This window comes from Silurus meridionalis, chromosome 7 (genome assembly GCF_014805685.1).
Source record: "Silurus meridionalis isolate SWU-2019-XX chromosome 7, ASM1480568v1, whole genome shotgun sequence".
NCBI lineage: Eukaryota > Metazoa > Chordata > Actinopteri > Siluriformes > Siluridae > Silurus > Silurus meridionalis.
This window is the reverse complement of record NC_060890.1, coordinates 22,717,847-22,862,025: the sequence shown is the minus strand read 5'-3', so window position 1 is coordinate 22,862,025 and position 144,179 is coordinate 22,717,847. Positions and strand designations below refer to the sequence as shown.

General features: G+C 38.0%; 1 protein-coding gene and 2 long non-coding RNA genes across 3 annotated transcripts; 1 reads left to right on the top strand and 2 right to left on the bottom strand.

Moving 5' to 3' along the window:
• Positions 1–34,237: 34,237 nt before the first annotated feature.
• LOC124389441 lies at positions 34,238–34,922 on the bottom strand. Its single transcript, XR_006926585.1, has 2 exons — positions 34,832–34,922; positions 34,238–34,602 (listed from the first exon to the last, which is right to left on the bottom strand). It is a non-coding gene; the product is annotated as an uncharacterized LOC124389441 (long non-coding RNA).
• A 37,123-nt stretch (positions 34,923–72,045) lies between these two features.
• On the bottom strand, positions 72,046–128,064 carry LOC124389405 (heparan sulfate glucosamine 3-O-sulfotransferase 3A1-like). The gene is made up of 2 exons (XM_046854843.1): positions 127,333–128,064; positions 72,046–73,726 (listed from the first exon to the last, which is right to left on the bottom strand). The coding sequence occupies exons 1-2, from the start codon at positions 127,728–127,730 to the stop codon at positions 73,105–73,107; spliced, it is 1,020 nt and encodes a 339-aa protein (XP_046710799.1). The 5' UTR covers positions 127,731–128,064; the 3' UTR covers positions 72,046–73,104.
• Positions 127,937–135,016, top strand: LOC124389406. Its single transcript, XR_006926580.1, has 3 exons — positions 127,937–128,075; positions 128,159–128,338; positions 134,885–135,016. It is a non-coding gene; the product is annotated as an uncharacterized LOC124389406 (long non-coding RNA).
• Positions 135,017–144,179: the final 9,163 nt, after the last annotated feature.

The following is a 144,179-nucleotide window of genomic DNA, read 5'->3' as shown; positions in this document are numbered from 1 at the left end:
GCGAGCTTTTTTTCCATCTACCATCACCTTATTGAACTCTACACTTCATTGCTAGGACTCTGATGGCTCAATGATTCTACTGCCAGTAATCATCATGCAGCTCTGCTCCACTCTGTACATTCAGAATAATTTCTGAATAATTACTGTAAACCAGTTTAATTAATATATACATTTTATATGACAACTAATTAATTGATTGAGACTTCAAAGAGACCTTTGTAAATATGTCTGGATAAGGGTGTCTGCTTAATGCCGTAACTGTAAAGGTTCATAACTTTATAGGATATGCTAGATTATCTATCTATCTATCTATCTATCTATCTATCTATCTATCTATCTATCTATCTATCTATCTATCTATCTATCTATCTATCTATTTTTACATATTTACGTTATTTATCATTTGCAATTGTTGGTTTGCACAATGCTACTATATGCACTTCTAGTAGATGCTAAACTGCATTTTATTACTGTGTATCTTGTGCTTGTACCTTCCAGTGACAAAGTCTCATTCATCTATATAAAGGTTAGCAAGAATCCTTGAACAAATCTAACAGCAGGACCAAACTATGTCATTCTTGCACCTCACTGGTGAAATTTAAGCCAGGCTTCATGATTTATCAGCCAACCATCACATGACCCCACAGATTTATTGGCTGAAGTCATGGTTAGGTTGACGTCATTCCAAGCACTCATTATTGTCACTCCATTTCCAGCACAAGGCAGAAAAGTACTTATTAAATGTGAACTTAGTTCGATGTTTGCCAGTGATTAAAGTCCCTGTAGAACGTGTTTAAAGCTTTTCAGCTCATTACAACTTGCTCTCAGCCACACAGTCCAGGAGACACACACACACACACACACACACACACACACACATACAGACAAAAATTCAAACAAGCATGCATTTATGGGACCGCGTCTGCTTCTAGTTGTAGTCTGTAAAAGAATTAGATTGAATTAAATAAACTTCAAATTAGACTTGACAAATTCCGAATACCTTCTCTGCACTAGTAAATCAAGACCACTGGTATTTGTCATCTGACCTACACTGCTTTAATTAGGGCCATATTTTGGTATAGAAGCTGCAAAAGCTTTAAGAGACTCAGAAACTGTGAATTCAAGGTATTCAGTGAGGAATGCAATATTACTCTTTGTATATTTGAGGTGCTTGAAAATATATGTATCTAAACTCATTAAAAAATGGTATATATATTTAGATATAACTACAAATCCTACAATTTTGATTGATAGAGTTAATGCAAAAATCCAAGAATTTTAAGTACCAGTATTGCAGTTGACAACCTCAGCTACATTGCTCCGGGAGGTGCTGGGATTTGAACTTTTCACCTTCTGATCCGAAGTCCACTGAGCTCTCTGTGAACTCACACAGGCCTTTTTATTTGTACCCACCAAATATATTTTTAAACCATTTCCCAAAACAAACCAATAATAGCAGCAGAAATGAAACCACTGTGACCCTGATTAGGATGTTGGAAATGCATGTGCAATGGACATTAAATAACTGTTTCTTTGTTTGAACATATTTGATATCTGACCCACATAAAAGTGTCCCACTTGATCTCAGGCCTGATGAGCACCTCTAGACCAGTCACCAGTGCTCCTGCTATTAAAATCTGCATCTAAATAAGTTGACATACTCGTTCCAAATAATGTGTTTATATTTGGTTACGTCTTTATTATCCAGACATTCAGCGTGATCTTCATGCAAGACATAAACCAACCACTTTAACTGCACATATAGATGCACAATCCAAAAGCACCTGTTCTTTGGCACTTAAGCCAATCCTTGAGTTTATCTTTCTCACCTCTGTAATGACTCTTTCTAAGCAATCTGGGTTTTATTCTCCCCCATCTCTAGGCTATGAATCATGCTTTTGTGGTCCCCCATTTCCATTTCCCAAATGTTGCCCTTCACATTTTATGTGTGTCCGGTGACAAGCCAAAGAGGTAGCCAATAACGTTATATTTCAGTTATTGGCCTTGAGATTTACTGCATGTCACTTAATCTGTCTCTGTATCGAAACTTGGCCCTTATGCACGAAACATGTCACGAGTCTATTGGCTGCCGATGATCAAGAAAAACGCCCGCGTGTAAGGCTCATTGTATTGTATTGTACAAATCTTGCTTTGCCTTTATAAATCAGTCCTCATGATCCAGCCATGCTAAAAGAAACACTGACAGCAGACACACTCTGTAACCACAGTAACAACTAGCACCATTCTTCCATAGATTGTTCAAGAGGGAATATCTTGAATGATTTTCTTTTTGAGCGATCTTGCCATCTGAACATCTGGTTTGGGACTTGCTGTCCACAGCAGTAACTCGAACGTTTCAAAAAGGAAGTGGATTGGTGACCCTGGGACCTTCCTCCGAATCGGTCCTTCGGTCAAGCTACATATGGGTTCAGCGCAAAACTGTGAATAGCGCATTAATAAAGGAAGGTGCTAAGACTTCGAGTCAAATACGAAATCCTTCGTCCATCGTTCTCCATATTGTAGCCATATGAGCGATGGTTCACGCCTACATTTCTCACGTCTGGGTGACCTATCCTGCAGATGTGTGATTTTGTAACGCCTGGGAAACGCTGCTTAATGTTCAGCTGTAAAAGTTAGCTTGTGCAGATCGTTTTCTTTTGCTGTTTAGGTATGGACAGTTTGACATCATTGCCATATCGGTGCAGCTGTTTACCCAGCGCCAGTCAAGCAGAATGAAGAGGAAAATCAACATTACAGACCACACATGGAGTCAGATGAGGAAACATTTTTATAATTCTCAAGAACTCGCATTTTATTGCAATGTCGATATTTGCACTGAGATTACTGTTTACCTGTGAAAGGCTTTATAAAGGCAATGCATCACAAGTGAGCTGAATGGAGAAAAAAGTGTGTTTTTTTCATGGACACACATGGCTAGCTTCCTTTGGCACAGATGCTCTAATAGAGATACAATATGCTGCTGACGGGAAAGCATTAAATGTCAAGGAAACATTCAACATACATGACAATTTTCCAGAGGAGTGTGTCTATGCAGCTCGTTAGACCATCCTTTAAAATATATGCCACGCAAATACAGTTATTGTTGGACATAAAATGATTTATGCATGTCTTACAGCGTTTAGACATTTTTAGATGATGCATTTTGTGTTACAGAAAATGGCCTTATTTATTAATGGCTGTCGCACCCCACCAAAAATCTAATTAACTAATTGGGGTTACGCTGACCTGAGGACTTGGCAGGATGGGAGTTTTATGCCTTCAAAATCTATCTAATCAGATCCAGAGATGTTAACGCTGAGACGAGGACTTCCGTTTAAGCTTTTTAGCGTTTCTTTAGTGCATGCTGGGTTTCAGCCTGGAGGAAGTTTTCCTGTCGTTTCAGCATCTCCAGGCTTCCTCTGTTCAAGTTGTACATGTTGCGCCGCCACATCTCGGCACTAAAATACAGAAAGTCTTTGTTCTTTAATGCCACCACCTGTGGGACACCAAAGAAGAATCAATCATAACCCTGCTTCCTGTACACTTGCAGGCTCAGCAGTCTTGTAATGGCCTTGTACCTGCTATCAGGGCTGCAAAGGAAGAAAGGTAATGTTGTTTGTAAAAATGCTGCTTTGTACCCTGCAGGGGCTGAAGGGAACCATGTATAGTGATGGGAATACGCCATCAGGTTGAATGCGTTACATGTGTCTTGATTTTGGTCCTGTAAGCACTGCACTCAAAAATTCCACATTATATAATATATGGACAAAAAGTATTGTGACGCCTGGGACACTTTTCCAGACAAATGTGGCTCTTAACCAAACTGTTACCACAAACTTGGAGGTACACACTTGTATAGGACATCTTTGAATGCCAAAGCATACAGTTTTACCTTCGCTTGAACTTCAGTCGAAGCAACTCAAACCCCGTGCACAGAGCCAGCTCTATAAAGATCTGCTTTACATGGGTTTGAGTGGAAGATCTTCTGCTCTGACCCTCAACCTTACTGAAAACCTGTGGGTCGAATTGGAACTCTGATTGCACCCCAGGCCTCCTCACCTACAGTACCTGACTTTACTAACACCACTTTGGCTGAATGATCTCACATAAATCTCCACAAGCACACTTCAGAATCTAGTGGAACATCTTCCCAGAAGAGTGGATGTTATTTTAACAGCAAATAGGGACTGAATGTGGAATGGGATGCTAAAAAACCACGTCAAAGTACTGTGCTATATTCTCACTGGTACAATTATAAATGGTTAATTTTGGGTTTGTCTTTTTGGCCTATGTAAGTGTTGCAGACTCATTTGGGAAACGCAATAAATATTGGGTTTGTATAGGAAGAACATTGCAGAAGCATTAGTTTATTTAGCCCTTTTCTCCATAAACTCATATAATCCAAATTAATAAATAGAAAAATTATACATTATTTAAATGAGTCGAGCCCAAACTGGCTAGATATTAAGATATTTACTTTACTCTTAACATTAAATCACCGATCAGAAAATTAGCAAGAATTAAACAAATGCACACTTAAGAGTCTCCCATGCCACTATTTTACCTCAGTGAAGTGTCTGTGCTTAATGTCAACAGTCTACCACAATGATTTAGGACTACAGGTTGCATTTGACCACCATTACTGCATACCTCAAAAACGTTTATCTGTAATAAATGGACATTCGGTGCCACCCAGAGTAGGATGGGTTCCTTATTGAGACTGTTTCCTCTAAAGGATTCTTTCTAATACCATCTCGGGGAGTTTTTCCTTGCCACAGTCATCACCGGCTCACTCATTAGGGACAAACTTACACTTATAAAGAACATCTTATTCATTCTTTATTACCACATTATCTGTGTAAAGCTGTTTTGAGACAATGTTCATTGTTAAAAGTGCCATACAAATAAAAATGTATTGAATTAAATAACTTTTGATATGAAATTAACACAAAAAAAACATGAAATGTTTAAAATGCTCCAGAAAATATAATCTGGGATAATTTCTTTTAAAAGTTTAGTCATTGTTTGGTCGATGCTGCCACACCTGACGGAGCTCCTCAAGGGCCTGATGTCAAGCTTACTGTATAAGTGGAAGCAAGATTTTGCAGGTTCTGTTACACTTTTTACTTATTTTCTGAACTGGCATGTATTATATTTATATAAGCATATAAGCATATGTTTGACCAGGTGTGTATGATGTGCATCAGACTGGAAAAACCCTTCATATTGTGAATTTTGGACATTTCTTACTGTACTATATCATTCTGAAATTTACACTTTGTCATTTGCATATATCTCAACCAGCAGTTAAGCCCTAGCAATTTGAAATGTGGTTATTCTTTAAAAGTAAAAGGAATCAAATTCACAAATATTTTGAGACATTATGAGCTGGATGAAGTAGACTTATGTCCATTGTACACTAGCACATATCTATCTTTACTAACTTGATTAAAGCACAATATTCACTCTGTGAGAAAATCACATGTATTAGATATTTTTAGCCCAAATGATTTTTTTAACAAAAATACGCCACAACCCCAATGTGATCTTTGAAAAATGTCAATTTAATTTTGTTAATATACATTTACGGTTTCTTAATTTTGAGGTATCAAACTTTTATAAGCAAAAATAATAGGCAACATTTTCTTTGTTTTTTTTTCAGGTCCTGCTTTCCAGAATTCAGCTATAAATCCACATAGCAACAAATAATCATGGTCTGATTTCCTGTCTGCCAACAATTGTAAAATAATTGGTTGAACCAGATGGAATGATTGATGGAAGATGGCCAGAATGATGTCCATGGTTGCTTCACTCACCCCTCCACTGCCTGACAGTTTTAAAAGAAATGTTAGTAATAATGAAAACGCTTGCCCCTGTGAAATTCAGAATGTCACATTTAATGCTAGACGATAATTGGTTTAATATTTCACCAGTGTCTTCCATCACTTATATTTGACAGGTAGCAAAATGGCTCCATTTATCTAATGGAAATGACTGAACCAGTGTCCACGATGTTGGACACTATTAGCCATAGCTCTCTTGCATTCGTTTCTCGGGCATGGGCCGAGCAAGTTCATACGCCATCAATCAGTATGGGTCATTATGTATTGAGGTGTTGGGACAACAAGTGCGCCCTCTGTCCATGGGTCATTAAATCTGACATCCTGCTGTAACTGGAGGATTTACCCAGAGCGGACACATTCCATTTTAAGTAGATGCTGCTGGAGCTGATCCCATGATCACTTCCAGAACAATTTCCTGCTATTATATGTTTCCTTCAGTTAAACAAGGACTTGGAGACTGGAGCGTTTGTTTACTTGCGGCAGAAAAAGCTAAAAACAGAGCTGCATTATCAGGCCGTGAGATATTAGCTCAGCTTTCCCAGGTTTCTTTTTCAGTCTCTCTGCCATGCTGCAAAAAACATAGCTGAGAACATGGCGTTCGCCAGTCGACGTGGTCTCAATTATTCTCTGAGAAGTTAGTGACAGCTTTATGCTGTTTAATTGAGAAAACACAGCTTCAACCGTTCTGCTCTTTCAATGCACGGCAGAACTTTGTGGTGAGAAACAATAAAAAGGCCAGGGCTCCATTTTAATTAGCACCCTTGAGCCTCAAAGCAGTTGTAAAAATTCCCTCAAATATTGGAACCTGATACTGCTCGTTTCTAGCAGAGATAAGTGCTTTACCAGTCGTCAGCTGAGCAGGAAAAGTTTGGGTGTTGGAAATGTAGTGTACCTGGCCCATGAACACCATCATCTGTCTGTTTAGTTTGGACAGATGTTTGTGTAATGGCTTTGATTTCCGATCTTTTTGCAGGCGATTTGGATTGTTAGTCTGAAATATATGACATATGAAAGGGCAAAATGACAGGTTTATGGTTTGGGGAAAGATCTTAAGGTTAACAGTACAAGTCTAAAGAGCTAATTTGTGTGCAAACCTGTTACCATACGAGGTGGTATCTAAAGGTTTTGAGACTTGCTCTATTTACAAGAACGTACTTCAAAAATATTCCTTTGCACAGCAATACAGTGCTCCCAGCGATTATGCCACTTCCGAAATGTGTCCTGAATGTGTTCTTTTTGAAATGTGTCAAACACCTTCTGCGAATCGTGCTGGATCTTCGCAATTGTGTCAAAACAGCGAGCTTTGAGCTAGATCTTCATCTTCATTAAGAGGGTGAGCCAAATCTGGTGAGTAGGTGAGTGTGGAATTGAACTCTTGGTTTGTTTTTCACTGATCATCATGCACAAGTTGCCAAATGGTTTTGACATTTTTGAGTGTTGAGCTCGTTGAGGATCTTCCTGATCTCTCATCATCTTTCAGTAATGTTCTTCCGCTGTTCAAGTCATGTCAAGTTTATTTCTATAGCGCTTTTCACAACAGACATTGTCTCAAAGCAGCTTTACAGAAATGAACAGTTAAGGTGAATGATGTGTATTTATCCCTGATGAGCAGCCGTGGTGTCTGTGGCAAGGACAAACTCTAGTAGATGTTATGAGGAAGAAACCTTGAGAGGAACCAGAATCAAAAGGGGAACCCATCCTCATTTGGGTGATATCAAGGGTGTGATTATATTCTTTAAACAATACAAAACACTGGAGAGTGAGAACTACCATGAGCACTGAAATGTAAGATTATGAGTAATGTCCTTTCTACAGTCTTATACAGTCATTATAAAGCCACTCGAAACACTTTGAAACGACTCGTTGCAGTCAAACCTATGTCATGTCAAACGTCTCTGTGGCAGATTTGCCCAGTTTTACGCAGATTTTCACAGTATTCTCTTTGTTCTAGCACCAGTTAACACCATTATGTGTATACTAGCAAACAGTGAAGCAATAGATGACCAATCATTCAGTTTCCCTTCATTAAAGCCACAGAGAAACAGATTTTTTTTATTTCTGCAAAATTCAGTTCAATAGACAATAGTATATTGTAGTAGCAGATGCCATATGGTGATCTAATTTTAACCTCCTGGTATTATGAATGTAGCATTACTTGACCTGCAAGTAAAGCTAAAGACAGCAATGAGTTGTAATGCCACCGGGCGACATGCCAGCAGATGGTCTTGATGATGGATGCTGTTGGAGGTGCATACAAATTTTGCCATGCTGTTTGAACGCAGGGATTTTGCAAGCCAGAATGTGACAAATGTCACTGGGTGTCTCGCATGTGGTACTGTCCCAACAAGTTTGATGCAAATGATGACGGGTGACGACTCGCCTTTCATCTTCAGTCTATTTTTTCGCCTCCTAGGCATTCCAAGGATCTCAGAGGAAGCCAAGTCCCAAAAAAGGCATGCTGATGTCAAGACTTATTACCTCAGATTTACTTTAATACCTAATGACATCCCATTAAAGGACAAATAAGGAACATCATAGCCCTCATACCAATTCTGACATAACTAACCATCTCCCATGTTACGATCTGGGACATGAAAAGTACCGCCTGATGCTGTTCTCCAGCCCTGCTGACAGAGCAAGCAAATCATACCATATTCTTCACCACATCAGAGAAGATGATACGAATAGTCCCTGGTCAATAAAAAACAACCTTCATGTTCCTGTCAGACAAAAATAACCTGCAATAAGTCTATGCATTTAAATGCAGGGTGTTGGTACGTGTGAGAATCATCTGTCTCATGTCTTGCCGTGTGTGTATTCATGACGAGTCAACAAGTACTGTATATTCACCAGCTGTAAGGAACTGTCGAGAAGTTGGATCAGGCAGTAAAGACATAAAATCTGGAGTCTGAATGATTATTATACGTGAAACCAATTCCATAGAAAACTGCACTAGGCTACACTGCGAAAAAATGTTTTACTTCCTTTAATATACTGAAGAGGTGTGCTCGAGTTTAGCTTGTTTTTATACTATTTCCAACCTCTCATAAAGGATATGTGGAAATTAATTCCACACTAATTGCCCTTTTAAGTGAAATAAGAGAATTCTGTTGTGTCCAGAGTGGATTCGAAGCTATGGGTTAGACATGTCTTCTAATCCCATTCAATTTGTTGACAATTTTAGATTGGGTTACAGATTAGCAGCACAGGACCAAAGAGGTCAATCTGGAATTTCACTGCTCTCAGATTCAGAATCATCAGTAACTCAACCTGAGCTACTGACACACTAAAAGTACATTTCAATAATTCTTATATAGTGTAATTTGAAAAAAGATAAATAATTGTATACTTTTCTTGCACCAATTTATTCACTTTCATTGTTAACACTGTAACTTAAGATATAAAATTTATTCATAGCCTGTATATGCTACATATATGAATTGCAGTTTGACACATTCTGTTTTCCAATATTGTTATGGAATAAAAATGCTTAACGTATTTTTAATTAGTTATTGAATAATTTGTTACTAGCCGTGTAGCTTCTAGTGTTGTCGTCTATGTTGCCACCTTTGCATCTTGTATGCATACACAGGTTTTTTTAGGCTAATCTCCACCAGCCTGGCCGGATTGGCCTGTCAGGCATGGTCTAATCATTCATGGCAGACTTGAGGTTGCCTAATGAGATCTTAACCTCCAGGGCTTGACCTTGTGTGAACAATGACTCCACCAGGCTGATGATTGTTAGCAGGCTTGGTAATGATTAGCTATCTGTGGTAAACCAACATCCTGGATATGAACAGCTACATAACAGCCTTTACTTAGATTTTTGACATCAAAATGTATCATATCTGGTTTTTGCCCATTAATGTCTGTGGGTGGTGTTTGGAGGACACGCGATCCTTTAAAAAAAGCCAATGATTTAGCTTTTATGGTTGTCTCGGTGTGGTCTTTAACTATTGCGGAACATTGGATATTATTCAAGCTTTGGATCATGCTACATCCTGTGTCTACCTCATAGACAGACAGACCTCCACCAGCCTACTATAAAAAAAACTCAGCAGGACACATCAGACACTCCAAGCTAATAATGTAAGGAGGCGGAAACACTTTCTAAATACATGCTAATTAGAAACCCTGCTCTCCCAGACAGTGAGGTAATCAAACCATTTTTTAACCCTGTTTAACTCTAAGATACAAGAATGCTGCATTTTAATGCTTTACTGAAGGATTGTTTTTTTATTTGGCTACATTTTGTCTGACTACAATTAAAGTGTCTTCAGAGAATAGTTGCTTTTGTTTAAATGTGATAGCTGTACAGCATGTCAAGTAAAGTTTATTTCTATAGCGCTTTTCACAACAGACATTTTCTCAAAGCAGCTTTACAGAATTTAACAGTTTAGGTGAACAATGTGTATTTATCCCTGATGAGCAGCCATGCCGACTGTGGCAAGGAAAAACTCCCTTAGATGTTCTAAGGAAGAAACCTTGAGAGGAACCAGACTCAAAAGGGGAACCCATCCTCATTTGGGTGACATCAAGAGTGTGATTATAGTCTTTAAATAATACAGAACACTGTACAGAGAGAACTAACATGAGCACTGAAGTGTAAGATTATAAGTAATGTTCTTACTACATATCTAGCATATGGGATAATATTTATTATTTAAAGATATACAAGTAGTCCCCTAGATATGATGGTTCATTTTACGATTATTCGATCTTCTGATGATGATGGCGATACAAAATACATTTTTTTTTCAAAAAATTTACATTTCCGTGTGGCATTTTAATTTTTGGACAATATTCCTACGATATGACTCCTCGGCAGGCAAGGCCATGTCTCAACTTATGATATTTTCAAGTTATGATGGGGTAACTGTACAACATCTTCATCGTAACATGGGGACTTCCTCTACTGTAATATGTAGTACATCTGAGTTGCCAAGATTCTGTGAGAAAAGTTTTTCTCCAGACCAATGCAAGCCAAAAATCATTACTGGGTCGAACAACAATTAGAATTGTATTATACTAAAGGACTTTTTGAATGCAATCTTAAGAGTATCAGTGACAATCAGTGGTCAAGATTATTATTTTTTTTAAACCATATAGAAAAATACTACCAGAGCCTCATACAATACTTGATATTATTATGCTGTTTGTTATCTCAGTTATGCTGAGAACGCTATTTGGAATGTATTGCTGTGAGGAAGACCTCTTTGGTCTTTCTACTAATAATGGAATTTATGCTACCTAATATATCATATTCCTGGTATTTACCCTGAAAAAATTCTTTATTGTGCTATGTGTTCTTTTAAGATGAGATGTTGCTAACTTGTAAGAGCCAGTTGTGAAATGGAATCAAATTAATTGCAATTTCACTAAGCTGTTATTGAATATCTAACAGCCCCCATGAGATGTTGTTTGGACATGCCGAACATGGCCTCGCAAATGCCTGGAATGCCTTAACTATCTAATATAAACTTTGGTCAAACAAACGAGAGGCTCCAGTTCTCTCTTTAACACTAACTGGTGCTCTACAGCAGGAAGCTCCACCTGTTTTCCTCGGCTTGCTGTAGAGGACTGTAAGCCCAGCTGCTGAACAAGAGGAACGCAAGGCGGTCATGTGAGAAGCATGTCCCGTGAAAGGCAAATCAAAGATGTGAGACCGGGGCCCCTCGTCTTCTAGCCGATGTGGGGGTTTAAGACGGTCAGATTGCGGGACTTCCCATGGAATCCATGCGGAAAACGAGAGGAAGGTCTGCTCTCGGCGCTTTGTTTATTTTATTCTGTCGCACGTAATTAGGAGGCAGAGGGAGCCGGATTAGTTTAATTTGATGTGCAGTGGTGAATGTCTGGTGTTTTGTTTCATCACAACTTTGTGTCTTTATCAGCTGTGCCTCCGGTTTTCTTTCTGAGAAAGACATAAAAACGGACCGGAATAGATCGATTCTGTATCGGGTGTTACACATGACGTGACATTGAATCAGCAGTGACAGATGGGAGTGATGATGAGCCCCTGGGCCTAAGGTGTCAACTATGAGGTCATCATGTTACTGGCTGATTTAATAGTAAGTCACAATTCCAGATTTTGAAGCGCCCATGAGTACTGCAACACAAGAGCCGAGTCCTAAAATGAAGTAAAAAAATGTTCATGAAAGCCTGTTATCCATCACCAGGGCTACTTTGGTCCCAGCCAGCCCCAGGAACCCGGTGAGGCTGTTACGAGCACAGGCATCATGCCCAGTTTACAGATGCCTGATTGATTACCATTTTTTTTTTTCCTGACCCATCTCTCCTTCAGCTTGGTACGTTTTATAGCCTGGTTATTAATACGAGGCAGGAGGTAAAGTGCCATTTCACGAGTCTTGTAAGCATGCTTCTTGGCCAATAAATTTTCCAAAATTTACAGCTTGTGAGACAGGCAATGAATGAGTTATGAATTATTTCTACTGCTTTATATAGAGTGTGCATGTGTTTTGCCAATCTGGACAAGAAATGTATGAAAACTTACTTGAGATGTTCATTCTGGGATTCAAAGAACACTGACAGGTGAGATTTGTTCCAACAACAGCAGAGGGTACATTTTTTAGCCTTCAGATCCTCACTCCTGTAGCCATTATAATGCTACTAGTATTAATATAATCTGCTTTTGGTTAAAAATAGTGCAGTGATTCTTTTCCTCTCTCACTCTTTGTAGCAAATAGGAATGTGCAGCTACATAACTGGGGGTTGCTTCCAGAAAACCCCCTGAACTGCTTTTGACCTTTTTGACCCAATTAAGAACCTATTAACGCTTCTTCATTAGAAGACCACAGGTCTCCCCATGTAAGACCTGTGTACTGCTTCTTCATTGACCCCAGGATTGCGTTGCATAAAGCCCCTCGACTTCTTCCCATAAAACCACAGGCCTGCTTCAAGAATGTTTTCAGGACTTTTTTTATGTATGTAGTTTAGGTAAAAGCTGACTACTTTGAGTTATACCCAAGGACTGCTTTTGCGTAATAGCCAAGAAATGCTCTGAGCAAAATAACAAAAATAGATTTGCTATACTCATTTGATGTAGTGCCTTGTACAATGGTAGCCCCATTTTTTTTTTTGTGGAACCCCTGTAGAAAATAAGAATAATTAAAGAATACTTGAACCTAGAAATGGGTTTGCTGGGATTTCAATTGCAAGTAAGCATCAGACATGACACCACTGAAACATCATTACAATGAACTATCTACAAATCTAGTTTTGGTAGTTCCATGAATGTCACACAATCATTGAGATGTTTTAATGCCAAACTAATCGGCAGTACAAATAACTCTAGCAGTACCTTATGTGGAACTACATAAGGAGAAGGCAGGGGAATAAAGGTTCTCAATGAACTCTGATATAAGTCATGTAAAGTCAAGTGTGCCTTGTCTTATGGCTTTCAATCCACCAAAAGAGTCCTTTTTGAAATAGTGGTCTAGTAATAGTGTAATGAGATCTGGTTATATGTAGAACCTTCTTTGCCCCTAAACCTTTAATAGGTGACAAAAGAGAGCAGACTGGCTAGTTTTTTTCTCTTTCCACTCCAGAGCGTCCTCTGTATGCCCCTTAGCTTGACTCTAAAGCAGTGCAGACAGGAATTTGACACTGATGTTGTTGTTAAGGAGAGGCCGAGGGGCCTAATAGCTTGTCTCATCATAGTGGCTCCAGCATATGAGCTACATATAAGCTGCTCTATTAAACTTGTGTGGTCTTTAAAAGACAGTGGCAGGTGGGTGATAGATCCCAGCGGTTAGACAAGACATTCACGTATGTCTGAACTTTCGGTGGTACTGAAGATGAGGAAGAGTTTGCCTTTAGGTCAATGGGGTCTCTTTTAGAAGATATACAGTACTTGTAGGTGTTGATTGGTTTGTGGTAAGGATGAGTGGGTTGTATTGAATTGTAATTGATTTGTGCCCTGAGGGTTTTTGCTCAGATATGAATACAATATTACGTATAGAACTTATAGTAAATGTTCTAAAGAAAAGTTTTTATCTATATCTATCTATCTATCTATCTATCTATCTATCTATCTATCTATCTATCTATCTATCTATCTATCTATCATCTATCTATCTATCTATCTATCTATCTATCTATCTATCTATCTATCTATCTATCTATCTATCATCATCTGTGTCCTATTTTATTACATTTTTATTAAAAATTATATTTAAATTTATAATTTTATTAAAGCATTTTGTTTTATGATCCTATTATAGTCAATCAACAGTCAATAGGGTTCTTTGAAATAATTATAATAATAAAAAACACTTTTGAAGGTTTGGAATGTTAATGATTATAATTACGATGTCCAAACAGTCTGACTTTACTTTTATAGATTAATAAAATGAAAGATATTTTAATAACCTGCAACCAGTTAACACTTGGTTACTCTGTGTAAGATTTCTAAACTGTATTTGTACAAGAAAATTCCTTGTATTCAGAATTGAGTTATGCACATTAAGGTCATTTTCTGCATACCCCATTCAGATCCATAAACCTAACGTTTAATGGTGGTCTAGTGGTTTAGTGCAGCTTCCTCAGTGCAGCTTGCGTTTAATTTCCCAAAGAGTGTACATCAGGAAGGGTATCTGGGCTAAACTAAATATTTGGATTAAAGATTTAGTGTCGTGACCTCTAAAAGGAGCAGCTGAAGGGCAAATATTTATGCTTTTTTTTTAAATAATCAACTAAAACAAAGAAGCCTGGAACAATCAATTATTTTAAAACTAGGTTTAACATTTGATATAATTTAAACTTTATTTGATTGTATTGCAATTTGAAGCTTTAAACCCTAAAAGTTTTCAGAGTGAGATGCTGAGAAAGTTGTAAAGTGTGTGTGTGTGTGTGTGTGTGTGTGTGTGTGTGTGTGTGTGTGTGCATGTGTGCGTGGACATTATTCCGGGATACCCTTGTGGGGGAGGTAGTTAGAGCTAGTTGCGTCTCAAATTCGGACACAAGTGCCATCTGTGTCATCACCTTGTTTTGATTTCATATCATCTATCAGCATTGCTATGGCCAGTTATTCAGACTTCTCTGATTACAGTCCTTGATGCTTTGTATTATTTTCATGGGAAACCAGAGGCCTGATGTAGTGTGTGAGTATACCACTGTACAAAGATGACACTGGCCATTAGTGCTTATCTCTGAGTATCTGAGAGACTGCAACCATCTTTGGATTTGCAATATTTTAAAATAACAAGCAAAGATGAGATGTTCTGGCAAACAAAAATCTTGAACATAATTCAACTATTCAGATATGAGGGTCTTTATTTGAATGTGTGGATTATCATTTTGTCTTTTTCTCAAAGCAACAGATATATTTTATATATATATATATATATATATATATATATATATATATATATATATATATATATATATATATAGTAAATTTTTTCAAATGAATTATGGTGCTTTAAATTAGGCAAATCATCAGGACACCAAACGGAACTTTTGCTATGTTTCCACACGGACAGTTTTATTTGCCGGATGTGTGCATCATGGCGGTTTTTGGTGCTTGACTTAAGACTTGGCACATCAGTAAAGCAAATGTTAAATGATTCGAATGTATTTTTCTGAGAATTGATTTTTTTTATATGAGTAAAGAAAGGACGTCGTGTATAAATGTGTTGTGTTGCATGTTTGCTCTTTTATAATTATTTATTTATATTTAAAAAATGGTCAAAAAGAAATGCATGCTGCATTAATCGCATGTTAATAAAATTAGTGTTGTTAAAATTAATATGTGTAAAGCGTTATTAACGCCTGGGGTCAGCATTCTAGAGGTCAGAGCTCTATACCAGGGCTTTCAAGATCTTTCACTGAAACCCATGTTTAAGTTTTAATTTAAGTGAATTGAAAATAAAATTGTACCGCATCCAAAAACATCCTACACAATTGTGTGCTTCCAAATTTGTGGAAAGTTTGGGGAAGAATCGCATAAGGCCAGTGTTCAAAAACCTTTGTTCATATAGTGTATGTGCTTCACATAAATCAGTTAAAAAGCTCTTCACCCTTTAAATATATTAAAAATATTCAGAAATATTTTTTTTCCATTACTGTGTAAGAAATCGATGTTTAACCGTTTTTTTCCCAAGTTTTCCATTATAGGTTTAATAAAAATTACATTTTAGTCCTTCAAAATTTTAATTACTGAATCTGAATGTCCTGACGATCATGGGATTAAAAAGTCTCCTGTCTTACTGTCTTTGGAAACTTCTGAAAGAACTATAATTATACAAGATCTTACTCAAGATCCTTCAGTCCAACCCATGTAAAGCATATCTTCATGGATCCAGCTTTGTGCACAAGAACACATTCAACTATACATACACCTATAAATACTCAATAAAATTACTCTACCTTATTTTTTTATTTATTATTATTATAATTTTTTTTTTACGAAGTACAAAAGTTATAGACCTCCATACCCCAGTATGAGAAAATTTTCTACAGATGAAAAATGTTTCAATAGAACATATTGCAAGAATGATTTTCTTATGAAAAACTATGAGTCACATCCCTTCAATTGTATACATAGCAAGTGAATGGCTTCAGCAAAACATACTTCAGAATAATCATCTTAATTGAGAAACTACATGTTTATACCCAGCATGCCTTGTCCAGCATGTCTAGTTCTGTGGAATTATGACAGGGATCGAGGCTGTTTAGAGATAATGATACCTATTTTAGTAATTTAACAGACCCTATCACTGTCAGAAAAGACTCGAGACAGGTGGCCTTTTAATTCCTGACTTGTCTGAGCTAATGTAAGACACCAGACCTCTTGTCTAAGAATTTCATTAATCTAAACTTACAAGCTACTTTTACCCAGATATAAGGAGGGCGATTTTTTTTTTTCACAGATGCTCTTTTGTCTTGTTAAAATATATATATCTATATAGTGAGATATTTTATATATAATTAAAATAATATATATTTTATGAGGTAAATAATCTCACAAATATTATAAAATACAGATTTGTTGTGTAATTTAAAAGAACTCCCAGTTCTGTGGAGGATGGAAATTTACTTCAGAATAAACAAATGGTTAAGTGTCAAACACACAGAAATAAACAAACTAATAAATGTAACATTCTGGTCAGATGACCAAACCTGCTTTAGAGTGAGATTTGGACCGCTGACATTATTAATAGATTATTAACAAAATATATACGTTATTATGAATAAATGACAAAATACAGACATTTATACATTTATTTAGACATTAATTTACATTCATTAATTACATTAAATCAATTGCTTTCTTTCTACTCACCCCAATGTGTAAATACATTTATTTATTTTTGTATTGTGACATTTATACATTTATAATTGCCATTTTCTTGCCCTCCATGTAGTTCAAAAGCGTATGAGTAAAAAAGTAAATAAATAGTCAAGTCGAATCAAGCGCAAGTGCAAGTGCAAGTCAAGTAAATACGATCTGTGTTTCGTTCTAAACTCAAGGATGTGAACTTTCACTTGACACGTTCTGTCTGTTTAATAGCTTCTAAAAAGCTTTTCATGATTCTGTAGGAATATTTGCTCTGGATCAAAGCACATTTTAACAGAAAGTGAACACTACATGGATTTATGCCCTTAGCTGACACACACCTACCTGTCCTTCTTAGGCTCAGGTTTATGATGTGCTCATTCCTGTCATGTGAATATCTGCACAGTCACATGTCAGAGGAAAGTCCTTGATAGGGAAACTGCAGGTATTAGTATCTGCTGAAAGAAGGGAATGTATATAGGAGGGGAAAAAAATCATTGTTTATAAGGACTAAAGAAACTAAAGCGTTATACAATGATATTCTGTCAGTAAAACGTTTTTAACAGACTTAATTTTAAACTATGAAATTACTATATACAGTATGTATATATAAAATATAAAAAAAAATAGATTTATATATAAAAACAATTTATGTTGTATATATCCATTTATTTGACATAGGACTGTTATTGTTTATACTGTATAAATGATCTATACATTTTATTTTATTTGAATAGCACTTTTAACAATTAACCTTGTCACAAAGGAACTATATGTATAGGTATAACCCTTAAGTAAAACCAGACTCAATCCTCATCTAGGTGACACTAAATTATGCGATTATTATTATTATTATTATTATTATTATTATTATTTTAATTTTAATTTTAATTTTAATTTTAATATTAATTTTAATTTTAATTTTAATTTTAATTTTAATTTTTTTATTTATTATTATTATTTTTATTATTATTATTATTATTATTATTATTATTATTATTATTATTATTATTATTATTATTATGCATTAGATTTAAGATTTTATTTGTCACAAACATACAGCTTGCAGTGAAATGTAATCCTGATCGGCTGCTCAAAAAATTTAGCATTAGATACAAGGAACTATAACTATCAAATAACAGAAAATTATTTGATTTGATTGATTTTGATTCGAAAATATATTTTTTTATTATTTGAAAATATAGAAAAATAAAAGATATTAGAAATATGGTAGATAATGATAAAGTGACAGTTAAAATCGTTAAATAAAGTATATTTAGATGGAAGCACAAATTGTATGGAATATATGGTCAGAAAGTGCAAATGTATTAGTGCAGCTGCATTATAGAATACCATTATAGTTAAAGCATTAATGATATTTTGCAATGATCAGTTGTTTATTGATAGAGATTTGCAAATTATTCTTCATGGTTTATTTTAATTGATCATTCTAAATTGAAAAATAAATTAAATGAAATGATTTTGGGTTGTATTCAGTGTCAGCATTATTTTCAAGATTTGCATTTAAAGTAGTCTGCCGTTTTTACACACAAACATTTCTCCTTAACTCACAAAGAAATTAGTCTATACACAAATTCTTTTTCAACATTTTGGAAGATACTCTTATCTAAAGCCACTTCCATTTATCTCAATTACATATATCTTGTCTAAGGGCAGAAAAACAATAATCTTGATTGGAAGTCTAATGTATTACCACTGAGCTAGTACTTTTTCTTCCAGGATGTACTATCCTTTTCACTATTTTGTACATTGTATGAAATTGCTGATCATTTTTATCATCTTAAAAATAGACTTCAGATCCCGTTTGGACATCAGAGGTCTATTAAAACCCCATTGCATAATCAGAGTCATAATCAATTTAAATACAGGTGAAACATTAAAACCCAAATGTCAGCTCTGCTTCACCGAGCACCCAGAACTAATAGGAAATAGGTTCTGTTGCCAGACAGCTGCCGGTTCCCCTATGAACAAGTGTCTCTGAAATGAACTAAGGTCATGTCCACTGGTGGGAGGATCCTTCATCAGCTTTGTATCCCAGCATGCACCACTAACAACCCATGACCATTCAAGATGGCCGCCAGGGGAGTTGAAAGACTTTATTTAATGAGTCAGTTGAGACTCACTGGAGTCCTGTGACTTTACAGCCTTTTGGTCTGGTGTTTTTGCTGAGGTCACAGCTGAGACAGAGCTTGTGGGAAATCAAAAGCTGTCAAGCAATGAAGTTAGTTTTTGTTGGAAAAAATTATATTTTTTGAGCACATATAGTTTTTTTTGCTGATTTTATTTGGTGTTATTGCATTGAATAACTAGAACACAAATAATCCTATAAGATTTGTGAAAGTATTCAATTGCAGAAAAGGAATTACACAACAAATTAGTTAAAAACCATTTATGGTGTCCCACATGGATCAAATGCAGGACTGTTTATGTTTCTGTAGCTTTAATAAAGAGATGATATTAAATAAAATGATTTTTTTCAAATCAATTTTCGGTATTAGCAAATTTTAACAGCGAACATTGTCACAAAGCAGCTTTACAGAAAGAAAATCCCTAATAAGCAAGATCGAGACAACAATAGCAATGACACACTCCCTGAGACAATATAAGGTAGAAAACTTGAGAGGAACCAGATTCAGAAGGCAACCCAGCTTATTCTGTTTCACCCTGGATAGTGCAATTAAAAATAATTCCCTCTATATTGTGCACCATATGGTCCAAAACCAAGAAATTGATTACAGTTTATCAGGGGTGGTATTTTCTTGAAGTCAGTTGAGGTATTAACTGCTCACTGATGGAGACTTGAGTGCAATACTGTTTCTATTAACTGCAGTAAGAAGCAATCTTCGATTCTAAGTAGAACCATCCACAGTTATCTCATGTCTCTTTAGGCTCTCCATGTGGAAGCCATCCTCCAGCAGAGAGTGGTTTCCAAGTGATGAGAACTCCGTCCAGAAGTAGAGCATTAAGAAGGATCATGGATTAAGCAGATTTGGAGAGCAGAAGAGGGTGAGAGAGAAAGATCAAAGAAGAGAGAGAAACACATCTCTCTCTATAAAACATGTATTACTATCTATAAATTATAATTTATATTCATTGATAATTAATAATAATATGTATGTTGTATATTATTGTTATTATTATTATTATTATTATTATTATTATTATTATTATTATTATTATTATTGTTACTATTATTATTATTATTATTATTATTATTATACTTTGTCATTTAATAGTTGGACTTGGATAGCTCAGATGGTCATAAGTTTAACTCCAAACAGCCCCAGGTGTCGCTGCTGGGCTCTTGAGCGAGGCCCTTAACCTGTAGCTGCTCAGAGTATTTGAGATAATTGTGTTTTGCTCTAAATGCACAATACAATATACAATACAAATATACACATTGCTCTTAATCAGTTAAACATCTTTGCTCTTTTGCCCTCGTTTATTTTTCCACTAAATTTCAGAAAGCTGAATAAAGCAAACATGCAATCATTATAGGCAAATGAATATTTGCTTAATACTGATGCTAAAGACTATTGTTCCAAAAGATCTTGACATAGTGTTTAAATATGCAACAATATCTTTATGCATAAATTCCAGCTTAAGTAGTTCATTAGTAATGAACTGTAATGAATTTTAACCACTAATTGGCAACCAATCACTTTTCAGATAATTGGCTTTTAGCATCATTACAGGTTTGTAAGATTTTGTTCTTTGGAAAGCACTTCCTACAATTAAACAACTGCTACAGACATTGTTTTTTGAAGAAACATAGTTAACTATAAAAGAATTTCTGGAATATGGAGTTTTGATTGCTATAAGTGTACAGATGTTAAACCTGGTTGTAATATGGAAGATCTACTGAAGGCATTATGATTTGCAGAATAATGTGGATTTTTTTTTATTTTTTTATCAGTTTGTGTTTCACTGGAATTCTATATAATTTAATATTAATTAGTCAATTAGTAAATGGGACTTAGTTAATTGTTTTTTACCTGTGCTTGATTATTTTAGTAGGTTTGAAAGGAAATCTGCTTTATTGAGAAAATGAATTTTAAAACACCAACAAAAAAAACCTGCATTGTTTTGGAAATTCATTCAATTAATAAAAGAATATATTTAAAATAAAAATTTTATTTTTGTAGAATTGTAATACCGAAACCATTTCGGCCGATTTAGTTTTTTGTGTCACAACAACAGATGCTTAAAACCTTTAAGAGGCTTGTGTGGCTTTGAGGCTGTTTCTGTAAATAATGATCGAGGCTTTAAAGCCTTAATACAAGTCTGTAGACTATTAGGTGTAGTATGTGATGGTATAAATGAGGTGTGATTAAGAGCAGGAGTTTCCCACATTTATTTCATTTGAATTTCCACTGGCTGAGTTAAAACAGAGTTAGTGCCTTGGCTGAAAACAATTCGGGTTTAAAGAAACCAGAAATGTTTTTGTGTGATTAGCATTAAGGGGGACTTTTTTAATTTATTTATACGAAGCTACGTTTCTATCGTGTATATAGTCAGCATGTTATTGGTGTTTGAGTCGCATAGCTGCATTTTTCCACTGGGAATAAACAGTGTGTAATTGCTAAATATATTCAGCATAGACTTCTTGCTATGCTTTGACTTGCACTTGTGTAGTGGTGACTGCTTTAGCACTGAAGAGCGTAATGCAAGGAAGATTAAATGAGAATAAAGGATCGTTGTAAAGGACAGCAGGTGGTCAGAGAGGTCAGAGAAAAGCCATCACGGATGTGTTTTTTTTTTCCTACTCCAGAACTTTCACCCTTTTGATAACTCAGTCTCTTGTGGGTCTCGCTTCACCAACCCTCCACCTCCGCCTGGCTATTCTGGAGTGCCGTCATTATCAGTAAAGTGCTTTTAAATCCCCTCCTGCTCAACACCAGGATGTCTTCAGCATGCTAATCCTATCAGATAAAGGCCTCCGTTTGTCTTCCATCGTCCTCTCATGCCTGCCGTGTTTTCAGCAGCTGGAAAAGCATTCCTGACTCGGCAGTCAATTTACAGTAAAGGGGGAGATGAACTTTATTTTCAGAACATATCACTTTCCAGTGTTTTTTTTATTTTGAACCTTGATATGAATGCATGAACCTCCTTCTGTGAATTTTTTCTATCTATGTTATTTTATATATATATATATATATATATATATATGTTTGAAAGGTCGCTGTTGTACGTGGACATGTGGCATTTTCACAGAGGCCTCTTGGAGCAAGTGACGACTCAACACCTTGAAGATTAGCATAATTGACTTTACATAAACGAGTTCTTTTTGGCTCACAATTTAACAAAAAAAAAAAGAAAGACAACGCAATCAGTCATCGTACACGAAACGCTGGAGAACTCTTACTCAGCCAGAGAGAATGTGATTGGGAAAGGTTGTGGTTCACTGAAGAGAGATATTCTGAGAGGAAACTCAAAATCAGGTTTATATACTACACAACTTATCCTGAAAGCAGGTTCGTTTTCAACTCTGGTGTTTTGTCACCACAGCGGTAGAGAAGAATAAAGATATTCAGGGCATAAATAAAGAACTGGCTTTGGCCAACGACTAGTTTTTATCTAAACTGTCGAATTTGTGTTCTATTACTTACTCTGTATTTTGATCAATTATTTTGTTTTAAAGCATCAATCCATCCATTCATCCTTTTACCTATCTACCTATTTATCCTGTTACCCATTCAAATGTCCATCCATCGTCAGTGTTTTGGAGGATACATTCCACATTAAAATTTTAAACATTAAAATCTTTAAAAAGAGCTTTTTTTCCTTTTCTCATTTTTTTACTTGACCCATATACACTACAGCACAGTGTATATCTCAGCTTGTTAGGAATCCTGGGTCAGAGCACAGGGTCAGCCCTGATACGGTTACCCCCAGCCACCACTTCCCCACCTCAACCATCGTAGACTCCATTGAATTCCACATAAATCCACAATGGTCAAACAAAAAGAAATCATACAGACGTTGATAACGAGGAAAATTTAGATAACGAGACACTAACAAATGTAAAGACTCTATAATGCGTCCTCTTCCATGTCCAAGGTCTTGGACTGAGCTGAATGTCCGATATTTGAGCTTTTCCAAAGATATAATGTCCAGCAAAGATATGACCCGTGTTTTTCTGTCTAGCATGTCAAGATGACACCAGTTTTTGAGTAGTTAATAATCTTATTAAAGTGTTTTTTCCCATCCATGCACATATCATTATTATGTTTGATGATGCTAAATATTTAATTGCTTTTGTCTTATTTGTTTTTCTTTCTGAAAAAACAAAATTCATGAAAATTGAATACTATAAAAAAAAAGTGAATTTAAAAGAAACCTGTAAAGTATAATTAAAATGTGTATTATATATTTCATGAATGCATTTTTTGCTGAGGTCAAGATGTTCGTGCTTTGTTACGCTTTTATATTTCGATATTTGTATTTGTATTAAAATTAATCCACACTTCCATCCACATGGGAAATGTAATTTATGTCCATAATCCTGACATGAACATTGGCATATAACCACAAGTTTCAACATGCAAAAAATGTATTTATTTCACACTTGTTGAGCATAGAAAAGAAGCACAAAAATGTCCACATAAAACTCCACAGAATAGATAGATAGATAGATAGATAGATAGATAGATAGATAGATAGATAGATAGATAGATAGATAGATAGATAGATAGATAGATAGATAGATAGATAGATAAAACATTATTGAATCAATCAATCTATCAAATATAAGTGTGTATGTATATACATTATATGTATATATATATATATTATTGTAAATTCTTAGAAGCTTATATATTACATTTGGCTCCTTTTTTTATTTTATTTGTTTTTGTATTTCTTTGAGTATATTATACCTTCAGGCAAACTATTTAATGTATAAAAAAAGAAAGAAAAGCCATTAAAACAAGTTTGGAGTGACTGTATCAGATGCGATATAACTATAAAACATTAATCACTTGAAAAAAAGAGAAGAAAAAGACCTTCAAAAGACAATCCGAACCACATAAGGGATTTTTTTATTTTTTTTTTAATCCAACTTCAGCATGAAAGCCAGAGACTAATTCTAGGAAGCTTTCAAAGTTTCAGCCGATTCAGCACATTAACTGCTTAATGAACTGAGGAGAGCAGCAAAAACAGTGATTAAGATAGAATCAGTATTTTTGGTTGTCGTTTCTTTACGTGTATGCCGCTGTATTTATTCCCCTGTACTTCTTAAATACTAAAATATCCAGAGTATCTGATTATACTGTTCTGCTGTCGGTGGAAACACTGTGGAGAGAGTCAAAAGCTCTGTTTCTCAGTCGGTACATGACTTTGTTGGAAAAACTTCTGGACATAATATTATATTATAATAATTATTATAATTGTAATATTATTCCACATTATATACCCATTGCATGACTTCTGATTTCATGATCCTAAGTGAATTGTGAGAACAGCTAAATGATCATTGATGTCTCTCCATCCATTTTTGACATTTCATACCAAAACCTATAAAAGCCACCGGTAGTGCAGGTGACCCTTTTTACCCCTTTCATGGACTCTTTATCCTCCTGCCATGTGGCAAAAGATACAGGAAGCATGTGTTTGTGTACCACGAATATGTATAGTGTAACCAGTAACTGTTCTTTGAAGTTTAGACAAAATGAAGAAGAAACATCTACATAAATATCTACAGATTATTTCACATCTCATACGGGATTTGTGGACACCTAACTATAAGATTTGCCTGTTCATTTCGAACATTACATTTCATATTTTCTATTATAATAACTTCCAGTCCTCTGGAAGATGTTCTAGGTTTTGGAGATTTGTGACAGATCATTTAGACACAAGTGTGTTAGTAAAGCCAGGTAGTGATGTAGGTGTGGTGAAGGAGGTTCCTGGGGTGCAGTCAGCATTCACATTCATCTCGAAGAGTTTGATGGCAGGAGATCTTTCACTCCAATCCATGTAAAGCATATCTTCATGGAGCTGGCTTTGTTCACAGTGCCATTGTCATGCTGGAACAGGTTTGGGTCTCAGTTTAAGTAAAAGGAATTCTGATGCATCCATAGACATCCTATACAACTGTATACAAAAGTTGCTTCCAACTTGGTGGTATCAATTTGAGGAAGAACCAGATATGGCTGGAAGAGTTATGTGTCCCAAAACTTTTGTCCATATAATGTCCAGACATGTTAAAACAGGCAGTAGTGTCCTTATGCTTTTGCTACATAGGGGGCAGTGTCTACAAAGACAAAGCTTTATGATTGGGCCATGCAAGACTCTTCTACAGAGCAACGTTCTTTTTCATTTTGTTTCTAAAAGTATAGTGAAAAATTTTGTTTTATAGCTGTATTTGTGTTTACTGTATACGCTGAAGTTGCTATTTTTGTAGTTAAACTTCATGTGGAAGCTGGTAGTTGTATGTAGACACAAAAAACCTTTATCATCATACATTTAATACCGCTTAAGGAATTACACAATGCTTAAACATCATTCAAGATGACTTAACAATGTAGTGTGTGTGTGTGTGTGTGTGTGTGTGTGTGTGTGTGTGTGTGTGTGTGTTTTGTAAGGCCTTGAGCATTCTGAAGCCTTTTCATGCTCCATATGATGTAAGATATCATTGGTGCCCGAGGTGAAACACTTCCACATCACGGTTCAAAACAAAGTGTTAATTATCTTCAGCTTGTCTTTCCTCTCTCAACCGAACCAAATCTGATCTGTAAGAAAGATTGTGTCCTAATCTGTTTTTGTCTGCTGTTTCAGAACATTAAAGAGGTTTGTAGCTTCAGGGCTGATCAAGGTATCAGGGAAGAAATGTAGCTTCAGGGCTGATCAAGGTATCAGGGAAGAAATACTTCTTCGCTTAGCCATACACCAATATCTAGAACATACACCACACTATATGGACAAAAGTATTGGGAGGACACCTGACATTTCCAGCCACATGTGGTTCTTCCACAAACTGTTACTGTAACGTTGAAGGCACACAATTATATTGGATGCCTCTGGATGTGGTAGCATTAAATATTCATTTCGCTTGAACCAGAAAGTTCCAGCAAGGCAAAGCCAGCTTCATGGTTAAAGTGGATCTTGATTTGCCTGCTATAGAACTCTGACCTCAATCCAATTGAACACCTTTGGGATAAATTGGAATGCTGACTGCAGCCCAGACCTCCTCAGCTCACCTACAACAGTACCTGACTTTACTAATGCACACAAATCTCAACAAACCCTCTTTAAATATAATGGAACATCTTCTCAGAAGAGTGGAGCTTATTATAACAGTAAATGGAGTCTAAATGTGAAATGGGATGTTTAAAAAGCACATAATCTCATGCTTTGGGTGTCCACAAACTTTAGTCCATATAGTGTATATAAAGGACTTAAAATATTAGACTGTCCTTTTCTGAGAGGTGTTTAGTTGTTTCTGTGGGTCTGTTTTTCTTCCTCGTTACATCCAGATTAATTACGAGTGTCATTTTACTGGATGAAGGCAACACCATAAATCTAGAATCATTTAATAAACTAGAAGTTTCCGTCCCTCTGTTTTCCCGGAGTGTGTGAGTGTGTGGACGTGATAAGACAGAAAGGTTCTGGCTGTCTCTTTGCAGCTCAAAAAAGAGCAAAGCCTTCGTTCCAGGACGAAAATAGCAGTTAATAATGGAAGATTTATGTTGAGTAAGCTCGCAATTACATGCTGCAGTAGACAATTAGGTGCCTCCCTAACACTGCTCATATCACTTCCCTTCTCCATTCGCCCTCCCTTTCTCTCTCAAACACACACAGATGGTTGTATAAAAGGCCCAACATATTATAGTTTTAACAATTTAATTATTAGAATCAATATATTTTAACACTACATTTATTACAGTGAAATGGGCAATAAAAAGTAATGCATTAAGGTGAGGCCACCTGACAGATATGGGATGGATAGATAGATGGTTGGGTGGATGAAGATGTATACCTAAATGGATATTATAGAAAGTATAAATGAAATAGCTAGAACATTGCATTGATATACTGTGTACGAATGGAGAGGATGGATAGATCGAATGGAAGAAATGAATTGATGGAGGAATAAATGAATTGTATGAATATTGATTCCTGGATGTCCTGATGGATAGATAAAATTATGGATGCTTGATAAAGAGCAAAACAGACTGGTTGATGGATGGATGGATGGATGGATGGATGGATGGATGGATAAAGATCATTGCTGAGATATAATGTGTAGAGTTGGACCAGATTTATGGGTGGATGAATGGATTGATAGATGTATAAATGTACTGTATGAATATTGCATAGAAAAAGAATAGATGTTTGACAAATACCTTAACAGACTTGTGGATCGATGGATGGCTGGATGGATGGAGGTTTTATGGAGATGAAGAGTAAATGAAACTCGAGGTGGATGAACCACTGGAATTAATGGATGGAGGGAAGGATGTTGAATGGGTCTAAGATCTGAAGGATGAGTGAATGAATGAATAACAGTTTTGAAGAATTATAGATAGATGGATGTGTGAATTAATAAAATGGTGAAGAAATGAGCAAATAAATGGAGGGATGAATAAGCAGATGAATGGGATAATGGGTACAATGGTTAGATGAATGAATATTTGATGCTTGGTGTGGGATAGATGGTGGATTCTTGGAGGTTTCCATGGGAGGAAGAATGTTACAGCTAGATTGGATATTAATGGATACATTGATTGATACAGCTAAATGGATTATTGATTAATACTGGATAGATGATTGAGATTTTTGATGGATGAATGTCCAGATGATTGGATGGACAGATGGTCAGATGATGCAAATGATGGATGGATGGGTGCCTGATGGACAGATAACTGTTTTGGTCCCTAAAGGGGAAGTTTGGTGCTACAATTGCAATAAACAGTGACATAAAAAATAATCACATATACACAAAGGAATAAATGTGGTTGTAAACTCACACTTTCATGTGGATTACTCATTAGGTCTTGATCCTCACTCTCTCCTCCTGGTAAGATTCACAGTAACCTGAGCAGGGGATTATGAACACCTATTGTTGGCTCCTCCCTTCATCCCTTCCTCCCTCCCTCCTTCGCAGACCTGCTATTCAGCCTGTACCTGCCTGCATGGATGCCGATACAGCGTGTCGGATTCCCTGACAGCTCAATACGCTGTTTATCCTCCCAGCTCTCAGCTTACAGCTGGTAATTACACACAATCATGTGGGATCAGGCCTGTCTGCACGACTGGACCAGCCTAGCATCTGGTGTCCGAGACTGCAGTCGTACTACACCTATCTCCACTCATATTTGCCCATATGGTGGCAGGAGAACTGAGGGGCTCTGTCTGGGTGGGTGTGTGCGAAAAAGACAGAGACAACAGGTGGGGCAAGTAAAGATAATGTCCCCATTCAAATAGTATGTCCATACACACAATAAAGAATTGAAGATAGAATTTGAGTCTTGTTATAAGAAAAAATGTTGCACTTTTTTTGCAATCGCTAAAAGTATATGAAGAACCACATCGCTAAAAAGCAAGCATCTCAGTACTAATGCTTTTTGTAAAGCAGTCCAGTTAGCAAGAAAGCTAAAAAAGACAAAAGATAAAAAAGGGTGCTAATGAAAAGGAAACGGGTGCAGATAATTAGTAGGAGGGAGAGGCTGAGAATAATAATATAATATAATATAATATAATATAATATAATATAATATAATATAATATAATATAATATAATATAATATAATATAATATAATATAATATAATCAATACCTTCTGAACAATCAGAAACGAAAACTCAACAGTGACATTCAATGGAAAAAACCTGAAGAGGCAGATGGGAAATGAAGAGACAAAAAAAAAAAGTTTTAGAAACCGGACCCCACACACACACACACACACACACACACACACACATACACACACACACACACACACACACACACACACACACACACACACACACACACACACACACACACACACACACACACACACACACAGAGAAATACACTTTCAGTCTCTTTGTAGATTTGATTTGAAAATGACCAGTGGTGGATGAAGTACACAAAGCATGTAGTAAAAGTAAAAAAAAAAGTAAAAGTAGAGATACAGAAGGTAAAATATGACTCCAGTAAAAGTAAATATGATTCCTTTAAATCCACTTGAGTTAAAGTACAAAAGTATTTGCCTTCAAATGTACTTAAATATACAGGGGCTATGATTTCTTATGGCTATAATGTTTCTATTAAGATTTTTGTCACAAGACTCTTTACTTAATAAACTTGTTTATGTGAAAAGACTCTAATGTTAAAGTCAGCACACTGATCTATTGATAGAATAATATTCATAAATTAAATATCACCCTAAATGCATTTATCGCACAATTAAATACACATGTTTTTGTGCACAATTTATCAAACTCTCAGAACCATAAAAATACAGTTATTAGACGATTTGTTTGAATGTATTAGACTTTACTATACTCATAAAGAGATAAGTGATAGAGCTGCATCCACACCTTTATCTTTTACACTTCTTTCCTCTTTATTTTTCAATCAAAACCAGTTTAAAACAGAACGTGCTCAACCCTGATCGGTGGCTTGCTGTGTGTTTGACCAGTTACCTTTTTATTCACTCAAATAAAAAGGAACGACTGATTTTGCGAAATGTGGTTGAGTAAAAAAGTTATTTGATAAAGATATTTGACTTTGAATTGTATTAAAGTAAAAGTCTCCTCAAACGGAAATACTTGAGTAAAGTACAGATACGCAAAAAAAAAACTTCTTAAGTACAGTAACAAATTATTTACTTCGTTACTGTCCATCACTGGAAATGACAGTGAAGGGAGTGACTAAGTCCTAATTACAGGTAAAGGGAGTGTAAGATTGTCACTACAGCAACAGCAGAGTTCAGCCAACCTGCGCACACACACACACACACACACACACACACACACAGAGGAGTGTGGTACTGGACCGAGAACCACAGCAAATATATGTTTTAAGAGGAACATATTTATCAGGCCTTCTCCTTGTTATATTTGCCATCATTTTATTCCATGTATTTATATATATATATATATATATATATATATATATATATATATATAAATAATGTGTGTGTGTGTGTGTGTGTGTGTGTGTGTGTAAACATTAATCAGAGTCAGCAGTCTGTGGTCAGGCCACTCCCTAGATCCAGGCTTCACACTCCTCAATCAACTCATTACAGAGTGTTGAGACAGCAAGCCACACACACACACACACACACACACACACACACACACATCACAAGTCCATCACGCACGTCTCCTACGTCCATCAGCTTGGCAACACAGAGTGTCTCTCTCCCTTCTTAGCAGAACATGCCATGTCTGGATCAGAAGACCAGCCAAAATGATCACTGAATAATTAGAAAAGAAGTCATTAAGTCGTATTTTCGCAACTCCGTAAAACAACCCAGAGGTGGAGAATATAGTGACGAGTTGTAAAAAATCAGGCGTCTATCACGTTACTCTTTCTACATATATATCTATCTATCTATCTATCTATATATATATATATATATATATTTATATATATATATATACACACACACTCTGATTAGGCATAACATTATAATATTATAAGATTATGACTGGGAAACTGAATAACACTGATTATCTCTTCATTATGGCACTTGTTAGTGGGTGGGAATTATTAGGCAGCAGGGGAGATATATACATATATAATGTGCACACAGAGACACACACACACACACATATATATATGCCAATCAGTGAACACTTCACCTCAACGATGATGAAACTGTAATGAACAGATATTCGGTGTTGAGGATGAGGATGGGTTCCCTTTTAAGTCAGGTTCCTCACAAGGTTTCTTCCTCATGCCATCTCAGGGAGTTTTTCTTGCCACAGTCGCCACTGACTCGATCATTAGGGACAAACTTATAATTATAAAGGACAAACTTATAGGCATTAAATGTATACATAATTTTGTACAACTTTATAACCATTTTATCTCTGTAAAGCTGCTTTGAGACAATGTTTTTTGTTAAACACCACTATACAAGTAAAAAAATTCATGATAATTTCTATACAAATATATAAAGTAAATAAATGTTAATGTTGAAAATGTTTTCTTTAAAGTTTATCCCTAATGAGAGAGTCAAGGGCAACAGAGGCAACGAAAAAAAACCTTATGGATCTTGAGGCTGTTCATGTGGAACCATCCTCAGCTCAGCTGTCCAAATAGTACCTCCATCCAGAAGTAGTGTTTCAGGATGAATCAGACAGGTCTGGAAAGAAGAAAGTGGCAGGATCACTGATATCTTAGAAGCATGTGTAGCTGGAGAGAGAGAGAGAGAGAGAGAGAGAGAGAGAGAGAGAGAGAGAGAGAGAGAGAGAGAGAGATACTAATAAAGTTGTATTTTTAGTGTAGAATTAATGAATGTATAATTATAGTTATAAATGGAAAACTTAGAAAAGGCATTAATTGCTTTTACATTAACGGAAAAACCTTCTGAAATATTTTCATGATTGTATTTTAGGGTGAAGAGCTTTTAACTGATTTATGTGAAGCACATACACTATATGAACAAAGGTTTTTGAACACCAGACTTTTCCAGTCATCCGCAAACTGTTTCCGCAAATTTGCAGGCACATAATTGTGTGGGATGTCTTTGGATGTGGTAGCATTTGATCTTCCCCTCACTTAAACTAGGAAATCCAAACCTCAGATCTTGATAGACATACTATAGCGCTCGGACCTCAACCATATTGAACACTTTTAGGATGAATTGGAACAATGACTGCATCCCAGGTCTCCTCACCTCACCTACATCACTACATGACTTACTACTAACACTACTAACAGCCTATTGGCTGAATGAGCAAAATCTCTACAAAATTTAGTGGAACATCTTCCCAAAAGAATGGACGGCTTTATAACAGCAAATAGGAACTAAATGTGGAATGTAATGTTCAAAAAGCACTTATTTCCAGGTGTCCACAAACTTTTGTCCAGAAATTGTATGATGTGCATTGAATATTAGTAGGCTCTAAAACTCTGTGTAAATTGGTAAAGTTATTCAAACGGTGGGTTCCACGAAAAAAAAAGTCGAGAGTCTGGTGTTGATTAGATCAGCGTGGCTGTCCACATGCTACCTGGAATTCTTCCATATTGATCAGGTTTGGCTGGAAGTATTTTTAAAGCCTCATACATTCCTGGGTTTATTACATCATAATGTGGGGAAACTTTAAGGTATTACTGGGACTCTGAAATTTCAGAGACATTTGTGATTGCAGTTCAAGTATGCATGAAACAGTCCAAGTGCCCTTTAAGGGCTTTAGCAACAGTTAACAGGCCGCCTCTGGTGGCATCCAGCTGTTGCAAAGCCCGATGGTAATTCATTTTTTTTTAAACCTCTGAAGACCTTCAGCCCCATATTACAATCTACTGTACATTTCTAAATTCCCTGCATTCTCATTTAAGAGTGCATGTTATAGCTTCGAGTTCGTCTCATGCAATGAAAATACAGACCGGTGTAAAAACAGAAGGATCCGAGAAGTTTAGTTTTTGCTCGGAGAAGGGCGGATGCTTTTAGCCTGAGAAACTGGCAGTGTTTGGTGGCGCCTCAGAGACAGCGTTATTGTGGTGGAGCCGCTGATCTCACTGGATGGCGTGTACCACACATGCTAATGGTCTCCATGGAACCACATTCATGATGGCTCACTCATGGATCTTTTAAAGCAATTGTATCTAATGCTTTACATCTTTGAGAACTTCTGTGCAGTTTGGGCCAAATATATTTTATCAGAAGAGACACAATAGCAGGGTTGGGAAATGGAATTAAAAAATCTGTCAGTTTGCTTTGAATGTTCTGTAAAATTCTATTTCTTGGACCTAATGTACTCAAATACTAGATTGGAAAAGCAATTAAACCTAGAAACTGAATTTGTATCGATACGAACACTTTTCTATCACTATTCTTGTAAAGATCTAAATAATCCATTCAATCAATTTGTATATAAAGACAAAGACTACATGTAGCCACAATAACATTGATTCTGACAGAAAATATTTATATGTCGGACCCAAATGGGTGTTAGGAATGTGACGTTTGAGGTGTTTCGAGTGGCACCAACTTTAATGAGCTCCACACCTAAATATGTCAAAATCATTCAGCTACTTGTGCATGATAAGGCGTATTCATGTCACTCGTGTGCGATAAGTCAAACGTAACATTAACATAGAGAGTTTTTTTTCTTTTTTTTAAGAAGCAGTTTGTATTAATTTAGTTGTTTCTCCATCCATTAATTAAATTTTCATTGTAAAGCATTTATGGGTATAACATAAAAAAAAAAATTCAACAATAACAAAGATTTTACATTTCTGTCTCCAGAGCAGTGAAAGATGATTACATTTTACATTGCAATTCTTTTTTTCATTCAGCTACACTATAATGACAAAAGTTTGTGGACACCTGATCATAAGATTTAAATGTGAAAATCCCATTCCACATTTGCTATTATAATAACCACCAGATGTTCCCCCAGATTTTGGAGTGTGCTTGGGGAGATTTGTGCTCATTCAGCTACAAGGGTGTTAGTTAGGTTAGTTAGGTGATGTGAGGAAGCCTGGGGTGCAGTTCTCATTCCAGTTCATCCCAAAGGTGTTTAACAGGGTTGTGGACAGAGCTCTATAGTAGACCACTCAAGATCTTCCAGTCCAGCCCCTTGTAAAGCATATTTTTTCAGGGATCTGGGTTGTTTATAGAATCATTGTGATGCTGAAAAAGGTGTGAAGGGAAAATGTAATGTCTAAAGTCCTCTTGTACAATTGTGGTGACAATTTATGGCTGGAGAACATTTGTAGGTCAATATAAATCCATTTTTTTATTATTTGTTCTACAAACTAGTTAAATATCAGGCACTCAGTTAAATATGCATTGCTTTTATTGAAAAAAATATCTGATATTTTCTATACAAATGCCAGTTGCTGAAAGTGTGGATTACCCGTAGTATCTTTCTATTTTATAGAATCAATAAAAAAACCAACACAAAAACAGTAATTCATTTGATAGCTAGATTTATTGTGCTCACAACTCCATGTCATCCTCATGTCAGGAGCAAACCATCACATAAACCTCCAAACCAAATCCAGCTTGCACGCTAAAGGTGGGATGTTGCACATCATTTTTACTCCTTCATGACTCTTCGATTGTGGTTGTAAGGTTGAAGGCTGGTTGTTTTCTCATATTGGCAGTGGCCCATGGTGCTCCAGCAGAGAGTAATTTGCTTTGTCTCAGCTCAGCGGGACTTGTGGTGCTGCAGCTCATGGCCTTTTAAGCACTTCCACATGTGCTGGCGCTGAGAGTCTGATGAGGGTTGATGCCAGTGCTGGGCACGCCCCACAGCTTGGCCATCTCTCTCTCTCCTTTTCAGATAATACAGATAAATTCATGCATGCGTCAATTCATTTCCTGTTTTCTTTGGCATTCCGTATCTTACGTACTTTATAAAAGTTCTGCATTTATTTCTATAAATCTTTGGATTTAATGAAACCACTATATGCAGTATACCGAGCTCATTTCTAAACCTTATTAAGACATAAAAAAATGGTTTAATGTCTAATTTTGCATTTTGTCATTGCATGAAACACATACCGTACACATGGCATGGTCTGGGATCTTGCCTCACACCATCACCATTAAACAAAGCATGAAATATTGATTTTGTCCTTTGCTCTGAGCAAATAGAATCCCAGCACTGATCCCTGGCCAACAATCCAGGAATGAGTCCACCTCTCTCCATACTTCCCTCCTGTCTCATAAATTTCCTATGGTCGACTGCCAACAGACAAGGGATTGAGATTTTATTTCAGCACACTGAATGATGCACATTCCCAACTGCCAGTGCTAATTCCCAGCATGGCCAAACTGACTACAACCTGAAACACTTCCACAGTGCAGACATATGGATTCGGCCATGGATCTGGACAAGCTACTGTGAACATGAAAAATGTTTGAGATCAGCACCAGATTTTTGGTAATTAGGCTAATACAGTGCAAATATTAGCATAGACCTATTTCTCTTTCCAACATGGTGCTTGAACTTTTAGTTTGGTTATAAATGGAGCAAAGCTTGAAACCAGCATAAACTCAAGTTTTACAAGCATCCTTCTCTAATGTTCTGGTCTAAAATCTATAATCCCTATAATAATCAACAGCTTGTTACTGCAGTGACAGTGATATTTCGAAAACTAGATAATGACTCTGTGCAAACAGATTACAACCCAAATAGATTCGATGGTGTAGATGTACATATTTGGACTTGAACTGCCAGAACTTTCGGTAATTGCTTCAATAGCTAACTTTAATAACAAACACACTGTTGTCCACCTAGTGTTTGTTCAAAATCTTGTTACCATTTCCAACATGGCGCTTGAATTTGGGCTCAGTTTTGCCAAGACTGGGTATAAACAGGAATTTTAGTTGTAGAACCATCCTTTTATAATGTTGTAAAGAGCTTTCTGGCCTAGGGAAGAAAAAAAATGGGAGGCAGGCAACAGTTTACGCCAGAACTTGGTTTTATTTGCCAAGAATTTAATTGCACTTTTCAGTGACTTTCTTCTCGAACACACACATTGCAAAAACCTTCTTTTATATTCTCTCTCTCTCTCTCTCTCTCTCTCTCTCTCAGTTTCTGTCTCTCAGCCTTTTCTAATCTCTGCTGCTAACTGCAACAAAGAACATTCATTAGTCAAACCACCATTAGGTGTGTTCTCCTCACCACTCATTTCCCCCAGCGCTACCCTCCATTTAAATAGTGGTGCTTGTGAAATCGAAGACATGTTAATGCACCTTGAAACTCTATTGTTTGTAAAAACACAGTTTTGTTCACAAAACATACTCAACATGAAAATAGAAGCGACTGCTGAATATTTCCAAAGATATAATTGGAGAAATGGGGGCAGTTCACTACATGTGGTAAAGAAGTTACATATAAAAAAGCAGCTGGAGTTCCGTTTCCAGGTAATGCTAGACATCGCTTGTCCATCCTCAAACACTGCTCGTGGGTCATAAACATTGTGCTAGCAGCTGACTGATGAACGTCCCCACTACGTCAAATGGCCTACATGAGAAGTGCTGTTCTTGGTATGGAAATCAATAGAATCGCTTGTGTTATTGACACAGTCTGTTGGCCCCACTTTAGGGTAATGGACCTGAAAGTCTCCATCTGTCTGTTAAAAACATCGTCCCTGCAGGATGTCTCTGCCTAAAAAGGAAGGCTTGATAGCACAAGGAAGTCAGCCTTCACAGCTGCAGATGCATGTGAGTTACTTTCAATTTTGGGCAGAATGGAGATTTTGATGGGAGATTTCATTGGTAATGTAACTCATTGTTAGGTTTGTTCAACTACACAAAAGGCTTCATGATATATATATATATATATATATATATATATATATATATATATATATATATATATATATATATTGCAACTGCATTCAAAATTTAATTCAGAATCCAGTATGAAGAATTTCATTATGCAAGTGTGAATGGGAGAATGAACCAAGTTGGATATGAGATGTTCTAAACAAAAATACACTACATTATGATAAAGATTTATCCCTGACATTTAGACCTCCTAATTGAAAAGGGCTAGGACTAACCAAATATAGACTAACACTACAACCCCAATAATAAAAAAAATGTTGTGACAAAAACAACAACCACAAAAAAAAACATATCAAATGTTTAAACTGAGAATATATAATATATAAGGTCAAAATGAATTTGAAAATAAGAAAAAAAAAATTAGGTTATTTTAAATTTGTTTGCTGCAACAAGTCTCCATAATGTTTGGACAGGACCATGATTTCTCAAGGTGTTAATGAGCCCATGCAGTGATTTAAATTACAGAATCATGACTTTTACATGACTTGTCCCTTGTCTAGAGATTTATCCACATTCTTGATAACTTTTGATGATATTATGTACTATAAATGATGAGCTATTCAACAGTTTAACACTTTGATGTTGGGGAAAATTATTCTGAAATTGTTACACAATGTATAGACACGGTATAGACGGTCTTTCATGGATTGGTGAAGCTCTGAACGTCTTACATTTTGAGAAACTCTCACAATTTATACCCAATCATCTTTCTGATCTGTTGTCAATTAACCTCATTATAAATATTTCTCAAACTCTTTGATTTAAATAACACTTTTTTTGCACTTTAAACATGCTAAATAAAAATTCTGAATTACCTTATTTTTTCTTAAAAATTGTACATTTCCTCAGTTTAAACATTTGCAGATCATTGTATTCTGTTTTTACTTACATTTAACACAGTGTCCCAGCTTTAATGGAAATGGGGTTGTAATAGCAATGTCAACTAAACAGTTAAAGGTTAAGGGACTCAAGGGCCCAACAGTGGCAGCTTGGTAATGCTGGAATTTCAACTCATGACTTTCCAATTAGTGGCCCAACATTTTAACCACTGTGTTACCAATTCCTTCTAAGTCTCTGGTCAGTCGGTGGTTGCGGGTATTTTAGCTATGAAGCAACATAATAATATAGACACATTCCTACTTAAAATGTCCATTTGTTGCCCTGAACTTTCCCATTTATAGTCTTCATTTACCTACTCCTGCTGTCATTTACATATACCGTTTGGTTCAAAGGTCCACACACATTTTTTTATATATAAATCCGCTGTGGTTTGTGAGATACTTAATATTATCAGCATGTCAGAACATTTTAATGAAATCTGAGGTAACATTGAAAGCTCAGGTGCAAAGGAATCTGTTCTAACCATACCTCGGGTCTGAACTCCTGCACTTCACTTAATCACTGGTGGTTTCAGCTTCCTATTTCCCCTCTTTGACCTCTCATTTTCCTATCAGCTAACACTCCCTGTGTGAAAATGTAGTATGCTCGGGGCCTCCGCTGTATCACACCAGCATGGCTGCTTCTGAACTGCACATGAAATATTTTGTGATGTGCAAATTTGTGTCAGTTTCTGTAGGAATCGTCTCCTCAAGCTGGGCCTTCAGCTTCTGGCTCTGCTTCAGTAATGGATGATTTATATCTTATCGGGGCTTGTAATGGAGAAGAAGCACTTTAGCAGGAGCTGGGCTATTTATCTAAATGGTTTTGTCTTTTTTTTCTTGAGCCAGAAAGGGCAAAACCAAACCTGGAGAGACATTTGTTTCTCAAGTGAACAGCAAAACAAAGATAGAAAAAACCTTGTTACTGATACCTGATACTTTTGATAATATAGTTCTAACTTTGCAAAAAATGTTGATTTTTGTATTTGTGTGTGTTTATTAAAAACTAATTTCAAATACTGTCCGGACACCCTATTAATGAAAATCATTATTAATTATATTTTTCATTTATTTTACTAGAAAGTCCCAATGACATCAGTGATCTCTTTTATAAGAGAGACAAAACTCTATATTAAAGCACACATTAAAATTAAACATCCGCATTCACCTATTTGAAGCACAGTGAATTTCTTTCTTTGCATATTCCAGCAATGTGAGGAAGGCTGGCTCATAACCCAGGGTTAGTCATAATAGCACCCATGAAGCACAGAGGGTTAAGGGCCTTGCTCAAGGGCCCAAGAGTGGCAGCTTGATGATGGCTTGAACCTCCGAACTTCCAAACAGAAACCCAAAGCTTGATTCACCACAATGTTTATGATGGCCTTAAATGCCTCAATTGATATAAACATTTAAATGAAACTCTTTTTTGTAAAATTTTCCATGACCAAGATTGGAAAGCTCGTAACACAACTAGAGCTAAAACGAAGAGGGGTTCATTAATTATATTGATATATTTTATTCATTATTTTCATAGACAAAAGCAAAAGACATTTACATGTTTTTTATATTCAAGGTCTCATCACGCTAATCACCAAACATTTACTATTATGTATAGCGTTTATAATTTGGTGTTTGAAAAGTTCGATTTCGTGCCGATGTGCTCTGACAAGTTCATCTTACAGATACCTGACACAAGAAGGTTTTATTTTTGGGAAACAGATTCCGTTTAGATTCTACAACTGTTGGCATGTTGGAAATGGTACATCAGTAGTTGTTGCACTGGAGGTTATGAGTTCAGATCCCAGCACCCTTCAGCTGGCACTACTGAACCTTTGAGAGAGACCTCAATTGCTTAGTTGTATAAATAAGATATAAGTGTAAGTTGCACTAGATAAGCGCACCTGCAAAAACACCAAAAATGTAAATGTTAAACGAATGTATAAATGTAATAAATGAATAAATGTCGATGTTGGAGCAGCAGGTCGGGTTGCTATCTTACTGCTCCAGAGTACTGCTTTTAAAACACATGGTTCCCTTTGAGAAATCTGGATTCTTCCATTATTCATCAATAATAAAACGGTGGTTTGGCAAAATTGGGGATTGTCAGTTGTCTCTAGGTGTGAATGTGTATCTTGTGGTTTGGACTGCCATGCCATCTAGTGTGTATTAACACCTCACAGCAAGTGTTCCTGGGATAGATTTTGGAACAGAATAATTCTTCTACTGATGATAATGAATGATGGAAAAACTGCTGAAATATAACATAAAGACAAATCTCACACTGCCCCAAGTTGCCTAAAGTCAAAGTAAATATTAAGGCAAAACTCATGATGGAGCATTTTTTGGGGGAAATGGCTTCCTTTAATATTTCTTTGCATGATTTGTCTTTGTCCTTACTTAGAATTTTCATTACAAGAAAAACCTATTTTTTTGGATTCTGCCTTAAAACCTAAGGTACAAACCAATGAGTTCTTGGACCCCTATTAGAGTGGATCCATAAGTTGTATGAAAATGAAAGGGAACCTTTTTTTTTTTTTTTTGTGACATCACTCAGTCATGACTCGGTTCCACAATCAGCCCCAGGGAAGTTCACAAGTTCTTTTTTTTTTACAGCCAGGGACCCCTTTAGCTGTAAAATAAATCCCACAAACCCGCTCTGAAAGTATTCCAACTATTTAAATATTAGGCCCATTAATTTAAGTGTGTACAATAACATTTTTGCCGATTTATTGGGAGCCATTGAGCTTTCTTTTATATTCCTGAACGTTGCACTGAGAGAACACTTTAGGTTTATGGTAATCTTATTTCAAAGCCTGCTTGGTTTTGGATTATTGAGGTTTGGATTAAATTCACTTAAATTCATGTGACCACTCCGATCAGCCAATAAGTTGAAAGTGTTGGAATAAAACTTTATAATAAATATGGGTGTCTTTAAAAAATGGATTGCGATTTCCAACAAAATTAATAAAATATTTTTTTTTCTAGCTTTATACACTATATGGACAAAAATATTGGGACAACTTACATTTCCTGCCAAAAGTGCTTTCTCAAAAACTGTTACCACAAAGTTAATGGCACAAAATTGTATAAGATGTCTTTGGATGCAGTAGAATTACAATGCCCCTGTGCACAAAGCCAGCTCCTGAAGATATACTTTACATGGGTTGGAGTGGAAAATTTTGAGTGGCCTGCTATAGGACTATTTTAAACACTTTTGTTATGAATTGGAACACTGGATGTACCCCAGGCCTCCTCACCCACATCAGTACCTGACTTTACTGACACCCTTGTCCCTGAATGAGCACAAATCTCCACCAGCACACTCCAAAATCTAGTTCTTCTCATCTACATCTACATCTTCTCAAAGACTGGAGGTGATTATAACAGGAATTTAGCATCTATCTTTCTATCTTTCTATCTATCTATAAAATGCAATATCTTTATTTAAATGCATTTATTTACTAAATTATTCTTAATATTTCAGTCCCATGCAGTTTCTATGACTGCAGTATTCTTTGTGTGTGTGTGTGTGTGTGTGTGTGTGTGTGTGTGTCTCATTATTTCATTTCACAGATGACAGTGCAGTATCTGGCCAGTGTGTGTGTTACTTGGCAGGAGGTGTTTCCTCTGAGCTGAGTACCAGCATCTGTGTTAATGTGTGTGTTGGTGTGTGTATATATATGTGCTTTAACTTTGTAGATAATCCCTCTACATATGAGTTCTTTGTTACTTCAGCACACAAAACACACAATCCAGTTTCAGAGCAAAGTGTCCCAATTTTTCTTTCTTTAATGATGGACCATCAGCATTTATTCATAAAGCAGCTGAAGCAAAAAATTACATTTACGGCCAAACTATTCTTTCAATAATCAGTGCATTTTCTCCGTGCATAACCTCGATAGTAATAATCAGCACACTGCACTCTATGTTGTGGTTCATATCACAGGCATATCCTCTCATTTTATTCCCCCCACATGTGGCATGCACACGGAGGCTCGAAGAGTTTTCACGTCCTCTTTCTTTCCTCACGAACGAAGCCCTTACCACCACTTCCTCCTCCTTCTCTTCTTCTTCATCATCTGCTTTTCAAAGGATGCCCGAGTGCAGCAGCTGTGACCCACGCAGAGTTTGATTAAAGCTTTGCCTCGGGTTTCCTATTGCGGTTCCTCTTAATGCCTACCGTGCGGACATCGTGCTGCACGTGTACCTGATCCAGCTCCTCCTCCAACTCCCAGCAGATGATTCTTCCTCTTGCCTTTTCCTTTCATTCAGCTTCTTTCTTTCTTCTTCACTCTCAGGCTGATAAATCAATCACTACGTTTTCACCATGCCAAGTCTTCCTGTCATCTGTTCTGCATTCACAGTAGCAACAAACCACCACAGAGAACATTCATTCATTCAAACTGACAGCTTAATCAAACTACAAAGCTTTAACATGAGAAAAAAAATCATGTATGCATCCCATTTGGAACACAGTCACCCGATAGTCCCATTCAAATTTATCAAATCTAAAATATTATAGTAACTGATACTTGGCAGACTGTCAGGGCCACCAAGGTCTCCTCTGCTGGCCTAAACCTAATCCGAATCACTGAATTATATTTCAACATATTTTTTTTGTCCATGAACATGTATTATGGAATTTGCCAGACGCCCTTATCCAGAGTGACTAACATTTATCTCATTCATACAACTGAGCAGCTATGGGCTTCTTAATGGGGATGGGATTTACAACCTCTGGATCCAAAGTCACATGCCTTAACCAACTAGCTATCATCTCCCACAAGGCCAACACAGTGAGGACTGCAGGCTTTGTTTTTAGATTAAACTCCATGTTGCTTTAAGCTTTTGCTTTATCAATCAGACCGCGATTCGGCCACTCCAAGGCCCCTCAGCTGGTGTCCAAATGCATGGGCATTTTCACATCCTTTGATTGGATGCTCTAAGAGTGCACTAGTCTTGGATACACTTACAAGGACATCACAAGACAGATTTTTCCAGAAAAGCTGGACATCACAAGAAAAGGTCGGCTAAACAGTTCAAAACAGTTATTAAGCATTTTCATGAACCATTACTGCTTTTGTGTTTTCTTTCCCGTATAATTGGCAAAGAAACACACAATTTGCCTTCATGTCAAATCCCCAGGAAAACAGTAATGCACGGAAAAAATGAGCAGAAAACCTGAAGTCATTTTACTGTATGAGATTAATATCAATGCTTCCGTTCGAGATGATGTATGTGACTGGTGAAGATGTGGCTGCAGTGAAAGAAGACTTGTTGAAGTGTGTTTATTTTGCTTTAGTAATGTCATTTGTTTTAACCTGTGTGTGAAGCAGTGCTCTGTTATACTGCATTTCTGTAAAATGTTGATGGTTTCTATTGTTGTGGCATTGTAATGATTGTATTAAGAGGTGAATTGATTCCCTGAAGGCCCAGGGGTGAAATGCATGGACCGCCATGCAACAATTCCAACCCAAATAGAGCCAAAGTTTTTGTCAACTTTAGTGTACCAAAGTAACAAATCCCATGCAGAAACACGGCTCGTTTCACAGTAAATTAACTCTTTACATAATTATAAAAAAAAGGAAGCTGGACCAGCAGTGGTTTGGGTTTCAAAGTAAGTGCCGCTCAACCACAACATTAAATGTAGATACAATGGCAATTTTTCACAAGATCCATTTTCAGTACCATTTTTTCATGATATGGGAGACATAACTTGTGTGTAATACTTCGACAGTGGTGCTAATTGCTGTAAGTTCCTTTTACTTACGAGGTGGTACCAAAAAGTCTCGAAACTAGTTTTGTAGCATGCCAACAGATAGCAGTACAAGGCTGCACGCACAGTCACAGGGATCATCGATCTTTATTGTCTATTGTTTATTGCCTACAGCTCACCCCACACTTTTTTCATTGCACATAAGACACTTTATGTTTTCTGCAGGACTCTGTACAGATGAACCTGTTTACAAACACCTTTAAAAAAAGAACCTTAGATGTACAAATTCTCTGAATCTGACACTTTTACACATTACAATCTTTTGCACTACTTGCATACTGCTGCTATCTGTCTTGCACCTTACAAATGCCTTATACTCAGAACTTCAGAATGTTTATATATATTCGGATGTATATGCGCACCTATGAATTGTTTACATATATTTGGATGTATAATTGCATATTTAAAATTTGTAATCAGATGTATATTTATTCAGATGTTTATGTCGGTTTATATACATCCTTATGACAAGTATACTGCTGTTTCTTTCATACAATTTCTGTATCTATATTGCAATAATATTTTTATAAAACCTTTTATATTGCATTGACAATGTAAACACTTGATTAGAGAAGAAAAACGGAATTTCGATTTTTCTGTATGTCTGCACATATGGTGGCATTGAACCAGAAAAACCCCTTGAAACTTAAGCCTTGAATGAACGGCAAGTTAGAATCAACACAATGCACCCTTTAAAGTTCAAACAAAAAGCAAATGTTAAATTCTGCATGAAAATGGGCAAATCTGCCACAGAGACTTTCGAGGTGTTTTGAGTGGCTTCTTGAAGAGCGTCGCTGGAAGTTGACGAGAGTTCAGGAAGACCTTCAAAGAGCTCAACCCTCAAAAATGTCAAAAGCATTCGCCAACTTGTGCACGATAATGGTGGGAGAACAATCCACTGCTGCCATTGTCGGTGTGCAAAATTGAACAGCCCAGGCGATCTTCACGTGTGATTTAAACATGCGGCGTGTTGCTGCCAAGTTCGTCTCCAGCCTGCTGACAACATCCTGCTAACATACTGTATGTAACACTGGTTCCCTTTCAGAAACTTGCGATGCGCCGAAATGCTTTGGGAACGCCACCGCATTGTTCATGCTCTGAATCATGTGTAAAATTTGGCCAAAAGGCAATCGTGACGTCATTAGCGGGCGATGTTGCGCAAACCAGGATGCTACAACAAACTTCCGCATGTGTGTCCCTCCTTGCCCCCGTTTTATTACGGAGGGAGACACGCATGAGCTGTGTGTAGTTTGTTTGGGAGTGGAACATGCTCAGTCGGCTCTTGAGAGAGACGACTGTCCGTGCTGTAGCCGCATCTCTATTCGCACGCTCTGCTCCCAGCATCACAGCTCAGGTCCCACTCTCGCCGAGGCAAAGCGGCGCCGAAGAGTCCTCTCCAGCCTCCTCTGCCAGGCTGAGCTCCCATGCCCCGAGGAAAGCTTCCGCTGAGGCGGGCCTTTCTTGCAGTTTGCATCCTCCCTTAAGAGGACCGGGGATCTACAGGCTCTTTCTGTGGCCCCGTCTCTCCTAGGAGTTTGCCCCTGGCATGGCCAGTGCTATCCTGTACCCCAGACCAGGATATGTACCTAAGGTGCCTGCGGCCCCTCACAACCTGTCGTTTTGTAGGCATTCTGCCCTACTCCTTTCCTAGCACCTAACCAGCAGAAGCAAAATTTGACTGTGCCGATTGTGATGAGTCCGTGGAGGAAGTCGGAGCAGCGTCTCAGTAGATGGATTGTGGATGCCATTTGTCTGTGTTATAGTCCTCTGGTTTTCCCACTCCCTTTCGAATTTCAATCTCATTCCACCTGAGGTATGGCGACCTCTGCAGCGCTGTGGGTTGGTCCACCCCGCTGACCTTTATCAGGTTCTATGACCTCGACATCAGAGCCACTCCCGGCTCCTCTGTCCTGCATGCAGGATGTGCTCAGACACACTAAGCAGGGACTGGTCAGCATGGCGTGATTGGACACTTGTTCCCAAAGCATTTTGACGTAGCTCGAGTTTCTCTATGCCACACCTCCCTCACTCATGTGCGTTTTATACTCCTGGTCGTGACGTCACCCCACCGGTGACAGCCAGCATCTGATTTTTGACCAATTACACACATTATTTCAGAGCGTGAACACTAGGGTGCGTTCCCAAAGCGGTGTCTCGTTCCCTCAGGGAACTAGGGTTACATACGCAACCTAGAGATGTTTATCTGCACAATTCATCAATTCAAGTCAAATTTACAAAGAAACGTTAATAGAAATTTTAAATGACAGATGATGACAACTGGTTAATTACGACTTGTGTAATTAACTGATGCTGAGATGTTTTGAGGGTTAAAACTATTCAGGCGAAACCAGTATAATATATTTTTATTAACATGAACATAAACAACTGATAATGTAGGAAATAGCAGAAAATCGATTAAATGAATTTACAAAAATATTCGCAATTTGATCAAAGCGAAGAAAGTTGTTTTTATAATGTGCACAAATGACACCATCATGTAGAGGTTGAACAAGTAGTTTTGAGAGTTTCATTTCTGAGCTTAGAAAAGTTACACTGAGTTGTGCCAGTCCAGTGTTAAAGTGACAGTTGTGCAATTGGCCCAAAGTGCTAGGTGTTTTCCTGGTTTAGACTCCGAGTCGGAGCGCAGGATCAGCCATGATACAGTCCCCCAGGAGCACGGAGGGTTAGGGTCACAAGCATGGCAGCTTGGTGATACCAGGGCTTGAACCCCAAATCTTCTGATCATTAACTTAGAGTCTTAACCACTGAGCTCACAAAATCTGAACCTATGTGTTGCACTGTGCTTGTTTTATGATTTCTGCCTATTTTTTTCCACTTGTGCAAATTAGCAAAGTGTAAATCATATAAAAATTCACACTCTAAAATCTGCTTTTTGCTCTGCATCTGCATATAAACATATGAAAAGAACTGACAGTCAATATCACATCACATCACATGACACTCAATTACAGCAAGTCTAGCCATCCAGAGTTTACATCCCAAGAGTTCAGACCCATTGCAGGTAACATGATCACTCAAGCACCAATAAATTCCTTTTCCACACACAGCTTTACAGCTGTAGACGCACATCAAAGCGGTAATATCGCTCTGCCGATGATACCACGCTGCCAGATTTGAGCACGAGACCAAAGATTCAGATGCGAGCAGCCGGCTACATTGGGCCTGATTCATTCTACTCTAAATATTTCTCTTCACTGCAGCCCATTGTGTGCGCTCAAGGTCAACTATGGAACTGCTAATAAATCTGCAAATCAGAACATGAAATAAAAATGAGGCTGAAAAAATGTTTCTACAGCTGTTTCCAAGCTGTTCTCAAAGCCAGAGTCAAGCTGCTTGAAGGATAGTGAGCTGAGACGATCAGACCATCATTTATTCATATTTTGGAGTCTTATACCTTTAAAAAAAAATAAAATGAGGTAATCAAGAGCAAATATGGATGAGTATGAGGACAACTTGAAATTTATAGAAAAAAAAAGAAATGAAAAACTAGAAAAACATGACTACAATAAATAAAGAATAAAACACTTAACAATAATAAGTGGCTGAGTGGTGTGTGGTAAAGGTTATTACTTTTTTCATTCTTTATTTTAAATATTTTTCTACAGTGCCTTCGTGCTGCAAATTCAACAAACATGCACATTTTTTGCATTCAAGTGTCCATTAGTGAACAGTTGATAACCGCATCAGTAATGAAACTATAATGAATGGACATTTGGAGTCACCCAGATGAAGATGGGTTCCTTTTTGAGTCGGGTTACTCTGAAGGTTTCTTCCTCATACCATCTCAGGGAGTTTTTCCTCACACTCTCTCCTGACTGGCCACTCATCAGGGCTAACACAAATTTAACAAGTATATTCGCATATCTTTCGATTTCTGCTTTGGGACAATGTCCATTGTATACAAAAAAATTTTATTAAAATTTAATTTGATCTCAACTGTGAACTACATTAAACATATGTGGACATATGCTGATGTTACAAATTACAAAAATGTCAAGGGATCGTAAAATTAAAAAAAAAAATTTTTTGTACTTCTCTGAATAAGCTACATATCAATGGCAGGCAGTCAGGGCCAGCAAAGCCTTCTCTGCAGGCCTAAACACTATCAGAAGCACTACTCTTTGCTGCACTGCTTTCAGTATGTGGATGTTGATGTTCAATTTTTTGTCCAATCAGATTTGAGCCTCTATGTGCTGCCATGTCAATCTAATCTGCCCAGGGCCTGCAAAGTCAGTACTGCTAACCCTTTTAACTTTGAGAATAGCTAGCTGGCCCAAAATAGCATCAGCATTTTTTGCGTACTCTGATTGGTTGGTCAGAGGGAAACCGTTACAACCAAGTTCGACTGGTAAAACATCTGAGTTAGACTTTTTTATGCCTACGGAGGAAGAGAAATTGATTTGGTCTCAGACATACTTAAAAATCTATTTTGAAGAAAAAGTAGACATCGTGAGGATTGAGTAGGTTGTATTTTATTTACATTGTAATGTTTTTTTCATGTTATTAGACAAATATTGATTCTGAACTGCTCCACATGTTGTAAGTGAACAGTTGTGGTTGTGGTGTAGAGGTTTGGAGTCTTAACTGGGTTTCTTGCTTTAGTAAAAATGGTTTTCACCCTCCATATGTGAAATTCCTCTCTCTGTAATGCCACGCGTTGTTATATCACGTTTTTGTATTGTATCGATTGTTTCTATAATTGCGACGTGATAGTGGTGGTATTAAGAGGTGGATTAAGTCTGGTAAATCCGCACTAAAGGCCCAGGTGCAGATTGCATGGCCCACCACTGCTATATATATAGTTGTCTATGCAACACAAGGACCTATAGATGCAAATGTTACAACCAGGTTTTATTCCTTCAAAGTGAACTAATCCAGTACAGGTAGCATAACATAAGGATTAGGTGATCTACGAACAGACTAAACTGGCAGGACAAGAGTACGGTCATACAAAACAAGTTAAAATATCAAAAGGCGGTAAAACAATAAGGTTCAGTAACTTTGCAGTTAGCATGTGACATGTATGCCAATTTGGCAGATGCCCTTATCCAGACAACTTACAGTTATCTCATTCATTCAGCTGAGCAGTTGGTGGGTAAGGGTCTTGCTTCAGGACCCAGCAGTGACAGCTAAGTGGTGGTGGGATTTGAACTCATGACCTTCTGATTAGAAGTTCAACGTCTTTATCTCCTATACGTTGCACTATATTGGGGTTGACTAACAATAGTGTTTTGTAAATTTTTATATATAATGTATTTTTATATGATAAACATATCAGTCTACAAACATAAATGGAATATCGTTCTGTTTTATGATATACCACAAATCGGTGTCCCACAGGCCTGGGATGACTGACAATCTTCAACAGAACGCTCATTTAAATATCAGAAGACATGATGCCCTCAGTGTTCATGGCTTTTTACAAAAATAAAGCTCCACCTGTTTCTCTTCACTTCTCGACAGAATTTTGTGCTTCACACAGCAGGTAGAAAATCAATTGCACTGTAAGCAAGTAGGAGATCAGTCAATTCTGATGGTCAGTGTGTTAAAATAGTTTTTTTTTTACACAATTTAGTTAATTTTCTTTGATTTGCTCCTCTGGTTTCATTGTAGAATCTTACGAACAACCATATTTCAATCCATCTATCCATTCATCCCTCCATTAATCCTTTTAATTATCATTCAGCAATGCACCCACCAATTTAGTCATTCATCTATCTAATCGCCTGTTCATCCAATCATCCATCTGTCTAATCACTTATTTACCAATTCATCATCTATATGTCCATTCATTCAGCCATTTATCTATAGTGCATCTGGAAAGTTTTAACAAAATGTGGAAAAAAGTACTTTACTTTCAAGATGCACTGTATCTATCCATTTATTTATCCATCTTTACATATACAGATATTAAATAATCCATCCAGCTATCTATTCATTCATTTATTCATTCATTTATTTATTCATTTATTCATCTATTCATCTATAATTCAATCTTTCCTGTGATCATTCACCTTTGCACCCACTTGTTTATCCATCCATCTATCTATCTATCTGTCTGTCCGTCCGTCCGTCCGTCCGTCCGTCCATCTGATTATTTATTTATTTATTTAGACATGAAGCATGTGATATTTCTCTATATGCATTTAAACAGACCCCCTCATACCATATGCTTATAAAAGCATGAAGAATTGTGTACAGGATCAAATAGTTTTCTAAAAATCAATCATAAGAACAAAAAGAGGTTTCATAAGTTTTCCAATTTCCCAATTTCTTCTGAGAAATAAAAACATTTGAAGGTGCTGTAAATTCTTTACACATTTTCCAAATCAGACACATATTTTGAAAATAAACAAACTAGATAATCTAATATTCTGAATATAGTCAGTTTATTTGATATATATTATATATTCTTATAATCCTGCCCTTGTGGTGACCTCGTGGTGTGTGGCAGCTCAGATTCTGCCATTTTATCGCATCAGCACCTAAAAGTTTCTTCTCAGCTTTGTTACATTAAAGCCCACATATTTACATCCCTGACGTGCTTCTGGTGGATTCCAGAGGCTTTTGAAGCGTCTTTGGTTCTCACGATCAAAGGCAGTTGCATGGATTGGCAGATCTTAGACTACAAGCATTTAAATGCTGCTCTGTTGCTTTCTCCTTCGAAGGTAAGGGTGTAGATTTCATGCCTCCAATGACTGGAACATCCCCTGAGAGTGGGGATTAGTGTAACAAATCCACTGGAATTGATGGGGTTAATGGCAGAGCCGAAGACCTCCACAGTCTCACGGACACAGTTTAAAAGCATGTTTAGCTACAGAAAGTCACCTGTAACTAAACTCCTCCTGTTCGTGTAATGCGACAAACCAATGTGGGATACGGTGTGTTATATATGCAAGTCAAGTCAAGTAGGCTTTTATTGTCATTCCAACCACATACAGTACACAGTGGATTCTAGTGGATCAGAGAGTAAATAGTAACATTGAAGCACTGAGCGGAACAGGAGATGTGTGATAGTACAAATTATTTGTCTATTTAATAAAAAAAATACTATACATGTCAATTATGACTATCAAATGGTGTCTAAACATTGAATTATTAGAGCAAATTGGGACTAAATGTGGAATGCAATGCACATATATATATATATATATTTGTGTTCATCAGCAACAAGAGTGTAATGAAAGGCAGGTACTGATGTAGGTGAGGAGACCTGGGGTGCAGTCAAAGTTCACATTCATCCCAAAGGTGTTCAGTAGGGATGAGATCAGAGCTTTATAGCAGGCCACTCAAGATCTTCCTCTCCAAAGCATGTAAACCAGATCTTCAAGGAGCTCACTTTGTGCACAGGAGCACTGCCATGCTGGAACAGGTTTTGGGTTTCCAAGTTCAAGTGAATAATTGTATTATCGCTCATCTAAAGACGTCCTGTAAAACTGAGTGCCTTCAGATTTGTGGTAACAGTTTGGAAAAGAACCACATATAGCAGAAAGGTCAGGTGACCCAATACTTTTGGAAATTAGAGGTTAGAGGTTTGTTCATTTGTTATTTATATATTTATTTATATAAGAAGGACACCGTTCAGGCCTTTACAGCCCGACTGTGTAACATTTTCTTCACACAAGCCATCAGACTCCTCAGTAAGAAACTGTTCTGACACACACACACACACACACACACACACACACCACACACACACACACTCATAAACATCTTAATTGCACTTGTTCTGCACAAACAACTGCTGCTAAATTATCACCAAACGTTTACATGTACAGTATATATCATTATATGGACAATCTCACATTTGTGTACGGGCTGGTATTGCTTTGTTTTAGTATTATTGTGTTGTGCTCTTGTTGTTTGCACGTGTCCAGTGTAGAGGTTTGTTTGTTTGTGTGGTGTCATGCAGCACCCTGGCCCTTTGTTTCGTTTCACTGCGCACTACACTGTATGTGGCTGAATTGACACAAAATCCACTCGACTTGAGTTGATACAAAAGGTCTATCATGCAATTTAACCCAAAGCATATTATTGGAACAGTTGGGCTCGCACTAAAATCTAAAGACTTTCGCTAAAAGAGTAAAAGTGCTACCTTAGTTTGTGTTCACTTCTCTTTCGAAAACTTTTTCAGACAAAAAATGATCTGCTATTGTGGTTTCTCAAAGTCAGGAGGAGTCATTTTCACATGTGCAGCAAAGCAGCTACAGCAACCTGTTTAAAGCCCGTCGGCAGATGGGACTCGTTGTGAGCCTGCTGGAAAACAAGCGTACCTCATTTAAGTTTTACTCTCCTAACGTCTGCTGCTCAAATGCTTCAGAAAGCTCTTTTCTTTTTCCATCACTTCAGGCATCTGTTGCTCAGGACTGGTGGGCATATGTTTTCAAGGACGAGTCTTTTATACAACTATGATGATTGCACTTTTACTCTGGGGTCAAGTCAGACATCGAAACAATAGCTAATGATAGGCCTAGGAGAAATCATTTCATAAATAAATGTCACGTAACTCAGACGAAGCCAAGACATGTTTTGTATCAAGGGAAGTTGGATGAAGTAGATCATTCCTGTACTTGCGTAAAAGCACGAACGCCTGGCTTTACTACTGCTAAAGTAAAACTTCTCATTTTACATATCTATTTGAGCAAAAGTACAAACTTACTCATTTGTACGTAAGAATCAAAAGAAAAAAAAGAGTTCTTAGAAAACGACTCTGTATGAGCAAAAGTATTTGGACACCCGACATACATGGTTCTTTCCAAAACTGTAACCACAAAATAAAGACACACAATAGTATTAATTCAGATTATCTTCATATTTACTCAGTTTTTAGTCATCGTTTACCTGTGAACGCACATATTTATGCATCAGTCTATCTATCTATCTATCTATCTATCTATCTATCTATCTATCTATCTATCTATCTATCTATCTATCTATCTATCTATCTATCATCTATCCTCTAATTTATTTATCCATCCATTCATTAATTATTGTATTTATTATATGTCTATATACCCACCCATTTATTAATCAATCCATCTATCCCCTCATCCATTTATCTATCTATCTATCTATCTATCTATCTATCTATCTATCTATCTATCTATCTATCTATCTGTCTGTCTGTCTGTCTGTCTGTCTGTCTGTCTGTCTGTCTGTCTGTCTGTCTGTCTGTGTGCCTGTTTACCTGTTCATACAATCACCCATTGGTCTATTCACTGATTTACAATTTCCTCCATCTATCTGTCCATCCATTCAGCCATCAATCTATCTATCAATACATTCATCCATACATCTATCCATCTACCTATACATACATTAATCCATCCATCCAGCTATCATCCATCCATTTATTCATCTATACATCCATCCATTGATCCTTTCAGTCATTATTCACCTGTGATCCCAATTATTTATTCCCCAGTCCATCCATTCATTCATCCATCCATCCTGCAGCAGGCTAAACTACATGCCTGTAAAAAGATCAGTTCAGACCGCAGCTTCATGCAGGTTTTTTCTTTCAGTAAGAGTGTTACTAAAATCAAGTGCTGATGTAGGTGAGGGTTGAGGGTCTGTGGTGCAGTCAGAATTATCCCAAAGGTCCTCTTATACATTTTGTGGTATCAGTTTGATGAAGAACCACTTGGACTGGAAAAGTCAGGTGTCCTAGTACTTTTGTTTATATCGAGTATTTTCTATATCATTCCATATATTTTTTTAAAAGGATGAATGTTCTTTCTTGCACCTCCACCAACACCAGATGCACGTTCCAAAATCAGCTGCAAACATTCATGTTTATAGACGCAGGATTATTTATGCATGCGAAGTAGCTAAACCACATTCAGCGAGCACAATGGACACGAAGCAATTCACTCCTCACAGATCATTCTGTCAAATCATTCAGTTGCTATCGGCGTCGTTCAGGGACTTGTCTACCCTGACCTTTAAGCGCATCACTTCTTCAGCAGAACATGTTCAGCCAGATCTTTACAAAGCACTTCGGCACCTCTGCCTAGTTGATTCGTTTGCATACAGACCGATTTGCAAGTGAAAGAGGCTTTGAACACTGAAACCAAATGCAGCCTATTTATGTGGTGCATGGATCAGATTTTCCTCTAGAATGATTGCTTCAAGTGTTTAATGGGTTTGAAGATTCTTTTGAAACATTCATCAGGAACACGTACCTTACCAGAAGGTACTGAGAAAATGGAATACATTATCATTTAATAATATCAGAAATAATATTGTTTTGATGAACAAAGTAAAATATATTTAATTAGTTAAATTTGTTAGTTCATACATTATCAATGAGTTAATTAAGTCTGAAACCTTTCCCTGGAATACTGGTACTGAGATGGGGATACCCACATACTGGAATGCTACAGTAGTCCATTCCAGAACATACACGCACTTATTTGGATAATCCTCATCAAGAGATGCAGTAAAAACCCAGGCATGCATGTGGAGCAGTGGTGGACAGTAACAAAGTAAATGGAATTTGTTTGTTTAGAAAAAAATCCAAGGCTGTAGAAGAAGAACGTGAGTCTCCTGCACAAAGCCCTGACCTTAACCCCACTGCACACCTTTGGGATAAGTTGGAACACCAATTGCACCCAAGACTGGCCCACCTCACTTCATCAGTACCCGAATTTACTAAAGCTCTTAGAGCTGAATGATCACAAATTCAACTCAACTTTTTATATATAGCACTTTTATAATTGTTCATTATAATTGTAATTTTGTCCCTAATGAGCAACAAGTGGCAACAGTGGCAAGAAAAACTCCTGAGATGGTACGATGAGGAAACCTTGAGAGGAACCAACCTCATCCTCATTCATATGGCACTCCATAAGGCAATGAATATATGCAATATAAGTCAAAGTAAAGACAAAAAAAACCTATTTTACACAGACGTTTTTGCAGGACAGTTTTAGTTCCCAGTCCTGGTCTCCAGCAGGGAATATATGACTATTATACTGACTATATATCTAAACCCAATATTATAACTAAGAGCATCCAAAAACTGAGAAGAACTGTCATACGAGTGGAAAAACTTCTGAACCTCTATCTGTAAACTGAAGTCACTATATGTTCTTGCTTAAATGAAACATCATTATCTTGTTAATTTTGTGTGCAGTGTGCAAACGTAACATTGTTTCACAATTAATACTGGAGCTATCTCTGGGTCATTTATCCATTGGCAAGGAGTCGCCTTCCTATAATAAAGCACTTATTTACAGTCCCATGAGGAAGTGAAAGAGAGCAGTTAATAAGTGCTCAGACACAATGATTTAGACCTTTGTCTAATATTTTTCCTTTTCTGTTTTGCCTGTGGCACTGATAGTAATTAAATTAAAATAAATGTCAACTACAATTGCCCACTAGCTCACTTAGTGAATAAAAATGTTATAAGAACTGGTCCAGTCTAGAAGGTGTCCTGAAGTCTTATTTTTGAAGCGTGTCAAAGACATTCTGTGATTTGTTCTAAATCTTCACAATGGAGGCAAAACGGCGACCTCTGAGCTCCTCGTCTTTGGGAAGGGTGGGTACGGAAGTGAGATCATGTTGATTGTTCTTCAACGATCATCATGCACAAGTTGCAAATGGTTTTGCCATTTTTGGGGTTGAGCTCGTTGAAGGTCTTCCTGTTCTCTCGTCGTGTTTGACATGTCAAACGTATGTCATGTCAAACGTCTCAGTGGTAGATAGATAGATGGATGGATGGATGGATGGATGGATGGATAGATAGATAGATAGATAGATAGATAGATAGATAGATAGATAGATAGATAGATAGATAGATAGATAGATGGATGGATAGATAGATAGATAGATAGATAGATAAAGAAAGAGAGAGAACTAGAAAGACAGACAAATGAAGAGACACAGAGACAGACATACAGAGATAAAACACGAAGACAGATAGATAGATAGATAGATAGATAGATAGATAGATAGATAGATAGATAGATAGATAGATAGATAGATAGATAGATAGATAGATAGATAGATAGATAGATAGATAGATAGAGCTTTATTTTTGTCATTTCATTGTAAAGGTACACAGCAGCATAATGAGGTTTAGCATCTACCAGAAGTATTTATTTCTTTATTTCCTTTGAAGCTGGAAACACCATGGTTTGGTCTCAAAGATGTTTTCCAGGATCTAACCTAATGCAGAAGTTCAAACGGGAGTCGAGCTGAGATGGTGATTCAAAGGCAAGACTAGCGAAAAGGTTAAAAGCTCCTGAGTCTCACAGACACATTCTTCAAGGGGCACGTAATAGGATCAGCGCTTCCATAACTCTAGTGAAGAGCCAATCCTGATCCGCTCCTGCCGATCGAGCCTCAAAGGGACGCCTGCGTGGCAATGCACACTGCTCGGGGGTTTTAAAAGCAGGGAGAGTTTTTTTTTTTGGCTTGAAACTCAATTTCCATGGTGTGTTGGAGAGGACACACTTTAAATCCAGGATATAAGGCTATTATAATTCAGGCCACATAACCTGCTCTTTCGATGGAAAGCTTCAGTCATGATTTAAGTGGCTTAAATGGACTTGTGCGGGGAAGGATTCATAAAAATAGCCCTTAACAAACTTTCCCAAGGCCGGGTCCGGCTCTGCTCTGCCGAGTCATCCCTCTTTGACATATTAGACTCTGCGTCTTTTAAACAAAATGTGTGATTTATGATGATACATTGGCCTTATTTGCTCGTTCGTCACATTCAAACTCCACCTGAGCACCTTGACGAGTGATTGAATGCGACTCTTTCATCACTATAATTGTTCTTATCAACTTTCCAAACAAAGCGAGATTTAAAGAGCTTTCACTTTCTTACTTGGAACCTGGTTATGAAAAAGTCCAGAGCACCATTGGTTTGCCCTGAGGCCTTACACCAACAGGAAGTCACCAGACTACTGTATGAAAGCAAAAAAGGGTAAACTGTGACCTCTTGTGATTTGTCAGTGTAGACCTTCATTTCCTATCCAGACTCATTAGTTATGGATTCCCCTTGCTGCTTTGGAGACCTAAAAGTGAGATGGAAAACATGAGCTTGTTTGAACGTCCACACCCAGAGGTGACAGAGCTGGAGCTATGCGATTCAGACTTTCTCTGTGAAAAAGACCTCAGTGTGTTTCTCTGTTATAACATTCAGTTCATGTAACAAAGACCAGATCAAGAGCTTACACAGCAGTAAAGACAGCAAGCACAACAGCTTTATCTTCCAACATGGGTCAATTAACTGTTTCTTTGAACTAAAAACCATGCTTCATTCCTTCTAAACATACTACACACACTTACAGAACCAAATGGTCCTCTGGATGGCTTAACCTTACAAGCTAACAATAAGGATTCAAAGTTCTCTGATAGGAATACGCTCAAGAGATTTAATTCAAGACTAAGCATCCCAACAGACCAAAGAACTCCCAAAGGTTCTCCATACTCAACGGTAGTCCATACATTTTAAAATATTCTTTTTGAAGAAATATATATTTGATATATACTGTAAATATATCATTGGTGTCCAAAATGTATGTTTAAAACCATTTGGTTAACCTGATGGTCCGAAGTTCAAAAGTGGATCAAGAGTAATTATTTTCTACAGGAGGTTTTTACTTTGGAAATTTTAGAGAAAAACCCATTTAGAACAAAATGCATGATTCATTAATGGATAATGAACATTTATTTGCATAAATTAGCAAAAGTAGTAAGCTTTATTTAACCAGGATAAAAACTCATTGAGAGAAAATCTATTTCACAAGAGTGACCTGACCAAGAAAAAAAGCAAAAGATACAGCAATTAACACAACAACAATTAAACTTACAATATGGGGACGTGGTGGCGTAGTGGTTAAGGCATTGGATCTGAAGGGCATGGGTTCAAATTTCAGCCACATCAAACTGTTTCTCCTGCAGTCATGATCAAATGTAAGTCGCTCTGAATAAGTAAATCTGCCAAATGTTGTAAATGTAAATATGGCTGTACACAAAGTTATTTAAAAGTGATATAAATTTAAACAGTGTACCTGTAAGTTGTTTCATGTTGTAGGGGTGTTACATTTGAACATGTTTTTTCAGAGCCTAATGATACAACAGGAAACAATACGTCGAAAAATATCCTCTCATGAAGACTGTAATATCCAGTTTTTACAAAGATGATGGATAGCAAATACATAGGTAGCAAACCACCTACATTTTAAAATTAATCAATACCAGGGTGACTGCAGTTGTACAGTAAAACCAATTGTATTTCAGTCTTAGCATAAAAAGCAGAGTGATGAGTTTTATAATCAAAACTAAAAGTGTAATGTACAGCGCTGTGAGGAAGTCAAATATAGCTCCATGGTTTTTAGGGATATCAAATATTTATGCAAATTGAGACCCAAAAAAAGACTTTCCACTTTGAGAATGCTAGCAGACTGTCATGAAGCAACAGAGGACAATTAAATCCTCATGCAAAAATGAAAATAAATGAATGAATAAATAGTGATAAAAAATCATATTACAAAGATTAGCCATTTTTGTCACTAGTCACGAGTGCATAAATAGAAATCTGATATATGGCTATATTTTAGATAGCTATAATGTACACATAGACAAATTGGTGTATTATATGTAATTCAGTATATACATTTGTTTTATTAAGTAATGAGAAACCTGAATTTCCTGCAATATACAGTATGGTATTTTTTCCAAACTGTTGCCACAAAGTTGTACAGGTTGTACACACCTGTTCCAGAATAATGATGCCCCTACGCACAAAGCCAGCTCTGACCTCAACCCTAGTGAACACCTTTGGGATAAATTGCAATGAACCCCAAGCCTACTTTCTTACATCAGTATGGGATGGGTTCCCCTTTTGAGTCTGGTTCCTCTCAAGGTTTCTTCCTCATAACATCTAAGGGAGTTTTTCCTTGCCACAGTCACCATGGCTGCTCATCAGGGATAAATACACACCGTTCACCTTAACTGTTGATTTCTGTAAAGCTGCTTTGAGACAATGTCTGTTGTGAAAAGCGCTATAGAAATAAACTTGACTTGACTTGACTTGAGTATGTGATTCTAGCGGAACATCTTTCTAAAAGTTATTATAACAGGAATTTTAAACTAAATGTGGAATGGGATGTTCAAAAAGCACAAGGTCATGCGTCAAGTATATATAGGGCACTTTCAGAGAAACTCCAGTCTTCCAATTTTCTTAATAAAAAAGCTTAAAAATGTTCATTTCAAGAGTGTTAGAGATCGTTCGGCTTAGGCAAACACAGACACAAACTCTTAGACCTTGAAGACGGATTAGTTTACAGCATCACAATGGAGTAAAGCATCTCTCATCCTTAGCTAATATGAGTTGCCTGCCAGAAAGAACTCTATAGACATCTTCCGACATTGTACTCGAGCACCCGGTGTGGAATGAACAGCGTTTAGTGGGGCGCAAGATACAGTATATTCGTGGAATGCGATCCAAATAATTGCGATTCACGTTCACACACACAATATCATTTGATAAGATGTGAAGCAGCTGACAGCTTCCATAAAGCCCAGGGCAGTGTGCTGTAGAATAGGCCTGAATAATCCCAGAGCACCTTTTAGCTTCGGCTCTCAAGCGAATCTGCTGCTTGCCACTAATTAAAAGAGGTTCTTTGTGTCTGGTTAATTCGTGGTCTCGTCTTAGCCATGATCAGATGACGGCGCAAGGACAAAGAGAGAGCGAAGGTTCTGTGACAAAACACCAGGCTCGAAAGGATGACCTGAGGGTGCCCCAGGCTCACCACCTGGGATCTGTTACCTGAGACTTACACATGCTGGCATAAACACACCTGGAACTTGTAGCTAATTCAGCTACAAGGAATAGAAAGCACAGTCTGTTACAAATCCAGGTAAACATTGCCCCCCCCAAAAAACAGTTGATCTGGAGAAGAATTAATGTTTCTTTAACCAACCCTCTGACTTGCAATCCTGAGCATTGTATCTGCAGTGAATTTTTCTAATAAATGCGACGTTTGAGGAAAAGCTGCCTCGAGTAAGTCAGTAATACATGAGGCATCTTGCTTTAGCTAAATTTCCCATGACTGTGTGAATTATTCTAGGAGCTGGGTGACACCTTAGACAGCTCAGTCATAATACAGCATGTTTACACGGAGGCCATGTTTCAAATGCATTCATCATACACACTGGAGAAGCCCTGAAGAAATGCACTCTGCTGGAAAAAAATAACTGAATGCCATACCTGACTTTTTTTTTCTTTTTCACAAGACACAAGCACACACACACTAATGACTTATGTCATAAGAGAAATTTCACAATCGTAGAAGTCACAGCTAGCCTAAATAAAGCACAAATCCCAATTGGCTCAGTGCTACATACGTAACTACACTGCACAGGAAACAATCTAATGGCTCTTGTATGGAATGGATTACAGACCAATTCTGATACTAAGTGAACTGCTCAGGCAGTAACTATCTAACCAGGTTGAAGCAAAAATGACATGGCTGCTCATCAGGGACAAATCCTGTAAAGCTGACATTTGAGTCAATGTCCGTTGTAAAAAAGCACTATAGAAATAAACTTGACTTGACTTGAAGTGTGCTGAAATAAGTAGAACAGTTAAGTAGAATATCTTTAGAAAATTAAATATTAAATTTAAAAAACACACACACACTGTATTAGCCAAATGGGGTCTAACAAATTGAATTGAAAATATTTAATTACATTTAATTTATTTAAACAATTCAATCAAGCCAGTTTAATTGATTACTCAATTTAATCATAATAATAAAAAGTGTATTGAAATTTGATTTATACTATTTTATTTTTAATAAACATTAAAAATAAAAATTTTATATTATTTAACCAAGCAGGCATTTAATTTAAAATTGTTTAAAAAATTTAAAGTGTTCAAATCTGATCGATTTTGTGAACCGAACTGTGAGTTTTTTGTACCGTTACACACCTAGTATGGTGTGTGTGTGTGTGTGTGTGTGTGTGTGTGTGTGTGTGTGTGTGTGTTGTGAAGGGAGAGGTAATGGATAGAAATGGTTCTCAAATCTTATGACCTGTAGGTGGGTAAAAACAGTTATCAACCTTGTTCCTGCTTTTGTACTCCTGCAGCATCCATACTATGTAAAGCAGTAATACTATCAGTCAACTATAAAGCTCTTGATAAACTATGAGTTCATTTTCTGGTCTCTATTTAACCAGATCAGGTCTCTAACCCCGTTTCTAATCTGGCTAAAATGATCATTTTCAAATATCTCTACATTCCTGAGCCATCTCTGTAATCCCTGAGCCTTATGTGCGATAGGTTGTGGTCGAGCTGCCTCACTCTTAGGCACCATGCTGCTTTGGTTTATGAATAATTCCTGGTAGATGTGCTTTACTCTGACTTTATTCTGTTCTTGTTTCTGTACACACCCTGCCACTCTTAGCATGTTCATTATTGATTTCCACATCACTCTCAGCCTACGTCTGCCTGACGGACTGACTGTGTATACTGGGTGTGCCTGGAGCATGTCTACGTGTAGGGTGTGTGTCAAGTGAACTAACAGAAACATTCTTCAAGTAATAATTATAGCACAGTTAGATTGTGTTAATCACTCAACACCAGCTCCATCACCGAAAAAGCCCAGCAGCGTCTCTACTTCCTGAGAAGGCTGAGGAAAGCTCATCTTTCTCCCCCCTTCCTGACCATGTTCTACAGAGGGACCATTGAGAGCATCCTGAGCAACTGCATCACTGCCTGGTTTGGGAACTGCATTATCTCGGATCGCAAGACCCTACAGAGGATAGTGAGGACGGCTGAGAAGATCATCAGAGTTTCTCTCCCCTCTATCATGGACATATACACCACACGCTGCATCCGCAAAGCCAACAGCATTGTGGACGACCACACACACACCCCTCACACACACTCTGCACCCTCCTACCATCAGGGAAGCGGTTCTGAAGCATTCGGGCCGTCACATCCAGACTGTGTAACATTTTCTTCCCTGAAGCCATCAGGCTCCTCAACAAACAACTGAACTGAATTGTGTGACTGATCTGTACGAACCGGACTCAACACACACTCGTACTCACTTGTACACCCATGATTCAGTACCACTCACACTAAATCATTACCACAAAATCTTTACATGCCGTTTTTGCACATCTTCTGGGATTGCTGCTATTTGATATTTTGCACAATATTTTGTTTACATTTCTGCTACTGTTCACTTTATCTCGTTACGACAGGTGTACTGGCGGAGCTATTTTGTGTTTTGTGTATTGTCTTGGACTGTCCAGTGTTGTTTTGCACTGTCTTGTGTTGTCTTTTGCACTGTTTGTAACAGGTTGCACACATGCACTTTATGTGGCAAGGATTTTTCTTACTAGTGTGATTGTTGTTTTATGTTGTTTTATGTAGCATCAGGGTTTCATTTTACTGTGTACTGCGTCAGCTATATATGGTTGAAATGACAATAAAAGCTTCTTGACTTGAGATTCTTGAATCTGATTGTCAAGAAGGTGTGTTAGCAACTTTAACAGTAGTTTAGCTGCTAATCACAGGTTAATATTAATGATAATGATGTATTAAGTCATCGTATCTCTAGTAACAGCTCCTACGAACTTCACCTTGCCTACTGTAGGTTACAGTGCAGCAATAAGCACGCAGTGGAAAGTGCTATTCATCATCTACCACATACCTGAGTTAATGGTTGCCTCTGATTAGCTAGTGTTGCTGTGACTAACAGGAGAGATTGTGTCATTTCTCTCACCTAGAAAGTGCTTCCTTGGCAGAGCCAGGATTTCAACTTACAAAATATCTTCTATAACAATATAAATCTAACAAGAGTGAACACTTTTCTGCTTTTCGCAAATGCAGTATAGCTTTACCAGACACTAGGGATGGTAGGATTCAACAATTTGCAATTTAAAAAGTTGACACTTGTATCGTGATGCATTACTTTGAACATATTTTTAACATTCATTAGGACACCGATGATGAATATCATCAATCTAAATAATTTTTCAATAAAGATATACTATATTTTAAAAAGTATGTTCCACTAACTCAGTGCCAGAACAGAGAACAGTCCCTAAGTATGAGGTGGTATCAAAAGGTTTTGAGACTAGCTCTGTTTACACACTATCATCTTCAAAATAGCCCTCTTGCACAGCAGTACAGCGCTTTCAGCATTCCTTCCACTCCTAGAATATTTTCTGGATGTCTTCTTTTCGAAGCGTGTCGAGCACATTTTGCTATTCACGCTGGATCTCTGCAATGGTGTATGTACTGTATAAACAGCAATGCACAATGGTGCTAATGTTGAAAAAGACGATGAGCATGCACTTGTTCGTGCTGCGGACCTGCCTTGCCTTTTTTCGGTCGTTGTTGCTTCGTCTCAGGGCCATACCGTATACCCAAGTTTTGTCACTGGGAAATGCTCTAACTTCTAACTTGCTGTCCACAATGAATTCTCAAATGTTTTAACGCAGATTAACAACAGTTGCACACTTCCGCGTGTATACACAACAGTCTTTTTGGCACACTGACTTATGAAGGTCGGTGCTCCATTTGACTGTGTGCGCAGGCTTGATCTGTTAAATTTGTTAAAGTTACAAAATTTAAAACTTGTATTATTTTCTTGTACTCTGAGAAATGGTGGGATGAATCAAGCAGTGATTGAGATTCAAAGGGAGCTTGGTGAGGGGCTAGCATCTAGCATAAGCGTTTGGGTGTTGTGTTCATGTAGTTCATGGTGGCCATGTTTGGAAGAATTTTTTCGTCACAATCATTGCCTCTGGCTGGTTAAGAATAATTCTAAAACAACAACTGGATTTCTGTGAAGCTGTTGTGTGGCAATGTCTCATTAATACCACTATCTAACTTGAATTTTGTGGACTGGTTTTAGCCTTTTGGCACCCTAGGCAAAATTCTGCATCCTCCCTCCCACCACAACGCTCCACCCTTACAGCATACAAATCATTTGCAACCCTCCATTAAAAAGGTTAAACACATTTAATAATCATTGCAAAATTTAATAAATTCAAGTATGTAAACATATACCGTATAAACTTCAACAGAAAAACAGGTAAAAAGTTTGAATTAGCGAAGTTTGCATACGTCTATTGTTTCTCTTGATGTTATCAAAATTTGCAGTGATAATAAGCAATCGGCAGACTTCAGTAGTACCTCCTGAAACTGGCTTATTTAACCTCAACATGGTGCTTAAGACTAGCGACAGCTCTAAACAAAAACAAGCTACAAAGAGTTCAGGACGTCTCGTTTGACGTGAACCACCGACACTGGAGGCTTTCAGGAGTGACAGGACCTCCAGCAGCAAAGCATCAGCTTCCTGACCCCAGAGAGCTCGCAGTCCTGACACCAGGCTATTGGGGGGCTACATGTTTAGAGCGCTGTCACCCTGCCTTCCATCTGCTCAATGAAAAAAATCAGAATTAGCATGAATTTCGCTTTTTACCCAGTGTCACGATCACTTAGGCCACTTTCAAAAGAGAGGCTTACGTTGCTTTAGGGTGGATGCATGAGAAAGTAGCCAGTTATTAAAAGCGAATGTCTGGACAGAAGGATGACGCTTAGATGCTACTAATTATAGCTGCACTTCAGCTAGCTGAAATACAAGCTTTGTATTTCCTCTCCAGTTTTCATTGATGTGAAAGCTATCTTAGAGCCACTTCTTGACTGATTCAGCTAGGATAAGCTTTGCTGGAAGTGTTTTTTTGCAGATCAGCCATGTTGTGAAAAAATACAGATAAAATCAGCGAGTGGTGAAAATCAGAGTCTTGTGCCGTGCTGTTATACGCACCGGGCCGTGCATACAGCCATGTTTATTCAGGATTATCAGGATTTCAACAAAATCTTTTTCAAAAAACTTTTTCCACATTAGGCCTATTGCATGACCCAAAGCTGTGCGTGTGTGTGAAATGAAGTACTGAGTGAGGTTTCAATAAAACAGTGTCAGACAGCCATCATAGCATCAAAGAGAGCTGACTGATCCTGTTCTTTTGTTGACTTTCTTTTTACACGCCACTCTCTCTGTCTCTCCTTTTCTCTCCGTCTGTGTATCTATATATCTGCTTGTCTCTCTTTTTCTCTTTTTGTCTCTCTCTCTCTCTCTCTCTCTCTCTCTCTCTCTCTCTCTCTCTCTCTCTATATATATATATATATATATATATATATTGTTTTGTTTTGTTTTTCTATCTCTCTGTCTGCATCTATCTATCTATCTATCTATCTGTCTGTCTGTCTGTCTGTCTGTCTGTCTGTCTGTCTGTCTGTCTGTCTGTCTGTCTGTCTGTGGGTGTGTGTGTGTGTGTGAGCAGCATGGTGTCTCCAAGCACAAAGCTGTGTGAGAGTTTGACTCGCCGACACGGTGTGAGGTTGCTGTGCGAGGCGAGTGTAGAGGAGTGTGTGTAGAGGAGTGTGTGTAGAGGAGTGTGTGCTCGTGATTGGAAATGTGGTGGGGCATGAGAACATTGTCTCTGCCCCCCGTATGAACAGTGCTATCAGTGTTTCTTTTTATTAGTCTTGACACTGACTAAACTGATCCAAAAAGGAATTTATAGGAGTGTATACTGGTTTCTTGTTTTTTTTTTATGATTGATCTGTTTTATTTACACTTATTTTTAATGAACGGGTTCCAAGTTGCGAGTTTTAATATAAGTGGAGCAAGGGAACACGGAAAAAGAGTAAAGCTATATGAGCTCATTAAGAAGAAACATATATATGCTGCAAGAAACCCGCAGTGACATCAGTAACTCTGCTGACTGGGTGTAGGAGTGCGACGGGTTGGTGATTTTAAGCCACAGCATGTTGCTTAGTGGTGGTGGTGTTGCCTTGCTTTTTATTCCTGTTCCTTACACTGTAAAATAAATTTGAAACGGGAAGGGGGTCAAGGGATGGTTTAGCTCGCCAGCAGAGCTGCAGCCTTCTGCCTCCAGTTTATCCAGAGACTTAACTGGGCCCAGGAACCTGGTATGAGAATAGCAGCCACCTTTGCACATGGTGGAAGGACTGGGATTGGACAGAACCTTTTTTTTAATGGATACAAATGCACTGGATGTCTCTGGATTACCAGTGTTTTACTGTGGACCTTGTTGGACTTAAAAAAAAAAAAAAAAAGGATGTAAGGCTGCTGGAGGAGCTCCTGGTGCACAGGAGTTGTCTGGACATCTTGGGTGAAACCACCCCTACACTGTCCAGAGCTCTGATCTCCTCAAAGATCGCAGGGACAGACCTGTCACATGCGGAGGACCTGGCAGCACGAATGGGACTCCGGTCCCTGCACATCGCTAACCAGCTCCTACATCGCTGGAGGTCTACATTAACAGCAGAGGAGCGTTGATGAAGGATCCAGACCTGCAGAGGTGGAACCCTTTCCACAGCTGGACATCGCTCCCGACCTTGACGGGTGTGGAGGTCCCCTCCTGTAGTGCAGGGTGAAGGGGAGATGGACTTTGGGACAGTGTCAGGGAAGCTGCTCTTCAGGGTCTGTGTTAAGGTTTTAAATAAGAATAAACTGAGTGTGAGGGTGGACACCAAGTGGAGAAATGTTTTTGGTTTTAATGATGATATTAAACCAGAGTGGAGTCACTGTACAAACCACCGCTAACCAAAAAAAAGCTGCCAACCTCCAGTGGAGGATTTGACACTGTATCGTCTCTGTGAACTCTTTTATTTGTATTTTAACCCTGTCGTTTTACAAAACTCTCTGTTTTGTTCACAGACAGAAACTGTTTTTTCACATTTTTATCCACTGCTACAGGTTACAGTCACTGTTTGTGCTTTTAAAATGTATCTTAAGTTCTTATAATGTTACGTTTACTCTTATATACTGTATGTCTGGAGAAAAAGGTATATGTGCCACAAAATGCTGACTGTTAATTTTCATGACTATGGGTGATTTAAAAATGATAAGGCTTTTTGGTGCTGTAGAGAAGCTCTGTGTTCTGTAATAGAAGAAGAATTGCACTTTGCACTGAAACTAGGCTAGATTATCACTCTTTCTCTCTTATCCCTCTGTGTCCATGCAGTTTTAATGGCTTTACACTAACACTGCATTTGCATCGCCAAAGCTCAGGGCCCAAAGACTGAACACATTAAAGAGTAATACAATCAGAAAATGAACATTGTGGAGTCTGTAAAATTACACAATAAAAAGGTTAGAGGGTTACATTAAATATGACAACATAAAAATAAAAAAAGCCATAATAGGGCTATGGCATATATTTATAAAAAAAAAAAAAGGCAGATCAGGAAAAATGAGCAAAAATTGTATTTTTAACAGCAAATCCTCAAGTAATTACTTCACTTTGGGCACAGAGATTTCTTTGCCATGATGGAATACTTTGCCATGCTTCTTGTAAAATTTGCCAAAGATGTTCTTCACTAGTTCTTTGTTGTGATCAATTTCATCCCAGAGCAGTTCAATAGGATTTATAAGCCATTCCATTATAGATAACACTGCAGATGACTGGTTACTCTCTAAACAACACTTACAGAGCTTGGAATTATGATTTGGCTCATTGCCTTGTACTGTGAAGTCCAATGAGCCACAATACAGAGAGAATCGCATGCTGTTGAAGTATGGAATGGAAGCCATGTTGGTTTCATTTTACTTACTGGTTTCCAACCCTCTCTGTTTCAATACAAACCCAAACCATTAAGCTTCCACCTCTATCTGGGGGTGAGGGAGTCTGATCACATCATATCTCCTGTTCTCTGTCTTACACAGGTTCCTCTGTTAGAACAAAAATGTCCAATTTGGACTGTTCTGTCTACAGAACTTTCTTCTAGTCATTCACTGTCCAATTTTTTTGTGTTTTTGCTTTAGAGTTAGTTGCATGGAAAAATGCTTAATAAAATGATTAGTTCATTTTCTACTGGAAACCAATGAGCAAAGCATAGCAAAATCTCCATAGATTACGTACAGGAAGCAGTAATGAGAAGTTCATCTGTTGACTCTTGTAGTCCGAGTCGTTCGTCCATTTATCATCACGCTACCCCATAGACGCTATGAAGATGATGAAAGGATCAAGGGAAAAACACAATGAAACTTTGAATTGGGAGTGAGGGACAAAATGAGGGGCACCAGAGACACAAATGTATTAAAAACAGTTGATTTTTGGAACAAGGCGAGATCTTTAAGGGACGTTGTAACAAATCGAACTCGGGTTGAATGCTTCTTTAAACAATAAACTCCATGCTGCTTTCTTCATCCACTGGGTTTGTGAGTATTCATTCACTGGAATAAGTGTTCTGATTTTTTTTATCAGTATTTTGGATTTGTGAACCTTGGAGGCCTGAACCGTACCCTGAATTTCGTCGTAAGACACCAAAATGTCTCACGATGTTTGTCACTTATGAAATTGTGGCTGGAAACAAGTCATTCTTTCAACCCCTTCTCTTTATTGCTGTTTCTTGGAGTTAAAACGAAAAAAAAAAACGTTGGTCCCGAGAAACCTCAAAACACAGATGATGAGCGTGAGTCTGAGGCTTAATAAAGATCTCACCGCTGGCTGTGGCGTATCTAAGGAACCAGGTTGAGGAATTTCATTTACCACTGAGTCGAGTTTACACACTAAACCATCTGCCGTTACCACTTCAACACACTCAGTGTGTAAGTCTGGTCCAATCAACAGTGTAAAGACCTTTACAATGTCCAGAATCCTAATGAGTGTCTAAATCAAACATGGAGAGAAACGGATGGCTGGAACGTTTAGGAGAGGGAGTACAGATGTTCACAGCAGACAGAATACAAAGAAAAGAAGCCTCGTGATAGAACCAAACAAACATTTGGCTAGGTCTCACCTCTTTTCACCCGTTCTGACTGCCCTTTCAAGGAGCAGCGACGCTCCAAAAATCTCCACAATCCACTTTTCTTCACGTGGAATCTCAGCACAGCCAAATTAGCCTCTTTTCTAAGTTTTTCCTAAGCCTTCAGCTCAACAGGGGACACATACACAGGCCTGGAATAACACACTCTCTTCAATGAGGAGTCCTCCGGCAGCTTCTGGCAGAGAGAAGAGCAAGAGATAAGCAGAGACGAAAGGGAAAGAGGGTGGAAAGGGCGAGATAGGAGCACAGCCAGGCCTGTGGAGTGGAGGATTAAATGCAAGAGGATGTGGTGGCCTGCGGTTTCCCAGAAGCCTGCGGTCATAATGCAGTCTTTATGTCACGGCAATAAGGCCATTTATATTATTCCTGTAGACAAGGATTTTGTCTTTCAGAGGTCAAATATAAAACATCTGACTCAAATGTTTTAAAAAAAAAAAAAAATACAATTGTGCATAATTAACCATAAAAATGGACAAACCTGAAAAGCTTTTGAGTCTGAAAACCCTCACTACAAAACTCTTTGATAGAATTTCACACAGAATCTTTACAGTTTCTTTCCTCCTCAAAGTGTTGGCAAGGTAGAGGCATTTAATTAAAAATATGTATGTATGTTCACTATATGGACAAATGTTTGCCTGGTCATAATGTTGGTATGTGATTTTTTTAACATTTCATTTTCCATTCAATCCCAATTTGCTGTTATAATAACCTCCATTACTCGGAGAAGATGTTCCACTAGATTTTGAAGTGTGCTTGAGGTAAAGTCAGGTACTGATGTAGGTGGGGTGAGGAGGCCTGGGTGCATTCACTGTTCCAATTCATCCCAAAGGTGTACAGGTGCATCTCAATAAATGGAAATATCATTAAAAACTTTAATTAAAAAAGGTGAAACTGGTATATTATATAGATTCATCACACAGACTGATATATTTCAGGTGTTAATTTTTTTTATTCAGCAAATCCTGCTAGAAAATAAAATCAGGATCTCCATAAAGCTGGTCAGCAGAGGGAAGCATGAAGTGCTCTAAAACTTCCTGGTAGATGTCTGTGCTGACCTTGGACTTGATAAAACACAGTGGACCAACACCAGCACATGACACGACTCCCCAAACCACTACTGACTGTGCAAACTTTACACTGGACCTCAAACAACTTGGCTCCTGTGCCTCTCCTCTCTTCCTCCAGACTCTGGAACCTTGATTTCCAAATGAAATGCAAAACTTTCTTTCCTTTTATCTGAAAAGATGACTTTGGCTCACTGAGCAACATTCCAGTCCTTTTTGTCCTGTGCCCAGGTAAGACACCTCTGACATTGTCTCTGGTTCAGGAGTGGATTTACACAAGGAATGAGTCAGTTGTAGCCCATGGATACGTCTGTGTGTGGAGGCTCCTGAAGCACTGACTCCAGCTGCAGTCCACTCTTTGTGAATCTCCCCAAATTCTTGAATGGGCTTCGTTCCACCTTTTTCTACCACATTTTTTCCTTCCATTTAACCTTTCATTAATGTGATTGGATACAGCACTCTCTGAACAACCAGCTTCTTTAGCGATGACCTTTTGTGTCTCACCCTCCATGTGCAGGGGGTCAATGATCGTCTTCTGGGCTACTGTCAAGTCAGCAGGCTTCCCCCATGATTGTGGAGCCTGAACCAGACTGAGACACCATTTAAAGGCTCAAGAAACCTTTGCAGATTTTTGGATTTAATGAGCTGATTAAAGTGTGACATCACAAATCTCCAATATTTACTTTTTTCACAATATTCTAATTTTCTAAGATAGTGAATTTTGGCTTTTCATTAGCTGTAAGCCATAATCATCAAAATGAAAAGAAATAAACACTTGAAATATATCAGTGTGTGTGATGAATCTATATAATAGTCGAATTTCACTTTTTGTATTAAAATTACTAAAATAAATCAACTTTTTAATGATATTCTAATTTATTGAGATGCACCTATAAAGCTTGAATATTAGATATTCATTATAAAAAATGAGTCATACTTGTTTTTTTTATATAATTGAACATATTTTGCATTTTATGAAAAGTGTGCTTTATAAAGAAAAATCCATAAATATCTAAATTAAAGCACCAACAACAAACAAACAAACAAACAACAGAAAAACATGATTGATAATATCGCAAAGGAAAACCTCAGTTGCATTGCTCTTAGAACTGTCAGTGAAAAGGTTGCAGAATGAATGAGTATTCTTTGAGGCACTGTAAATTCATCTCACACACACACACACACACACACACACACACACACACACACACACACACACACACACACACACACACAGCCCACACAGCAGCATCACAAAATAGACTCCTGAAAGCATGTGGCACCATCAGATATATAATACAACAAAAACAATGTGGGTTGTTTCATTGCAACACAGACCACCAGAGTGAGACCATGTTCAACATTATCAAAACACACACACACACACACACACACACACACACACACACACACACACACACACACAGACCATGTCTGAGCACCTGAGACTCAATCATTGGCATTAAAATCAAATAACTCAGAATCTGCACAACTGTGAAATGAGAAAAACAGTATGAAGTGTACAAATGAGAAAAACTAATATCTGGAACGCAAAATTATACAGAATTCATATTCAGGTTAGAAAAAAAGGTGTTAAAAAATGAAATACAAACATTCTGCACTGAAAACTCAAAAAAGCTGCAATCTCGGTAACAATTATTTAAAAAATATCTATATTATACTACTTTAAGGGGTTACATCCTTTTTTTGAATAAATATATTCCAAAATAATTTTTATTTGTGATCTATTTGTAATGCAAAGCTTTACAGGCAGCTTAATAAAATGAATGCAAAATTGGACGATGCATCATTAGATGCTTCACAGATCATAACCCTTTATGGGAAATGAAGCATAGTTCTACAGAAGTGGGAAAACGTCATAACTTTGTGATGTTAAAGTGCATTAGAGCAAATTATATGCTTGAGAAGGGTTGCCTTTCTTAACTTCTTAATCTGGGATTGGAGATGTCTGTGTGGGTTTCCCTTGGGGTTCTCTGGTTTTCTCCCATAAGATTCACTAATACAAAGTGGTAACATTTATGGTAAATAGCAAACAGCTTGAACCAGAGCAACTTACATTTATCTCATTTATACAACTGAGCAGCTATGGGGTTAAGGGACTTGCCTGGGATTTGAACTCACAAACCTCAGATACAAAGTCTAATGCCTTAACCACTAAGCTACCAAATCTCCATAAATCCAAGGGGACTTACATGGATCTCATACAGCTGAGCAGCTATGGGGTTAAGGACCTTGTTTAGGGCCCCAGGAATAACAGCTTTGTGTGACTGAGATTTGAACTCACTACCTTCAGATACAAAGTCTAATGCCTTAACCACTAAGCTACAACCTTCCTGTTACTTTGTATTGAGCCACAATACACTATATTTCCAAAAGTATTGGGTCACCTGGCCTTTCCTGCTATATGTGTTTCTTTTCCAAACTGTTACCACAAAACTGGAGGCACTCAATTGTACAGGACGTCTTTAGATGTGCTAAATACAATTTTGAATTCACTTGAACTTGGAAACCCAAACCTGTTCCAGCATGGCAATGCCCCTGTGCACAAAGTGAGCTCCTTGAAGATCTTGTTTACATGTTTTGGAGAGAAAGATCTTGAGTGGCCTGCTATAGAGCTCTGATCTCATCCCTACTGAACACCTTTGGGATGAATTTGAACGCTGGCTGCACCCCAGGTCTCCTCACCTACATCAGTACCTGACTTTCGTCATACTCTTGTGGCTAATGAACACAAATATCTATAAACACACTCCATAATCTAGTGGAACATCTTCCCAGAAGAGTGGAGGGAATTATAAGAGCAAATTGGAACTAAATGTGGAATGCGATGCATATAAATCACACATCGTACTTATGACCAGGTGACCCAATACTTTTGGAAATATAGTGTAGGTGTTGTGCTCAAGGAGAACTTCAATGTGTGGTGAGCAGGGGCTTTTGAAGACTTAAGATGAAAACCATGGAAGTAAATATATGGTAAACGACATCTCCGGCACTCTAAATAATAAATATGGATAATCTGGACTGGACATAAATAATAAAGAATTTTGCGGATGAGATCAATGATGTACACTTAACCCTCATGTTCTGTTCACTGGATATTCTATTGACCCAGACCACCTGTATAGCTTGATTATTGATTAAATGTAGATTATTTATCGATTATCAATTCTCAAGTGTTCTAAAGGTCCCTTTTTACCCTGTTGCAGCAAAACCTAATATTTTGAGAAAAAAGCGTATGAGAATAAAGTCTAAATTCTGAGAATAAAACCGTAGCAATAAGAGAATAATGTTCGCTTAACTCCTTTAGGTCATTGTTGCTCAAGTCCTTTTGAGAAACAACATCTCCTCTTCGAATAGTGTGCAGTTGCAACCATCGATATCCTCGGAGTCGACCACTGGTCACTATTTCAGACTGCACCCTAGAGGCAATTTTCTCAATGTCTGTCTGTTTTTTCTTCTGAATAAACTAAATTTCCTGCAGTGTCTGTTTAATAATTATAACAATTCCTTAAAAGACAAGAATTTCCTTATTGCTACTGTAAATCCTAACCTAAAGTAGAGATCTAACCAAATCCTCCACATTCTTTTTATGTAAAACAACGGAACGTTTTTCCCCCACCTTGTTGCCCTCTTACATGCATTATAGAAACTGGTCAAAACACAAAGCTTTTACATGTTTTTAAATGACTAATATTTACCCCAGGAGAATTTTCGCCCAATAGTATAAGGGGCAACGATGAATTATTGGTTAAGACTCTGTGTTCACCTCTGGAATCACAGTGTTGCACGGGTCAACTCAACTTCATGTCTATATTGGTGTATTTCTTGTACTGATTGGAACTGCAAGCAATCATAATGTATGGTCCGTCTAAAGTATAAAGTCAGTCGTCCCAGCCAAATATCATTCCAGTCATCTGGTAGAACTTAATATTAAAGGGCCGGTAGAAGTCCCGAAACCTCTGCACCACCTCAGGGTCAATGTTATGGTGTGTTCGGCCTTTGGTTTTGCCCAGGCAGTGAGGCTTGCTGCTTCCTTCAGCCTTCTTCAGGCATGGAAAGCCCTTGGTCTGGTTGAAATAAAAGTGTTTGTCTGTAATGATCCTCTTGAGGCCCAGAAAATCCTGCACACGGCCGAGCTCTCCGGCTGGGTCACTGATCAACCGCTCGCCGCTTACAAACAGGATCTGACGCATGGGGAAATACTGGAGCCAGTTGTCCAGGTGCTTGGCGTAGATGCCAAACTGGATGGCGCTCCATGAGGTGTCGATTAGGCCTGTAGTCCTGTTTTTAAAAGTCAGGTTCTCAAATGAGGGAATGTCTGGCTTTTTGGACAGTGTCTGTGTGTAGTCTAAAATGGCCCGGGTGACCGGATCCCTCACCACCACGATGAGTTTGGTGGAACGTGACATTGAGTAGATTCGAGCTGGAGCTTCACGAGTCACAAAGTAGCTGGGCGTCTTCTCCATGGTGATCTGACAATCCAGGGTCTTGGGCATCAGGTCTCTAGAGAGAGGAGAGAGAAAGAGTCAGAAACCGTTTGATGCCAACTCAAACCACTTCATGTTACTCTGCTTTTGCATAATATATAGTATGTATTAGCCTTTCCATTTACAAATAAGTGATTCTATTTTTTACTAAGTGCCATTGTCATTCTTATGTTTAAAAGTGCAAGGAATCTTAAGGATATTTTGACTTGCTTCTATTCTGTATTTTGTGAAATCATGCATTTATTTCTTACATTTAGACAGTAAAGTAAAAAAAAAGCAGTGGTCAATACCAATTTTTTTTTGATTGTCGCTTAGTGTATCTACTTATCACTAACATACAGTTCAGCATCAGTTCAACAACAAGCAGAACATTTAGAGAGGAATAAATGATGGAAGAATCTCCAGACTCGAACTCGCCACAACACATGTGACCTTTAAAATTAAGCTGTTGAAATTAAGGTTTTGAGTTAATGATAATTTTAATAGATATCAATCAGTGTTTGACTTATTAATATCATTCTATTAATAGATCAGTGTGCTGAGAGTCACATTAGAGTCTTAAGGAAATAAGTTGATTAAGTAAAGTGTCTTGTGTCTTGTGAAAAGATTATAATAGGAACATTATAGTCATAATAAAAATAGTATTTTGGATACTTAAGTACATATGAAGGCAATTAGTTTTGTACTTTTACTCAAGTAAAAGTTTAAAGGGACACTTTTACTTTTCTAGAATCATATTTTACCTACTGTAGCTCTACTTTTACTCAACTACCATACATGGTTTGTGTACTTTGTTTACCACTGGTTATTAAAACTAAAATAAAGTCTTAAAATATACAAAGCCTCAAATGATAATTAGTGGTAATTAAGCTTAATTTGCAGGTAGAATAACTATAAGCTTTACTAACTATGGAAGAAAAAAAAGGGATAGATAAATAATCTTAAAACAATCATAATAATCTTACACGATCTGCTCTTGCATAGTATTTAAGTCTTAAAATAAGAAATACGATTGTAAGTCTTGATTAGATGAGGAGTTTTTGTAGTGCAGGAGTTTAAACTAACAGTGATCTATCAACAAACTAATGGCGGCCTGCCAATAATTTGTGAGTCCCATTGAGGAGAGTGGATTAATTTTTTGTGTAAAACTGGCACATGAACAGATTCTTTCCAGACGATCCATAAGCAAAATGACCTCTGAAATTCAGGGGAGGCAAATCATTTCCACTAAAGCGCTCGTGGACCTTGGGACACATCTGCCCAGAGCCTTTTACAAACACCCTTCTATCACAGCAAAAGCTTGGGTTTCCCTCACGTCACACACGTTCTGCTCGGTTCTATTCCACTAAGATTAAATTCTGCTGCATTCCAAAATATGCATGGCCGGTCAGTTTTTTTGCAGTAGCACTGGGTAAATATCATCTTCAACAGTATTGCTTTACAAAGCGAGCCATGATGCTATTGTACAAATAAGCTCGGATTCACTTTAGAACCCCAGTCTATAGAAATGATCGATGTCTAGCAGATGCTGACATGGTGGATACTTAGTTTATGTGATGAAAGAATTCTGCTCATGAGAAACATCAACACATTGGAGAATCCATCAAAAGCAGTGGAACTTCCAAACGTCTAGAGGGGAACAGACGTAATATTTGGCTCAGGGTTTTATTCAAACTACGGTTCGACCTTGAAGGTTAAAGAAAAAGGCTAATCTATTAGTGCATGATGGACGGTTTCTGGCTCTTGCTAACTCTCTCCTGTCTGCCTCTGTCTTAGTCATTCATTCTTGCACTCTATCAGTCTTGTTCGCTCATTTTGTCCCTTCTCATCTCTTTCTGCTGCCTTTCAGGACAGTGACCTGGACCAAAGCGATTAAAAGCCCTATATTAACAATTTATAACCCTCATATCCATCAATTAGACCATGGCAAGAATTTCCCCTTTACAGCCCCAAGTACAGAATGCATATCTCAATTATTCATCCCATTCCACTCAGCATGGGCTTTTGGTTCTGACAAAATGACCCCCTTACTTCCTTTAGCAAGTACTGTTTGTAAGCCATAAAAGCATTAGTGACTCAAGGTCAGAGGTTTCATCGAGGCACTCCAGTCTAGAAAAAAAAGGTTTTCTCCTGTTGGACATGCGTGTGCAGTGCCACAGATTCAAAGTGTACGTGTGTGTGTGTGTGTGTGTGTGTTTGTGTGTGCGTGCAGCGACTTTGAAAGTTTTCAGAGTGTGACAGCTAGTGTTTATCTGCTGCACAGCTGGGATTGTAAACGGTTGCGCTCGGTTGAACACACAAGCTGTTGGAACGAGGCAGGACCACTGCAATGGAGGGCAAGAGAAGGTGTTTGTTCTGCAATGTTCTAAACAGGCAGGCTTTTAGACTGCTTCAGTAATGTGACACACAAGAAATGCTCTTTCACCATCTGTCGAAATCATAAATAAGACAAGAACTTCGATGAGCTGTCTCGTTTGTTTGCATGGCTAGGTCATGACACGGATACTGACTAGCCTCCAATGAAATGCTTCTAAGTTACGGGTTTCCAAAACAAATAGGCCTTTATTTAAAAGGTGTACATACACTTTATTGGCAAAAGTTTGCGGACACCTGGTCATAAGTGCTTTTTGAGGATTGCATTTCACAATCAATCCAATGTGCTTATAGAGATTTGTGTTTATTCAGATGCAAGAGTGTTAGTAAAGTCAGGTACTGAGGTGAGGGGGTCTGGGGTGCAGTTAGCGTTCACATTCGTCCCAAAGGTGTTCAATAGGGTTGAGGTCAAACTCTATAACAGGAGATCTTCCACTCCAAACCATGTAAAGCATATCTTCATTAAGTTGGCTTTGTGCACGTGTCATGCTGGAACAAGTTTGGGTTTCCTAGTTCAAGGGGAAATTTCATGCTACTGCATCCAAAGATGTCCAATACAATAATGTGCCTTCAGCTTTGCAATAAGTTTGGGAAAGAACCACATATGGCTGGGTTCCCGCATTTGTAACGGCCCTCTGATTTTAATTTTAAACATGTTTTACTCACACCAGTTCTGTATTTGATAATAAAGGTTGGCTTTCAAAATAAAAAATTCTCTTAGTTCTTAATGGAGCCTAATTATTAGTTAGATTCACCCGCCAACCATATGCATAAGCATAAGTAAGTAAATGGTTCATTTTCAACAGCAATAAATATAAAAGAAAGTCATTATAACTGATAGTAATAATGCTCTTTTAATAGGATTATTTTTCTCTTGAAAGGTTACCAATTTGACTGACATTATACAACAAAATACCAAACTAATCTAGCATTAGGAGGCATAATAAATACATTTAAAATCATAATAAAATCGCCATAATATTCTGTAGTCACAAAATCCGGCCCTCACAGAATCAGCCTCAATGGATATATAAATGGATCAATTAAAGTCATGCTGGTATAAGGGTTTCTGCAGGTTTCACCAAGTCAAATTTAAGACTTTTTAAGACCATTAATAATTAAACTAAAGACCTATATCACCAAAATATATATGTTGTTAGCAACCCTCCTTAATAAAGCCCTAAATGTTTTTTACATTTGTAAGTATCACTAATCTTGCACTTCCCCATAGCTGAAAAATTAAATCTGTTTTACTGGTATAATCCGAGAGAGATACACGCCAATAACCAAAAGCTGATTGGCTGTTGCTTGTTGGTCTCATTTGTAGTTGTAATACAGTGAATTATATTTAGACTAAAAAAAAACCAACAACATTGAAACAAACTCAATGCATGAGCATTTCAATGAGCGCTAAAAGTTTACATTCATTACAAGGACATCTGAAAATTAAGATTATTTAAGAAAAAATTAAGAAATGTAAATGATTTAAAACCTAGAGCAGCAAATGTAATAATAATAATAATAATAATAATAATAATAATAATAATAATAATAATACATTTTATTTAAAGACGCCTTTTAAAACACTCGTACAGTAGGACATTGTACCGTAGAGTGAAATCATAAAATCAAACAACAAACAGGTATTTATGTTCAAATTAATCAGAAAAGGCTAATCTGAACAGATGAGTTTTGAAGCATGATTTAAAAGTGGTCAGACAGTCACAATCTCGAATTTATTGTGTAAGGAATTGCAAAGATGAGGAACAGCCTGCTAAATGCCCTAAACCCTATAGTGACTAAAACGGAAGAAGATACAGTAAGGGAAACAGATGAGGAAGATCTGAGAGTGCGCTTTGGGGTGTATGAAGAAAGTCAAAGATGTATGAAGGTGCAAGATTATGAATGCTTTGAAAGTAAGAAGCAAAATCTTGTACTCTATAAAAAAAATTGCCCAGTGTAGCTGATAAAGAACCTGATATTTCATACAACAGTTGGAGGTTCAAAACTATCAAATAAAAGCAGAAAAGAATCATGGGAAGGCAGATAAAACAGATCAAATGCTATATTATTTTGAGGAGTCGATTGTAGATCAATAGTGTAAATTCTATTATAAAAAAAGGTCATGAATTTATTGCATAAATCACTAAAATATAGATGAGAAGGAATGGTTTCAGGAGGCCAATGGATATTATTTACTATATAAAACAAAGATCTCCTGTTCCCTGCATCCGGCCCAATTATAGTAGTTATAGTCAGATTTAGCAGTTAAAAAAGCATTTAATCGAGCATGTGATCTACATATAAATCTTTATGAACAGTAAGACCAGTTTTAATGCATAAACGTTCCAGGCGCAGTCCCTTCGTCTCAGTTCTGGGGTAACCAAAGGCTCAGAATGAGTAAAATAGACAGTTCGAGTTCTTAAAGGAGCAATTGTATCAAGCAAACTGTGTAGTCCATCGTTATAATGAGAGCCCAAATCATCCGGAGTAGAAAAGACATCAAGAATTAAAATGGAATGACCCGTGTTATTTTTTGCAACTATTAAGTTAACATTGAAAGACATTAGCTTGTGATCTGACATGGGCAGGTCCAGAGCAAGACAATTGGAAGGAGTTACACCAGAGCAGCAAAAGCATCAAGAATATGACCTTTACAATGATTTGGAAAATCCACTTATTGTTGTATTCCAAAACTATCAAGGCATGAGATTAAATCCTTGGTGAGAGTTTTGTTGACATTAACTATTTGTATATTAGTCACCCGATATGATTACATTGCAGGATGTAGAACTTCATTTAAAAAATCATTTAAAAAACTAGTATTTCTCCTGGGTGGACGATAAACAGTGGCTACAACAGTAGGAAAAGGCCCGTTAATTAGTAGAACAGTGGACTTAAATGAATCATACAGAGGCACGGTGACAGGAGTTACGTTCCACTTTTCATTGTAAAGTATTGCATGTCCTCCTCCTCGGCCAGATGCACGGGGTAGGCAGGTGTAAGCAAAGCCGGGAGGGACAGATTGATTAAGCTGCAAAAAGTCTTGAAGTTGTTAAGCCATGTTTCAGTCAGACAGAGGAAAAATCATAAATAAGGGGGTCCTTTTGTTTGTTAATGAGCGAATATTGAATAGACCAAAAGTAAGATGTCATACCGGGTTTGATGTCCTGGCTAAATTGGCAAGCACATTGTTGTCAGCAGTCCGTAATGACTTCTTTGTTGGGCATGGAGTAGATGACCAGAACGACCGTATTGGACCCGTGTCATCATAGATATAATTCCGTTATGACACACGATGAACGTATTTCTGCCGAGGATAGTAAATAATGTCCTGGTGAGATTAAAGGGTCAGCGGTGGTTCAGTTACATGGATTCGCAATGAAATGCGGTATATTGAAGTATCAATGTCACGGGATAGTAATTAGAATAAAGTATAATCCACATGATTATAGTGGATTATAGGGGTGGCACGGTTCACAAAACCCACGGTTCGGTTCGTATCACGGTTTTCGGGTCACGGTTTTCGGTTCTGTACGGTTCTTGTTATTTTTCCTTTTATCTTCAACACTCCAGAAATTTCCTCCAGCATTTGATATATAGCTTATTAGCTTTATTAATCACGTTATTGGGACCATCTCTGAGTAAAAGCTAGGTGAGATTTTGATACAGAAGGAGAGAAGACATTGATGATGACATGCTTTTCGTTTATTTGGCAAAAAAAAAAAGTGTCGGCGAGAGGGAATATTAAACCGCGGCTCGAGTACATTCATCAGCTGACGAAATCCTTCACACTCAATCACGCTGCACGGTTGCATATCTTTTGCTATAAACATCCCCAATGCTTTAGTTATGGCTATTGCCCTGTCCGACTGATCACTGAGAGGTTGCTTAAATGCTGCGGACAGTAGAAGTTGTTTCCTAACCGGCTCTCTCCTGTTTGTGCTGTTTGTATCGACACATTGGCGTGATATCTTCTCAAATAAACTGTTATATTAGAAGTGTTGCCATTAGCATATTGAATGCATTTTGCACAATGCTTGCACACAGACGCAGTTCTATCTACTGTTATATTTCCGTTGTCATCGTAAGTAACATGAAAAACGCACCGGATTTGAACGACGCGGGCGCGTCCGCCAACTCCGGGCAGCCTTCATTATCTCCTCCACTTGCCATTTCTGCAGCACTCCTTACTCAACTTTTACTGTCTATATGCATGTTCATGCAAAACTGTCTGAGGCAAAACTGAGCACGGGGCTACATTGCGCATGCGTCGAACCGTGCGACGCACACACGAACCGAACCGAGACAAGCGACCCGAACGGTTCGGGTATTTTTCCATGTACCGTGCCACCCCTAGTGGATTATAGTGCTGCATTCGACACAATAGATCATGATCTTCTCCTAGATTGATCACAAAATTACATCGGCATTAAGGGAGAGGCATTAAGCTGGTTTAAATCCTACCTGTCTGATAGTTACCATTTTGTAGATTTAAATGGGGAGCTATCCAGGTTAATGCAAGTAAATTATGGGGTGCCACAAGGTTCAGTTCTAGGACCCCTGCTTTTCACAACATACATGCTTCCCTTGGGAAATATTATTTGAAGGCATAATATTAGCATCCACTGTTGCTGATTATACCCAACTATACAGGGAGTGCAGAATTATTAGGCAAATGAGTATTTTGACCACATCATCCTCGTTATGCATGTTGTCTTACTCCAAGCTGTATAGGCTGGAAAGCCTACTACCAATTAAGCATATTAGGTGATGTGCATCTCTGTAATGAGAAGGGGTGTGGTCTAATGACATCAACACCCTATATCAGGTGTGCATAATTATTAGGCAACTTCCTTTCCTTTGGCAAAATGGGTCAAAAGAAGGACTTGACAGGCTCAGAAAAGTCAAAAATAGTGAGATATATTGCAGAGGGATGCAGCAGTCTTAAAATAGCCAAGCTTCTGAAGCGTGATCATCGAACAATCAAGCGTTTCATTCAAAATAGTCAACAGGGTCGCAAGAAGCGTGTGGAAAAACCAAGGCGCAAAATAACTGCCCGTGAACTGAGAAAAGTCAAGCGTGCAGCCGCCAAGATGCCACTTGCCACCAGTTTGGCCATATTTCAGAGCTGCAACATCACTGAGTGCCCAAAAGCACAAGGTGTGCAATACTCAGAGACATGGCCAAGGTAAGAAAGGCAGAAAGTCGACCACCACTGAACAAGACACACAAGCTGAAACGTCAAGACTGGGCCAAGAAATATCTCAAGACTGATTTTTCTAAGGTTTTATGGACTGATGAAATGAGAGTGAGTCTTGATGGGCCAGATGGATGGGCCCGTGGCTGGATTGGTAAAGGGCAGAGAGCTCCAGTCCGACTCAGACGCCAGCAAGGTGGAGGTGGAGTACTGGTTTGGGCTGGTATCATCAAAGATGAGCTTGTGGGGCCTTTTCGGGTTGAGGATGGAGTCAAGCTGAACTCCCAGTCCTACTGCCAGTTTCTGGAAGACACCTTCTTCAAGCAGTGGTACAGGAAGAAGTCTGCATCCTTCAAGAAAAACATGATTTTCATGCAGGACAATGCTCCATCACACACGTCCAAGTACTCCACAGCGTGGCTGGCAAGAAAGGGTATAAAAGAAGAAAATCTAATGATATGGCCTCCTTGTTCACCTGATCTGAACCCCATTGAGAACCTGTGGTCCATCATCAAATGTGTGATTTACAAGGAGGGAAAACAGTACACCTCTGAACAGTGTCTGGGAGGCTGTGGTTGCTGCTGCACGCAATGTTGATGGTGAACAGATCAAAACACTGACAGAATCCATGGATGGCAGGCTTTTGAGTGTCCTTGCAAAGAAAGGTGGCTATATTGGTCACTGATTTGTTTTTGTTTGGTTTTTGAATGTCAGACATGTATATTTGTGAATGTTGAGATGTTATATTGGTTTCACTGGTAAAAATAAATAATTGAAATGGGTATAAATTTGTTTTTTGTTAAGTTGCCTAATAATTATGCACAGTAATAGTCACCTGCACACACAGATATCCCCCTAAAATAGCTAAAACTAAAAACTACTTCCAAAAATATTCAGCTTTGATATTAATGAGTTTTTTGTGTTCATTGAGAACATGGTTGTTGTTCAAATTAAATCCTCAAATAAAATTAATCCTCAAAAATACAACTTGCCTAATAATTCTGCACTCCCTGTATATCTCATCAAAACCAGATGATACAGCTTAATTGGCTCCAATAACTGAGTGTGTTAGAGGGCATCCAGCTGAAAACATGTGCCAAATCAAACGTGCGGAGGATCTGCTGTGGCGACCCCTAACGGGAGAAGCCGAAAGAAAGTTAACTGAGTGTGTTAGAGAATTAAAAGATTGGATGACTCATAACTTTCTATTATTAAATTCTGATAAGACAGAGATTTTGCTCATCTGTAAAAAAACAGTACACAGAAGCTTCAGCATTTAAACCTGCATTTAGAAGGATGTTCTGTAACTATTAGTTCAACAGTAAAAGACCTGTGAGTTATTTTAGACGGCAACTTGTCTTTTGAAAATCATATCAACCATATTACAAAAACGGCCTTCTTTCACCTTAGAAATATTGCTAAGCTAAGAAACATGTTGTCTTTATCTGATGAAGAGAAGCTCATCCATGCGTTCATGACCTCCAGACTGGACTATTGTAATGCATTACTAGGTGTATGTCCTACATCATTAATAAACAAGCTACAGTTTGTCCAGAATGCAGCAGCCAGAGTTCTTACAAGGTCAAGAAAATATGATCATATAACCACAATCTTATCGTCCCTGCACTGGCTACCTGTTAAGTTTCGAATCATCTACAAACTACTGCTACTTACTTACAAAACACTAAATGGTTTCAGCTCCCATGTATCTATCCAGTCTTCTAACGCGTTACAATCCGTCACGCTCCTTGTGATCTCATTCCCTGGTGGTCTAGTGGTTAGGATGCGGCGATCTCACTTCTGCGGCACAGGTTCGATTCCCGGGCAGGGAACCAACCCCAGCCATTAGGGTTGCACAAGGCAGTGCACTCTTAGTGAGTCCTACACATAACACATGTCACATATCATAACCTTGTGCTCCAGTACATCTGATTAAATCACATTATCAACTTGTGCTTGTTAATATAATGAACAGCAGCTACGCTAATTTACCTCCACTGCTTCTCTTTCTCTACCCATCCCGAGGCATCCTGAGGTTGCTCCAGCTCCAGTCACGTCCCACCTCATTTAGGATTATGGACCTTTAAAGAAGTAGATGCCGACCCCGCAAACATTTCGAACCATCTAGAGACGTACCAGCGCCATTTGGATCCCACTAAATGTGAAGTTTTGACTTTGGGTCTCTTTGAGTGGCATGGAGAAACTGGTGTTGGATCTATGATGATCCCAGATGTTGAGATATTTTATGAGTTGCTCAGTAGCTCCTGGTTCCATAATCTCAAATGACTGTATAAGACTGTAGAAAGGACATTACTCATAATCTTACCTTCGAGTACCCATGTTAGTTCTGACTTTCCAGTGTTCTGTATTGTTTAAAGATCGCACTCTTGATATCACCCAAATGAGGATGGGTTCCCTTTTGAGTCTGGTTCCTCTCAAGGTTTCTTCCTCATAACATCTAATGAAGTTTTTCCTTGCCGCAGTCGCCATGGCTGCTCATCAGGGATAAATACAGATCATTTACCTTAACTCTTAAATTCTGTAAAGCTGCTTTGAGACAATGTCTGTTGTAAAAAGCGCTATAGAAATAAACGACTTGACATGACAAGTCGGCTAATCCACATTGTTGCAAACAGACTCTGGGATAGCGCTGTGAAAAAATGGAGATTCCATTTTAGGATAAAAACATCCTTTGATCATTTTAATTAAAACGACCAGGAAAGGCAACAGTAATCAAACATCAAACGACAAACAAGATAATGCAATCATGGAGCAGCGGCGGCAGTTTGTGCCAGCGTTCCCTCCAGAGGTTCAATCAGTTATGTCTAAATTCATGCAAATGTAAGACTTTTTAAGACTTTTTACAAATATTTAAGACTATGTAAAAACCTTGTGGTACAGGGGGTAGTGTAGAGTAGAGTATACATTTTGCTTCACCAAAGGTCCTAAAATTTACTTCCTGTTTTTTCGGCGTTCAACAGACTCCTCCCAACTCCCAGAAACATTCCAGTGGACAGCCTGGCTACCCCAAATTGCCCCTAGATGTAAATTTGTATACGCACTTTGATTAGGGTGTCCCTAGGACAGGGTCACATCCCATGCAACCTTTAGTAGCATAAACCAATTGATAACTGAATTAATTCATGAAATAATTAATTGAATGAATAAATTCCCAATGGGTATGTTTGACAGGCATGAAAATGTCCTTCAAAAAGTGGTCTCAGCTTTCACAACTAAGACACCGAGTCTATATCCTAAGCACAGGAGTGTCAGAAGGAAAGAGAGCAAAAGAAAAATGACTCTGCCAAAGGAAATTAAAATGATTATATAACACGGGCTGCACTTAATCTCTGCTCGCAAGGTGTCCAAAGGCCATGGAACTTGAATAAAAATAGCCTGTGTCAGTGTTGTACGTGCGGACAGCGGTGATGTAACTGGTGCGTCTCTGATCTGATCACTAGCCAAATCCTACACTACAGTTAGTCAGGTGTGGTGAGGAATAACAGTTACAACACTCTGTCATGCAAAAAGACGAGGCTCTGAGATGAAAGTCGACTTCTCTGTGGATCGGTACACCTCCTATTTGTAGGTAGTACAGCCAAGCCTCCATTTCTCCTGAGCTCAAAAGAATATGATTGTAACATCCTAAAGGATGGAAATCCATGAAAATGTCTGGATTCAATACCTTATGTAAATTCTGCTCATGATTTTAGATCTCTTTAATGTTTAAAAACATGGGTCTTATTCACCATTAAGACAAGTTCGGAACACTTATGGGTAGAGTTATATGAATTCCTATTAAAGCTAGCACCATTTTCTCAGTCTGCTGGACAACAAGCCACCAAACCAAAATCCTCTAAATCATCTAAATGGATTCTCTAAATGAAAAAAGACAGTATCATGAAGTAGGCTTACATACTCAATAACCTACATCTTGCACGTTTAGTCAGTGTACTGGTGATGGGTCATTCATTTTGAACGGGTCTTTAATGTGATTCATGAGAAATCTCTGTAGGTTATGTACAGGAAACAGAGTTGACCTCTTGACTCTTCTAGTCCGAGACGTTCTTACACTATACAGTTCTTAACACAGGAAACAGAAGTGAGTAGTTCATCTCATGAGTCTTTTGGTCCGAGTCATTTGTTCTTTTATGGCATGACTCAATTATATGCTATGCACTTGATATACATTTGTGTATGTAGACGTGTTGGGGGATCTGCTTATTAAAAAAATGTAAAAATTTTTTTTTACATTTCTAAACAAAATGTAATCTATATGACAAAAAAGAAAAAGAAAAGTTTTTTTAACAAGATTCAAAGAACCAAGTAACCAAAAAAAACTTTCCTTCTGCCACAATACGACTGTACACCATCACTTTTATATATCTTTGGGAATCTCCAATGAAATATTGTTAAAAATGCAGAAAATCTGTTAATGGAATATTTTAGGAAAACTAAATCTTCAGTCCAATCTGAAGGTTCACCAATCTTGCCTGTAGGGTCTCCATCCAATTTATTAGCCCAGGGCTTCCATCATCCACCCTTAAGTTTCTTTTGTCTAGTAAAGGGCTTCTTTTATCCTTTCAGCTTCTTCTATCCATCCTGGGGTTTCTTCCAACTTGGTAGCTTTTTTTGTCCATCCTGGGGCTTCTGCAATCCACCCTTGGATGTTCTTTGTCCACTTTAAGGTTAGTACTTCTTCTCTTCTGTCAATCCCGAAGTGCCTTCTGTTCTGGATAGCTGTCCTTTGTTCAATATGGGACTTTTATTGTTCATTGTTAAGCTTCTTCTTGTCCAGCTATCAATTCTCAGTCTGGGGGCTCTGTTGTCAAGCCCATGGCTTCTGATATTCATTCTTGAGCTAATGTCCAGCATAGGGCTTCTTCTTGGGCTTCTGTCATCTTTGAGCTATATCTATTGTCATTTCCCTTCGGTATTAAATAATTAGTGTGTGAAAATTATAGTATGTAAATTGAGATGCCATCATGACCAATATGAAGGAGTGAATGATTTGGGATAACGCTATTTTCTCATTTAAAATGTTCCAAGTGTTTAAATTACTAATGGACTGCACTGTGGTGTATACAGCACCCCTTTCTAATATATGCTAACTGCTCAAATTACCTCGTGTAATTACCGCTGAAATGACTTCTAGAAGATAAGTGTTCATGAGGGTTTGAAACGGAGCGCCTTATTATTACAGTGACCTATATCTTAGGAAAGGCGGAACCCACAGACAAAAGAGACTGGGTTTAAGCAGCCTACAAACAATTTATTAGCCAAATAACCTAAAACACACACACAACCTTCCCCAAAAAGAAAAGTCAAGTGAGCAAATCCTAGCACAAGTCAAGGAAGAGAAATAAAACTGCAAAAGAGACAGAACATTGCATGATGGACAGACTCAGCAGGGAACCCTGAATTACAGCTCTGAAATAAGTACATCCAACACACACTGCCTTTTCTAAACTGTGCTTTATTGGCGGTGTAGGTGATGTAACAGATGAAGGAGTTTGGCTTCCAAGCGCAGGAGATTTACAACTTTTTCCAGTGAAACCTTTCAAGTCTTCTTTACTCTGCCAGACTACGACTCCCAGTGCAAGATTCTGCATTAGAGCCAGGAACCGGGCCTTCACTATGAAAGTTCAGAATGAGGTCTGAGAGGTACCAAGCCAAACTTGGAAAGTCCTTTACCAAGCCCAATTGGTACAAATTTTCTCTAATAGACTTTACTTTTTGACAACCACCATACATAGCTAAAAACCTGACTAAGCAAGTTGCTCCCACATATTGATCTAGCTTTTTCCTATTTGCTTTGGACTTTAAGTAGATGGTTCCTTGAGAATTCTGTGGATGTCTAGTGGCTTTCACAGATTTAGACAATAAGGAATCCCCAGTTTTATGTTTTTTATATAGAACCTCGCCATGGGGGCTCCACAAGAATAGTAATTAAAAGTAAAAACCTTAATGCTAGAATTTATCACTTTTTTAGGACAAACATTTATTTGGAAATACCATGTTCTCTCAAACAAAAAAAGCAATGAAGTAAAACAGATTTATTATTTGCTTGGATTATAACCAGTAAAGATCATTTGCTAGAGGACAGGTTGGAAAATTAACCTAGAGTGTCTTCAAATGTTTAAAATCATGGTTTTAATCAGGCCATTTGATTAATAGCATAGAAATATTCATTTACGTTGTCCTTTATCCTTATTATGTGGGATTTATGTGGGAATATACGAGGTGGTATCAAAAAGTTTTAAAGATGCTAACTGGTGCTATTCAGACCACATGCATTACCACGTCTGTGATTTTATCATGGACAGCAAGTTAGAACAAAAAGGTGAAATTCTGCATGAAACTCGACAAAGCCGCCACAGAGACATTTGACATGACATACGTTTGACATACGGCAATGCTGCAACGAGTCGTTCGAGATGATTTGAGTGGAACACGCTCTTCAAGAGCAGAAGAACATCCCTGGAAGACGACAAGAGATTAGGAAGACCATCAACGAGCTCATCACCCAAAAATGTCCAAACTATTCGGCAATTTGTGCATGATGATAGTCGGAGAACAATCCACATAATCTCACTTCCGCGCCCACCCTACTCGCCAGATTTGTCTCCTGCGGACTTTGTCCTCTTCCCAAAGATTAAGAAGCAGCTCAAAGCTCGTCGTTTTGACACCATTCGGGATCCAGTGCAAATCGCAGAAGGTACTTGACACTATTTTTTATTGTTTTTTACTTCCTGGACACATTCCAGAAGTTGCAGGAATGCGTTGAGTGCTGCACTGCTGTGCAAGAGGACTATATATTGAAGGTGATAGTGTGTAAAAGTCGACAAATAAAGTACTTTCTTTAAACAGAGCTAGTCTAACATTTTGATACCATCTCGTACCTGGAAAGACTGAGTGTGAGGTGGGAATACATCCTGGAAAGGTGGCCAGCATCGGGATTGTACATTTACAAGCTTATTCAATAGGGAAATATTGCATAGCTGGTTCACCTACGTTTAAGCTTCTTTAACCTTTTGTGCTCCATGGACCTGCTTCATTTTGAATATATATTCCAGTGATTATATTCAGTTAACAAAAACAAAAATCCTTCCAACTAAGCATCCTAATGCAATCAAGTCCAGAATAAGGAACTGCTCTAATCATATACATATCAGATAATCGCCTTTCAGGTTTGACTTAAGAACTTAAAATTGTGGCAGAAATGATTGGAAATAATGGAAAATTCCAGATACCAGATACAGATTTGTAGCTCGTTTTTTGTCCTGTCCTACTGCCTTGATAAAATAGATTAAACAATGAGTATAAAGAGCAGGGTGTTAGAAATGTACTTCATCTGGTTGCTAATCACAAAAGGCAAAAGGTTCACAAAAGCTGTCCGACCTAATCCACTGTAACATTGATAGAGCGCTAAGTTAGGCATAAATATCCCCTGCTGCACTTCACTGGCATTCAGAGCACATTGCTGTCCAGTAATTGGCTGGATATTTATTTCTGAGGCTTTAGCCTGCTGATCCTCTCTTACTTCTCTGTGTATGCTCATTGGCCTAGCTGCTCAATGTCCATTTTCCAGGTCAGTGAACTCAGCATGGAGGTCAGCGTGACTGTGAGTTACTGGAATGGCATCGCAGTATGTGGAAAAATCCGAGTTTGATCGTGCATGCTGTTTATGACCCATCTGTCCAAAGCTTTCCCTGTCCTGCTATGCACCTAGACCTGGTGTTAGCATTGCTGTACAGTAGTAGCACTAATCACTTCTGAGACACAAAGTATATAAGGGAGTTTTTCAAACAGCACAGCTTTGTTTACAGACATGCCTGAAACCTAAATTACATTTGAACAACAAACACAAAAACAATCAAATTATATCACCGTTAGCATTTCATTTCTTCAGCTAATAGCATACACCAAAATATAGCTAAATTTCTCTCAAAAATCTACTTGTTTATTTGTGTGGACAAAATATTGTGGACGTCTGACCATAAGATCTGTATATAAGTTTTTAACAGATAAAACCAGGTATTGATGTGGGTGAGGTGAGGAGGAAAGAAAAGAAAGGAAAAAACTAAAGTGGTAGTACGATGAGAAAAGTATGATTGGCTAATCGTTCACACTTTACATATTATTACATGCTCACTTATGCACTGTTAATGTAAACTAAATGTTACTTTATTATGTACTAATCATGAATTAAGGAAAAACTGAATTAACCAATAGAACTACAAATATGAGAAAATGAGCACTTTGTTACTCGCAGTCAAACTCAGACAGACGCAGTGAACTCTATTCAACAGCATGTCCTATAAGTTTTTTAGTTGTTTTCACTCAGGATCGTTTTCAAAAGCCACCATCCATACCACTTCTACCTACCGCCCTTTTCCACCGTTTCCACCAATTTTCTGACACCGAATGCAAAGTAGCTTGTTATTTTTCCATTTTTCCATATCAAGCACCACCATGTGTTCGAGTAAAAAGAAAAAAATGTAGTTAGCTTTGCAGTGGGTACTCATAAATTTCTCAGTGGTGCTCTAAACCTGTATTTTCCCCAAAATCCCCAGTTTATTGCATGAGGAGAGGAAAAAAATAAGTCGTGCTTTTGTGGTCTTTGGCCTCTTGGCTGCATTATTTACCTAGAAAGACTGGAAAAGAAAAGTAAGAGTCCATGCGAGGATGCTGGAGGTTTTAGACCTGGTGGTGGAAGCAAATGAGTAAAAGGAATTCAGACACTACTTCCTGGGAAATCCAGAATGTAAAACTCTGGAATGAGTGAAGATGAAGTCCATTTCAGTCCATTTAATAGAGTTAAAGTAGAGATCCACGTGGTAAAATATTACTCCGGTAAAAGTTCTCCGTTTACAAAAGTATTTGTCTTCAAATGTACTTAAGTAACTGATCTATTAATAGAATGATATTCATGAGTCAAACACTGCTTTATATCTATTAAAATTATCTGAAAAGAGTAATATCTGAAAAGTAGTATAGTTAAAGTCTTCCCAATTGGAAATACAGCAGTAAAGTATAGATACACAAACAAGTACAAATTGTGTTTAATTTGTTACTGTCCACCACTGGACTGGAGCGATTCAAGCATGATGACGGATTTATACTTAGAAGTTTAAAGCAAAGCAACCACTGTAAAATCGCCATGCTCATGTATATGTTTTTTTTTCTCTTCACTTTTTTATCGTGAGATATTTTCGTTGCGATTTGAGCACACGATTTGTGTTCATATTCCTCTGCTTTATCTAGAGACTCGGGATGAGTGTGAGAAGGGATGAAAGGAGGATGAGAACGAGCACCAACATGGTGTCTGCATCACTTTTTAATATTGCTTTGACCCACTTGTTTCTGAAAGTCTTCAAGTTGGAGAACGCAAGCACAAAGATGGGATTATCTTCGCAGACAGCGTTTTCTTTCCCTCTCTCTCTCTCTCTCTCTCTCTCTCTCCCTCCTCGACTTATTTCTGCCAAGTCAGTCTCAAGGTTCTCAAGAGCTTCCCATAGATAAGACAGAAACTTGGAGCTTAACACCAAACATATAGTGTCGCTTTTTTCCTTTAGAAACGTCCAGATGATGTCTTCGCAGAATCGTTTCTCGGTTTCTTCGATTGGAGGGGACCGAAGACACTGAAGAAAACAAAAGCGAAGGATTCGATTGTTGTTTTTCTTCAAACTGAGGAGAGTTGTGTCTTCCATTTGCTAGTAAATTGTTTTAGGTTTCTCCCTTCAAGCTCACATTTAAAGGTCATCAGAGTCATTAAGAGGCTTCTTCAGTTTTTATTTTTTCGTGCCTTCCAGGGAAGCATTACTGCTCCATTTGAGTTTGTGTGTGTTTGTGTGTGTGTGTGTGTTTGTGAGGAGGGAATAGGAAGTACTAATCCACAGAAGCTTGCAGTGTATAAATATTAGGGATCGAGCTTCAGAGCAGATTAGCCGTCCATGACTTCAGCAGTATATTAAAAATGACCAAAAGATAAACAGAAATCCGTCTGAGTGCGGGCTTCACTGCAAAATAAAGCACCCTCTGGCAACCCGACATTGTTTCTATGTCTAAGCGAATTCTGAGTAATGCATGGAAGTTTTAATACCAATAACTGCAAAAAAAATACAAATAAATTTGCACTGGACTAAATGTTACTAAAATGAAAATCCTAGCAGAGATTCAGTTCTGAAATCTGATTGGCTGGAAAAAATCCTTGAAACACGTATAAGAACATCACACTTAAACTCTACAATGAAACCTCCTCCATCTCGCCGGCTTGTTTGTTGCCAAAACGCTTCCTGTTAACAAACTATACTGTGAAAAAAAATGCTAATTCTGTATCTTATGAATAATACTTGTAATTATTTATCAAGAATTACATTTAATCATATAATTTTGTATCATACTGTAACCAAACCATTATTATTGTACTGTATATTACTGTGATTTTAACATGGTTTAGGTTTGGGGTTTAGGACTAGAGTTTGGGTTTAGTGTTGGGGTTAGGGGTAAGATTTGGGTTTATGGTTTAGGGTTGGAGGTTAGACTTTAGGATTTAATGTTGGATTTGGGGGTTGGCTTTGGAAAGAAGGTTTAGGTTTATGGGTTGAGTTCATGGTTAAATGTATGGTTTAGGATTAGGGGTTAAAGGTTTAGGGTTGGGGTGAAGGTTTTAGTATTATGCGTTGGAGTTAAGGGTTAGGGTTTAGGAAAAGATTGGGTTTAGGGTCAGGGGTTAGGATTACAATTTTGGGTTAGGGATTAGGGTTTTAGAGTTTGGATTTAGGGTTATGTTGTTTGTTTCGGTTAAGGATTCGAGTTTGCATTTGGGATCAGGATTAGGAGTTTGGGTTAGAGTTTAAGGATTTGGGGTTAGAATTAAAAGTATAGGTTACATTTTAAGGCATGGATTTAGGGATTAGGGTTTAAGGGGTTGGGTTTAGGCTTTGGGTTTGGATTAAGAGTTTGGGTTAGGGTTTGATTGTTTGAATTTAGGGATTAGTGTTTGAGGTTAGGATTAAAATTTTCAAGGGTTAGGGCATGGAATTGGATTAAAAGTTCAGAATACAGAGCTTGGGTTAGAGTTTAATGGTTCAGGTTAGGGGGTTGGGTTTAAGGGTGTGGGTTTGGGGATAGGATTAAGAGTTTGAGTAAGAGTATAAGGTTTTTAGGATAGGGATTATGGTTTAAGGGTTGGGGTTGAGGTTTGGGGTTTACTTTGCATAATTGAAAGTCAATAATTGCATTAAGAAAACAAGTAGAAATTCCTATTATTATCTATACATTTTTGATTTGCTTATTGGAAGAAGACCCATTTTTGTGTGAAAAATAAATCATAATTTTAAACAAATGTGTAAAAGATTATTAGGCTAGCAAGGTGAGTAGAGCATCACTCTGATTATGAAATTAGTAACAAATCCATCAGAAGGTAATACATCCAGTCATATTTCAGATTCAGTGGTATTGTCAAATATCAAATCACAATAATAATAAATAGCTGCATTTTTTTCTAAGCAACCAACATTTCCAAAGACTTGCTACTTCTTTACACAATATTAAAGTTTAGGGGTCAAAGTTCAGGCAGATGAAGTTGAACTAAGTTTTTTACATATTCTTCTCTTAAACCTTGGTGGCTGTATCTTTTCACTCTGAGAGTAAAAAGAAAGAAGGATACAGCAAGGAGGGATGGTGTGTCTTTGTCATCCTCACCCTGGGTGATTTACTTGAGCTTTGTGTGGTGCCTGTGTGTGTGTGTGTGTGTGTGTGTGTGTGTGTGTGTGTGTGTGTGTGTGTGTGTGTGTGTGTGTGTGTGTGTGTGTGTGTAATGATGGATTAAAGATGGCAGAGACCTTTAGAGCGCTGTCTCCTGCAGCCATTATCACGCTAATGTAGAAGCCCCAGGTAAAGGCGCTGAAGAAACTGCTACAATGGATTAAAAAAGAAAGCGAGTACATAGAGACATCTAGACTCTGTTTCCTTGTGCTTTCTCTTATGCTAACATACACACGCAATGTTTGGGTGACGTTACTGTCGGACTGTATTCAGCCAAACAGACAATCCTTGTTACTATTAGTTCACGTTTTTTTATTCAGTGAATCTCACACTCATGAAGCTCACTCTCGCTGTGAAATCTGTACAAATATTTAATTGGGTTTTTACGAATCAGCAATCGACAAAATGTTGTGCCAGAAAAGTACCTCCAGAGCATCAACACAGGGTTTCCACAAGTTCCTAAAAATAATGATGAGTTGGAGGGTAAGGATTAAGGGTTTGGTTTCAAAAAGGATCTTTGGGTTTATGGGTTGGGTTTAAGGTTAGGGTTTAGGATTAGGGTTAGGGTTTAGGATCGGGGTTGGGTTAAGGTTAGGAATTGGAGTTTAGTGTTAAGTTTCAGAATAGGGGTTAGATTTTGGGTTATAGGGTTAAGAGTTTAGTATTAGGGGCTGGGTTTAAAGTTTGGGTTTGGGTCAGGGGTTTCGTGTTAAGGTTTAGGATCGGGGTTGGGTTTAAGGTTAGGGTTGAAAGTTTATTGTTAAAGTTTAGGATCGTAGTTGGGTTTAAGGTTAGGGTCAGGGATTTAGTGTTACGGTTTAGGATAGTAGTTGGGTTTAAAGTTACGGTTGGGAGTTTAGTGTTAAGGTTCAGAATAGGGGTTAGATTTTGGGTTATAGGGTTAAGAGTTTAGTATTAGGGGCTGGGTTTAAAGTTTGGGTTAGGGTCAGGGGTTTAGTGTTAAGGTTTAAGATTGGGGTTGGGCTTAAGGTTAGGGTTGGAAGTTTATTTTTAAAGTTTAGGACCATGGTTGGGTTTAAGATAAGGGTCAGAGGATTTAGTGTTAATGTTTAGGATATGGGTTGGGTTTAAAGTTAGGGTTGGGAGTTTAATGTAAAAATTTAGGCTAGGGGTTGGGTTTAAAGCTAGGAATGGGACTAAAGCTTAAGGTTTAGGATAGTGGTTAGATTTACGTTTATAGGGTTTAAGGCTTTTGGTTTGGTTGTGTTGGAGTTAAATGATACTGGGTTCCTGAAAATGCAGAACATTATATAAATAGCCTATTGTCCTGAATTTCTGAAAGAATCTAGGACCCAATATCTTAGGGTTTTTTTTAATTCCTCAAAAGTTTTTTGACTCCTGAAACAACCGATGGTTTCTTGAAACAAAAACCCAGGAAAGTCCTGGCTCACAGAACAAAGAAGCAGGAACAAGGATCCTGGACTGTTCAAAAGTTCGTAGTTAAGAAAAAATAAAAAATGTCCTGCAAATCCTATTGCTGTATATGTTGAGGGTTATAAATTCAACCTGCCTCGTCACATCTCAGCTGATATACACCTTAATCTAGATCTGAAGGCCAATGTAAAAACACAGGTCTCTTTGGACTTTAATCCACAGAAGCATCTACTAGGGTTTTTCTTTCTTTTTTTTTTTTTATTTTTGCTTTTAGATTGCACAGGAGACTTTTTTTTGCTTCAGCAGGTATTAGGTTTAACTGCGTAGAAGAATGTATCGATTGACAGCCTAATAAGGTGTCTTACACACACACGCACACACACACACACACACACACACACACACACACACACACATATATATATATATATATATATATATATATATATATATATATATATATATATATATATACATATAGAAATAGGGGAAATACCTCCTCATTCCTGGCCCTGCTGCTCAGACCACCCCTCCCAGCTGGGGTTCTCCTGTGTAGCAGATGAATTAAAGTTCTCAACGTTTTTAACAAACCCACCTGTCCAGGTGGACTAAAGCCAGAGGAGAAAAAGTGTGTGTGTGTGTGTGTGTGTGTGTGTGTGTGTGTGTGTGTGTGTGTGTGCATTAGCTCTCTTGTAGACTCAGATGGCGGAAATAGCGAGCTCAGGTTCATTCCCTATAATTCAAACAGAACTGTCCAGAAATACTGTTATTTCAACAACATTTTACTTAAGTACAAATAAAGTTACTGGTTCAAAACTCAACTCAAGTAAAAGTAAAAAGTAGATTATTTGAAATGTACTTATAGTAAAATTTACAATGTTACTTCTTTAATAGTGTGGGGGTGGGTTGGGGGCTTCTAGTGTACTGTAGTTTAAATAAAGACAAGAAGATATAAATCTTAAACTAGTTGTTTTTAGCTGAAGTAACACGCATACAATCTAAAGAGCAATAACATAAAAATACTGCAGTACATGACCTGAGTCTAATGAGAGTTTTGCAGCAAAAATAAATAAAATCTCCTGTTATAATGACATTTATGATCATGAGATAAATCACAAATGCAGATTCAGAATTCAGTCAGTGACCTTGCAGTATTTTTTTATGTATTTCTTTTTTTACTCAGTGACGGATATGATTTAAAATGTAGTTAATACAATATTTCAAACAAAACATACTTAAGAAAAAGTAAAATTACTGATGTTAAATCTACTTTCAAATTACAGTAACGTAAATAAATGTAATTCATTACATTTCACCTCTGCGTTTCTGAAAGTATACCACAAATACCACGCAATTTGCCAACAAAAGTATATTTATTTATTAAAGATTATAATTATAAGATTATCATTTGTATACATTTATAGGTACATTTAATATTATGTAATGTCCAAACAGACAACCAGACAGCTGCTAATAAAAAGGCACAAATTACGTCAGTTTTGTTTGTTCATATTGTACCAAGAACAGCAAAGTGTTCATTAATTTGACTTATTTAAGCCTGGATTAAAAATGAAAGAAATGAAAAAAAAACAGATATTTGTGTAAAATATGTAATGAGTGAAAGTTGTCTGAGAAATAAATAGTGAAGTAAAGTACTGAGACTGAAAAATCTACTTAAGTACAGTAAAAAAGTATTTGTACTTTGTTACTTCACCTCTGTATCTAAGCATCTTACAGATAAGTTGAGCAAAACCAGAGGATGGGGGATGTGACTTCAGCCTTCAGCTATATACTTTTACATGAGTAAGTGCCGGCATTTGGCTAGAAGTAATGTATGTAAATGAGTGAAAGCCAGGAAATGTGCATAAGGGAGAGCAGTGAAGGCTGTAAATAGCTGCCATTGTGTACGTTTAGGAAAACTGCTAATAGCATCGGTAAGAGCTGTTCTGTCTCTGCTGTAATACGTAGTGTTGCTTTTAGAATAGGAGATGTGTTTCATTTGTATTTTCAGTTGCATTTTAAGACTTTTAATCACATTCACCATAATAGCAACTACTGACCGAGTAGTCGACCCTGAATTAACCAGGTGGGTTTTAAGATATTTACATTTATGGCATTTAATAATTGAACAGCTGAGGGTTAAGCGCTTTGCTTAAGGGGCCAGCAGTGGCAGCAGTGGCAGCTGGCTGGGATTTGAACTTGTGATCTTCTAATCCAGAATCCAATGCCTTAACCACTGAGGTACCACTATGTGATACAAGTGTGCTCTCATAACTAATGGAATACACTAGAAATACATTGGACTTTCTGATGTAACACCAACAGAAATCAAACAATGAGAAATATAGCTGCAAACAGATATCAGTTTTACTGAACACTTCTTCTACTTCTTTCGGTTTCTCCGTTTAGGGGTCGACACAGCGGATCATCCATCTCCACACCCCCCTGTCCTCTACATCTACCTATTTCACACCAACTACCTTCATGTCTTCCTTCACCACATCCATAAACCTCCTCATTGGTCTTCCTCGTTTCCTCCTTCCTGGTGGCTCCATCTTTAGCATTCTCCCACTGATATACCCCATGTCCCTCCTCTGCACATGTCCAAACCATCTCAATCTCACCTCCCTCACCTTGTTTTAAAACGTCCTACATGTGCAGTCCCTCTGATAAACTTATTTCTAATCCTGTTTCACTAAACACTACAGAGACTTTAAATAAGAGGAATGTTCATGCTAACCCAGCCATGTTTTAGCAGAAGTCCAATCATTACACATCCACTGATTAGCCAAAAAATGCAGCATAAAAAATTTTTAAACTACCAAACTTCACCAAACGTTGCCCTGAACACGTTTTTTTTATGTTTTATATGAAACCATACAACTAATTACAGGATTGAGTACATTTATTTCACGCTACAAAATTTTCTTGTCATGTTATGGCCAAACTGTTCACAAGTTTCTAATACTGCACAATTCGACAACAAGATTGGTAAGACAGGGCGATGAAGAAACAAAATACCAGCAAAAAAAAAAATAATTTGATACACTAATACACTCAGTAGCAGTACTTTTTACTTCCTGTCTGGCTGCTCTTTTCCTTAGCTCCTCCTTCATCTCTGACGTGACCACGCCACTCACCATTAACAGCACCTGTGTTGAATTTGCAACACCTGTATAAATACCCCTTTGTGGGCCGGCAGCAAGTTTTGCTTAATGTTTTTTTACAATTTTGAGCTGTTGAACTTCATTTCTGTTGCCTTTTCTTTTAGCTTTTTCTTTTTCTAATCATGAAAGAAAGCATGTTTTTGGAGTGGAGCAGCACAATGTATTGTTTGTTTGTTTCTGATCAAAAAGATCAGACATTTTTGGGTTGATCACACAAAATCTTATTAAAAGACTATTTTTATATATTTTAAAAAATTTTTATCAAAAGTTTTATCTTTAGTGGTGGAACTAATTAATAGGTAGAGTGAGGAGATCCGGGGTTCAGTCAGTTGTTCCAGTTCCTCCCAAGCAACTCTACCTGCGTTGAGATCAGGACTCCGTGAAGGACATAGCATGTAGCTCACGTTTGGGGAATTAGCATACTTGAACAGGTTTAGGACACTTGGTTCAAGTAAAGGAAAATTAAAATGCTATATGTTTTATCTATATGCTAATGTACATTATTATATATTCTGCTGCAACAGTTTGGATAATATATACTTTAGCAATAAAATATCATTAAATGCTATTGTCCATGTTGTTTAGTCTTGCACGCTGAATATGATCAGGTGCATGCTAATTTGAAAAACGGATAATGTTTTACAATGTTTGGGTTACAAAGTTGGGTCTGTGTTGAAACATTTGTATTTGTATGAAACAAAAATAAATCCACCACTACACAAAGAGCAGCTGTAGTCCCTACAAAAGAGACAAAACAAAGTCTGACTGAAAGAAAAAGCAAATGACTCGTACTAGCTGCTAAATGCAGAAGGTAGTGGCTCAGTGGCTCAACTCAAAGGCATTGGACCTTTGCTCGGATGGTCAGGAGTTAAAATCCCAGCACCACCAAGTTACCACTGCTGGGCCCTTAAGCAAGGTCCTTAACACTCAACTACAAAGTTGTAAGTCACTCTGGAAAAGGATAAGGACGTCTGCCAAATGGTGTAAATGATAAATTTAGTGCCTGTTATCTAAAACTATCGATTTCAACAATATTAAATGTAACTAGATTGAGAATTATTCTGTGATCAAAGAGGACCTTAAGTTTTTGGAAAAATTAGACCAATGCAAAGGTCATCATGGCTCCACTACAATGTTTAATTTTCTAGAACATTTTCACTCCTTAAATAATAAATCCTTTATTTCGTTTTATCAATACCACTTTTTTTTCTTTTCCTTTTGCATGTCTGTACTGTATTTTCAGTTGAAATTGTTTAAATGGGGAATGGCATCTATCCTACTTTTCATAGTGTATCTTAAAAAAGCTACAGGGAAATAAAGAAGGGAAAGGGAAAGAGAGCAACTGAAACACTTTGCTGAAGTGTAAAGTGCTAAGCTGATTATTGTCCCTTTCTTCGCTTCCTCCTGTTTTTTAGTCTCCACTCCTCCACACTCATCTCTCACTTCATTCCATATCCCGTCCTGTCTCTTCTCATTCTGTCCATCATACCTCGCCTTCCTTCAACCTTTTTTTTTTCCTTCTTCTTTCGCACTACTTTCTCGTGTTTTTTTAAATGCACTCTCTAGCCTTAGTTTTTTTTTTTTTTTTTTTAAGGTTATGTATTTATACAGTCTTACACACACACACTTTTTTTCCCCTCAGAACCGCCTGTGCCCTACCCATTGTGCAGGCCTGCAGACACTTTAAATATTTAACAGGAAATCCCTGTCTCCTGTCACATACAGGCAGAACAAATAATGAGAGTGTAATGATGAGTTAGCGTGGTGATTTATCCAGGTGGAGCGAGAGGCAGGCTGGAGCACCGGACAGGGAGAGAGGCTTAATGATACGGTCGACGGCGCCTTTTCCATTCCCAGGCCTGTTTTGCATTAGCCATTAAGTAAATAGCTTACGAGAGGGATAGGACGACGCACACCTCCGGGGAGACTGCGGTTACGACCGCGATCCAGTCCAAAAAAATCAGAATCTACTACCGAGAACAACTCTGGGGTTATCATCTATCAAAACACAAATTTCAAATACAATTCCATTCGTGTTTTATTAGGATTGTGGTTTTAAGATGTTTTAATGGATCTGTAAACAAATCCTTTTCTAGAAATACATAATTCTTTATTTTCTCAGACTTTTGAACTAAATAATGACTATGATAAACATCTCACGTCCAGTTTTGTTAATTTTTTTTTTTTTTACACCACCACCACCCTGTTCTATTCTGCTGTTACCTAAACCTAAGTTATATCAATAAAACTGCACCAATAGGAAAAAGTGCACAACATTATGACATTATAAAGTAAAGTAATGACACTGATTATCTCTTTATCATTGCACCTGATAGGGTGTAGGATTTATTAGGCAGCAAGTAAACATTTTGTCCTCAAAGTCGACCTGTAAGAAACAGGAAAAAAATGGGTGAGCGTAAGAGTTTGACGAGGGACAAATTGTGATGTCTAGACGTCTGGGGAAGAGCATCTCCAAATCTGCAGCTCTTGTGGTCTGCAGTGGTCAGTGTCTATCAAAAGTGCCTCCAAGGAAGGAACAGTGGTGAACTGGCAACAGGGTCGGGGGTGGCCGAGGCTCATTAATGCATGTGGGGAGCGAAGTCTGGACCGTGTGGTCCGATCTAACAGACGAACTCATGTAGCTCAAACTGCTGAAGAAGTGATCAGTGAACTAATTTAGCAGCAAAAGGGGGACCAACACAATATAAGGCAGGTGGTCATAATGTTACTGTACATCCCTGTACTGCGCATGAGCAAAAAGTAAGACGTTCCGATCTGCGTAATTTCTCCCCAGTGTTTATTTACTTTCCGGCTCTTTAAAACGCCACGCCGATGACGGGATAAGGCACAATCACTTGACTAGAGAGGCGTCATGTTTTCACAGCCCACATGACGTCACAAAAACGGCGTATTCACTACTGCTCTGTTCTCTCTGTGTGGACGGAAGGTCAAAATGGAGGGAAAAATATGCATCCTCAAACAAAAGCATATTCGTGTGGACATGACTGCGTGTGGGTTTGTGGGCTGGTGGGTTTGTGTGTTTCGTGGTATCCAAGTTTCCAGTTGTGGTTGTTGTTGTATTCGTGCTACTCGTGCTGTTAGACTTCTTAGTTTTTGCTTTGCGTTTGCAGCCGCCTTCATCTCGTTACACGACCTAACACGTTTGGAAAGTATCCTCTATAGAAATTTATTTAATATAATATTTTTTACCAAATGAGACTAAAAAGTAAAATTACAATTCAATTCATATTACTTCCAGCATTATATTTTTCAGTGCCAATGTTCTAATTTGATGTGAACCACGTGCTCATTTATTCAGTGAGTACAGTGTGCGACATTTGTTGCAGAATACCAGTAAATCGTATAGGAACCGAGCATGTACGGTGAGAAGGAAGATGTTTAGGATTCAGACAAATTGCAGGTTCTGAATTGTTGCGTTTGGGGGGTTCTTTTCTTTCCCCCTTTGAAGTAAAGTTAATGATGTATTTTTACGTAGATCTCAGATCGCTCAGGTACAATAAACAGGTTGTGCTTGCTGAGTCTTCATTGACTCTCTAAGATGTATGTTCGTAAATCAGGCTCAAAATCTTTTAGGGGGTCAAGAAGTCAAGCCAAGAAGCTTTGTCATTTTATCCATATTACGCTGACCCAGTACACAGTGAAATGATCTACATCAAACAACATAGAGCTACATATCAGAACATGGAGCTCTGGACTAAAAAGTAAGTCATCCTTGCTCCATAAAGTGAACATAAACTCTGCAAGCCAAAAGACAGCGCAAACAGACAATACAAAACCGAACAGTGCAGGACAGGTACACAAAATAGAGCCAACCAGTAAACCTACTCCCATTGGCTATTGAAATTTGGATTGACAGCCCCCAGAAATAGTGACTGCAGTGAGTTTTGAAGATCGTACTGGATTCATTTGAAGTTTGGCTCTCATACAGTGCATGATTTAATGTATAAAATGCCTAATGAACAGCTCTCAAACCTTTGCGCATGTTCTGGGGGTTCATTTAGCACTACTAAGCAGTTCTAAGTAAGAAGGTAAGTCAGTATACACCATACTAGAGGAATCTTGTAAAAAAACGTTGTTTAATTTTTTTGTCTCATTTCTTTAAAGTGTTTTTACTTCATTCATATTGTATATTTTTGTTCGTTTCTCCAAAGATTTATTTAATACTTTTGGCACAAATGTAAATCTATAGTTCGGCCAAACGGACAAGTCAAAGAACTATAACAATAACAGTTTTAGTCTAACCTTTAACTTTTTAAAATTCCTTCTGCCCTTTGCATTGTAATAATATTCTAATATTATAATCATATTTTAGTTGAAATTCTAAACCGTTTAAGTATTTATATTTGAAATTTAATCCAAAGGCCCTCAAACTCCTTTTTTTTTTTACTAGTGGACCTCATACTTCTTTGTTTAGTCTGGTCCATTAGGTGTTATATACCGCTATTGTTTATTTCTAAATCATTAGTGTTTTTAAAGAAATCGCATTTGAGAAACCAACATCTTTAACCCATAGAGACCCGATGCAGGATTTTTCACATTTCTATCTTGACATACCTTGAAAAGGATTTCTTATCCAATGTTTAAACAAATTCTACTGCAATGTGTGAGCCTCATGCATTTACATGTTTTTTATTTGTTAAACAACATTTTAACATTGAGAGCTCCATAAAACACATTTAAACTACATTTCCACAAGCCTTTGGAATCTTAAATTATGTAGACCAAGAGTACAACATTGTTGTGAAACCCTTCAGTCATTCAAATAAAGCAATACATTGATTTTGTTTTAGAAAAAAAAGCTGAAGGGAAGGGAGTGTCAGCGATCAGGAATATTGTATTATGACACCTGGGATGGGCAGAAATCGAATTCAGCCAATTGCAGATCAGAATATGTCGCTCATGTATTTTCTGTAGGACTATAAACAAAATGAATTTGTCAATGTTTTGAAAAAATCCAAGTGGCCCTGGAATTTCCATAGACCCTCTAGTGTTAATAACTGATGATATGAAAACAATTCATGGTGGTACGTTCGGATTTTGGAGCAAACTATGTCGGGAGAGATCGATAGGCAGAGGGAAGGAGTAAAACTATAATTTGAAAAAGAAACCGAGGTGGATGGGGGTGAAGGTAAAGGCTTGATGATGGGAGAAATGGACGAGGTGTTAAAGAAAGCCTGTGTGGTTTGTTACTGTTGTCTGAGGTGATACAAATGGCAGTGGTCGACCTGGCTCGAGCCCAGACTCAACAGAACGGAGTGGAGAGCTGGGGAGGAAGACAAATCTCCCCATAGAGAGTTCAAAAGAGCAGAAACACCTCCTCTAGAGACTCCTAACCAAACTACAGCCCATATGGCCTGAGAGCCTGCAATAATGAAATGCTGATATATATAAATAGAAAGAAGACTGACAAGGTGGAGGGTATCAGCTCCAACAAAGGGTCTTCTGAGGAGAGAGGTTTTGTTTCTGGACAAAGAATAAAGGTTCAAATGATAGACGAGACTTTGAGACTTTTTTTTTTTAATGTGGCAAAAGTTGCTTTCAGCAAAGGAAGAAAAAAGTCTTGATCTATCAGCAGTTTTGAGAGAAGGGTTAAACACTGCTTTAACAATGAGCCTTATCTTAAAAATGTATAAATCTGGTCCTTCAGATTTCTTCAAGCTTTAACACAGACTGACATGTAAAGCTTATTGTGAATCTTTTGACCTGGGCTACTTTTAGTGTGCAGATTCTGCTTTTCATCTTTAGGAAAAACCAATAGAATCCAGGTTCTGGCGAAACGTTGTCTCATTTCCAGGTGTAATGCGTCAGCTATATATAGTTAAAATGACAATAAAAGCTTTTTGACTTCTTGACTTGAGTCTGCCTTGGGAAATGCTGTTTAAGGCACAAACACACACTGTACGCGATACCAGTCCATTGCAGGGGCAAAGCATGCATGCACACACACTCATACATAAACCATAAACCATCTACATACACTACTACATAGACTAAAGTATTGGGGCTCCTGATTTTTCCAGCCATAAGTAGTTCTTCACCAAACTATTACACAAACTTGGAGGCACACAATTGTATAGGATGTCTCAAAATGCAATAGTTTGACAATCCCCTATGCACACAACCAGCTCCATAAAGATATTCTATAAATGGTCTGGAGTGGAAGATCTCCTGCTATAGAGCTCCAACCCTATTGAACACCTTTGGGATGTATGTGAACACTGAGTGCACTCCAGACCTCCTCACCTCACCTCACCTACATCAGTACCTGACTTTACTAACACCCTTGTGACGGAATGAGCATGACTCCCCACAAGCGCACTCCAAAATCTAGTGGAACCTCTTCCCAGAAAAGTAAAGGTTATTTTAACAAAAAATGGGGACTAAATGGGGAATGGGAGGCCAAATAAGGTGCCCAAAAACGTTTGTCAAAATTGTGTATGAGAATATTTTTGGGGAAGAACCTGGAAAAAACCCCACACATAGGAAGAACAGGTACAATTCTACATCGATAAAAACCCGAGCTCAGGTTAGAACCAGGCACAATGAAGCTGTAATACACATCCAGTAGGCACATCGATGCTCTTTAAATACAATTTGATAAAACTCACTAACGAGAATAGAACACATTATTGTGTAAGTATTTTCTTTATGGTAATTCTTTATCACATTGACTTTCTTTGTTTGGCCATTGGAGGAAAAAGTTAATTTCATGAGTTAGCATAAGACAAGCAAAACAAAAAACAGTAAAAGTAAAGAAAAGACACAACAAAAACCCTTTAATCCTGATAAAATATTGTAGTTTTGTCACCTGCTAGGATTTTTCTTGTTAGCTTAATAATCAAGCTACGCAAGCTGTGTTTTCCACTGAAGCAGAAACATGATTAGCATGATTAGCAATTTCAGGTCTGAACATCAATCTTAAACCAGACTGACCAATTGATCCATGTTTCCATAGAATTCTCAATTTTATTCAGAATTCCAAAAAATACGAAATTACAAAATACCAAACAGTGCCTTCACATGAACCACTGTAAATATGGCAGAGAATCAGTATGAAAGATGGTGCTATGCTTCCATTATGCACTGTGTGTGTGTGTGTGTGTGTGTGTGTGTGTGTGTGTGTAAATGCATGGTGCGATCATACTGCCATGACAGTGTATATGTCATGTCTTGTATTTTCATGGATGACATCTGTGAAATGACTGGTTCTGAAGGCAAAGTCACTGACTGTCTGTCTCATGTGGCTATGTATTGTAATAAAAAATGTTCAGTGGTGTGGGTGTGTGTGTGTGTGTGTGTGTGTCGGAGGGGGCGTTCTGGGTGGGCCGAGAAGACTATCTGCTGATGAGTCGCATAATCAATCAGCGAGTCATTCAATTCTTCATAGCGATATAATCGCTCGGCAGAACAAATTAACGCAGAGGAACGATAATGACTGATATATGTGGAGATGGAGGGAGAAAAGGAAGGAGGGAGGGAAAGAGGGAAGGACAGAAGTTCGCAACCCTGGCATGATAAATACCCTGTACATACCAAACAGACTCCAAGAAGAAAATACGGACACGTAAAGAAGTGTGATTAGACAAATAGAGTGTGAAGAATGTAATGCAGGCGGGGTGGCATTATGATCTACGTCTGGGAACGAAATGCATATTGGGTGCATTCGTATTGGTGCCGATTCGAGCGTTAACATGGTCATAGCCTGATTTTAGAATTACATTACACTTGAGTATTATGAAAAAAAATTTAAAAATGGAGTTGGTGTCTATAGTGCATGTCATCCTGCCTGCTGTATTAAAGGAGACATAACACAGTTTGGGCCAATCTCAAGTTACTCTGGAACACCTATAGGGTTGTACTGCATTATTCATTCAGTTTTTCAGATATATAGAAGAAAAAGGCAGAAGAAAAAGGCTCCCAGAGGCGGGCTGTGGGTGGAGCTAAAGAAATGACTGGAACAAACATACTTGCGAAATTCCTATTGCTGCCCCTACAAGGTTCTCCTTCCCTCACAACCAAAATCACACTTTTTTGGAGACGTCCTGTGCAGCGCTCCCGACAACTTTCGTACCTGAATGAAGCACGGTGGTGGGTATGCTCTTGATTTCGCTCTGGTTGCTGTGTGCGTGTTCTCTCTCAGGAGAAGTGGCCATACAAGGAATTCTGCTCTTCACGACACCAGGAAGGAGTGTATTTTTTATAATATCCGGGCATACATCCAATCTGTTTTTTTTTTTTGTTTGTTTTGCCCATGTTTAGCATAAGAATCCAACTCTTTACCAGTGTAAACAATGCAAACCATTAACCAGTATTAGACTCCCCCTCTTTAAAGAATGTTAACCTTTTCTGTTTAACCTTTTCTGTTTAACCTTTTCTGTTTTAACTTGTGTAATGTTGCTGAAAAAGGGTTTTTTCATGTGAATAGAAAGTAGCAGAAACATTCAAACCAGGTCCATGACTATTTACACAGTGACAATTACATAATTTTGTTTTCATATAGGCCCAAAATAGAATCAAAGCAAGCAAGATATAGTTGCTTCATGTATATAGTGTTATAGAAATATTGCACTGTTTTTTTTAGGAATTACAAGGATTGATGTTTCCACCTCAAACATCCTAAATCTTTGTGAAGGTTTCTCCCTACTGCCATCTCAGGGAGTATTTCCTTGCCACAGTTACCACTGGCTCGATTATTAGAGATAAACTTAGAATTATGAAAAACAAATGTTAGGCACTAAACTTATACAATCTTTCGAAGAGATTGTATATTTACCTCAGTAAAGCTGCTTTGAGACAAGATGCATTGTTAAAAGTGCTACACGAATTGAATTCAGATTATTTCATCATTTTAAATTCGGAGTTTCCACCTTTTAAGACTCTTTGCTAGATCTTTTTATTGCAGTTACATTCAGATGTTTCTTGTTCATGGATCTTTCTGACTACAGTTGTGTTTTCAGTAAAAGTAAGACATGCTCATTTGGGTTGAGAAGCTCTTTGGTGGCTTCCATAGGATGTTTTGGATCATAATCTAGCAGTACTGTAAGGTGACATCAGTATTTACAGCATTTGCTAAATCTGAGCAGTAAGTACAGCTTCATACACTTTAGAATTCATCCTGCTATTTCTAACAGCTGTGGCATCATCAATAAACCTCAGGCCAATGCCTCGACTATGAGATGATGCTTTGGATCATGAGTCTTTCCTTTCCTCCTTGATACTATCTGGCCTGTCTGGATGAGGTTGGCATCATGAGGAAAATCCTCTGTATTTACCTTCATGACTGTGTCTCTTGATTGTACACTTTGACGCTGACACACCTACCTCCTCCAAAGTGCTCTTGAATTATCTATATTGTGTGAAAGGAGTTTTTCCTACAACAATAAAACAATTCTACTTTACTTACATCTACTTACATTGGCCTTGCTGTTTTTAAGGTCTTGAAATCGTCTCTAGATATCCTCGTCATGTAAAAAGGAGTAAACGGGCCACACTTGGCCACTGCTTATTCAGTACTTTTGAGCCTAATGAATTGACTATGAATGATTTTATGCACATTTCCTATGTTTTGCTATTTGATTTGAAGCCAAAATTCTGTACTATAAATCACATTGAAATGACAAAAATTGTTGCAAATATTTAGGGACCAACTATATATTTTTTAACTCTTTTATTCGTACCACAGTGGGGAGATTTCTCTGTTACAGCAGCAAATATATATAAAAAATAAGAAATGCAAATATATAAAAAGAATAAGACATAATATAGTATACAGTATATACACAACACAATGTATAAATACAAAAAAGAGACCACGAGTAAGTAGTTATGATAACAGACATATTGCAAACAGGTAATATTGCAATATAATATTAATGAATATAGCCCAGAAAATAAATAAATAAAACCCATCAACATGCTTATGTTGTCTTACTGACGTCAAAATATGTATTTTGTGTGTTATATCCTCACAAGCAACTTTGACTGATTCATTTTTGTAGATACAGTATGTTTTCAGGCTGATCCTAACAATCATCCGAGCTTAAGCCACATTAAACAAAAAGAAAACATTTTGATTCCAATAATCGCACTGCTAAGCATATACACTATCTTTCTGTACTCCCTGTTGAAATGGCGTCTCCTGTGCAATCAAAATCTCATTAGCAAATTAGATTTGAAAAATTCCAAAACGTAATTGCAAAATAATTGAATCGCGGGTTTTTCCCGTTCTGAAAACAAATGTTTCGTATCAGCTTAAGAAAAATGGCTTTGACCTTTCCCGGCATGGTTTTCATTTATTCCTGTAATGAAAGCTCAATATTAATGACATCATGTGGGTGTTTCAGATGTTCTGCTAAAACAAATATTGCATTGAGAGATTTTGCAGAAGTGCACTGTGCTTTCCAAGTAGGGCTGCAGGTTATAATATATAATATGCCGTTGAAGGTTTTTCTGATGGTTTTCCAGTGATGTTCTTGCACTCTTGAAATGCGCACGCCACTCAAAACACCTCCAATGACTCATTGCGGCATCGATGTATGTCATGCCAAACGTCTCTGTGGCAGATTTTTCTTTGTTCTAACTTGATGAAATCTCAGATGTGGTAACGCACGTGGTCAGAATAGCATCATTAGTCCCGAAACTTTTTGATAGCACCTTCTATTACCTGGTGCTCTTTGGCATTATGTTGAAATTCAATATTGTGCGATTCGATTTTCAGAAGACTAGAGGCAAAATGGATGAAAGTTTTTGGACACCTGGCCATCAGATTTACGTGTGCTTTTTGAACATCACACATTTAGTCCCAATTTGCTGTTATAATAATCTCAGTTTCTGTGAAGATCTTCTGGGGATTTGTGCTCCTTCAGCCATAAGGGTGTTAGTAAAGTAGAAGAACACAAGCAGAGAAAATATGATGATCGGGTATGTCTCTGTTCTCAGTCATGTTTACATCACTGACTCCCTCTGTCTCATCCACGTTAACGCCAGACTTCTTATTGCCTTCTGTCTTGCTTATTATTAGCTTCATAAACTAGCCTACATCTGTGGTGTGTAAGAGCCAGGAAATGATACACCAGTGGATTGAAAAAGCAGCACAGTGACAAAGAATTGGTTGATGTGCTGAAAATGGAGTGCGATTAGAAAACAATACTGATCATGTCAACAAACAGATTAAAACTAAAGTAACAGAGATTTGTGTAAAAAAAATGTAACAAGTGAAAAGTTGTTTGAAAAATGAATAGTGAAAAAGTTCTGGTAGCAGAAAAATCTACTTAAGTACAGTAACAAAGTATTTAAACCTAATTACTTTCCACCTCTGGCAGTCAGCATTTCAACTGGTTCCAAATGTGTTAAGTAGGTTGAAGGTCCTTTAAGATCTTCCACTTCAACCCATTTAAACCATCTTCAAAGAGCTGGATTTGTGCACCGGGGCATTGTGATGCTGGAACAGGTTCGGTTCTCCTAGATCATGGAAAGGGAAAATGTAATGCTAATGCGTCCCGACATATTCCATATGGTCTAAAGTTTTAAAATCAGGAATAATACAAGATGAAATTACACTATTGTGCTGGTATTTCAGTACACCCAAATCGTAATGACGATAATTAGGAAGTATTGCCTTCTTGCCCTCCCTCCTCTACTAAGCCACACCTGCTCCTTCCTGTCTTTACTTCCTGCTCTCCCGGAAGGCTTTCCAGTCATATATGGACATATAAAGAAAAGAAAGATGAGTCAAGTAGGAAATAATTACATTTCCCTCTGCCCCTCAGTCTGTCCATCTTGATAGTACTGGTTATTAATGACGTGTAGCTTTGGACCACACGGGAGAGACGAGTGCAACGGGCAATTTCTGTCAGCATGAGAAGAGTGCAGTGGCTCTAAACTCCCGTTTGTGCTAATAAAACTTGTTTGTGCAATGACATTATGGTTGTCCCAGGGAGCCATGGCCCGACGTCAATTACACCGATAAGCAAATGAAAATAAATTGCCGACAATTCAGCCCACCCGTTCACCCGCCTGCCTGGCCGGGCATCCAGTAAACAGCGGGAGGAAACAGGAAGTGATCGGAACAAGAGATTTTAAAGAGGAGCATAAACCGCTGTGACACTGAACAGTATTCTGCCTATCTCTTGGAACAAAAAGAAGGATTAGAAACTTCCTTCCTAGGATTGAAGGGATAGGGAGCTGGAACAGATGGTATCACAGCCAATCAGGGTTAAATATAACTGTAAAACAACATGGGAGGAAAAAAAAAACTCTTGCTGGGACCCTTTGCGAGAAGGAAACTTGTAGAAATAGCGGTGAGCTTTACATAGCTGCACGATAGAATAAAGATCCAATGGTGAGTCATTACTTAAAGCTTGATGAGACTAGACCAGGAATGGGCACTGTTTACATTTACATTTGCGGCATTTGGCAGACGCCCTTATCCAGAGCGACTTACAACTGAGCAGGGGAGGGTTTTTGCTCAAGGGCCCAGCAGTGGCAGCTTGGTGGTGGTGGGATTTGAACCTGTGATCTTCTGATCCAAAGCCCAATGCCTTAACCACTGAGCTACCACCTCCCTATTTATGATACATGTATCGCAAATACATATTTCAAATATAAATCAGGGTTTTGGGATTTGTTTTTGAGAGGGTTGATGAAAATGGCTTCATGTTTTGTATCAAAATACTTTTGTAGTTTGTGTAGTTTTAAAATTCTGTAACATACTTAATGACATCATACAAATGCAGCCTCTGATTGGTCCCTACTCAGTAGTTTGCCCAGACTTGTTGAGATCAGAACTAATAAAATTTATCCATATGGAAAAAGATGCTCAAGGTAGGAAACGTGCAGGCTGCCAGCTTTCATAATGATCATTTAATAATTGTTAATGCTAAAATGCTTGTTTTCAACTGTCACGATATAGACCAAGCGTAAGAACCAGGAGTACAACTAGAATGTCTTTATTTAGTCTGAACATACACAAGGCAGAGGCTTAAGGAGAAGTACGGACCAAAGAGCGGGTATAATCCGTAATGCGGGTAGAATCCGTAACGCGGGTAGTCCAGGGATGATCGCCAATGTGAACCGTTGTAGGCAAACCAATCTTGAGCACTTTCTCTGAAGTGGAGCCAGGAGCATGGAAGTACGAGTAATACTAGCGGTATGGAGTCCGGTAGATCTCTCATGGCAACGAGTAGATCCGACAGCGGGTGAGGTGGAATCAGGACCTTATAAAGGGAAAAGGTAATGGGAAGCAGGTGTAGGTGATTAGAGCAGAAGGCGGCTGAGTGAGAGCCTTGGAGGAAGGCGTGGCTGGTGGTTCCGACATCAACTTCCAAATAGGTGTCCAGTAATTGAAATATTTGTTTGTTGAATATTGTACCGTAAGTGAAGTAGCTGTTTGGTAGGATCATGATTTTGCATACAATTGCATGAATGACCGGTCGGTCATTGTGTCCATGAGTCGGTGTAATTGTGAAGAGATCAAATAGGCCATTTGATGGAAGTTTTGCAAAGCAATTTCATGCTCCCTTGTAAAAGTTTTTTTTTTTTTTTAATAAAAAAATTCAGTAGTTTATTTTGATACACTTAAAGTTAAGGTATTTATTTTATTTTCAAATACATTTTGATGTATATTTGCCCAACCCTGGACTTGACAGCCATGTTGCTTATGCGCTGTGTGATTTACTGTATATCACATAAAAAAAAGAAAAGGGCTGAGAGTAAATGGAAGTGGTCATGGAGCTGGTGAATGATGCAGGAGGGTTAATTGGAAAAATCAAATATTGATGACAAAAATGGGGGGTGGGATCCGATAGACGGAAGGAGAGTGATAATACTCATCATCGCCTCATTTATCAATTAGATGAAACACAAAGGTTCTGCGTAATCCTACAATGGCTTTTCCCAGAAGTGGAAAGAGTACCTAAAAATCCTACTTGAGTAAAAGTAAAAAGCAAAACCTACTCCCTAAGTTAAGTTACCAATTTAAATATGAATTGAGCACCTGATTTGTCCAATGCTTAAGTATTTGACTCCTTTTGAACGTAGACGAATGTTAATGAAAAGCCAAAAACAGTACATTTTTAGTTTTTATTTCATAAAATACAAATCAAATTGTACACCTGAACACTGCATTAATCAAGATATATAATATATTTACATAATAATAATAATAATAATAATAATAATAATAATAATAATAATAATAATAATAAAACTAAGTAGTAAAGCAATCTTTCAAAAAATTGCTCTTTAACAAATACAATGGCAGCATCATGTCACAAAGTAGATGAAGCATTATTATTCTATAGACAAAAACCTAAGTCATTTTAGACAAAGAAAAACTACTTTAAAACTAGAAGATTGAAATTAAATTTAGGCACTAAAACAGGTTTGGGTCTTAAAACTAGACAAAAATGTTTAAAACAGGGCTTTTTAGCTAATCCAAAGTATTAAATGACAAATAAATGAGTGAAAACTGCATTAAAACTTTTAAACCATTTATTCAACTTCATCAAAAACTGGTTCTCAAAGTTTTTGGAATTGACTGAAAATGAGGCCAGCGGAGCTTAAAAGTCACTCACAGGCAGTAGATGCGTGGAGAGTTGAGCCTTAATGACCTCTTCAATAGAGGTGCAAAATGTAATTGGTAACGGTGATTGTCAATTAAAATATAGTGAAGTTAAAAGTACATCTATTGAATCATAAATGTAGTTGAGTATAGAGTAAGTTGCTTATATCCTTGATACTCAGTAAAAAATAAAAAGTTGACAAAAAAATGACTTAAGTACAATAACAATGTACATTTACTCAAATGCATTTACTCTGCTTAGTGGTAGACCTTTTGCTTGAAGAAAAGGCTGAGCCATTATGCCGAGAAACATTGGTAGTGTCAGTAACTATGGCTTGAAAGTGGCCTTGAGATTTGGTACAAATCAATGGAAAAACCAGTGGCCCTGCTTTTGGGGGGCATTTATTTAATTTAAGTAGGGTTTGGCTCATAAAAAAAGAAGCCTCAATCCAAATAAACTGTTATGGATCAAACTCTGTAATGTGAAACATTAATATACTGATGGAAGTGGTCTTTTTCCAGTATAACTCATCCCCATTCACTGAATGTTTGAGGGTGAAAATTATTTAAATCATATGCTATGGCATTTACAGTCACCAGAATTGAACCTCCCATTAAACACACACATTCTGGACCAATGGTAGACTTCACAGGAAGAAATTATCCTTTGTGGGAATGGTATTCACTGGTCCAGAGGCATAGAATCTATGCCAAGGTGCAACAACCATGCAAAATGTCACACATTCAATTGAACTGCAACCTCAGGTAAACAAATTCCATAATACATCAATAGGTTTCATTCCAACTGTTCACTTTACTAATTGTTCTAGTCCAGAACTAAGAAAGATCTCATGAGGAGCATCTGTTTCCTGACACTAGGAAAGGTTGCTCAGTGGTTAGAGTTCTGGTTTACTGATTGGACGGTTGGGGGTTCAAACCCCAGTATCACCGAGTTCCCATTTTTCAGGCCCTTGTGGAAGGCCCTTAACTTTTTTGTGCTCCATGGGTTCACTCTTACCCCAGCTTCCTAACATCAATAAGCAATGAGAAAATTTTCCTGTGTTGTAAAGTGCATGTAACAAACATAAAGCACATTTCTTTTTTTTCTGTCTGAAACCACTCAAATCCTTGCATCAAGTGGATAAATATGTTAGAGCTGCTTTAATACAATCTAAAATGTCTCAGGGATCCATGAGGCCTTGTGGACTTTTTATAAACACTTCACTCCACCTGGTTTTATGTTGACCAATTAAACCTTTTTTGACTTTTGAACAACTGATCCCTGGTAGATCAGTACAATTTGGAAAAACCACTCCTCAAAAATACACAACTGAATCTCAATTTCTGCTTCAACATGCTGATTCTTGTCAAAATTTGGTATCAACACCTTAAATGCAACCTGTGTATCAAAAATTCATATTCATGGTGGGGGTACAGTAATGATGTGAGGTAGTGATCAGAAGATTAAATCATTTTAGTCAGTTGGTTCTTTGAATCTCATTCATCAAAATGAAAACTTTTTAAAACTTCATTTATGGATTTTGACTATAGTTTTAATCATTTATATGTGTATATATAACTGCATAGTAAGGGGTCACGTGATAAAAGAACAAGCGACTTAGACTAGATGTGTAGAGAGGTAAACTACACAATTCTGTTTCCTGTACATAACATAAGAGATTTTGCGATGCTTTTCTCATGTGCGCCCAGTAGAGAATAAACAAATCACTCTGAGACTACTTTCTGTTCTGAGTCACATTAAAGATTTGTTCTAAAAGAACTAATCGTTCATCAACCACCCATCACTAGAGTCAGGAATGTTATGTAGGCGGTGGTAGATCAGTATTTAAGGTGTGGATTTAATGTTGTGAGTTCAAATCCCAGCACCACCAAGCTGCCACTTCTTGGGCCCTTGAGAAAGGCCCTTAAACCTCAACTGCTTAGTTGTATAATTAAGAATTGTAAGTCACTTTAGATTAACACACTGTTTGAATGCACTATATTACAAGGCAAATACCACAGACTGGTTCCATGAATATAAAGTGCAGTGACATAAATGGCCTCCATAATCACTAGGCTCTAATAGATAGTAGTACAAATAAAAATAAATCATGTCATGAATAAATGTTACATGTAACATGAACCTAAATGTCTAAGCAATGCTTTTAACAAATTGTGGGACAAACAGCAGGAAGAATTGAGGCTGTTCTGGAGGCGATTTGTGAGTTTATACACAGAACTAACATGCACAATGTTGATGCATTTCTACTTAAAAAAAAGTTTTATTTTAATCTGCCTTTCCTCAGAAATGTTGCATGACAAACATTTTTAAACAGTGAGGTACAATGCAAGTCGAGGAGTTTAAGTATTACATGTATAATACAAAAAATATTTAGATTGTTTAGAAAGCAGTTTTTTTATGTTTATAGCATATCAACAGTTCAACTCTTCTTAAAAGAAAAGAAAAATCACTATGGATAACGAATGATGCTAATTCCATGACAGATTAAGATATATATATATATATATATATAAATAGCAAACATTAACATTTTTCATCTGTATGCAGCTTGGAGATCCAATCCTCTATCTCTTGGACGTGTTTGTCCTATACAGACCTGAGTCTATTTCTAATGAGGAATCACGACTGGCTACATTAGCAATTATAAACGTTCAGTTTAGGATTAATCGAGTTAAAGGGCATGCCCCTCCTCCTACTCTACTCCTACTGTATTAATCTCACACACACACACACACACACACACAGGAGCCATTGTGCGCCTTGGATCTTCCGTCCCATTCTAAAACCGTGCTCTGCCCACCCATAAAATAGCTAGCTAACTAAAGCTAACTCGTTTCCAGTGATGGATCTGTGTCAAGCTAGCTTCTGCTACGTGAGGTCACGGCTCTTTCCCTGTTTCTCTAATGAGGAAATGATGAGATGGATACTATGGTGATGTGCTCAAAAAATGGCCAAATTTATTTATTTATTATTTATTTAATAATTAATTAATTAATTTTTTTTGGGGGGGTAACAATAAGACAATACGAGGGTCACATTAGCATATACAGTACAACAATCAGCAGCATCAGGAAAATGATGAAAACCACATTTTATTATATAAATACGCAGATTCTTTTGATTGAGTGCTTTAAAAAAAATCTGTTTCTAATTTAAATTCTTTCAATGCTCATGTAAAATAAATAGACTCATGTCCAGGCCTCTTCCTGGTGGCAGGTGTGTATACACAGGTGTGAAAGTGCTACTAAGAGATTTGGGGAATGTGTAAGATGTGTGTCCCTGATAAACAAACGGTAAGAAAGCATGGCGAAAAAGCCTTCATGTGGTTAGGATTTGGCGTTTTTTTTTTTTTTTTATAATATACTTTACAGATGAAATCTACAAGCTTTCCTAAATCGAATTCTTTCTCTCAGGCATTCACCTCACTCAAAATATAGAGAAGGACAAAGGAGAAAAAACTGCATTTAAAGCGCTTCTTTCCTACAGACATTTTTAGGCTTGTGTATGTTGCTTTTACTAAATTTTGAAATGGAAAAACAAATCAAATAAAAAATATTTTTCTCTCAAAATGTAAAATATACTATACTATACCTCATTTATAGATTCTTGTAATTTTATGTGACTAAAGCGAGACACACACACTGTGCGATTTTTAATAGTCCTTTGCGATTGTACCTTGTCAGACTGTAGAAACATGATCCCCATGTCACACTGTAGGATCTCAGTTGTCATAGTGTCAGACTGTACACCGGTGAAAAACTGATGTACACAAGCAAACAAGACTTGTCTGAAGTTTTTCGTCATTAATCTGTGACTCGTTCGGGCCTGAGTTTTCTCGCTAACGGTGGCTAGCAGCAAACAAAGATCTGTAGCGTTAGTTTTGTTCCTGACCTGCTTTGATAATAAAAACTTTATTGTTATTGTACTGTCCACCTGACTCGCTTCGTCATCAGGTTTGGCGCTCATATCGGTTCTAATTTTTACCATCACTCTGTCTCAGTTGTCCGAAACCAGATTCCTATAATCCTTTAGGATTTTTTAAAATGTGTTTCGGACAACCAGAACGCAGCCAAAATCGCTCAGCGTTAGAATTATTCGTTTGCGTGGGGCTTCTGAACAACCCAGATGTAAAATAACTGATCAACCATCAGTGGCTTTGCTCCAAGAAGTCCATATGGATCAATACTTGCTTTTTAAACGCAACCAAAGTGTTACAGTAAATGAGAGTCCCACTCATGTCCTCTTCTTACAAAGCTATGCCACACAGAAAAACTCAATACAGAACCCCCACACCCTGCCCTGCCCCACACTGTACCACCCTGCACCATGTACTACTAGATTGTCTCTAAATGTTGTTCTAGTTGAAATCATAGTATTTATCATTTCTGTAAACTCCTGTAAAATTATTTATAAAATTAATATAGAATATTGTGCAGTTTAGCGCATTGGTGAGGTGGTAGTTTAGTGGTAAAGGCATTGGACTGCGAAAATCTGAAGGTTGAGAGTTCAAATTTCAGCCACACCAAGCTGCAAATCCTGGGCCCTTAAGCACACCCTAGTTGTTCAGTTGTATAAATGAGATAAAAATGTAGCTCTGCACACATTAATACATCAGAGTTAGACTTTTTATGCCTACGGAGGAAGAGAAATTGATTTTGTCTCGGACATACGTGAAAATAAATTTTCCAGAAAAGCTAGACGTCTTGAGGAGGTCGTCCAACCCCGAAGCTAGCTAGCTTGTCTCAGCCCGGGAAAGGGTTTGTTCACCACTTCCAGACCAGTGAATACGAGCGGTACCACTGGATTACAGCCTCTGAAGAGCACTGCAAATTATGAGTCTGCATCTCTTGTGAGTAGGTTGTATTTTATTTACATTTTAATGTTTTTGTCATGTTATTAGACAAATATTGATTCTGAACTGCTCTAGATGATGTAGGTGCACAGTTGTGGTTGTAGTGTAGAGGTTTGGAGCTTGCTTTAGTAAAATGGTATTCACCCTCCATATGTGAAATGCCTCTCTCTCTGTAATGCCACGCGTTGTTATATTGTGTTTTTGTATAGTTTTGATGGTTTCTATAATTGCGACGTAATGGTGGGGGTATTAAGAGGTGGATTAAGTCGGGTACGTCCCCACTGAAGGCCCAGGTACCAAATGCACGGCCCGCCACTGTCTCAATGTGAAATGGGATGTTTAGAAAAGCATCTTATGGTTGGGTGTCCACAAAATTTTCATCTCAGTTTTTGTTCTGGTACATAGCTACATTATCTAACAGCTTGATTAAAGCCTGACATTCACTGTGGGAGAAAATCACAACAATGCTACCTAGGCGAGTGTCTGTATACGTATACCTCCTTTCTAAATGTGATCTTGTAGCTGTAGGTAGACACCAACGCAAGATTGAAATATTTTGTCTATATTTTATTAAATTATATTTATCAGGAAATGTGAAGAGAATCCGAACGAGGAAATTGAATCCGGTTTGGAGGACGTTAATTACAGCCTGACCACACGCTGTGTCTGTGTCTCGGATTCGGATTTTTTCCCCCGTTTATCTACTCTTTTTACAGGAATGAACAGCAATGCAGAAAATGTAACTGCACTCGAGACGATCGGTATCCTCGCATCTAGACGCCGTAAGCTAAATCTCACCACGCTGCAGTTTCTCAAAATAATTTACGACCGATAATCAAAGTGGATGTAACTAGTGTTGACTCTGGCCAAACGGTACTAAATCGCTTCTCCTACACCACCTCATTAATAAGCGGATGGAAAACGCCAAGTACTCAGGAGGTCTTTTTGTTTTTACAGCATCCTGCATTCTGTCTCTCTTTCCTCGTTTGGTTTTGGGTGGAGAGCACTGAGAGTCATGATCCCTGTCCTGCGATAAAGCCGTCGCTTGTGATGTGGGAAAGTAAAATTAATCAAACTTTTGGAGGAAGACATCGTACCGGCGTGACCGCAGAGAGCCATAACAACGTGCATGTGCATGTGCACTGTACTCATGCCCAATTTACCCACAATTCCTCGCTCTCTGGCCTGGGACAGCGCTGCCGTTTGGTTTCGTTTGGTGAAGCCTCAGCTATGGACAAAGCAGCGATGGACAGAGGTTATAGTCATTGAAAGATCGAAAAAACTTAAGTTGACCATATATATATATATATATATATATATATATATATATATATATATATATATATATATATAGTTTATACAGTACTGTAAATCTAACTGCAATTAAGTTATTAACTAATTACAGTGTATATACTCCAAACTGATCACCAGTAGTAAAACATTCTTTAAGACTCATATAGGAACTCGTATAGGAACTACCTATATGAATGTGTGTGCGTATACACCGTTCCTGCATCATAATGTGCACAAAAACGAAGTGTGTTAAGGTTGAAACGGAAGAACTGAAGTAGCCTGCTCTCCTTAACCCCACTGAACACCTTTGGAACACTGACTGCAACCACAATTGTGTTCCTAGTAAGATTTTGTGCCTCCACAAGCTAATAGAACAGCATTTACTGCAGTGTATACATTACATTCTCCATTGCTTTTCCATTGTCTGATTTATAGTAATACATCTGAGAAACATGACTAATGGGAAATTATTCGATGGTTATTACTTAACATTTGGATTGTTGTTATTGCACTGTTTTAAATTGTATTTCCACGCTGACCACTTTACTTTATCTGATTTAGTGTGTGTAGGTGTTGTAAAAAAAACTATGCAAGCCAATCCTTTCTTTTTTTTTCTTCTTCTTAAAGCAATATTCGAGAGTGCTAAAGCCATACAGGTTTATATATACAGCTTTATTTAATCTTCTCAAATGAGATCATCAGTTACTGCCAGTAAAATTCTGCTACGACGTTATAAAAAGTGACGCAGTAAAAATGTTATAAAGGGAAAAAAAAATACCCATAAATGCTGCGTCTCTCATCAATTAATGGGAAATTGCCCGTGCACTCGTTTATGTCTTCGGCGTATCTGTTGCTGCGCTAAAACAAAAAAAATCTGAATTTTATTCTGTGAAATTGATCATGTTTTGGTCAAGTTTGGTCAAATCTTGTTTGATCTCCTAAATTAAAAGCAGACACACACACACACACACACACACACACACACACACACACACTTCCTTGTCATCAGTTACACCTTTCTCTCCATTCGCTGTCCTCAAATGTGCTCAGATCTTGTGACCTGGGCCATTTGGTTGAAAGTTATCTATTAGGTTCCTGCTGAGCTGATCTGAGCTGAGCCATAACAGGTGGACAAATCAGGTGTGTGTGTGTGTGTGTGTGTTTAAGGTGTCTTAAAAGCTGCCTGCACCTGCTTTTTTTCCTCAAACACAGATTCCCAAAATGCCTTCTGGGCAGCTGCTGACATGTTCTTAGAACCCTGAAGGATGAAAAGAGGCCTCAGGGATCAGGTGTGTGTGTGTGTGTGTGTGTGTGTGTGTGTGTGCATTCTTTCATCTAAAGGTGACTGACCTCTCGTGTCCCACTTCACGTTAATCCCCAGGACATGATTTTTTTTCTTTTTCACAGCTTGTGTCTCCTGCCATGGTGTGTCTCCTGAGATCAAGTTACTGACCTCCTTTACCACAAAACGTGATCTACAAAGAGGTCAGGACCCAACACCGACCCAGAGCTGCTCACATCACATGGCAGCTCACAGAGCTACCCTCCACACATACACACACACACAAACACGCAACTGATATGATTGGGCACACACATATTTAGTGCAAAGCGTACTGTCTATATATTTATATTTTTTATAATGTTTCTCTCATGCTCTCTACTGATGCTTAATCATGCCAATATGTACATGTTTTTGTTTTGTTTTTTTACTGATAAATTGAGAGAGAGACAAACAAAGAGAAAGAGCGAGAGAGAGCACACAACCTACATATTTTATTTATTATATCTCCTCTTGGTTTACTGCTTTTTTTCCCCATAAATTTTGCTTATTTATTGTAACCCTCCTCCTTTTTGTTCTACACTAGCAACTAATTTCGAAAAATCTAATGTAATATTTATTTATTTAATATTTTGTATTTTCCTTTCTTTCTTTCTTTCTTTCTTTCTTTCTTTCTTTCTTTCTTTCTTTCTTTCTTTCATTTTTCAATAATTTCTATAGGTGCTTTGGCAATAAACTACCATCCAGTTGAAGTACATTAAAATTAAAAAAGAGGGGGAGGGAAGAGAGAGAGAGAGAGAGAGAGAGAGAGAGAGAGAGAGAGAGAGAGAGAGAGAATACTTTTACTCACTCTCACAGGGAAATCGGTGTCTCAGGATTATATTTCCATCATAATTTACATTTACACATTTAGCAGACGCCGTTATCCAGAGCGACTTCGTCTTTTTTGTATGAATGTGAATACTGAGCCTGGTTGAGTGTTAAGGGCGATGCTAAAGGGCCCAGCAGTGGAAGTTTAGTGGTGGTCAGATTTGAGCTTTAAATCAGAAGTCCGTCATCTTAAGCACTGAGCTCCACCTACCCCATGATCAGTTTTTGAAGAATGTGTGTACAATATTCATTAGTAAGGTCATTGTCAGGACCATGCCAAAGAGCCGCTGGACTGCGATTCCCATCAGCCCCTGCATGTCACATGTGACTGATCATTCGAACCTGTAGCTTGTTACTCTTGGTTAGTCTCGCCTCACGCCTCTTGTGTTGATCTTCTACGGTGGTTGGTATTGATTGCGGTAGTAGTTCATGATCAGGTTTCTTGGTGTTCCATGTCTGCTTTCTTATTATAATTGCCTGCACTTGCATCCATGTACAGGTTAGAACATTTGCAGCTAATAGACACTTTCTCCTCTATGACTCTGCTCTGCTCTCTTCTGTTAGTGTGTAGTGAACAGCACATGGATATCAAGCGGCCTGGTTATGGGCCATTTATTTTTTGACTAAATAAGAGAATGTAATAACGGGTCAATTTACAAAAAAACAAAAAAAAAACATTCTAGGGACCAGTTAGATGCCAGATAAAGACCTTATAATTACACCCCAGATGGCAGATGTGTGCAGGACCTCAGTTCTCCTATACAACGTTCAGCTCCAGAGAAAACTGGGCGTCCCACAGGAGGGCAAAGAGCAAAATTCAAATGAATCAGCAGCGAGAAATTAAATTGAGAAATATTTGTTTTACTTCTGTCAGTCCCTAAAACAAGCCGGCGACTCGTCTCTCTCTCTCACAAAGAGTTTGTGATAACTGCACTTCTACTCGAGCTTTGCTGAATGCACGATTCTGATTGGTCATCCGTGGAGTTGTCAATTTTTCTTTTCTAAGAAAAGGCTTGACGTAAAAACAGTTTTCTGCAAGATGTTTGATTAACAGTTCTGGAAGGAGTCTCCAATGTCCAGTGTTGGTTATTGAGATTTAATGCTGAAATATGACGTTAATCCAAAATGTAATTTATCAAATAAAATAAAATCCTGTTTCTGTCCTATCTTGTCTTTAGCAGTAAACCGTTTAAACATAGTCAAGTCTAAAAAGCGTGACTTCTTCTTTTCAGAATATATATATATATATATATATATATATATATATATATATATATATATATATATATATATATATATATATATATATATATATATATATACCTAGGACTTGTAAGGCAAAAGTGTCACATGGTAGGGAAGTGCTAGCTCAGCGGTTAAGGCTCTAGATTGCTGATCAAAAGGTCAAAGGGTTCAAACCTCAGTATTACCAAGCTGTCCTTGGGCCCTTGACCGAGGCCCTTAACCTTCTGTGCTTCAGGGTTGCTGTATCATGTCTGACTCTGCTCTCTGTCTCTAGGCTCCTAACAAGCTTATGTAGGCAAAAAAGCATTTTACTGCGCTGTAGTTTCTGTGTGTTAAGGAAAAGACTTTTTCTCTCTTTCCACAAACTGTTACCAAACATTTGGAAAACACACATTTGTACAGAAGGTCTTCGGATGCAGAAGAATGAACTACAAGACCCAAACCTGTTCCAGCATGACAATGCTCCTGTGCACAAAGCCAGCTCCATGAACATATGCTTTTAATGGTCTTCAGTGGCCTGTTTTAGAGCTCTGACTTCAACCCTATTGAATATCTTTAGAATGAATGTGACTTGTAGCTCACAAATCTCCACAAGGACTCCAAAATCTAGTGGAACATCTTACCAGAAGAGTGGAGGTTAATATAACAGGAAATGGGGACAAAATGTAAAATGGGGTGTTCATTAAGGAGGAGTTTTATAGTCAGGTGTCCACAAACTGGCAATATATAATGTGCGCATATATACAGTGTGTACGATGGATGGATGGATGGATGGATGAATGGATGGATGGCATTTAAATCAAAATTCCTTCACAAAATACAAAAAAGTCTTTCAAAAAACAACCGATTCTTATGAACCTTATGTCTATATAGTGTATGTAAGTAGGTTGGTATCAATAATGACAATATTGGATTTAAAAGAAAAGGAAAATATACGACTTTTTTTGCGCCAAACTGATTGGCAGTGAAATCGGAAAAAAAAGTTCACAATATTATTATTAATAATAATAATAATAATAATAATAATAATAATAATAATACAGATCCTATAACTCCTAAGTCCCTAACTTATTTAGCTTTTAAAGGGTTCTACCAGAGCAGCGACCTGAAGAACCATTACAGAAAGCGGGATTTGTGCAGGTTAAAGAACATTTTTATTTCTAAAATACTTCCGGCCTGGAATTTTGTAATGGATCTTAATGGGGCCCAAATGGCAGCGCTCTTTTGTACGCGTTCCTGAAATCCACACGAGAGAGGGCTTGTTACCGCAGAACCGCAGAGTTGCTGAGGGGAGAGGAAATGAGGAACACACACACACACACACACACACACACACACACACACACTCTCTCTCTTTCTCTCTAAATCAGAAATTTGCCCCATTCTCTAGAGCTCTATAAAACCCCTGTCTTTATCATTAACTCCACTCGGTGTGCTATTAGTGAATTTCCTCTTTGACACACTGCTGCCTCTACAAACACTGTTACCCCTGATTTAGCATAATAAAACCTCCGTTCTCTAACAGCTTCCTTCTAGCGGAGTTTCACAGCTGTGTCTTTAACGAGAAATAGTCGTAGGAGGAGTTACGAGAAACATCCGAAAGATGAAATGATAAGACGTGTGGAAATGACGTGTTCTAGGGGTCGAGTTCTGTCTCTGTGAGGGTGCAACACATATACATTTTCCCTTTACTTGAACTAGAAGAGCTGAACCTGTTCCAACATTACAGTGCCTCTGTGCACAAAGGCAGCTCTTTGAAGATATGGTTTTACATGGGTTGGAGTGAAAGATGTCCTGCTATATAGCTCTTAAACTCAACCCTATTGAACATGAATGAATGAATGTGAACACTGACAGCAGCCCAAGTCTCCTCACCTTTACTACATCAGTACCTGACTTTACTAACACCCGTGTGTCTGAAGCTCCACAAGCAAACTACAAAATCTAGTTGAACATCTTCCCAGAACAGTGAAAGAAATTCTAAGAGTAAATTGGAACTGAATGTGGAATGCGATGCTCAAAAAGGCAGATACCGTACTTATGACCGGGTATCCGCAAACTTTTGCCAATATAGTGTATATTTTACAGTTCTCATTGGTCAGAAGGCAGAGATTAGTAACAGCTGCCCTAATGGCAGGTTTATATTAAAGCACTGGGTTTTTTTTGTTCGTCCAGATAACTGGCATTTTCTTACCATCCACTTAAAGTGTTATTGTCTATTCCTAAACATCTCCACTATATGTTTATCAGATCTGTCGGAATTTCTTGGACTTCAACCGTCCTTCCAGTGGTGTCTCCGGATTCCCACACACACACACACACACACACACACACACACACGGTCTGCTGTGTGATTCCTTCATACAAAGAACCATCATCCATGCAGATGGGTGTCTCAGTGCTCAAGCATTCACAGTTCGGACTGAAAAGAGTCCCATAATTCCGGCAAATTGGACACAGCGATTAGGGCTGGAAAGAAAGAAAGAAAGAAAAAAAGGGGGGCTGCATTCATAATGTTGGCTCTGGGGAGAAAAAGAGGGAGACTATTATTTTAAGAGGGTTTGAAAGACAGAGAAAAAAAATTTATGGAGCAAAAGTATTCCTGAGTTTGTTTTCTTTATTTTAGAGCCATTTGCACGTATCCATCAAAATGGCCATGGCTGGCATAGAGCTTTTATAAAGAGCGGACAGCACTATTCTGTCTGTCGAACAGCTGAAACACACACACACACACACACACACACACACACACACACACTGAGTGATCACTGGAGTCGGAGATCTTTTCTGTCAGAATAATCACTCTTCGGCAGTACGAGTTAAATACTTAAACCCTCACAACACGAACATCAGGACACCAAGAGACCTGCGATCAAGTGCTTATTTATTTCACCCATGTCTTTCTTTTTCCCCCCTTTTTTTCAGTCCCTCTCTTCTGTAAAATGGAATGGGGGGGGGTAAGCCATTAAGTTTAACCAGCTTTTAGAAGCCGGCGACACATTCCTCCAAAACTTGGCAACAACTCAGGATTGATGGGACTCTCTGTGTGAATACACAAAGGATGAATAGGTAAACAGAAGGGTGTGAGAGAGTGATGGTGAAAAGAGAGAGTGAACTTTCCGAGAGAGGAGGAAGGATTGATTAGGGATTAAAGGACATGAGGGGAGTGCTTTAGAGAGTGAGAAAAAAAAGAGACATTTACAGCACTAGAATTTCAACAAGTACTAGAAAATCTAAACTGATTTACTGACATACTGTGTGTGTGTGTGTGTGTGTGTGTGTGTGTGTGTGTGTGTGTGTGTGTGTGATTATAAATGGGAGACCCAGTATGACGATACCCCTGTGCTCAAAATCATTTCCATGAAGATATGGTTTGCTCGGATCAGAGTTGAGGTGGTCTGCTATAGAGCCTCAACACAGTTTAACACCTTTGGGATGAATGTGAATGCTGACTGGACCCCAGGACTCCTCACCTCACCTACATCACTACCTGACTTTACTAACACCCTTGGAGCTGAACAATCACAAATTTCTTTAAGCATGTCCTAAATCTAGTGCAAATGGGGACTTAATGTGGAATGGGATGTTCATAAAGTTCAAACTAATTTTTTAGTCATGTCTTTGTATATACAGTGTGTTTGTGTGTGGATGGATGGATGGATGGATGGATGGATGGATGGATGGATGGATGGATGGATGGATGGATATGTAAAATTTAAACCAAGACTCCATCACAAAATGCATTTCCAAAAACTCTGGCACATATCAGGACTGAAAAAAATTACATATTATGATTTTTACAAATGGAAACAAACTCTGATAATTTGCTTTCATTTATTTCTATTTTATGTCATCGGTATAATATGAAAATCAAAAAGTAAGCTGAATTCTAATTCCACGTTTCCTCACTGTTACCCTTTCATATATGACTTGTAACACTGTGAGGCCATGCTGGATTTTTTTAATCTGACTAAATTGTTCAAGCTATTAAATATTCCTAAATAACTAATAATCAATTCATTTAGCCTATAATTAAGAGCTAAACTCAGTAATAATAAAGCAAATAAGTAAATAGTGTAAAAAATGGGGGAAAATCATGTTCATGGAGCAAAAACATTCATAAGGTATGTGAACGAGCAGTTTGCAAAAAAGGTATCAATAAAAAAATAAAAAATAAAATAAGAAAAATATATTTTATATAATTATGATTTTTTTTTTTTGCACTTTTTTAACTGCATTAGCCTTAAACTTCTACTTGTACGTTTTCTTCAGTGTCTGCACATTTTTCACTGCTATAGACTTTATATTTATTTACTGTACATATGTTTACATATATATATATATATATATATATATATATATATATAATTACATCATGTACATATACTACATATTTATCTGTACTGCTACTATTTGCAATTCTGGTAGATGATAAACTGCATTTCATTGCTGTGAAAAAGGTCTGTCTGTCTGTCTGTCTGTCTGTCTGTCTGTCTGTCTGTCTGTCTGTCTATCTATCTATCTATCTATCTATCTATCTATCTTTATTAATTAATTAAATAATTAATTAATTTTATTTTTTTTTGGCTGTGTGTGTGTGTGTGTGTGTGTGTGTGTGTGTGTGTGTGTGTGTGTGTGAGAGAGAGAGAAAGGAATCAGATGCCTGTGTGAGGCAGGCGACCGATTCACATCAAGTTTCTGAAAACGTTCTGCAGTGTGTTTGTGCTTGTGTGTATACAGCAGCATCGAATGAGAAAACATCAAAACGTATCATTAATTACTTCAGTATCCCCCCTTTAACTACTGAATTAAATTCAGAAATAAAACTGATGAATACAACATGAATATGACGCACATTCTTCTCCTTCATTAGTTTTTAACATGCAAAGTCTTTAAAATGTTAAAACATGAAAGAATTATACTGAAAATAAATCATGACTATTTAAAAAATATTTTGTAATCCTTTTTTTAATGGACCTATTAATCAGTAGTCCACATGAATGAAAACACAGTCAAGATGTGGTAATGTTTTTCACTTTCAGCTTTAAATCACCACCAGGTTTCTAAAAACTTTCCTCCAAACTGCACCAACTACATATTTAACTAACTCCTGATTTGATTTGAACAATATTAAAATATGCATTTTAATTGTTCTTAGTGTTATTTTATATGCATTAGACTAACGCAAAGAACAAGACTGCTATATTACATCTATATATCATTTACATTCACAAGGACTTTTACATACCCTGCACTAATTATACACTCAATGTCTAGTATATTTTTTTTACTTTTATTATATATACATATATATATATATATATATATATATATATATATATATAATTTTTTTTCTTTTTTTTTTATATAGTTTTTACATATTTTTTAGCAAATTCCTTGTATATTTCCTGTACATTATAATTATAATAAAGGTGATTCTGATTCCTCATGAATATATGATTATTATTATAGTATATTATATATACTAAGTTGTGTTTGTGTATATTGATCGTTATAAAGCCGAATAGACTGTGCGACACTTGAGATCGTTTTACGTTCGTATAGCGTACCTGTACCGCGCCAATCCGTTGCCATAGAAACGGTCAAAGACGTGTGGCTCGGTCCCCGTCGCCCTAGCGTCCGGGTGCACGCGAAGGAATACGAGCAGCGCGCGCGTGCCGCCTTTCTTCACGCCCACCACGATGGCGCTCGGCAGTTGCTTCATCCCGGAGCGTAGCGTCCGGATCCTTCCGCGGGGCGCCGCCAGGAAACCTCGCGCGGCGTCCGGGACATCTCCGCCGTCCGATAACCGCCTGTGGAGCGAGCCGGCGGCGCGTCCGTGGAGCACGCAGCCGCCGAGCTCCTTCTTCAGGTAGAAGGAGACGAGCACCGACACCACCGTGAGCGCGCACTTCCTCACGGCGCTCCGGACGCACACGCTGGGGTTCCGCGGTGACCTGCACGGCATGTCGCCCCACGCGACGCGTCAGTCGGTGCCGTGGCCATGCTAGACGCACATTCTCAGGGCTGTTTATCCGCTAAATGTTTAAAAAAAGATCTCAATGTAGAATTCTCTTTGATCTTCGCACACAGTCACGTGTTCTGTTCACGTGAAATCAAAAACTCGACCTGTCAACTTTGCGGTAAACTTGTAGCCCTGGACGCTGGACATGACTGACATCTCCGGCGTCCAATCACCTCCCAGAGATCCTGTTCTCTAATTTGCATAGCAGGTAACACTGACCAATAAAAGGTGCGGTGAGGTGAGAGTTGGATGGAGATCTCCACTTCAGCTCCTGCTTGCACCTTCAGGGTAACTATAGACAATCACCTGTCCTTTCTTCTCATGTTGCGGTTTCTTCTCTACAACATTCACCTGTTTTGTTCTTCGTTCAGTTTCCCTCTAGTCATTTCGAGACTGGTCTGCTGCAACTCTCTCCGAGCCGGTCTACCTCTGAAGATCTCCACCACCACCCCACTGATGCACTCCCTCCACCATCATTTTCAAAACACAAGGCTCTGATTTCTCCATCAGATCTTCTAGTACTGGTCGACTGGTAGTTTAATAGGTAGTAGGTAGGTATCAAAAATCTATCCTGTTCTGTCACAGAGGTAGTGAAATTAACTGCACCTGGATGTCTGACACACTGGCTATCTTCAAACGATGGGTGAAGATCCACCTCTTTCTGAAACACTTAATATAGTGCTTATTTTTCTCTGGGTTTTTTTTCCACAGTACATCATATTAATACAAAAGAATTACAAATGTTGTTATCTAATAAATGTATCCAGGCTGAAGATCCAGCAGAGAAAAGATGATGATGAAGATCAGTACATTCTCTGTTCTCAGTCATGTTTACATCACAGACTCCCTCTGTCTCATCCACATTAACCCCTGACTTCTTACTGCCTCCTGCTCTGATCATTGTGAGCTTCAGGCTATTCTACTGTGGTGAGTGAGAGACAGGAAATGATACACCAGTGCATTACAAAACCTGTGCAATGGCAAGAAACAGGTTGATGGACTCAAAACGTCTTGCAATGAGAAGAAAAATTATTGATCATGTCACCAAAGGGATTCAAACTAAAGTAACGAGGCCGGTTTGAAAATGTAAGAAGTAGAAAGAACAGATGATTGTGTACAAAATGAAAGTGAAAGTAAAAAAGTGTCCATAATGTAAACAGTGAAGTTAAATACTTCGTCAAGGTCATGATGAAGTCACTATATTATACACTATATTTCCAAAAGTATTGGGTCACCTGGTCATAAGTATGGTATGTGTCCCAATTTGCTCTCATAATTCCCTCCACTCTTCTGGGAAGATGTTCCATTAGAGTTTGAAGTGTGTTTATGGTATTTGTGTTCATCTGCCACAAGGGTGTTATGAAAGTCAGGTACTGATGTAGGTGAGGAGACCTGGGGTGCAGTCAAAGTTCATATTCATCCCAAAGGTGTTCAGTAGGGATGAGATCAGAGCTCTATAGCAGCAAGATCTTCCTCTTCAAAGCATGCAAACTAGATCTTCAAGGAGCTCACTTTGTGCACAGGAGCACTGCCATGCTGGAACAGGTTTTGGGTTTCCAAGTTCAAGTGAATAATTGTATTATCGCTCATCTAAAGACGTCCTGTACAATTGAGTGCCTTCAGATTTGTGGTAACAGTTTGGAAAAGAACCACATATAGCAGAAAGGTCAGGTGACCCAATACTTTTGGAAATATAGTGTGTGTATATATATATATATATCAGAAAACATAATCTGTCAGTCCTAAATACATAAATAAGTGTGCAAAGTATGTACATTAAATTTCATTTCGAATTCTAGTTCCACTTCCATCTTCATCATTGCAGTATCTGAAGTCAAGTAGGATTTTATGGTCATTCCGACAATATAAAGTCCTCACGGAAGCCTGTTTCTGCCACATTAAAAAGAAAAACGTGAATTTATTGCTCTCAATCCCGACTTTATATCTTGCGATTCTGACTTTGAGTCGTCCTGACTATCTGCTGTGGGGTCTCGTGATCCGAGACGGTGCAAACCATCATATCATATTATATAAAAAATGATTTTGAATGTAATAAACAGAATGTGTGCATGTGTATATAGAGAACATACAGCCAGCGCCACAATCAGAGTTCAGCTTCGAAGTCTTTCGGCAGCAGCAGACAATTTTAAGGGTAAACGTGGATCATTTTTACGACGCACTGAAAATCGCTAATCTCGTGCCAAACCGGAGCATGAAATCAATGTTGCTCAGACGCAGATCAGATCGAGAGTTCGCGAGTTCCCGATTGGAGATACGGGTTTAACTAACGAGATTAACCGCAACCTGCGTTACAGCACGAGCGAAGATAAAAACGATCTCGGCAACCAGCACAGGAAAAAACCCTGATAATAATCTCCTTAGTCTCGATAAATTATTTTCCCATGTGCACGTGGGTGTAAAAGAGAAAGGAAACGTGTGCAGATCTTTCATCATCCGGTCTTCGGATATTTGGTCTCTTTTGCCGGTTTTCCTCCGTGTCCCTACATCTCTCAGAGACCACCTAGGATGACCACTATCTATCACCATCGCTCTATTTTCAGTAAGAGAGTGAGGCGCGGTGGCGAGAAAAAAAACAAAGCAACAAAGCCACATTACTTCTTTACAAGTGATCAAGAACGGAACCAAATGTTTCACATCTGCTCCCGTAGTTTGTTCCATTAGCATGAGAAAGAAGGCGGGCCGCTACAATGCGGCATGGCCCGCCGCTTGAGAAAAGGGCGATGGAGAGCTCAATCACGGCTCGCTTTACGCCAGATGTCTCTGGGTCGCCACACAAAGCAGGGGCCGTCTCGTATTTAACAAATCATGGAGAGAAAATGGAGGCATGGCCACCCCGACCCGCGAGGTCAAACCATGTACTATTGTTATCACAGTCCTTGTGATGGAGGAATGCAGAGGGATTCCATGACCAGGCTGAACTTTGTGTTGTTATTTAAATATTATATAATAGAAAAATTCATACAACCATTTACTGTGATTGTTGGGTGGCTGTCTGCCTCGCGTGCCAGCGCGGGCTCATGGTGTTCATACCTTCTCATCATGGACGGTCCTGCCAGAGTACCTACTAACCAGTGGTGGAAGTAACCAAGTACCATAATTTCCGAACTATAAAGCGCACCTATATATAAGCCTGAATATAAACTGAATTTGACAAATATTTTTATTTTGAACATAAATAAGCCACACCTGTCTATACTGAAACTAATTAACTTCACACAGGCTTTAACGAAAGACAGTGTCAGTTACACGGTGTTACAGGTGAAATATGTTGTGGCTCCATTAAGAGCATAGCGGTGTTTTGGGAATAGCCTGCCGCCGCATTTTTCTGGTATTACTGCATGTGTGCAAGACCGAGGAATATGTCCTTATTAATTTTGGATGCTCATTTCTAAGTTTCTTTGACTAACCCGTAACGCTGTTTTGGAAACCTGTCTGTGCTTATATGATTTCTCTTGCAACTGGAGTTAGCGAGCTCTCCCTTCACCCAGACTCAACGTGCTACAACAGCTTGTATCTAAACAGTAGCCTACCAAGAAAGTCATTGTTCACTGTCTTCCTCCTTCCTTTCACAACTATTTCTCTCAAAAGTTTTTCTTTTGGCATCGTCGTGCGTGTAAAAAAAAAGTTTTTGCTCCCGAAGCCGTGCAGCTCAGAACACAGGTGAGGTGTGTTTTTTCGTTTCCGTTCGGAAATTTCATTGGTCTAATGTTATGGGGCTCAGTTTTTTGGCTTGAAGTTTGTGAAACCGGGAAAAACCCAGGAAAAATACATAAATAAGCCGCTTCGTTGTTTAAGCCACGGGGTTCAAAACATGGGAAAAAAGTAGCGGCTTATAGTCCGAAAAATACGGTAAATGTAATTCGTTACTGTACTTTAATCGCCTGTCACATATCTGCACTTTACTGAAGTATTTCCATTCAGGTAGACTTTTACTTTAACTTCATTACATTTCAAAGTCAAATTTACTCAACTACATTTTGCTAAATCAGTCGTTAGAACTAACCCTAACCCTTTTTATTTATGGATAAAAACGTAACCCGTCCAAACAGCGATCCACCAATCAGGGTCGAGAGCACGCTCTGTTTTCAACTAGTTTTGATCGCCGCTTGAGTGTTTCTACTGATCACCAACATAGAGTTTGGCGTCAGTTTAACAGCAAGCAGAACATTTAGAGAGGAAGAAATGATAGAAGAAACTCCAGACTCGAACTCGCCACAACACACGCGACCTGAAGGTTTTGGGCTCATGATAATTGTAATAGACATCAATGAGTGTTTGACTTATTAGTATAATTCTATTAATAAATCAGTGTGCTGAGAGTCACAGAGTCTTTTTACATCAAATGAGTTGATTAAGCAAAGAGTTTTGTGACAAAAGCAGGACATTATAGCGGTAATAAATCATTGGATCCTAAAGTACATTTTAGGGTAAATACTTTAGTACTTTTACTGGAGTAAGATTTTACTGAATTTTTACTTTAACTCAAGTACCAGCTTCTGAGATACCAGTGATCCTGGCCATAATTCTGGTGGAGTTCTCTTCACTTGAAAACCAATCACTGCAGCTATGAACTGTTCTCTACATAAACAGCCTGAAGATCTATGGGAGTACTGTGGAGGGGTAAACTTAAAATCATTGAAGATGGATTTAAAGTATTATTTAAATAACTGTCTGCTTCATTAGCTAAGGACTGCATTTATTAGAAACAGTTTGCATTCAAGTGTCTATCAATGAACCGATAACTTCAACAGTGATGGGATGAAAAGGAAGGATATTCAGTGCCACCCAAATGAGGATACGGTTCCTTTTTGCATCTGGTTCCTCTTAAGGCAGTGGTCCCCAACCTTTTTTGCACCACTGACTGGTTCAATGCTACACAATATTTTCACGGACCGGCCTTTAAGGTGTGGCGGATAAATACAACAAAATAAAATGATACCACCATAAAAACTGGTATTTTCTAAATATAATAATAAACGTGAATCCACTGTGTTGTTGTTTGTTCATTGTGCTCGCTTGGGGGTTTCAGTTTAGCGGTAATGTATTATGTGTTAGTGGCCAGAGCCCCTTTAAGACATGTGACCGAGGCATCATGACATGCATCAAGAGTGAGTCATAGACAGATGTGGAGGAGAGAATCCAGTAATTTTCCAAAATAAAACATCGTTCAGAATCAGATAATAAATAAAGCGAAAATAATGTAAGTTATGTATTCTTTCTGTGGGGCCCGGTACCAATTGACCCATGGACCGGGGGTTGGGGACCACTGATCTAAAGCAAGGGTTTATTTTCATTCTTTTTTTAATCCCATTTATATATCAGTTTACTCCTCACCCACCCCAGAGAATGAAGTAGAGTTTATTTCCGGGAATGCTCTTCTCTCGCAATGCATTTGTCCGTTCCCACAAGGACAACACGAAGCAGTCAGGATGTAAACATAGAACAGCTTGGGTCGTTGCTCCTGCCGTGTGTGTTGTCCGTGGACAGGTTTATGGGTGGCTCAGGGATGTCTTAGCATGAAGGAGACATCTTTACTGCCAGCACCAGGCCGAGAAACGTGCATTAGCCAGAACACTGAATACCAGCACAGGAAATAAAGCCTGAGGGAGATTGAGTCCGAGTTTTGATGACAAGAAAACAGAGCTGTGGTCAGTGCTCAGGAAAACTGAGCAAAAGGAAATGTTAAATTAGCATACACTGAAAGCATTTATGGGTCCATTAAGGGATCCCTGGTCCTGGAGAATGTCCATCTGGGACATTTTAACACAACCTCTCACACAAACACACACATTGTTATTATTATCTGATTAGGTGGAAATTGTGTCATTTCAAAACGAAGAAAAAAAAGCATCTGCTCTGGAAAAACAATACTATGAAACTCTATAACTTGATTACTCCTTTTTACTAACGTTGTATCTGGATTAGCTGGAATGGTGGAGCAGCAGGTATCCAGTTTTCTTCCTGAAAACATGCACTGTATGGACAAAGGTTGTGGGACACGTGACTTTTCCAATTATATTTGTTGTCACAAAGTTTGGACACACATTTGTATAGAATCTCATTGGATATGTATCTCATTGGATACACTAGAATTACATTCTCCCTTCACTTGAGACCCAAACCTGTTCCAGCATGACCATGCCGAAGCCAGCTCCATGAAGATATGCTTAGAATTCTGTAAAGCATGGGTTGGAGTGAAAGATCTCCTGCGATAGATCTTTTGTCCTCGACCCTATTGATTATCTTTGTACACGACTTTACTACCAGTCTTGTGGCTGACACACCAAAATCTGGTGGAACATCTTCCCAGAAGAGTGGAGGTTATTATAAGAGCAAATACGGACCAAATATGAAAAGGGATGTTCAAAATGAGTGTGAATGACTGCCTTGTAACGATCTGGCAACCCATCCAGGGTATATACCAGCCTTACGCCCAGGATTGACTCCAGACCCACCACAATCCTGTCCATGAAAAAGTTATCACTAAAAGTGACTGCACTGTACTTAGTGATGGGAAGTTTGGATCATTTTAGTGATTTTTTATTTTTTTTATCTCATCCATCAAAATGAATGAATCTTTTTTTTTTTTTTTTTTTGGTAATTTTGTTTATTTGTTAAGAAATAAAATCTAATATTACATTTTCAATAAGCAGATCCCACAGCATGTCTACACACACAAACTATAGTTTTGATAATTTTATATTTATATACAACTGCATAACGTATATATGAGTCATGTGACAAACGAATGAACGACTCCCACCAGATGACTCATGAGATGAACTACTCCATTCTGTTTCCTGTTTAATGCACTGGATGCCATCTATTAGAGTCACGTGACTAGACGAGTCGAGAGGTAAACAGCTCGATTCTGTTTCCTGTACATAACCTACTGAGATTTCATGATGCTTTGCTCATGCGCAAAATTAACGAATCACCCTCTGAGACGACTCGTTCTTATGAGTCACATTAACGAATCGTTCATGAACGACTCATCAATAAATGTAGCTTGTTTGATCCAGAAACATTGAATTTGTTACTGCTTAAAGACTTTCTATACTTTTTTGCTTCCACAGACTGTTTAGGAGTACGTCTTGATTTCTGTATCGAAGTGTGTCCATCAATAGTCCTCTGGATTTGGAGCAAAGCATTTACAAGGTCTTATCAGAGTCCAAATGTGCAGAAAGTCGGTGATTTTGCTTTCTAATGACGGCTGTGTTGGTCTTGTAAATGTAATCTGCAATACAAAGTCTGAATAAAAACTCCAAAAACATGACTGTGTGTGGAATTTATTTAAAAGCTCTATATAATTTTTAAAACCCAATGATTCACTATGTGCTTTTAGATACCTTGTAAATACAACAAGTCTGAATAGAGCAGTTTTATCAGCAGTGAACCAGATGACTTTCAGACGCCCAAATGGTCTATTCTCTTGTGAGTGCTGGTATATTTACTGTAGCAATATACACACAGCTGGAGCAAGTGATGACGCTGGAGATTTGGTTTCTACTGCTCTCATCCGGCTCGGCAAAGAGGAGAGATTTGGGTTGTGCTTTTCTTTTTTTATTGCGGCTGAAGAAATGAAACAAAAAAATCATACTTCTAATCAAATTTATGAGTGAACTTCTTAAGTGGTTCGATGAAGAGTAATTGTGCAGAGAAACGACACCACGAATATTTACATCATTTATGCTTTACAAATAGACCCAGACATAGGTTGATGAATTAAGGTGAGACGTAGACTGTGGAATTTATTGTGTGTGTGTGTGTGTGTGTGTGTGTGTGTGTGTGTGTGTGTGTGTGCGATCAATGCATAATAGATTCCAGTCCCTACAAAACGACAAGTCCCAACCAGACTAATGGTTAGTAGTCATCGGAGTGGGAGGGGCCTAATCATGTGGGCGGGGCTTGTACTTTGAAGGTCTTTTCTACATTCTTTATATCAATGACAAGTTATGCAAGGATCCATCATCAAGCAAGACTGTGGCCCCAATTGTGCTGAACCTATTTGAATCATGGACGCTGAGCGTGTGTGTGTGTGTGTGTGTGTGAGAGAATAAAAGAGACATGCTCCAAATGACCCACATGAATGTTATATGTCTCAAATGTTTGCATGAAGCAATGTCACAAGCGCAATATTTTCCTTCATTATGCATCTCTCTCTCTCTCTCTCTCTCTCACACCCTTTCCACTTGAACATCCTTTGTGATTGTTCTCAACAGGAGTTCCTCTATTCAAGTCATGACACGATCATATAGAAGTCTTCTTCTTCTTCTTCTTCTTGCAGCTGCTCCATACCCCCATGTCCTCTACATCTGCCTCTTTCAAACCCACTACCTGCATGTCTTGGCCTTCCCCTTTTCCTTCGTCCTGGTGTCTCCATTCTCAACATTCTTCTATCGATATACCCCATGTCTCTCATCTGCACATGTCCAAAACGTCCTACATGCGCTGTCCCTCTAATAAACTTGTTTCTAATCCTGTCCATCCTTCGTCACTATATACGACACTCCAGATAAATAAAAGTCAGCCATGTTCACCCCTTGACCCATCTGTTACTCTGCACTAGAGCCGGAAAAAAATTAACACTGAGGGAATTATAGTAATGATTGAGTGATCAGGCCAGGTGTTTTATTTCATTAAGTACCAGTAGTGAGAGATGAGTGGACTGCCATGTCCTGCTGATCTTTAGATACACTTGCAGCTTGAACTTCACTTGCTTGACCCAGTTATTGTAAACCATGCATTTGATAATTTTATATATATATATATATATATATATATATATATATATATATATATATATATGTGTAATTTAGAAAAACCAATAAGCTGTGATTTTTTTTTTTTTGCTTTATCATTTTATAAAACACATAATTTCCTGTGCTGAAAACTTCCCCAAACCCAAAATTTTGACACAAGTATTTTTATTATTTTTTTAGATTTATTTGTTTATTTTAAAATCTGCTTATGTGGAGCATCCTAAAGTTATTTATAGCTATATATATATATATATATATATATATATATATATATATATATATATATATATATATATATATATATACCTGAACCCAATCGAGATGGTTTAGGGGTGAGCTGGACCGCAGAGTGAAGGCAAAAGGGCCAACAAGTGCCAAGCATCTCTCGGGAAACTCCTTCAAGACTGTTGGAAGACCATTTCAGGTGACTACCTCTTGAAGCTCATCAAGAGAATGCCAAGAGTGTGCAAAGCAGTAATCAAAGCAAAAGGTGGCTACTTTGAAGAACCTACAATATGACATTTTTCAGTTGTTTCACACTTTTTTGTTATGTATATAATTCCATATATAATTCCACATGTGTTAATTCATAGTTTTGATGCCTTCAGTGTGAATCTACAATTTTCATAGTCATGAAAATAAAGAAAACTCTTTGAATGAGAAGGTGTGTCCAAACTTTTGGTCTGTACTGTGTGTGTGTATATATATATATATATATATAATATACACAGTGAGGAAAATAAGTATTTAAACACCTGCTATTTTGCAAGTTCTCCCACTTAGAAATCATGGAGGGGTCTGAAATTGTCATCGTAGGTGCATGTCCACTGTGAGAGACATAATCTAAAAACAAAATCCAGAAATCACAATGTATGATTTTTTAACTATTTATTTGTATGATACAGCTGCAAATAAGTATTTGAACACCTGAGAAAGTCAATGTTAATATTTGGTACAGTAGCCTTTGTTTGCAATTACAGAGTTCAAACGTTTCCTGTAGTTTTTCCACCAGGTTTGCACACACTGCAGGAGGGATTTTGGCCCACTCCTCCACACAGATCTTTTCTAGATCAGTCAGGTTTCTGGCCTGTCACTGAGAAACACGGAGTTTGAGCTCACTCCAAAGATTCTCTATTGGGTTTAGGTCTGGAGACTGGCTAGGCCATGCCAGAACCTTGATATGCTTCTTACAGAGCCACTCCTTGGTTATGCCGGCTGTGTGCTTCGGGTCATTGTCATGTTGGAAGACCCAGCCTCGACCCATCTTCAATGCTCTAACTGAGGGAAGGAGGTTGTTCCCAAAATCTGCAATACATGGCCCCGGTCATCCTCTCCTTAATACAGTGCAGTCGCCCTGTCCCATGTGCAGAAAAACACCCCCAAAGCATGATGCTACCACCCCCATGCTTCACAGTAGGGATGGTGTTCTTGGGATGGTACTCATCATTCTTCTTCCTCCAAACACGTTTAATGGAATTATGACCCAAAAGTTCTATTTTGGTCTCATCTGACCACATGACTTTCTCCCATGACTCCTCTGGATCATCCAAATGGTCATTGGCAAACTTAAGACATGCCTGGTGCTTTCTTGAGCAGAGGAACCTTGCAGGTGCTACAGGATTTCTACAGGAGTCCTTCACGGCGTTGTGTTACCAAATGTTTTCTTAGTAATTATGGTCCCAGCTGCCTTTAGATCATTGACAAGATCCTATCGTGTAGTTCTGGGCTGATTCCACACCATTCTCATGATCATTAAAACTCCACAAGGTGAGATCTTGCATGTAGCCCCAGAGATTGACAGTATTTTGTGTTTCTTCCATGTGCGAATAATCGCACCAACTGTTGTCACTTTCTCACCAAGCTGCTTGGCGATGGTCTTGTATCCCATTCCAGTCTTTGTGTAGGTCTACAATCTTGTCCCTGACATCCTTGGACAGCTCTTTGGTCTTGGCTATAGTGGAGAGTTTGGAATCTGATTGATTGCTTCTGTGGACAGGTGTTTTTTATACAGGTAACAAGCTGAGATTAAAAGCACTCCCTTTAAGAGAGGGTTAGGGTTAGTGTTGAGCCAGAAATCCTGCTGATTGATAGGGGATCAAATACTTATTTCACTTTTTTAAAATACAAATTAATGAATACATTTTTTGTTGTGATTCTGTCTTTTACTGGTTAAATAAACCTACCATTAAAATTGTAGACTGATCATTTCATTGACTCACTGACAATGTATCTACATTTGTACAACAAAATATCACCTCTGAAAGTAAAACACTTTAGCTGCCTGGTCCTCAGTCCTAATTACATAAAAAAAAAAAAAAATATGCCTAAGCACTGCTACTACAGTCCAGATGTTTCTCTCTCCATGTGCAAACCCAGCCAGGTGTTTTGTAATAAGCACAGATGGAAACAGTCTACACCCTTTTCAAAATGTTCAGACCTGCAAGCTCACGAGCGCGGCCAAAACCAACACGTCGATCCGATCACGGCTGAACCAGGGGCATTCTTTCTGAAAGGTGAGATCTACTCCTGTAAGCACTAAGGGCTTAATGATATAACTCACTGATCTTATTTAACATTGGCTTAAGAGATGGGTTTTGGTGTATTAGACCCTAAGTAAGGGTGTGTGTCACCTCTTAAGGGTCTCTGTGTGAGATGTACTTATTGGAATGAATTAATGGAATTAAAGATGATAAACGAGATTGTTTACCATTGTACATATACATGTGCTGAAGCAGGAATCTCTCTGTGGTTGTCCCTGCGCTCTGACCTCAGGGTTCTTAGATTGCTGGAATATACGAAGAAGACTGTAAAGGGGCTTTTTACTTGTCACATACATTACAAGTAAAAAGCCCCTTTACAGTTCAACATATGTGAGACAAAATATTTGAGATTAAGAATAGAAAAGTGGAATAAAATAGAATTTACTATCTAATCAGATAGAATTGCAGTAAGTTTATTTCTTTGTTCTGTATTGTTCTAACAACAACAAGGACACATAATAATCCATATCCTTCTCTTCCTGTCACCTCTCTCTCTCTCTCTCTCTCTCTCTCTCTCTCTCTCTCTCGGTCGAGTTAAACATGCTCCTGAGGTACCAGTGAACACTGTTCCTGCCCTTCTTCCCTCCTCGGATCTTCCCACTTTGTCCAGGCTTGCCTCTGGATAGATACATAGGAGCTGAAACCATTTAGTGTTTTGTAAGTAGCAGTAGTTTGTAGTCGATTGGAAACTTAACAGGTAGCCAGTGTAGGGATGAGAAGATTGGGGTTATATGAACATATTTTCTTGACCTTGTGAGAATTCTGGCTGCTGCATTCTGGACTAACTGTAGCTTGTTTATTAATGATGCAGGACAACCACTTAGTAATGCATTACAATAATTCAGTCTGGAGGTCATGAATGGTCGAGCTTCTCTTCATCAGATATAGACAACAGCTTATCAATATTTCTAAGGTGGAAGAAGGCTTTTAATTCTCTAAAACTCCAGAGTTAATCTGGCCGATTAAGTTGTTTCGTCTGGTTTTGATGAGATATATAGCTGGTATCATCAGTATAACAGTGGAAGCTAATCCCATGCCTTCTAATAGTACTTCTCAAGGGAAGCATGTATATTGTAAAAAGCAGGGGTCCTAGAACTGAACCTTGTGGCACCTCATAATTTACTAGTCACATTAGTCTACATTAGTCTGAATAGTTCTTTATTTAAATATACAAAATGGTAACGATTATACAGGTAGGATTTAAACCAGCTTAATGCCTGTCCCTGAATGCCGATGTAATTTTGTAAGCGATCTAGGAGAAGATCATGATGTATAGTGTCGAATGCAGCACTAAGATCTAGCAAAACTAACAGAGAGATGTAGCCTTGGTCTGAAGCTAAAAACAGGTCATTAGTGATTTTAAGTAGAGCAGTTTCTGTGCTTTGATGGGGCCTGAAACCTGACTAAAACTCTCCAAAATATTGTTCTCTTGTAAGTAGGAACATAACTGGGCAGACACAATCTTTTCTTTTTGTTTCTGATACTTCAAATTATTTTCAGTTAAGAAATTTCTAGTCCTAACTACTAAACAATGATGGAATACTCTTTTCCGATACCTGATTTGTTGTTAATTTAGTCACTGTACTAAAGTACTTGGGGTTGTTTTTGTTGTTTTATATTAGTTTGTTCAGGTGCTTAGCTCTAGCAGCATTTAGCACACTATGTACCCTACATTTGGTGGTATCGCGGACATGCCAGGCGATGGACTCTCCCAGAATCACGGTATCACGTGGCGTCTCACGGAGAAGTGCAAATCGGTTCAAAGTCGAGATCTTGAAGGCCTGGGGATTTGAATTCGAATGTTTTTGTCGAATTTTACAGGGAAGAAAAGTCAAAAGTATAAAGTGTTCATAAAAAAAGCTGAACAGATTTAAACTGTTTTGGCCGTCCTTCCCTCATGATGTCCAGCTTTTCTTGAAAAGTCTGTCATGTACAGTAAATGTCCTTGTAAGTGTATCTGTGACTAAATCGATTTCTTTGTTTTGGTAAGCATTGTGGAATGAAAAAAGAACAGCTAGTAAATCCAAACTAATAAACTATATATACAGAAATGCTTCTTCTTCTTTTTCTTTCGGCTTCTCCCATTAGAGGTTGCCACAGCGGATCGCCCGTCTCCATACACCTCTGTCCTCTACATCTGCCTCTTTCACACCAACTACCTGCATGTCTTCCCTCACCACATCCATAAACCTCCTCCTCGATCTTCCTCTTTTCCTCCTTCCTGGTGGCTCCATCCTCAGCATTCTCCTACCGATATACCCCATGTCCCTCCTCTGCACATATCCAAACCATCTCAATCTCACCTCCCTCACCTTGTCTCCTAAACGTCCTACATGCGCTGTCCCTCTAATAAACTCGTTTCTAATCCTGTCCATCCTTGTCACTCCCAACGGAAACCTCAACATCTTATATACAGAAATGCTATAAAATAAAAATAATTTGGAATAATTTGAAACATATTCATGGACAAAAATATATGAAAACATAATTCATTCAGTCTGATCGAGTTGAGGCCAGCAGAGAAGGCCTTGCCTGCCCTGAAATCTAATCCATTCTGAAAAAGGCTTTTATGCTGGCTTGGTGATAAAGACCAAAATTTCCATTTAAAATCAGTTGCCAGGGTGTTTTTCATCCTCAAGTCTTTCACCTCCCCCTTGCTGATACCTTCCCTCACAAGACGATATGGACTGGCCACACGGAAAAAAATGAAATGAACGCCATTAGTTCACGTCGTCCTCAAGTCTAATGCTATTATCCATGATGGAATCACAGTGCTGATTTACACAGGCTTTGCAGAACCCCAACAGTTTAATTAAATTCCAGCTGTCTGTGACTTGTTAATATGAATCTGAGCATGAGCGATGTCTTGTTAGCCACACTGGATGGTCGTGAGTATAAATGGTAAACGGTAAATTAGCACGTGACAATGCTACGTGTCGCACTGTTAGTTTTTTGCTTTTGTACAATCTGTGCGTTCGGATTTCCTGCGATATTCAGGGATTTTCCGGTCTTTTGGAAATATCCAATAATGAGCCATTATTGAAAAATCCACTGAAAAACTGCTATCAGTAGTGGTAGTTAAGGCTTTGGAAGCGAATTGGGGAAGTGTGAGTGCTGGATAGATCAAAGAACCGATTCGACCACCAAGTCAGCAGGTAAGAAAATAGCATTGTGGGTAATTTTGGTAACTGTTAACCATAATGAAAGAAATTTTAACAAAAACAAATCGATTGATTGATCCTTTGCTGAAGACTATGTTTTAAATTTATAAAGAAATATATGCTCTTGGTTCATTTTACCTTCAACCTTTTCAAGACCTTGTTCATAAGTTGAATCAGGTAAAGCAGGAAACCCAGTTAAACCTAAAACATACGCACAAAAGTATTAGGACACCAATATAAATGTGGTTCTGCCCACAATGTTGAATTCCCACAATTGCATAAGCCTGAACATCTACAGTATTCCAGCATTAAAATGCACAATCCTGTGCACAAAGTCATTTGTGGCATTTAGAATAATATAACTTAAGATAAATCGACCTACAACCTACAGCCTTTTTTTTGTTTTAAACAAAATAAACTTGTAAAGTGTTAGTTTAAGTGAATTATTAAGATGTAGGTCTTCATCCGTCGCTTGAAGACAGCCAGGGACTCCGCTGTTTGGACATCTAGGGGAAGATAATGCCACCACCTCTGTGCCAAAACAGAGAAGAGCTTTAGGGTATACCTACCTCACATTCTGAGAGAAGGTGGTAACAGTGAAGCAGTGCTGGAGGATCTCAGACAGCCTGTGGTGCAGTGCGAGGAGGAGGAGTGATGAGGTCTCAAATGTAAGAGGGTGCTGTTCCATTTTTGGCTTTGTAGGCAAGCATCAGTGTTTTGAATCTGATACGTGCAGCTACAGGAAGCCAGTGAGGAGGGAGTGCAGCATGAGGATATGCTCTACATGAGTTGGAGTGGAAGATCTCCCGCTATAGAGCTTTGATCTCAACTCTATCGAACACCTTTAAGATGAATTGGAATGGTGACTGCAACCCTTACATCAGTACCTGACTTTAGTAAAACTCTTGTGTTTGAAAGAACACAAGCACACGGCAAAATCTAGTGGAACATCTTCTCAAAAGAGTGGAGGTCTAGAGCAGGAGATCTTCCACTCCAACTCATGCAAAGCATATCTTCATGGAGCTGGCTTTGTGCAGAGGATTCTCCTTGATTGGAGATAGACGTCACTTGTGCATGATCAGTCAGGACTAGTGAAAACTCATAGTGAATTTGAAAGCACTGTTGTATAAACTGGGATTGACGTTAGCTTCCTGTTATTGAGTTTTGGAAGCAATGCAAACGTGGGCAGCATGCAGTGTGGTCTCCTGCATGGAGCTCCTATGTGTATGAAAATATACAGGTTAGATTTAGGGGCAGGGTTTGTAGCTTGTCTTCCTTGTTATTTGATACGACACCAAGCAAAATCCAATCACTTTGCTCTTGAATACTGTAATTGGAATAAATATAATTTGTCTTGGGAATAAAGGAGACCATTTTTGTTCATTGTAGAACTCGATTCAATCAATTCCATTTAATTTGTAGAGCACTTTTAACAATAGACATTGTCTCAAAGCAGCTTTACAGAGATCCCTAATGAGTGCGCCAGTGGTGACTTCGGCAAGGAAAAGCTCTTTTGAGATGGTATGAGGAAGAAACCTTCCGAAGAACCAGACTCAAAACGGAACCCGTCCTCATCTGTGTGGCATCATTCAATAGTTCCATCATTGTTGAGATGTACTGTTCCATGAACAGTTTAGTGATGGATCCTTAAATGTAGAGCGATGTATAATCATCTTCAATGCTTTCTTCAATTCACTGCAATCTATGAAAGTATGTTAGCTTTAAAAAGGTATCAATACAGATTATTTTGGATGTATTTCTTTTTAGTATTTATTGTGTATTTTTGGATATGAACTTCTAATTGGAAAGTTTGAACAAGGATCCAATGTAACCATGTTGCTTATCTGTTTGCAGCTCCATCAGCACTACCTTCTGTTTCCTACAATGTATTCCCTTCTTTGTATTTTT

Coding starts and splice junctions, on each gene's coding strand:
- LOC124389405 (XM_046854843.1), bottom strand. CDS start 127,730: ATGCCGTGCAGGTCACCGCGGAACCCCAGCGTGTGCGTCCGGAGCGCC. Junction 73,727..127,332: donor AACGGATTGGCGCGGTACAG/GTACGCTATACG, acceptor TCCTCTCTCTAG/AGACCTGATGCCCAAGACCC.